Source organism: Zingiber officinale, chromosome 8A, assembly GCF_018446385.1.
Source record: "Zingiber officinale cultivar Zhangliang chromosome 8A, Zo_v1.1, whole genome shotgun sequence".
Lineage (NCBI taxonomy): Eukaryota > Viridiplantae > Streptophyta > Magnoliopsida > Zingiberales > Zingiberaceae > Zingiber > Zingiber officinale.
This window is the reverse complement of record NC_056000.1, coordinates 80,302,574-80,445,886: the sequence shown is the minus strand read 5'-3', so window position 1 is coordinate 80,445,886 and position 143,313 is coordinate 80,302,574. Positions and strand designations below refer to the sequence as shown.

The 143,313-nt window shown below is 39.6% G+C and overlaps 7 protein-coding genes, 1 long non-coding RNA gene and 1 pseudogene across 15 annotated transcripts; 6 read left to right on the top strand and 3 right to left on the bottom strand.

The window, feature by feature from the left end:
* The first annotated feature begins 18,612 nt into the window (after window positions 1-18,612).
* Window positions 18,613-20,371, top strand: LOC122011004 (annotated as a pseudogene).
* Window positions 20,372-26,191: 5,820 nt separating this feature from the next.
* Window positions 26,192-32,044, top strand: LOC122009699 (nuclear transport factor 2-like). Of its 2 annotated transcripts, none has more exons than XM_042565962.1 (10): window positions 26,192-26,458; window positions 26,548-26,685; window positions 26,797-27,037; window positions 27,138-27,370; window positions 28,571-28,745; window positions 28,832-28,953; window positions 29,051-29,116; window positions 31,125-31,191; window positions 31,534-31,804; window positions 31,937-32,044. In XM_042565962.1, the coding sequence occupies exons 1-9, from the start codon at window positions 26,414-26,416 to the stop codon at window positions 31,794-31,796; spliced, it is 1,350 nt and encodes a 449-aa protein (XP_042421896.1). In that variant the 5' UTR covers window positions 26,192-26,413; the 3' UTR covers window positions 31,797-31,804; window positions 31,937-32,044. The 2 variants fall into 2 exon arrangements, with proteins under 2 accessions (XP_042421896.1, XP_042421895.1); XM_042565961.1 differs by having other exon boundaries at window positions 31,934-32,044.
* A 7,322-nt stretch (window positions 32,045-39,366) lies between these two features.
* Window positions 39,367-41,941, top strand: LOC122009698 (transcription factor bHLH78-like). The gene is made up of 8 exons (XM_042565959.1): window positions 39,367-40,341; window positions 40,435-40,638; window positions 40,713-40,778; window positions 40,867-40,935; window positions 41,017-41,085; window positions 41,162-41,341; window positions 41,492-41,583; window positions 41,657-41,941. Exons 1-8 carry the CDS (start codon window positions 39,502-39,504, stop codon window positions 41,685-41,687), a joined length of 1,551 nt encoding a protein of 516 aa, XP_042421893.1. The 5' UTR covers window positions 39,367-39,501; the 3' UTR covers window positions 41,688-41,941.
* A 21,296-nt stretch (window positions 41,942-63,237) lies between these two features.
* LOC122009695 (respiratory burst oxidase homolog protein C-like) lies at window positions 63,238-67,071 on the top strand. Its single transcript, XM_042565958.1, has 8 exons — window positions 63,238-64,024; window positions 64,102-64,150; window positions 64,227-64,340; window positions 64,411-65,232; window positions 65,319-65,633; window positions 65,713-65,795; window positions 65,880-66,436; window positions 66,619-67,071. The coding sequence occupies exons 1-8, from the start codon at window positions 63,327-63,329 to the stop codon at window positions 66,726-66,728; spliced, it is 2,748 nt and encodes a 915-aa protein (XP_042421892.1). The 5' UTR covers window positions 63,238-63,326; the 3' UTR covers window positions 66,729-67,071.
* Window positions 66,407-88,661, bottom strand: LOC122009697. Of its 4 annotated transcripts, none has more exons than XR_006119639.1 (5): window positions 88,400-88,661; window positions 88,172-88,300; window positions 86,347-86,445; window positions 67,860-67,956; window positions 66,407-66,544 (listed from the first exon to the last, which is right to left on the bottom strand). It is a non-coding gene; the product is annotated as an uncharacterized LOC122009697 (long non-coding RNA). The 4 variants fall into 4 exon arrangements; XR_006119640.1 differs by lacking the exon at window positions 66,407-66,544 and adding an exon at window positions 67,163-67,704; XR_006119637.1 differs by lacking the exon at window positions 86,347-86,445.
* A 252-nt stretch (window positions 88,662-88,913) lies between these two features.
* LOC122009694 (translocon-associated protein subunit beta-like) lies at window positions 88,914-92,367 on the top strand. The gene is made up of 6 exons (XM_042565957.1): window positions 88,914-89,157; window positions 90,797-90,895; window positions 90,979-91,087; window positions 91,780-91,851; window positions 91,973-91,978; window positions 92,072-92,367. Exons 1-6 carry the CDS (start codon window positions 88,964-88,966, stop codon window positions 92,186-92,188), a joined length of 597 nt encoding a protein of 198 aa, XP_042421891.1. The 5' UTR covers window positions 88,914-88,963; the 3' UTR covers window positions 92,189-92,367.
* An 807-nt stretch (window positions 92,368-93,174) lies between these two features.
* Window positions 93,175-94,440, bottom strand: LOC122012162 (proline-, glutamic acid- and leucine-rich protein 1-like). Its single transcript, XM_042568613.1, has 2 exons — window positions 94,184-94,440; window positions 93,175-93,821 (listed from the first exon to the last, which is right to left on the bottom strand). Exons 1-2 carry the CDS (start codon window positions 94,367-94,369, stop codon window positions 93,426-93,428), a joined length of 582 nt encoding a protein of 193 aa, XP_042424547.1. The 5' UTR covers window positions 94,370-94,440; the 3' UTR covers window positions 93,175-93,425.
* A 201-nt stretch (window positions 94,441-94,641) lies between these two features.
* LOC122009693 (eukaryotic translation initiation factor 5A-2) lies at window positions 94,642-97,439 on the top strand. 3 transcript variants are annotated; one of them, XM_042565954.1, is made up of 6 exons: window positions 94,642-94,801; window positions 94,910-95,049; window positions 95,886-96,008; window positions 96,093-96,149; window positions 96,224-96,298; window positions 97,129-97,439. In XM_042565954.1, exons 2-6 carry the CDS (start codon window positions 94,927-94,929, stop codon window positions 97,228-97,230), a joined length of 480 nt encoding a protein of 159 aa, XP_042421888.1. In that variant the 5' UTR covers window positions 94,642-94,801; window positions 94,910-94,926; the 3' UTR covers window positions 97,231-97,439. The 3 variants fall into 3 exon arrangements, with proteins under 3 accessions (XP_042421888.1, XP_042421889.1, XP_042421890.1); XM_042565955.1 differs by having other exon boundaries at window positions 94,643-94,801; window positions 94,922-95,049; XM_042565956.1 differs by having other exon boundaries at window positions 94,663-94,801; window positions 94,892-95,049.
* A 235-nt stretch (window positions 97,440-97,674) lies between these two features.
* On the bottom strand, window positions 97,675-101,477 carry LOC122011782 (cyclin-A3-1-like). Of its 2 annotated transcripts, none has more exons than XM_042568162.1 (8): window positions 100,963-101,476; window positions 100,663-100,895; window positions 100,492-100,567; window positions 100,323-100,399; window positions 98,998-99,031; window positions 98,768-98,923; window positions 98,268-98,402; window positions 97,675-98,042 (listed from the first exon to the last, which is right to left on the bottom strand). In XM_042568162.1, exons 1-8 carry the CDS (start codon window positions 101,398-101,400, stop codon window positions 97,983-97,985), a joined length of 1,209 nt encoding a protein of 402 aa, XP_042424096.1. In that variant the 5' UTR covers window positions 101,401-101,476; the 3' UTR covers window positions 97,675-97,982. The 2 variants fall into 2 exon arrangements, with proteins under 2 accessions (XP_042424096.1, XP_042424097.1); XM_042568163.1 differs by lacking the exon at window positions 97,675-98,042 and adding an exon at window positions 98,631-98,676 and having other exon boundaries at window positions 98,280-98,402; window positions 100,963-101,477.
* Between the last annotated feature and the right edge of the window lie 41,836 nt (window positions 101,478-143,313).

The following is a 143,313-nucleotide window of genomic DNA, read 5'->3' as shown; positions in this document are numbered from 1 at the left end:
GAGAGAATGCTCACTTATAACTCGCACTGGGGCGAGAGTCTGGGATACCGACCTGGAAAGGTCGTTGGGCGTGAGAGCATGCACTTATAACTCGCACTGGGGCGAGAGTCTGGGACACCAACCTGGAAAGGTCGTTGGGTGGTAGAGCATGCTCACTTATAACTCGCACTGGGGCGAGAGTCTAGGACACCGACCTGGAAGGCCATTAGGCGTGAGAGCATGCTCACTTATAACTCTCACTGAGGCGAGAGTCTAGGACACCGACCTGGAAGGTCGTTGGGCGTGAGAGCATGCTCACTTATAACTCACACTGGGGCGAGAGTCTGGGACACCGACCTGGGAAGGTCGTTGGGCGTGAGAGCATGCTCACTTATAACTCGCACTGGGCCGAGAGTCTGGGACACCGACCTGGAAGGTCGTTGGACATAAGAGTATGCTCACTTATAACTCGCACTGGGCGAGAGTCTGGGACACCGACCTGGAAAGGTCGTTAGGCGTGAAAGCATTCTCACTTATAACTCGCACTGGGACGAGAGTCTGGAACACTGACCTGGAAGGTCATTGAGCGTGAGAGCATGCTCACTTATAACTCGCACCGAGGCGAGAGTCTGGGACACTGACCTGGAAGGTCGTTGGGCGTGAGAGCATGCTCACTTATAACTTGCACTGGGGCGAGAGCCTAGGACACCGACCTGGAAAGGTCGTTGGGCGTGAGAGCATGCTCACTTATAACTCGCATTAGGGCGAGAGTCTGGGACACTGACCTGGGAAGACAAATGCAAGTCCAACAGGAATGTTGGCAAAAAGAAAAATCCAAGTGGACCAATGTTGACCAGACACTTGGTGGTGAAAGTTCCGGTGCGCGAAGTCGAGCAGGGTGAAAATTCTAGTGAGTGAAACTAGGTGAAAGTCTTGGTGAGTGAAGTCAGGCAAGCGAAAATTTCGATGAGTGAAGCTAGGTGAAAATCCTAGTAGTGAAGCTAGGTGAAAGTCCTGGTGAGTGAAGCCAAACAGGTGAAAGTCCCGATGAGTGAAATCGGGCAGTGGAAAAATCCTGGTGAGTGAAGCCAGGTGAAAATTATAGTGAGTGAAGCTAGGTGAAAGTCTTGGTGAGTGAAGTCAAGCAGATGGAAAGTCCTAATGAGTGAGCTAGGCAGATGGAAAGATCTGGTGAGTGAAGCCAGACACGTGGAAATTCAGATGAGTCAGATCTGGGGGTGAATATCAATTTAAAATTTATCGAAAAGAGTTAAGCACAGCGGAAAAAGAAACGAGTCAAAGATGACACAGAGATTTACGTAGTTCGGAGCATTTGGCGACTCCTACTTTAAGGCCCGCACACAAGGGTGTTTTCGGTGGATAATTACTAATAATTTGAATAGTAATTACAGAATTAAGGTATAGGAATTAATTAGTAAAATAAAAACTGACTATTAGAAAAGGAAAAAACAAATTATAACTTTGTCGGAGAGCTTTCGCAGCATCGCGGGAGCACCAGAGATCGAATTGAGAGTTGATGTTCTGACTCTAGCCTTATCCTCCTTATACATGAGGTTCAGGGCGCCTGGAACCTTCAGGGCGCCCTGGTTGTGACGTAGCCAAGCCAACCAGCAAACTCCACGTGGCACAGCGACGTTGGGGATAGAATTTGCCTCCGGGCGCCCGGGTACCTCCCGGGCGCCCAGACCCTCTTTTCCAATGGTTCCCTACCTGCAAGAAAACGTTAGTCTGAGACAAATATATATCCTGCAAAATAGAGTGTTAACACAGTTTATCATTAAATAAAATATTAATTAGATTCCGTCTCTCCGAGACCGGAATCTAGTTAAGATCTCGACTTAGAGTTCCGAAATGGTTCTAAGTCGGATCGGCGCCTAAGTTTCCTTCCCGGGAATGCGTCCTCACAGTCACTCCCTTCCAGTGACTTACCTTTACTTACCTGCCAGTTATCTGGTCAGCCCGTCGACCCGTTTGGACTTCGTGCCAACTATCCGGTCGGCCCGTCGACCTAGCTGGGCTTCGTGGCAGACATCAGGTCAGCTCGTCGACCTATCTGGGCTTCTCCTGCACACTCGGTCAGAGTGTTAGATCAACAACAAGACTAACTTAACCTATTTTCTCATTTATCAAAACCTGGGTTAGACTGTTAGTGCTAACCGCACCAATAATCTCCCCCTTTTTTATGGAATGATAACTTAGTTTAGTGTAAAATGCAAGTAAAACAAGCATTAACAGGTTTTTAAGTTAGTTTTTATTTTTAATTTGTTTTAGCTAACTTAACCACCTAACCCTTCCCCTTTGACATTCATCAAATATAAACATGGATCAAATAATCATAAATACAAAATGTTACAAGAAGAGTGCAAACACAAATCAGATCGACTCAGGAGAGTTAAATAATTAGAAATTTTGCTTTAAAAAGTATCTCTTATCCTTTTCAAAAATAGCTAAGAAAGATAATTTAGAAAGAGCAATTTTTAATAACTTTTCTAAAATAGCTAAGTTTTGAAAAATGACTAAGTTAGAAAGAGAGCTAATTTAGCAATATATCTTAGTAGTAAGTTTGTCGATTAATTTTCAAAAGATAATTATTGCAATCATAAATTTATACAAGCTAATTTTTCAAGTATAAGTTTAAAGTTTAACCAAAACAAATCCAAAACTTCCAAACATAAGTTTATATGTTCCAAAATAAACTTGAACTTGAAACATTTTTCAAACATAAAAGATAATTTTACAAAAGTAAATTTTCAAAAACCAGGTAAAATTCAAAGTTTAACATCTAATTTTTCAAAGTTAAGTTTGTGAAATCTATTTTACAAAACTAAGTTTGTAACATTCGATTCTCAAAACTGGTTTTCATACAATTTTCAAAACCAAAGAGAATTTACATAAAACTTAGTTTTACAAAGGTTAGGTTTCATAAACACATTTCTAAAACATTTTTAGAAAAATATTTTCCAAAACCTTATTTCAAAAATATTTTTAATAAAAAATAGATGTGAAAGTGATTGTTGCTCCCCCTGAACCTGACATTACAAAATCTGTCTAACCAATTAGCTACTTACTGACTATTCAGATGATAGCAGCTTTCACTTAGTTAATCAAGTTAAGTCTAAGTATCAGTTAGTGTTTGACTAAACCGAATGACTTAACTTGATTACTATTTATTTGGTATTTAACGCCAAGGCCTATATTGATGTACTGACATAAGCATCTTAAGTCAAGGTAATTTGTTTATGCATCTCACCCCTTTTTATGTTTGGCAATCACAAATAAGGGAATCCTAGGATGTTGGTGAGATGCTCAAATACTAGCCATAGGAGAACATGATTTCTAAGGAATTATTCGTTGGTACTAAGAAAATCGTACCGGTTCCACTGTACAAAATTTTTTTGTACAAGTGTCGAACCTTTCCTTAAATAACCTATTGTGTTCTTTAGAAGTTAAATTAGGAATCGCAGACGGAACTTAACATCATTGATTCCAAATTTAACTTATCTGTTCTTAATGGTTTAGATTTGAATCGCAAGCGGAACTTAACACTATTGATTCAAATTTACCTAAGTTATTAATTCCATAAATATTAATTTCCAAAATTGGCTTCCAGGACTGCATGGCGAGGCACATGGCCTTCTTGGATATGGGAGCAACCACCACCGCCTAGGCAAAGCCTTTTAAGGAAAGCTAATATTTATTCCCTTAAATAACTCTAGGTTAACCAAAAATAACAATCGAATCACAAATTCGAAAAAGAAGAAAACACAAACTCGAAAAAACTATTTCGAAAACTCTAGAATCATATGTCTCTTGTGTTTGGTATTTCCATAAATAACTATACAAAAAAAAACTAGTATGATGCGGAAAACAATTACTAGTTATACCTTTCTTTGTAAGTAAAATAACCTCTTGATCTTCTACCGTATTCCTCTTCTAACCTCGGACGTTGTGTGGGCAACGATCTTCCGAGACGAGAACCACCAAGCACCTTCTTCTTCCTTCTAGGTTTCGGCCACCACAATTCTCCAAGAGAAGTAGAGGTCCGACCACCACCACCAAGCTCCAAGGGATGCAAGAAACAAAACCTCCTTTCTCTCCTTCTTCTCCTAGCTAGAACCGACCACCATCAAGAGCACCAAGAGGGGTTGCCACCGGCCACAAGAAGAAGAGAAGAGGGAGAAGCTAGGGTCGGCCACCAAGGAGGAAAAGAGAGGAGACGAATAATAGAGTCGTTAACCCATGAAGACACCTCTACCCCCTCTTTTATAATCCTTGGTCTTGGCAAATAAGGAAATTTAAATAAAAATTTCCTTAATTCTTTTGCCATAAAAAGAAAAAATTATTTAATTAAAAAAAATTCTCTTTTCAATTTACAATGGTCGACCACTTTAAAAACAAAACAAGGAGAGTTTTAATTAATTAAAACTTCCTAATTTGTCTATGAAAATTTATAAAAATTTCTTCAATAATTTTTCCCTTTATGGTGGTTTGTAAAAAGAAAATTTTATAAATTAAAATCTTTCTTTTAAACATGTGGATAAAAAGAAAGTTATCTCTAAAAATTAAAATATCTTTTAATCTATAAATAAGGAAAGATATCAAATCTTTTCTTAATCTTTTGTAGAAACTTATAAAAGAGAATATTTAATTTTAAACTCTCTTTTAAATCATGAACATGGTTAAAAAGGAAATGTTTTCTCAAAATTAAAATCTACCTTTCAATCTACAAATAAGGAAAGATTTCAAATCTTTTCTTAATCTTTTGTAGAAAGCTATAAGAGGAAAGATTTAAATTTTAAACTCTCTCTTTTAAAACCATGATATCCACATAAGAAATAATTTTAACAAAAATCCCCTTTTAATATGATGTGGCCGGCCACCTAAGCTTGGGCTCCAAGCTATTGGTCGGCCACCTTAAGGCTCAACCTTTAGGCTTGGCCGACCCTAAGCTTGAGCTTTAAGCTTGGCTTTAGTGGCCCCTATTGGTTGGGTAAGAAGGTGGGTATGTGGTGGGTATAAATCTCTATATACAAGAGGCTACGATAGGGACTGAGAGGAGGAATTGGTTTTGGTCTCCCGATGAAATTAAGCATCCCGTGTTCGCCCCGAATACATAACTTAATTTCATCAATAATAATTCATTCCACTAAAAAACTATTATTGAACTACCGCACCAATCCCAAATTACATTTTGGGCTCCTTCTTATTATGAGTGTGTTAGTCTCCATGTGTTTAAGATAATGAATGCCCACTAATTAAATGAGTTACTGACAACTCACTTAATTAATATCTTAGTCCAAGAGTAGTACCACTCAACCTTATCGTCATGTCGGACTAAGTCCACTTGCAGAGTTTAACATGATAATCCTTATGAGCTCCTCTTGGGGTCATTCTCAACCTAGATTACTAGGACACAGATTCCTTCTATAAGCAACAACACACACTATAAGTGATATCATTTCCCAACTTATCGAGCTTATTGATTTATCGAACTAAATCTCACCCATTGATAAATTAAAGAAATAAATATCAAATATATGTGCTTGTTATTATATTAGGATTAAGAGCACACACTTCCATAATAACTAAGGTCTAGTTCTTTTATCAAGTCAGTATAAAAAGAACTTACCTAAAATGGTCCTACTCAATACACTTAGAGTGTACTAGTGTAATTTATTAGTCAAGATAAACTAATACCTAATTACACTACGACTATTCCAATGGTTTGTTCCTTTCCATCTTAGTCGTGAGCAACTATTTATAATTTATAAAGAACTGATAACATGATCTTCTGTGTGACACACCATGTTATCTACAATATAAATTAATTGAACAACTATATTTATCATAAATGTAGATATTTGACCAATGTGATTCTTATTTCTATATAAATGTTTATACCAAAAGCTAGGCTTTTAGTATACACTCTAACATTATTCTAGTCTAAGGTTAAAACTGTTTTGAAATTATAAAAATAGGAAATTTTGAAAGCATTTTACTTAGAATTTGAAAATATGTTTTTTTGAACACGATTTTAAAATTCCTAATCTATTAGGCACATCCCTAATTTTCTACGTAGATTGCTAAATTCATTTTCAGGGAGGGGTTTAGTAAATATGTCAGCTAAATTAGACTTTGACTCAATGTACTTGAGTTCAATGTCTCCTTTAGTGACATGATCCCTGATAAAGTGATGTATAATTTCAATGTGTTTGGTTCTGGAATGATGCACTAGATTTTCTGTTAAATTAATTGAACTAATATTGTCAATTAATACTTTTATATTTGTAAGGTTTAAGTTGAAATCTTTTAAAGTGTGCATCATCCATAATAGTTGTGCAACGCATTATCCTATGGCTATATATTCTGATTCAGTTGTAGATAGAGCAACACAGTGTTGCTTTCTACTGAACCAGCACACAAGTGATGGACCTAGTAGTTGACAATCACCACTTGTGCTTTTGCGGTCTAATTTACATCCAGCATAGTCTGAGTCAAAATTCCCTATTAATTCGAAATTATTAGTTCTATGATACCAAATACCTACATTTGTTGTTCCTTTAAGGTATATAAAGATTCTTTTGACTTGAGTCAAATGTGATTCTTTAGCACAGTTTTGGTATCTAGCACACATACTAACTGCAAATAAGATATCGGGTCGATTTGTAATTAAGTACAGTAGGCTACCTATGACACTTCTATAGTGTTTTAAGTCAACTGATTTTCCATTTGCATCTTCATCTAGGATTGTGTTTACTGTCATAGGTGTTTTTATTTCTTTAGTGTTTTCCATTCCAAATTTTTTAAGTAATTCTTTAGTGTATTTTTTTTGATAAATATAATTACCTTCATTTGTTTGTTTGATTTGTAATCCTAAAAAGTAAGTTAATTTGCCAACTAGACTCATTTCAAATTCTTGTTCCATTAAGTTTGTGAATTCTTCTAAAAATTCTAAATTAGTTGATCTAAAGATTATATCATCTACATAAATTTGGGCTATAAATATGTCCTCTTTTATTAATTTAACGAATAGGGTCGGGTCAATTTGACCCTGGTTAAATCCTTTGGATATGAGGTAAGAGGTTAACCTTTCATACCATGCTCTAAGTGCTTATTTAAGTCCATATAAGGTTTTCTTTAATTTAAATACATACTCAGGGTGTTCTATACTTTCAAACCCAGGTGGTTGTCCTACATAGACTTCTTATTTTATTAATTCATTTAGAAATGTTGACTTGACGTCCATTTGGTATAGTTTAAACCCTTTATGGGTTGCATAGCTGAGTAACATTTTGATGGACTCTAGTCTAACTACTAGGGCATAGGCTTCATCATAGTCAAGTCCTTTAACTTGACTAAACCCCTTGGCGACAAGCCTAGCCTCATTTCTAGTGATTTCCCCAGTTTCACTTAGTTTATTTCTAAATACTCATTTTGTCTCTATTACCTTCTTGTTTTTTGGTGGTGGTACTAAGTCTTAGACTTCATTCCGCTCAAATTGAGCTAGTTCCTCCTGCATAGCTATGATCCAGTCTGGATCAAGTAAGGATTCAGCTATGTTTTAGGTTCGATTTTTAAAATTAAAGATATTTGACTTAGGTTCCTAAAGGATGACCTAGTTTAACCCTTAGATTTAGATCACCAATTATCTAGTCAGTTGGGTGATTTGGGTTGACTCTAATAGTTCTAGGAGGTTGACTTTCTTGAGGTTCTTCTTCCTCTTCGTGATTTAGGAATTGATTGGTTCTTTCAGAATTATTATTTTCTTGAACAAATTCAATTGGTTGGAGTTGGGTTTGTTCTTGGTTTAGTTTAGATTCTTCAAATTTTACGTTAGTGGTTTCTTCAATTCTTAAGGTAACCTTATTATAAACTCTGTAACCTCTACTATTTAAGGAGTATCCTACAAAAATTCCATTCTCTACTTTAGATGTGAATTTTCCTAAGTGTTCTCTTGTGTTTAAGATGAAGACTGGGCACCCAAATACTTTGAAGTATTTTATATTGGGTTGTTTATTATAATAAAGTTCGAAACAGGTTTTATTATGTGTTTTATTTAATATTGTTCTATTTTGCACATAGCAGGCTGTGCTCACAGCTTTTGCCCAGAAATATTTGGGAAGATTATATTCATTTAACATAGTTCTAGAAGTTTCAAGTAAAGTTCTATTTTTTTCTTTCTACAATCCCATTTTGTTGAGGGGTTTTAGGGTATGAAAATTCGTGATAATAACCATTTTTAAGACATAATTTATTGAAGTTATGATTTTTAAATTCTCCCCCATTATCACTTCTAATTCTTTTAATTTTAAGATCTTTTTCGTTTTCAACTTGTTTACAAAAGTTTGTAAAAATTTTAAAGGTTTCATCCTTATTTTTTAATAACTTCACCCAAGTGAACCTAGAGTAGTCATCTATTATTACTAGACAATATAAACTACCGTTTATAGACTTGACTTCGTGGGAGTCAAACAGGTCTAGATGTAAAAGTTCAAGTATTGAATTAGTCTGAAATTGGTTAATTGGTTTATGGGTATATTTTGTTTATTTGCCTTGTTGACAATCATTGCATATGGTTGAATGAATATAATTGGATTATAAGTCTAAGTTAGGTAATTTTGATAAGCCTCTAACTAATCCATTTAAGTAATTTTGAATATAAGTAAATCCATTTAAGCCTCTAACATATGATTTGATAAGCCTCTAACTAATCCATTTAATTTACTTATATTTCTGAAATTGGTGTGTGACATTCTTCTATGCCATAACCATGTTTCATCTTTTTGTGTTAAATAACACTTAAGTGAAGAAGTGGTTAGGTTAATTGCATAGATGTTGTCTTTTCTAAACTCTTTTAGACTTATTTTAAGGTTATCTAGGTGCTTGATTAGACATTCTGAAGATAGAAACCTAATCTTATACCTAGTGTCACACAATTGACTGATACTTAGAAGATTATACTTGAAATTTTTGACAAGTAAGACATTTGTAATAATGAAGTCAGATTTTAGCTTAATGTTGCCTATACCAATTACCTTGAGTTTACCATTGTTTCCAAAGACAACTGTCCCTAAGCTTTTGTAAGTAAGTTGGATGAATTTGGTGTGATCTCCAGTCATATGTTTGGAACAACCACTATCCAAGATCCACTTGGTTTCCTACAATAGGTAGGAACTAGAATTAAGTTCAAGTTGAGAAAATCTTGAGGTTAGTTTTAACATAATACTTAAGTTAAAAAAAAAAGTCAATTATTTTTTTTTAAAAATAGTTTTTAAAATAATTTTTAAAAGAGTTTTTAAAATATTTTTTTTTAAAAAAATTTTAAAAGAGTTTTTAAAATAATTTTTAAAAGAGTTTTTTTAATAATCTAAAAGAATTAATTTAATTCTAATTTTAATTGAGTCCTTAGTCATCTCACCCGATCTATGTTTTCAATCAGAGAATCTTATAATTTTGTGAGATGAATTAGGTACAATTTTAGGGTTTGGTTTAACTTTGTGTTAGATTCAGGTTTAGCTTTGGGCTCAACAAATAGGCATTCTTTGGATAAACTTCTGGGTTATAGCGAGTCACTTGGACATCATTAAAGTAACTATGCCTTCGAGGTTTTCCAAATAGCCCTATTCACTGAACTTAATACAAAACCTTGGTCTAACTGGTTAGGATCCATAGAGGGTAGCTTCGGTCAGTTCCATTTAGTCAAATGCACCAAGTCAAAGCCATATCTTCCTAGACATGCATAGACTGAGTTCCCCTAACGTACTATCATCCAAAATTTCGCCAGTACCATGGGTCGAGTTTAAGTTGGTCCCTTTCTAGTTAGTCCTTATTACCCTGCGGGGTGGGTTGGTTGGGTTACCCTGTCGGGTAGGTTAGTTTTGGAGGTGCCAGCTATTTTGGAGCCTCCCTTGAATCATTGGCCTTTAATTTCTGGTTCTTAGTTTATGTCTGTTCTTTTTGTAGTTGTAATTTACTTGATGATATTCTAAGTCTTGGTATGACTTAAAATATTTAGATTTTGAATTTGTTGGTATAGGTTTGAATTTTAATTTTTGATTTGGTTTTATGTAATGTATTTTTTCTTTGGCTATGTAGTATTGGTTAAGTCCTACTTGCGTGGTTAAACACGCTTTTGGAACCCAAGCTTTACTTATTGGTTTATGTTGGGTTATTAATGATTTAAATGTTTTACTTGAACTTGACTTATAGCCAAGTCCGGTTTTGTTGTAAATTGTTTTTTCATTATTTAAGATTAAATCTAAATTTTTAAATCTTGTTGTAAATTTTTCTAACATTTCTTTTAATTTATTAATTTCTATTTTTAGTGATAAATTCTCCTCCTCAAGTGTTAAATCTCAAGTTGGATTATTTTTTGTAATTTGTTCCTTGAGGTTTTGGTTTTCCTCAAGGAGTAATTTGTTTTCATCTTCTAATTTAACTAATTTCCTATTTAAACAAGAAATAATTTTAAAGAACTTTCTATTTAAATTTGGGTATACCTCTTCGGGACCTTCGGAAATAAGTACAAACTCGTGGCTCGATTCGGGTTCGGACCCGTCTTCCGATTCGTCTTCCGACTCTGCTTCGCGGGCTGTCAGCGCGAGGTGACTCTGGTGCTTCTGATCTTCGACCTTCGATTCATCCGAGGAAGAGTCGCCCCACGTCGCTTTGAGGGCCTTCCTTTTGGTCGTCTTCGGTTTGTCGATCTTCAATCTCGGACACTCGTTCTTGTAGTGGCCCTTCTTGTTGCACCCGAAGCACGTCACATTTCTTGGTTTGGTTGGAGAGTTGATCTTCTGCAGGTCCTTCTTGCTGAAGCTCTTCTTTCTCCTAGTGAATATTTTCCTTACCAGGTTCACTAGGTACTCTTCGTCTTCAGAATCCTGGTCAGAATTTTCTTCAGGTTCAGGCTTGTTCTTCTTTTCTTTGGAGGAACCTGCAAACAAAGCAATATCTTTCTCGGTCCTGACGTTAGTCTGCTCGTGTAATTCTAATTCGCAAAACAGTTCGTCTAATTTTAATTTAGATAGATTTTTTGAAATTTTGTAGGCATCCACGATAGATGCCCACAAATTATTACGTGGAAATGCGTTTAACGCGTACCTTATCAGATCTCTGTTTTCCATCTGGTGGCCTATCGCGTGGAGCCCGTTAAGGATGTCCTTGATCCTCGCGTGAAGCTGACTCGTCGTTTCTCCTTCCTGCATTTTTATATTAAATATTCTATTTAATAACAAATCGCGTTTCGTTACCTTAGCGTCGCTGGTTCCTTCGTGCAACTCGATCAACTTGTCCCAAAGTTTTTTCGTGTTCTGGTGCGGTCCTACCCGGTTCAGCTCTTCCCTTGTCAGTTCGCATTGTAGCGTGTTGATTGCCTTGTTCTCCGTCGATGCTTTCTTCTTTATGTCCGAAGTCCACTGTTCCAGATCAAGTAGATTTCCGGAGTTGTCAATTGGTGCTCTGTAGGCTTTTGTGACACTGAGACATTGGTCGAAGTCCGTCTTCAGGTAGACTTCCATCCTTTTCTTCCAGTACGAAAAATCATCCCCGTTGAATAGGGGAGGACGTACCGTGCTGAAGCCTTCAATCTGAGACATGTTGACCCTGCACACAATAAAGCAACGACAAACAAAGTCCCAAGACTTGGTCTTGGATTAGTAGTGTGGGAAGAATTAAGAATAATAAAAAGAGCTAAATTGGTGTTGCACCAAATTAGATTTAATTGCAACGGAAATTATTTCTAAAAAGGTAATAATACCAGTTTGGAATTATGCGAAAAATTGAAAGTCGAAAACAAATAAAAGGAAAGTTTCACCCCCTTGTCTGATTGGCGGTTGCACCAAATCAGAGCGGTACCTGCTCTGATACCACTTATTGGATCGTGATCGTTTAATAAAGGGGGGGGGTGAATATTGATTTAAAATTTATCGAAAAGAGTTAAGCACAGCGGAAAAAGAAATGAGGCAAAGACGACACAGAGATTTACTTGGGTCGGAGCCTTTGGCGACTCCTACTCCAAAGCCCGCACACAAGGGTGCTTTCGGTGGATAATTACTAATAATTTGAATAGTAATTACAGAATTGAGGTACAAGAATTAATTAGTAAAATAAAAACCGACAATTAGAAAAGGAAAAAACAAACTAGAACTTTGTCGGAGAGCTTTCGCAGCATCGCAGGAGCACCAGAGATCGAACTGAGAGTTGATGTTCTGACTCCAGCCTTGACCCTCCTTATATATGAGGTTTGGGGCGCCTGGAACCTTCAGGGCGCCCTGGTTGTGACGTAGCCGAGCCAACCAGCGAACTCCACGTGGCACAACGATGTTGGGGATAGAATTTGCCTCCGGACGCCCGGACCTCCAGGCGCCCTGGTACCTCCCGGGCGCCCGGACCCTGTTTTCCAGCGGTTCCCTATCTGTAAGAAAACGTTAGTCCGAGACAAATATATAGCTTGTAAAATAGAGTGTTAGCACAGTTTATCATTAAATAAAATTGATCCTGTCTGAAAGCTGAATCAACGGACGCTGAGCACGTGGCGCTATCCGAGTCGTTGATGTAGATCTCAGTCGGGTTGCACGAACTTCCGGCGAACCTACACAGAAGTCGGGCCGGGAAGAGGTTCCCGGCGGCGACCCTCCGACGCTCAAGTCAGGCAAGCAAGCAACAAAGCAGTGGCTCCAGAAATCGTAGAATGCGTACCTCCGGCGAAGGATGAGGGCCTTTATATAGGGCTGGGGGGAAGCGGGTGCACACATACCGAGGTGTACACGTATCCTCAGCCCATACCCCAGTAAGGGTCTGTCAATGAGCTTACCTGACCCCATATTGCTACAGTCCAAGCACGTCTTCGATGGGACAGCTAAACCCCCTGTCGTAAGATTTGGAGTATGGCCTAAACGTAGAACATGCCCGCTGTCAGAGAAAGACGTCCCTTGTCTTTTTCCCTTTGTTCCCGGCGGATCGATTGGAGTGTGTTGCGAAGGAAGGAATGCCCCAATCGATTGGTCGATCGATTGGGACCTTAATTCATGAGCATAGAGGCCTTCCCAATCGATCGAGCGATTGATTGGGAGTTACCGATCGATCAGCCGATCGATTGGGTAGGGGAGTTCTCGCGCGATCGCGAGAACACAGAAAGCTTCTAAATCGATCCACCGATCGATTCAGATGCTCCCAATCGATTGGTGGATCAATTGGGATTTGACCGTGGGGCAGGATGCAGGTGATGGACGATTGCGATGGAGTGGTGCTGACGTGGCAATCGATTGGGGATGGATTGGATCGATTGGAGCACTGTTTAAAGCCTTGGCAGAGCGTTTTCTCCGCAGAACTTTGCTTTCTTCTCCTGCGGTTTTCAGCAATTTTCACCAGCGATCTCCTCCGAGATTCTTGCCAATTCTTGAGGTTTTTGGAGTGCATCTCCAAAATTCAAGAGGTAACAACAAGAAGCAATAAGTAAGCAAGAAGAAGAGTATATTTCAGTTGTATTCTTGTATTCTCTTCTTGTGTGAGTGTTGTAGTGTTGTGTGTGTTTGTACGAGCCTTCTTCGCCTCCGGTTGCGATCGAGAAGGAGTATTTCATAGTGGAGGAGTGAGTCGGTGTGTGGATCCTTGGATTAGTCACCTCTTCTTGAGGTGGATACCAAGTAAACCCTAGGTGTTAGCGTTTTGGTTTGTTGTGTCTTTCTTTCCGCTGCATATCATCAAGACGACGCAACCAACGAGCGTGCGACGAGATTCTATTCACTCCCCTCTAGCGGGCCCATCAGTCCCTATAGGAAGTCCAAGTGAGCTATAGAGGATTGGATACTTGGCACGAGACGGTAAGTCCAAGTGGGTTATGTTGGAGTGTATACTGAAAGCCTAAGCTTTGTAAACATTCATTATGAATAAAGAATCACATTTGGTCAAATTTTCTACATTTAGTTGTAGTTGTTCAATTAATTTATATTGTAGATAATATAGTATATGGTGTCACATACAGAAGATGATATTATCAGTACCTTATAAATTATAAACAGTAGTTCACGACCAAAATGGAAAGGAACAAACCATTAGAAGGTCGTAGTGTAATTAGGTATCAGTTTATCTTGACTGTATAATTACACTAGTACACTCAGAGTGTATTGAGTAGGACCATTTGAGGTCGTTTCTTTTATACTGACTTTATAAAGAAACAAAGACCTCGGTTATTATGGAAGTGTGTGCTCTTAATCCTAATATAATAACAAGCACATATATTTGATATTTATTTCTTTAATTTATCAATGGGTGAGATTTAGTTCGATAAATCAATAAGCCCGATAAATTGGGAAATAATATCACTTATAGTGTGTGTTGTTGATTATAGAAGGAAACTGTGTCCTAGAGATACTAGGTTGATAATGTCCTCAAGAGGAGCTCATAAGGATTGTCATGTTAAACCCTGCATGGGGACTTAGATGACGATAAGGTTGAGTGGTACTACTCTTGGACTAAGATATTAATTAAATGAGTTGTCAGTAACTCACTTAATTAGTGGACATTCGATATCTTAAACACAGGGAGACTAACACACTCATAATAAGAAGGAGCCCAAAAATGTAATTTGGGATTGGTGCGGTAGTTCAATAATAGTTCTCTAGTGGAATGAATTATTATTGATAAAATTAAGTTGTGTGTTCGGGGCGAACACGGGATGCTTAATTTTATCGGGAGACCAAAACCAATTCCTCCTCTCGGTCCCTATCGTAGCCTCTTATTTATAGAGTTCTATACCCACCTATACCCACCTTCTATACCCACCAATTGGGGGCCGGCCAAGCTAGCTTGGGAACCAAGCTAGGGCCGGCCTAGGTATAAAATTGGGTGGCCGGCCCTAGCTTGAACCCAAGCTAGTAGGGTCGGCCAAATTAAATTAAAAAGAAATTTAATTTTAATTTTTATTATTATGTGGAAGATATAATTTAAAGAGAATTAAAATTAAAATATCTCTCTTGTAAAAGATCTAAGATTAAAGAAAGAGATTAGATCTCTTTCCTTATTTGTAGATTGGAGAGATGTTTTATTTTCTCTTTAAAAATTATTCACATGTTGATAAAATTAAAATTATAGAAATTTCCTTTTATCAACCATGAAGAGATTTTAAAGAGAAATTTTATTTTTTAAAATTTCCGGAAACAAATTAGGAAGTTTTAATTGTTGATTAAAACTTGTCTAATTTTTTCCTTCATTGATGTGGCCGGCCATTGATTTTAATTTGGGAAATTTTATTTTATTTTTCTCAATAAAATCATGTCAAGGAAATTGAGGAAATTTTATTGTAATTAAATTTCCTAATTTGCCTAGGCCAAGGAATATAAAAGAAGGGGTGAGGGTGCCTTCATGAGGGACAACATCTATTATTCCTCTCCCTCTTTTGTTCCTTGGTGTGGCCGGCCATCCTCTCCCTCTCTTCCTCTTGTGGTGGCCGAACCCTTTTCTTCCATTGGAGCACTTGTGGTGGCCGGATACTACTCGGAGAAGAAGAAGAAGAAGGAGAGAAAGCTAGCATCTCTTGGAGCTTGGTTAGTATTTTGGTTTTCCTCCTTGGGGAAGTTTTTCCTTTGTGGCCGAACCTTGCTTGGAGGAGAAGAAGGTGGTTGGTGGTTTCTCATCTCGGAAGATCGTTGCCCACACAACGTTCGAGGTTAGAAGAGGAATACGGTAGAAGATCAAGAGGTTTTTTCTACAAGGTATAACTAGTAATTTTTCTTTCCGCATCATGCTAGTTATTTATGGAAATAATACCAAATACAAGAGGCTTACGTTCTAGAATTTCGAATATGTTTTTTTCGATATTGTGTTCTTTTGTTTTTTCTTTTCCTTGTTATTTGATTGTTCTCTTTAGTTAACCTAAAGTTATTTTAGGAAATTAAATATTAGCTTTCTATAAAAGGTTTTGTCTAGTCGGTGGTGGTTGCTCCCATATCCAAGAAGGCCATGTGCCTCTCCACGTCAGTACTGGGAACCGATTATGGAAATTAATATTTAATGGAATTAATAACTTAAGGTGACTTGGGTCGAACGTGTTAAGTTCCGCAGGAGATCCAAGTCAAAATCTAAAAGAACAAATAGATTAAGTTTTAAATCAAACGTGTTAAGTTCCGCAGGCGATCCAAAATTTAATTTAAAAGAACACATGGTAGCTAGGAAAAAGGTTCAGACCTTTGTACAAAATTTTTGTACAATGGAACCTATAGGTTTTCCGAGTAGCAACCAACAGGTTAAGGTTGACCGATCACTTGGCATAAGGAGAAAAGTTCATGTCGGTCAAAAGATTGACCGAACACTTGGTGGAGAAGTCTCAACATGTCAAGGTTGACTGGATGCTAGGCATGAGAAATTTCAACATGTCACGGTTGATCGGATGTTGGATTTGAGAATCATTGAGCTTGAGTTAAGCAAGTCAAGGGTGATCAATCGATCAACCAATTGACTAGGAGAGTGTTGAGATAAACAACAGCCCAATCGATCGGTCGATCGATTGGGAGCCTTTATCGCGAGCACAAAATGCAGCCCAATCAATCGATTGATGGCTGGAATTCTCGTGCGACGCGAGAAAGGCTAAATCGATCGAGTGATCGATTCAGGCCGTTTCCAACAGAGCACAAAGGCACTCTGAATCAATCAACCGATCGATTTAAGCCTCCTCAATCCAATGACCAATCGATTGGGATATGCCCATTGCGAATGAAACACACAGTAAAAAAGGCGCGGCGAGCTTTCTTCCTTAGCGATTCTCCACTTCCTCTTCTTACGATTCTCTCAAGTGATCTCGCCAGTTCTTGAAATTTCTTGGAGCAAAGTGTTGCTACACTTCTAAGGTCAAGAGGCGTTCCATACAGGAAGAAGAAGCCAGCTAGGGGTTTCATTTGTGTACATCTTATAAGATTTTCTTTGTATTCGTTTTTTTCTTTTCTTCGTGTTGTATTGAGAGGTTGTACAAGGTTTCTCCGCTTTTGATAGTTACCGTGAAAGAGTATTTTTCATAGTGGAGAGCGTGTTGTGTGTGGATCCTTGGATTAGTCATCTTTTCTTGAGATGGATACCAAGTAAATCCTTGTGTTAGCATTGTGAGTCTTGTTTCAAGTTTTTTCCGCTATAAATCAATAATACCGAAGTAAGCAAACTAAGTACGATGAACTATTCATCCTCCTCTAACTACAAATCAACTCTAACAAAATGTACTAAACTCAAATTAAACTTCAAATAATGATTTTTAATATTTAACTCATTTTAAGTTCTGATTCAACTCAGACTTAATTACTATACTAAATATGTTAGAATATTTTAGCCAGTCTATTCTCACGCACAACGTTGACCGATGCTTTACACGTAACGTTATGGGTTGCTGCCACGTAGGATTACGTGTACGACATGCTCGTATATTTGCGCGAGCGGATCGCACGAGCATCTCACGTGACCAATAATCTGGCATATATATTCAATGAGAAATGATATGCAGCTCGAAACTGCATCTCGAATTTGCGCCGCGAACGATGTGGCATCCTGCGTGGACAGTGGCGGGTCAAAGTCAACATTTGGTTTTTTTTTCTCTCCCCGCTCGTTCTTTGGTTTTTTTTTTCACGCCCCGCTCGTTTCTTTTCTCGCCCGGCTCGCGCTTTCTCTCCCCCTCCTGCCCTAATTGGTTTTCTCCTCTCCCCGCTCCCTGCCGTCGCTCTTTCCCTCCGCTCGCTGCTCTCGGCCCTCCTGCCCTAGCATTTTCTCTCCGCCTCCTTGCCGTCGCTCTTTCCCTCCGCTCTCTGCTCTCGGCGCAAAGCCTCTTGCCGTCGCATTTCCTCTCCGGCTCCGTGCCCTAAATCTCTCGGCGCTCGGCGGAAAACTCTCCCCTGCCCTAAATCTGCCCTGAATCAGGTATGAGGTGTTTTCCTTAGCTGATTTTTGTCCAAATCGACTCGATTTTCTACTATTCGGACCTTCCTGCTGTTTAGCTGCTCGGCTCTCCTTGTGTGTGTGTGTTTTTTTTTTGTTGTTGTATGTCATTGCAGAGCTATGCTGACATTAGGGATTGTTCTATACATTCAAAATTCATTGTGATGAAGATTCTTGCTTTGTACGTTAATTTGTTTGCCTGTGTATCATGGAGATAACCAGCCATTAGTTTTTCCTTGTGTGACAATAACATTAGTGCTTCCTAAGCTCATAAGCTATCTGCCGTGATATGACTATTACAATGGATCCGGTTGATATTTGCTATTTGGATTTTGGTTTTTGTTTTAGAGTTTTGTGTGTTTGGTTTATTAATTTTTTAAAATAAAACATGATATCATCACAGCTCTGTGCTGACAAACATCTCTTATAACTTTTGTGTTTGGATGTATATTCTTCTTTCTTTTATGGAATTCCTTACTTTTCATTTGGATACTTAACTTTTTGGATCTGTTTTCTATTTTTTAAACAAATAAATGTAGTTGAATACTTACCTGCCTTCCATTTTTGAATAAATGTAGGCGAAAAATAATCATGGATCAAGGAAAAAGTGATTCAAATGAGGTAAACAATAACAACGACCATGTGAGCACAGATCTATCTCCATCTAGTTTAAATGAAGTCATGATTCCTAAGATTGGCATGACTTTTATATCTGAAGATGAAGTTCGTAATTTTTATAAATTATATGCTCAGAATGTTGGTTTTAGTATTTCCAAATTAGGTGGTAAAAAGGGAGATGATGGAAAGAAAAAATATTTTTGTTTTGGATGTGCCAAAAGTGGTAAAACAGTATCTCAAGCCAAAAAAGCTTTGTACCCTAGACCTTCTATTAAGACAAATTGCAAAGCTAAGATTAATGTTGTTATTCGGAATGATGATAACTTTGTGATAAATAGTGTATCTCTTGAACATAATCACGTCTTGAGCCCGGGAAAGTCACGGCATTTTAGATGTAATAAATTATTGGATTCAACTACAAAGAGGAAACTTGAATTAAATGATCAAGCAGGAATTACTTTAAGTAAAAGTTTTCATTCATTGGTAGTTGAGGCTGGAAGCTATGAGAATTTGACATTTGATGAGAGAAAGTGTAGGAATTATATTTCAGAAGCTAGAAGGTTGAGGTTAGGGGATGGAGATGCTGAAGCCTTGAGTAATTATTTTTGTCGCATGCAAAGTCGGAACTCTAACTTCTTTTATGTGCTTGATTTAGATGAAGAGTCTCGAATAAGAAATGTTTTTTGGGCAGATGCAAGATGTAGGGCTGCATATCATTATTTTTCTGATGTTGTGACTTTTGATACAACTTATTTGACTAATAGTTATGATATGCCATTTGCTCCTTTTGTTGGGGTGAATCATCATGGTCAATCCATTTTGCTTGGATGTGGATAATTATCAAGTGAAGATTCAGAAACATTCATATGGTTGTTCAAATCTTGGCTGACATGTATGCTTGGGCGTGCTCCAAAGGCCATAATCACAGATCAGTGTCGTGCCATGACAATTGCTATTGAAAAGATATTTTCGGATTCTCATCATCGTTTGTGTCTTTGGCATATAATGAAAAAATTACCAGCAAAATTAGGTGGGCATGCTCAATATAAGCTGATAAAGAAACAATTGAAAAATATTGTTTACAACTCACTTAGTATTGATGAATGTGATGAGAATTGGATGAAAATGATTGAGATTTTTAATTTCGAGAACAATGACTGGTTGAAATCTTTGTATGAACAGCGGAATAGATGGATACCTGTGTATGTCAAAGATAAGTTTTGGGCAGGTATGTCCACATCCCAAAGGAGTGAAAGTATGAATGCTTTTTTTGATGAATATGTTCATTCAAAAACTTCTTTGAAGCAATTTGTTGAACAGTTTGATAATGCTCTGAAGAAGAAGATTGAAAAAGAAAAAAATTTGGATTTTGGTTCTTTTAATTCTATGATACCAGTAATTTCTGGTTATCCTATTGAAAGACAATTTCAAAGTTTCTACACTAACAACTTATTTAAGTTGTTCCATGATGAGATAAGAGGGTTGATGTTTTGCAATACCTCACTAGTGAGGCAAGAAGGGGTTGCTTTTATATTTGAAGTGGTAGAAACATTGTTGGGAAAAAATGGAGACCCTATAAGAGATGCTTCCTTCAAGGTAGATTATACTGAGTTAGATTGTCAAGTTAAGTGTCTATGCCATCTTTTTGAGTTTCGGGGAATTTTATGTAGGCATGTGATCTCTGTGTTGATACGAATGAAGGTGATTGAGGTTCCTATGAATTATATTATTGATCGATGGCGCAAAGATATTAAGCGTGGTTATCAAAGTGTCACTAACATTTATGATGAATATGTTTGTGATGGAGAAAGACATCGGTATAATATTCTCACTCCATTGATACAAGAGGTTCAACATCTTAGGGCAAATAATGACGACGGTTGTTATGTTTTGGTGGAAATCTTGAAAGATGCGAAGGAAAAATTGATTGCTATTCAAATAGATCATTCAAGAGCGGACCATTTCAAAGAAGCATCTACATCGAGTTCAAAAACAATACACTCTCCATTAAAAGTAAGATCTCGAGGTCGTCCACCCACAAAGAGGAAACAATCTAAGATTGAACAAATTATGAAGAAATCAGTTGCAAAGGCCAGAAGAAAGGTATGATTTATTATGTTTTAAGCGATAGAGGATTATTGTTTGATACCTATGAGATAACTTTTGCTTTATATAGATATTTATAGCCAAATATCTCTATTTATTATTTATAGGGCTCTTTGTTGAATACAATGTTAGGTCATTCATTCTGTGACAACCAGCCAATCAACAACATAATGATGACGACAACAACCAGCCATTCAATTCTTTCTGTTCTCAAAAACCAGGAGCTAGTGACCAGAGAGGTACATCTGGGCAAACATCAGTGTCAAAACACATTATTTAATGTCAGTTTCAATAACTAATCAGCATTCTAATTGTCATCATGCAGATTGATATTCTGTGATGCAACACATAACACAAGATTCTTGCGTGTTCAGGCTTTTGGCGTGGTTTGTCAGGGGCCAAGAAGGCAGTCTTTATGATGCTTGTTTCTTGTGTTTCTAAGCTTGTTGAATTCTGTGTGATGGTTAATTGTAGCTATGCATGCCATTTTGTAGTTGAACTGATGACAAATCTGTATCTGTGTTTTCAAAGAAGTGTCATGAAACTCGTATAGGAAATGCACCTTATGAACAAGCTAGTCCTTGTGGAAAATTACTAATTCACATGTACTTTGCTATTATTTATCTTATAAACAAACTTTGTTATTCTCAACAAAGAGGGGGACATCCTACTCAAGGGGGACTAAACTAAGCATCTGTTCTCTTTTTTTTTACTTCCTGTGCAAATCTCATCAACTTATCTAAATATTTCCAGACTGATTCTATACTTAAGTGCCTGATTGTGGTAGTTTAGACAAGTTTTCATGTCCATAGTATTTAATATGCTCAATTTATTTTCAGGATCCCATAGCATAGGATGCTTGGAAAAGGAAGTTTTCATCAAACGCATTTATATGGAAGGTATGTGTGTTATATAAAATTTTTTTTATGGCGAATTCTCAAGTTTAGCTGGTTTAGCTCTCTAATCTAAATATTTTTTGTATCAAACATGGGTTTGGCTTGATTTGAATTCTCAAGTTTAGCTAGTTTTTTATCGCACCCATATTTTATGTTTGAATCCTTTTCCAAGCATGCAAAAATTAAGATAGCAGTTTGATATGACAGCATTTGGTAGAGTACCTGCAAAAATCTGCAGTTATTGCTATTGTATTCTGATGGCTTAGCATCTTTAGGGTTTTTACTATACCAATTTGTATTTCTACTTGATAGTATATCTTACATTAGCCTCTGTAAAATTATCATCTTTTGGACCTGTTTTGTAGATTGCCATAATTTGAGAGGTGTAAAACAAATAGGACAGGGTTATTTTCATCTTATCATTCTTCCTTCGCCTTAGAAATTACTTCCAAATAAGTTGGGGGTCTACTACGTTCACTCTCCCTCCTATTCGTTGACCTTTAGATTTTATTTAGTATTTTTTTGCTTTATCATTGATTATGTTTTTGTTGGTTTTGTAAGAATTGATCTACCAACAGATTTCTGTGCTTATAAGTCATTCATGTTCTGCAGCTTCTTACGTCCTCAATTCGGGCAAAACCTTTGCAGATTAACTATGATAAACGAGACCCCAATTCAGTCTTCAGCTGGTTAGATAGATGGACCACTATCAGTTTCTCAGTGCCTACAGCCAAATCGAAACGGAGAATTAATTTGAAAGGCCAAACCAACCGAGCTGTGGAAATTGAATTAGGAAAATCAAGGCGCGTGCAAAATAATTCTGCTTCAAATACTGCAACTGGTCAATCAACAAATACCAACAATGAACCTGAAAAGGCAAAGAGGAATCTGAAAAAGGCAAACAGTTCTCCAGTGCGCAATAAAACTAAAGACGATATGAATGTGAAATATTAAATCAATTCTGAATTCTGATGGTATTGTAGCTTTCAAGTATGTTTCTCGTATGTTTCTCAAAAATAAATGTCATCAGTCATCACTAGAGACAATTCTGAAAACTATTGAAATATATCATTCAGTGGTTGTGTAGCTTTCAAGTATGTTTCTTGTACAGAAGTGGGTGCTGGTACCATCATCACTTTTCCTTTACAACATTTGCAAGCATCTAACTGTTAGTCCAACCCATTTGGTTACATCCAAATTGTACGTATATGTAACGATCCGCCTCCTACTGACTAGGCTGCGAGGCCGGACCGTTACGTAATGCTGTGCTGGACTATTAATGCGTTATTAATGCGGAATGAAAACTGGATTTATTAAAATTTTACTGAACTAAACGCTGTAAAGTTTAACTTAGTGTTCTGGGGAGGTGTAAACTAGGGGAGGTGTTTACACCTGATAATAAATTTCGGATCGATCCACAGACCGATCTACTGATACTGGCACGGTAGGAACCTCCGGATCGTTCAACCGACCGATCCATAAACTACACCTGCAATCCTGTACGCTGCTGGATCGGTCTGCCGACCGATCCAGCTGGTCCCTGATCGGTCAGTGAGACCGATCAGTGGCTTACTGATCGGTCTGCTGACCGATCAGTGAGCGTGTGTGCTCTCTGTTCGCACCATTGTTTCTGTATGGGGCTGGATCGGTCTACCGACCGATCCAGGAGTACACTGATGGGTCGGCAGACCGATCCAGTGGCTCACTGATCGGTCGGCAGACCGATCAGTAAGCTTCGTATTCCTCTGTTCGCATCTGGATCGGTCGGCTGACCAATCCATAACAGACGCGAACTCTCTGTTCGCGCATGGATCGGTCAGCTGACCGATCCAGGCGTACAACCCACACCCTGATCGGTCTGTAGACCGATCTAGGTTCTGATTTCACCCTGAAACTCTGATTTCAGCACTATGGCGTGCTAAAACTTCACACAACAATTCTAAAATCAATTGGAATATATTCTAGCAACTATTAACCAACATTCTAACATAATTACTAACAAACTAAGTAAATCTCCCATGGTTTAAACATTCTAAGGTCTAAAAATGCATGAAAGAAGAAGTACTAAGAATTCAACTATTCAAGCTTGCTAAAGTATATAAATTTTATCATTGCAAATTAGAGGTTGTTCCGGTTCATCGCTGGAAAGTAACTTTATAGAATTATGCAAAAACCCAGTAATACGGGATGCTTGTCTACTAATCCGTGAAATTTGTTGAAGTTAATTAGAATTTGAAGTTAATTTAAATTTAATCAGAAAGCAACCAATTTAAAAAGGTTAAAACGGATTCTCTCTTTTTGGCCCTGTAGTAAGTTTTCTTCCTTGGCAACAAACAAGAAGCCCAATTTAAACTTTCCATTCAAATATCTGCATAGTGGTATGTCTCACTTTTGCTTGAATACCAGATTGAATTCTACATAGAGATCATTAAAGATGTTTTTTCCCTTTGTTTTATAATGGGAAAATGCTGGGAGAACAGAGTTTGAGCACTCTAGCGAAAAGATTGATCGCTTTGGTTAGTATAAACTCGACTAAATCTGAACATATTTTGTTGTGAAAAGAAAAAGTGCCTTAGCTTTCATGAAGTAACAACCAAGTTGATTTGTTGTATCTTATATCCAACTAAATAAGTCCGGAAAGAAGAACAAAGCAGAATACATCATTACAAATTATCAAACCATTATATAACATGTTCTGCATTATCCATCTTAACTAAAAACAAATTATCCTATCACATTACATCACCAACATTACTCCACTAATTAACAAGACCGAACTAACAAAGTAATAAGGTATACAGCCAAAAGAGTTAAATTCACTATAACTAATATCCAGACCGCTGATGGTACATTCCAATTTCCTAAATTATGCCCACGAGAAGCAATGTATTCACTTCCTAACCTTGACTCTATTCTTCCTAACCTTCCATGACATATGTCACTTCTGTCTTCATTAGACAAAGTATCGCCTACCACCCACTTTTGCCAGCCATGTTGCGCACATCCATAATACCTCCTTCCGGGATTTTTGCTCGATCTAGAAACACATACCAATGTTCTTCGTCCGCAATCTCTACATGGTACATGTTCAAATTTTGCGTCGTCAATGGAGCTGTAACTTGATGATGCCATCTTTTAACAACCTATTAAGCAAACAAGAATTATTTAGATTCATTTATTTTGTAATGCTCATAGATTGTATGCTAAATCAATGGAAAAATAGGAAATAATCTATTTTATGTTATTGTATAAATCAACAATAAGTACTACATAAATTATCTCATTTTGATAATAACCACTAAGTAAAACAAAACCTTATTGCCTCCATCAGTTTTTCCTTGTGATGGAGAATCTTGCTCTGTACATTCATTAGCATGCAGTCTCAGAACCTAATTTACAAGATACGAAAATATTGACTGAATTAACTATGAAGGAAAATACTTATTTGACTAAATGTTGTAGGGCCATATGATTTCAACTCTCATTTGCTATAGCTCTCAAGGCCTATGCATAAGCCTCTGACATTACATATTGGATGGCATGCCAATTCACAGGTTAGAATTGTGCAGTGTGTCAGCTTCGTATGGGTAGTTAGTCAGGCTGGTATCATGTGTCGGAATGATGACTCATTCTGAATTTTATGAAAGACTACCAATCTGCATAAAATTCAAATCTGTATGAACACATACCATATGATAAGTAATAAGGAGTTAAAAGTTATAATCGTTGAGCATCAAACTTGCAATAATTATTCCGCTGAAATGTCGACGTGACTAATGACATTTTGGGAAGGGTAAGACTTGCAAGAAACAAAAAAAAATGAGAGAACCAAGATTACAGGTCAATAGGCCATAAGAAACCAGAAAGCAACCTTTGCACCCAGACACGATCAATGAATAGTTGGAAGAAAAAAACAGGAAAGCAACTCTAATCATCAATAATTTCAAGAAAAAAAAAAGAACAGATCAGTGTCAGTCAATATTGGTGAAAAGAGACCAAAGTAACTCACACTCCTCCCGCTACTCCACCGGCCACAAGGGACTTGCAGATGCTCAGGATCGTGTGACTGGGAACCTTGACTCCCTCTTGCGCGAGCTTCGCCTCCTCCGCGAGATTCACTATCGTCGTCACCGCCGAGCAAGAATCTTCATCAGCTAAGGTCCGAATAGCAGAAAATCGAGTCGATTTGGACAAAAATCAGCTAAGGAAAACACCTCATACCTGATTCAGGACAGATTTAGGGCAGGGGAGAGTTTTCCGCCGAGCGCCGAGAGATTTAGGGCACGGAGCCGGAGAGGAAATGCGACGGCAAGAGGCTTTGCGCCGAGAGCAGAGAGCGGAGGGAAAGAGCGACGGCAAGGAGGCGGAGAGAAAATGCTAGGGCAGGAGGGCCGAGAGCAGCGAGCGGAGGGAAAGAGCGACGGCAGGGAGCGGGGAGAGGAGAAAACCAATTAGGGCAGGAGGGGGAGAGAAAGCGCGAGCCGGGCGAGAAAAGAAACGAGCGGGGCGTGAAAAAAAAAACCAAAGAACGAGTGGGGAGAGAAAAAAAAAACCAAATGTTGACTTTGACCCGCCACTGTCCACGCAGGATGCCACATCGTTCGCGGCACAAATTCGAGATGCAGTTTCGAGCTGCATATCATTTCTCATATTCAATAATAATAAACGACGAGATATTTAGAGGTCGCGGAGGGGTTCGCACGGCGGTCTTTTCCTCGCCCGCCCCTCTTCCTTTCTAGATCCTCAGCTCCAAACCCAAACCCTAGAAGGGAAAGGAGGCAATCACCAATCCTACCGCAATACTACAGCGTCCTGCGTCATCGCCTCGTCCGCCCTTCGGATCTACTTTCAGGGTTCGGAGGATCTCCTGCTCTAGCCGAATGGCCGCCTCAAGCGTCGACAGATCCCCGCTTCCCGCTCAAGTGGTAGCGGATACGTCTCCCTATGTCCCTTTCATTTGATGCTTTCCGGCTTTTTGTGTCTTCGGTTTGTGATCTGATGGCTGGTGGTTCAGGTGGGCAAAGCCTTCGTTCAGCAGTACTATCTCATCCTTCAGCAGTCGCCGGAGCTGGTGCACCGGTTCTACCAGGAGAACAGCTTGCTCAGCCGACCGGATGCCAACGGAGAGATGAGTTTGGTCACCACTACTCAGGTGGGTGCTCTTAAACCCTAAATGTTTGGTCTTTCGTACCTACGTTTTAGAATGGATTGGTTCTTTCTACTGAAGGTATCTTATTTCAACTTGTCGATGAATGGGATTTAGGCGATCAATCAGAAGGTATTGTCGATGGGTGCTGTTAGAGCTGAGACGAAGACGGTGGATGCTCAAGAATCTCTTGGTGGCGGGGTGACTGTGCTTGTGACTGGGTACCTTTCGGAGGTGGACAGTATCAAAAGAGGCTTCACTCAGTCTTTCTTTCTCGCACCCCAGGATAAGGGTTTCTTTGTGTTGAATGATATATTCAGGTTTGTTGAAGAGGGCGAACACCAGCAAGGGAACCAGGGTAATAGTGTTGCTGCTGCTGCACCTTGAAAAGTCTCAAGGCTTGCTCTACTTTTTATTGGTTCATTTCAAAATATAAATGCATTGTTTTCTTCTTCCAGGTTGCCCACCACAACAAGAGCCACACGACCCAGACCAAACTGCCTCGGAAGATGACGATAAGTTGAACAGTGGAGAAGTCTATAATCCTCCAGAAGATGGTCAGTTTGTGGAACACGAAGAGCCAAAAGAAGAGGTGATTATTGAAGTTCCAAACAGTTCCCAGGCTGTGGCGGTTGAACCAACTCCTGTGACTGCTCAAGAAGACATGCCAAAAAAGTCATATGCTTCAATTGTGAGCTGCTAATTTAGAAACATGACCATGATTTTTGGTTGTCTTTTTTCTTCATAATCATTTGCTTGTTTTTCTCTCTCTCTAAAATCATTCATATACTATTTCTTTCTTAACCATCAGTTTTCTAGATCAGAAACTTAAATCTATAGCCTTTTCATCATAGGTGCAATACTGTTGATTAATGAAAGTAAATACATGATCTATGTAGGTCTTTATTTTTAATGTAACACTCAGCAATCATTTCATTAATAATTCTTATTAAAGCTAAATGGCAATCCTGTGGCAGTCTCCATTTAGCATTCAACCTGTTGGTCATTTGATCTGAAGTCTAATTGGCGTCCATATTTTGTTTCAGCTCTTAGCATCATAGATTCATAAGAAGAGCATTAACTTGATGACACACTATAAGTTAAATTGTCATAATAGGAAACTTAACCATGTAAATCTTGGTATGACTGTTGTATTCCCTTTCTATTTTCTATGAAAAGGACAAACACCACCAATAGTGTGTTTTCTTCCTTTCAATTGTGAGCTTATAACCATAGACAACGAATCAGGATGTCAGTAATGTTTCTGAAACAACATACATAAACTTATTTTAATAAATATGTCCTGAATTTGCTCAAATTTTGTATGGTGCGAGCATGGTTTTTGATAATTGGGAAATAAGACTAATGTCTGCTAATCTGGTTTATGGTGGCCATGTTTGTTGAGTATTCTTTCATTTGGCATGATAGTTATTGCTTTGACTTTGCATTCTCTTTTTTAAAGTAATACCTAATACATATTGCTAAAAAAATAACTTATTAAATATTCATTTTTTTTGAAAGGCTTGTATGTGTCTTTCTACCAATTGTATGTTTCAGACAAACTGCCATTGCCATCTTTTTGAACATGTTAGCCTCAACAAATTGGAGATGGCTACATGGATTGAAGTTGAACTCTATCGGAGATTACATTTCTAGTAATATTCAAATCTTTTAGGTCAATTCAAGTTACATTAACTAAAATGTTTTTCTCTTTCCCTCTCTACATTAACACCTTCCATTACAATCAATTCAACTAACTACAGAATTTATTGGCTATCTTTAAACATGTGCATGTCATTTTAGTTTTGTGTTTATGTTTACTTTATATTCCCGCGGGCTTTGCTATATCATGACAAAAGTCTACTTGCCATAACATGGAATGTGGATGCAGGTCAAGGTTATGAAACATAGTGCGCTGGCATCAATTCCAGCACACATGCTATCTAAGTCAGCATCAGTTAGACCAGAATCCGAGGCAACCACTGCTCCTTCAGCAGTTCCTGCAAATGATGTACCTACCACCAATTCTGTTAATGAAGAATCTAGCAATGCTGTTGAGGCAGAAGGTAATAATGATCTATGTTCTAGCTTAATTGACAGTTTATCGGTGTATTCAGAAGATTTGCTTATCCTTTATATGCATCTATTTTAGCTGATGGCCATTCCATTTTTGTGAAAAGTTTACCATTGGATGCAACGCCTGATCAACTTGAACAGGAGTTCAAGAAATTTGGTACAATTGTGCCAGATGGCATACAAGTTAGGAGTCACAAGGTTCTTTTCTATTTAAAAGCCTTCAATATATAATTTCTGGCTCCTATAATTTTTTTATCTGTCATTATTTTTTAATTTACATTTTGATTGCCCACAGCTACAAGGTTTCTGTTATGGATTTGTAACATTTGAAACGGCAAGTGCTGTCCAAAAGTCTTTGGAGGTAATTCTGAGCATGATAAGTTGAGACACAACTTTTTTATTAATTGCATGTTGCTCAAACTCTGATTTTCTGTTGTTACCTTCTCTTTTCTCTTTTATTCCCTTGCCTCCATTTATCTTGCCCTTATGATTTTTCAAACAACCATAATATCCATGTCAATTTTTGACCACAATGGTTCAGTGTTTTGTATTATTAAAGTCGTGTGAGTCATTTTTAGGCTACACCTTGAGGTAATAAAAAAAACAAACAGCAATTGTCTTTAATTGTCATTATTACATGTTAGATGGTCGATATCTATTGATATTAATTTATTGCTATTGAGTTGCTTGCTCTGTGTATTTTATTCATTGGCATTAAGACCAACTAGAATATATCACACTTTAAACTTTGAAGTGCCAATAAGAAACTGTGTTCTCTGGACCCATGCTAGAAGGATTAGAATGGATTTGGGCTCTTGATCAGGCTATTGAAGGCCATTTGACACCTGATTCATTGAGTTAGTATAAAGAACCTAATAGTGTTGATATTTAACAACGTCAATGATTTTGTTGTTTAAATCAAATCTAAGAGTAGGATTTACCTGAACATTTAATTGTCATTGAAACTAATAACATATCTAAGTGGTGCATATGCTTCAAGCTGTTTCTTGTTTTGTGGTTTCTAGCAACTTTGATTTCGTCTTAACTTTCTTCTACTATAAGTGATGACTATTGTCTTTAGATGACTGTCTAACTGGCATTTAGAACAATCTTGTAATTGTTTCTTGACATTTTCTACACATCTGGCTACATATCATAGTCTTATCCTAGTTTAACAGTTGTCTGCATCTCAATTATAGCTGGTGTGATCCAGCAACCAGCATCATGATATTGGATCACAGATTTTATGTAAATAATGTGCTTTGTAATCGATCAAACCTTTGTTACAACCAAGGTTTAAAATCTCGACCTGTGCCGAGGTTTCGGTCCTGGATTGGAACAATACAATTTCGGTATCGTATCGTGCCATGTCGATATAGTTTCGGTATTTTTTAAATATAAATATAAATGCATATTAATATTTGATTATTAAAGATATTTTATATTTCGAGATGTATATTTAATATTTTCGCATAAGATAATGCTTATTAAAATTTTATAAAAAATATTTTAAAAAAATAGTAATTCTTAAAATTCAAAAACTAAATTTAAAATTATTTAAAAATAATTATAAAATTATATAAAAATTTTAAATTATTTTTTAATGTATTTGTAAATTTTTAATTTTAATAATAATAATAAAAAATTATCAGAATATAAATGTGATTTTTTAGAATTTTTAAATAAAATTTAAAATAGTAAACATAATTTTCAGAATATTAATTAATAAAATTTATTTATTTTTTTGAATTTTAAATATATTTTTTATATTTTATTAGAATGATTTAATTAGGATTTATAAAATCTTCTTCGAAATATCACACCTAGTTGGGAAATGTTTGAGCAACGCCTTTGGTGGCGCCTGCGACGCCACAACTCCGTGGCTTTGGTGATTGAAGGCGTGTCTTCGGGATGCTTGGTCCCAACGCTTCAGCGGCTTCGGAGGAGTCCTGTGACATCTTCAAAGCCTCCAGTACGCCTCCGTCGCCTCCTATAAGCCGCCTGCTAGTTTAAGTCAAATTGAAATCCTATCGCCTTGCCGTTGCCTCCCCTTTTGTCGCGATTCCTTCCATTTGCGACGTGTGATCCTTCTATCGCGCAACGCTACGCGATCTACGACGCGATTCTTCTGCCTCTCAAGTTTTGTGATCTGTCCATGATGCACGAAATTACCCTGTCTCCTATGCCGGTTTCGCTCCTGAGGCGGAACGGTAAAATCCTTCAGTTGCGGGTGGCATGGAACGGTATTTTAATCATTGGCTACAACTGGACCATTTCAAGTGAAACTGCTGGAAACTGGTCAGAGTAAATAAAACTGCTGGAAACTTTTCAATAAATCTACATATTGAATCCATTATTTTCTGATGTAGGCCTCGCCCATAATGATCGGTGGTCGACCAGCTTATGTGAAAGAAAAGAGGACGACAGATTCACGAGGTAAGTGTTGTCTACATTTTTTTTCATGCCTTTGCCAGTAATTGTTATTGTTACCTTCACATGGAACATTTTTTCCATGAAAATAGTTATCATGCAAAGGCGACACAGGTTTGCAAGAAAAGATTTTGATTTTTTTTCTCTTTTTCACTTGGAATATTTTCATGAGCAGTTTTAAAATTCCCCTTTTGTTTTTTTGTTGTCCTCATCAGAAAGTGAGCAAGTTATTCTTTATTTTCTTGTTCTTCTGTGTGTTGTACTTAGCTATTATCTTTATGATTTCAACTCGATGGACATCTCTGGATGGATTTGTTCTCTATTTATGCCAAAATTTGATTGCTGCAGTTGGTAACCAAGGAAGATATGCATCTGGTCGAGGGGGCGGGCTACGCTATGATACCAGAGGGCGCAGTAGCTTCAGTGGCAGAAGGGCTTATGGAAGAGGCGACTATGATACCCCACCTGATTTTGGAGGACGAGGTGGTGGTAGGGGAAGGTATCAAAACCGTGCAAGTGATGGTAGTTATAAGAGGGTTGATCGTATCAACTCCTCAAGTAGCCATGGAACCAATGCTAGCTTTGCAATTGGAGTACCTACCAAAAACTAAACAATCAGGTTTGCGTTTCCATTTTCATCTTAAGCTTAGTTTTTAGGTGCATATATGCCTAAATGAGTATATTTGTTCCTATTGATCCCATAGCTTACTGAGTCTGAGAGTTTTGTTTTCCATTTTTTTTTTACCAGCAGTAGGCACGTGAAAATTTTCGGTATCACTAGCTTTATCACTCTCATTCACTATATGATAATTTTGTAATTTTTCATTCTATTTGCAAGCTAATTTATGGATTATGATAATTAGTTCTTGCTATTGGCTATGCTCATATTGTCGCTGAATCTGATTGAAATCACTTCGAAAATTCTTTATGCACTTTAAGGAGCAATTTTTTATGCCAACATCTTTCTTCCTTGAAAACATTTGTCCTTTCATGGTCGTGTGCGCGGTCACTCTTTTGGTGCTGCAACCTAACATCTTTCCATTTTTTTGGTATATGGATTCCCCTCTTTCATGGAAGAAGAATTCTAGGCAATTTATCGAATGGCCCTTTTTTTGTTGGTTTTGCCAAAATGTGTTTTTATTTTCTTTTTTTCTTCTTTTATGCCGAAATAGCTTCTTTGTTTTTTTGGTGTGTGTCATGATAATTGTTTCACTTCAAAATTCCCTTCAATGCGCCTTAATAAAATGCACAGTAGCTAGCATCATTTTAGGTTGTGAATTATCAATAAATATTTTATATATATATATATATATATATACATATTTTCTTGAAACTCAATAAGTTTTGTTATCAATTCTCAATTTTTATCAAAAAATGAAATAGTGAAATATTATGAACAATAGGATATATACACACACTCATGTTACGTTGCAGACTACTTCGTGCGGACTTGTTTGTGCCTAATGTGATTTTTTTTAAGCTTTCATTTGGTTTAGGAGTTTAGTTATAGTATTAAGCACAAAACAAATTTAGGTTTGCATGGGATATGACATAAGGCCCTTAGCATAACAAAATTATATATATAGTATTGATATGTTGCTCATCTTGGGGGGCGTTTGGTTCTTTCCTAAGAATAAGAATTGAAATCGGAATCATTATATTGTGGAATGGGAATGAGTATGAGCATGAATATCACTCTTAAAAGCAATGTTTGGTTAGTTGCATATTTTCTATCGGAATAAATCAAAATTTTCTTTATTACCCTTAAAAGAAAATAAGAGAAAAAATTAGATATGAGAGAAAGATGAATGTGAGAGAAAATTATGATGAAAGAGAATGATGAGAGAGAAAGTGTGATGAGAAATAATGAAGAGAGAGAAAATATGATGAGAGAAAATTAGAAAAGAGTGTGTGATAGGAAAGAGCATGATGAAAGAGAAAATATGATGTGAGAGAAAGTATGATGGGAGAGAATGAAGAGAGATAAAATGTAATGAGAAAAAATAAAGAGAGAGAGTGTGATGAGAGAGAAAGTGTGATGAGAAAAAAAGACAACAGTGAGTGTGATGGGAGAAATTGAGGAGAGAGAAAGTATGAGGAGAGAGAAAGTATGATGAGGGAGAAAGTATGATGAGAGAGAAAGTATGATGAGGGAGAAAGTATGATGAGAGAGAAAGCGTGTTGAGGAAAAAAAGGAGGGAGTGTGACAAGAAAGATTAAGGAGAGAGAAAGTATGATGAGAAAAAAGAAAGAAGAGAGTGCGATGGAAGAGATTGAGGAGAGAGAAAGTATGATGAGAGAGAAAGTATGATGAGAGAAAGTGTGTTGAGGAAAAAACAAGAGGGAGTGTGAAAAGAAAGATTGAGGAGAGAGAAAGTGTGATGAGAAAAAAAAAGAAAAGAGAGTGTGATGGGAGAGATTGAGGAGAGAGAGAGAGTGCGATGGAAGAGATTGAGGAGAGAGAAAGTATGATGAGAGAGAAAGTGTGATGAGAAAAAAAAAGAAAAGAGAGTGTGATGGGAGAGATTGAGGAGAGAGAAAATATGATGAGAAAAAAGAAGGAAGAGAGTGCGATGGAAGAGATTGAGGAGAGAGAAAGTATGATGAGAAAAAAGTGTAATGAGAAAAAAAGAGGAAAGAGAGTGTGATAGGAGAGATTAAGGAGAGAGAAATGGTATGATAAAATGATGAGAGAGAAAATACGATGAGAGAACAAGGAGAGAGAAGTGATATGAAAGAAAAAATAAATAAATATATTTTGATATTTGATATTAAGAGCGAAAATTTTAGTTTTAGGTCAAGGGTATTTTTGGAATAAAGGAATATTTTGATTGATGAAAATAGGATAATGATTCATTGAAGAGGAGGTACATGGGAATGAGTCATTATCCAATTTTAAGGATTCATTCCCTTATTTGTATTCCTATTCCTATAATTCAAACATTAACAATGACAATCAATGATTCCTATTTTCATTCTCCATTCTCCATTCTCCATTCTCCATTCTCCATTCTTATTCCCCTAAACCAAACGCCCCCTTGTTTTCATACCTCGTGCGATTGGGTGAGTTGGGTGGCTAAGTTACGTTCAGGCACCATGATTTTGTCGAGTACAGGAGGCCTCACTCAGAATTTTATATATTTTGATTGAGATAAAATCATGCTTGTATGGTTATTCATTGCATAATACAGCGTTCAATAAAATTTGAATACTGTAAAAGATAATAAGCGGTCAACAACAATGATTTCCAGATCTGTCGTTAAAACTTTCATCTCTTTCATCGACCCAGTCTGATTCTAATTTGGAAACAAATCTTATTTGCTATCGTTGTATTGATGACCCCACCAGCCATTGGAGATATGACACGTGTCCCTGTTATTCTCTCCTGTCTCGTTTAAACTTTACAACAATGATTGAAGTGCATGTTATGCTGTTAGGTGAGGGTGTGGAGTTTTCTGGGACATGCATGGAAGGCAGGTGTGTGAGATTAATAAATTGCTTTGGGTCATTGGTGAACAGTTGGGCAATGAGGAGAGTTGGGAGACATGGCCAAAACTGTTCATGCCATCATCAATTTCATTCATGGGCTGTGGTTGGTAGATCTTGACCAGATTCTCTTCCTAATTATTTAGCTATTATTTTCAGAAAATAATTAAAATAAATACTATTGCTGGAAACGCCAGATTAGAAGTGTGCTATAATAATGATAATAAACTGTGTTAGCTAAGTTGGTTGGTTGGTTGGATGGATGGATGGATCATCAATGGACACATTGGGCAAGGAGAACTAGAAGGAATATTGCTATACTAGTTCCTTTCGAAGATCAAATTCATTCTTATTTATTTATTGGATTTGTGTACAGGCAAAAAAACAATGTTTGAAAAGAGTCTCTCTATATTAGTTGTCCTTGGGGTTATGATGTTGTGGTAGGACATTCAGGTTGTCACTTAAGTCCCTACGGTTTGATCCTTAGTTATGGTATATTTGTAGAAATTTTTTTTTTCTAAATGAGACGTATAACCAAAGGATGTTGAGCTTTTAAGATGTCTGTCGCGTGCGTTTTTTGATTTATCCTGATGACTGATAGAAAGATTTTGTAGGACTAGGTTGGTCATCCTAGAGTTAGTTAATAAGACTAATTAGGTTTACTATTTTTTTTTCTTTCTGTATATTAGTTGAGTATGCCCAATTAAAGCGCTGAGAGAACGTCACAAGTAAACTAGGATTAAGGGAGGTGGGTTTTGAGTATAGTTTTGACGTAGGAGTTTTCGTAGGGTGTTTTTCCTGTTCTTCTAACATAAGGAATGGATAGAAACTCTTTAAAAACTGATGAGAATGTTTAGGGTGTTCTCTTTATAAGGAACTATGATTCTAAGTTTTATAACCCCACGAAACATGAGATGTCGATCCTTTTTTTGCTTGGAAGGATCTTGATATCATGCCTTAGGACCTAGTCGACCAAACTTGATCGACTATGTTGACCAATAGTGATGATGGGTTGATGTGTAACAATAGAGATTTGAGAAATCTATTTTTATCTCTTACTGATGTTATTTAGTTGATATTTTAGGGTGGTTATTTTTTCATCAATAAGATGTTTATTTTCTTGGTATTCTATTGAATCGTTAGGCCTTTAGAATATTGTTTAAGACGTTTTTGTTTAAGTCAAAGGATTCAATAGTTTTTGCTACATCAGTTGTCTCACTTTGTCCCACAGTTATTGATGCCACCATTTGAACTCAAAGAAAGGTCTACTTTATATTAGTATAGCCTACAAGGTTGGACTCCCTCGACGTCAATCAACGACGACCATACTTTAAGCTTTTGTACCCTCCCTCGATTTCAATCAACCATACTTTGAGCTTTTGTATCCCAAATCTTTCGATGAAGGTGAGTCTCAAACTCAAAGATCTCTCAAAGTTCTTGCGCGAATAAGAGGTCTATCCGAAAAATCATACACAGTGTGTTGCTCGAACCTCTATGATGTTGATTTTCACAGAATGTTTAAATTTATAAGACATTAATTGCAAGAAAAAAAAGGGAGATGTCTCCTAGTTTGATTATAAATCTAATCAAGAGGAGACCTACACGACATGAGAATGCCATGCTGCCTAATTGACAGACTGGATCGAAAATTCAATAAGAACTAACAAGATGTCGAGAAAGCAACTCCTTGATGTGTGCCACTGGAAGAAATAATGCCACAATCACAGATAAGATCGAAGTGAAGTATTGTAGCAAACCCTAATTCAACATCACTCCCGTTAATATCAGATTGCGTTGCAAGTTTAGATTCATTCGAATTTTTACCTTTCGGTTTTGGTGATTCTAAGTTGGATTTGTTTGAATGGAAATCAGTTGTTTAAGAATTATTAGATCTAAATATCTTCGAAAGGCTTAATTATGCGATTTTTAAAGTCGACTTGCGAGTGTTCTAAATGGCGTGTAGCATTTTTGTAAATTTGAAAAATTAGAAGTGCTTTCTGATAAATTACCCTAATTAAAAAAAGGGGTAAAATTACAAACAAAAAAGTTAAGATGTATCCAAATTATTATTATTATTTTCAAAAACACTAAAAAGCAGAAAAAGACAAAAAAAAATAAATTAAATGAGTTTGTTTTAATCATTTATTCATTTCCTACTTACCCTCGTATATATACTATTTGATATTATTATAACCTATTAAATCTTAAAAATGATTGATAAGTTGTGTGAATATGATAAATCTTTGTAGTAATTATAAAATTATAATTGTTAAAATATTATAGTCATTATGGTTTCGTAATTATTATCATAGTTATAACATTTATAATTTTATACTTATTACAATATGGATTTGTGTTGTCAGCTATGAAATTATAATTGATACAATAGTAATTATAATATAACTTATCCTATTTATATAATTGGTTGACTAAGATTTAATGAATGCTAATAAGTACTCATGTAATTTAATTAGACATCTACGATTTAAATTTTAATTTAATCAAGATTTTTCTCTTATAAAGTGATAAAATTAAAAGTATTGATAGTGAATAATTTTTAATTTATTTTGATGATTGATAGTTAATTTTTATGAGATCGGATGGGATATCTTTATGATTAATCGAAGGGTTGGATATGGAAAAAACGAAAAAGAAAAAAAAATTGTATAGTTGGCGTGTGTAGTCCACAGGAGACGTGTGATGAAGCATGAAAAGCATGCCACTTGACAAGAAATTTTGCAAATCTATGTGGTGGCCGTGATTGGCATGTTGAAAGCCATTGATGACTCATTCTATAGCTGGAATTATTATTATTATTATTATTATTATTTAAAAATAAATAAATATTTTTTAAAAACTTTTTTCAAAGATTTAAAACCAGATGAATATTTTTGTACTAATTTCTAGCATGTACTTGTGTTCATATTTTATTTTATTTTAAAAAAATCAATTTAAGCGGTTTATTTTCTTCATATATTATTAATAAAATTCATATAAAAATGCAGAAATTTTTTTAATTAGAGTCTTTTTAAAATGGTTAGAAAATGAAATGAGTGGCATAATGAGATGGATTTCATTATGGAAAAGTATTTAATTTGTGTGATTAAAATAGAATACTAATTTAATTACTAGGATTAAAGCCCTAGTTACTGTTACTGTTAATGAATTAGTTTTTAATCTTACGTAAGTGGCCTATTATTATTATCATTATTTTGATAATTCATGTGTCTAAATTTTATCCGACTAAATTTAAAGGTAGATCATCTGTCCACTGGTTATATTATTTAATCTTCTTTAATTAAGTAATGACTAATTTCTAAGTAATAGAGTATATCCGTCATGTTATTAAAGGGGATATAATTTGGAATTTAATTACATTAGAAGTGTAAGATTTTACATGAGTGATTCCGAGCTTAATAAACAAAAAGTAAGATTTTCTAATTTTTTCTCTCAAAATGAGTACTTTTACTTGATAATTAGATAATTAAAATTGTGTATGATAATTTAAACAAAATACACCAAAATATTTTACCCAAGTGCCATCTCATTTTGTGAATAAGCACCTTGTTTTTTTTTTTTTAAAGAAATACAATTAGTGGGATGGTCTTTTAAGTTTTAAGAGAAAAAACCATCATTATTATTATTATTATTAATTCTAGATCATTTCTTTCATTAGGAGCATCTCTAAAAGGGAGGTAAAGGGGTTGAGTCTTGAGACAATCAATATTGCATTTTACATTTATTAAGAATCCATTTCAAATTTATTGACTGTAATACTTGTATACAAACGGTGAAAAATTTTTATGAGGTCGGGGGTTGATCATTCTATAGATAGTCAATAAAATTAATTAGAATTATTATTTTTTTATTAGGCTGATCATTTCTTTTGTAATTATATGAACGGATGGTTTTAAAAATAATTTTCCCCCTTTTTTATAAAATTATTTTTAGCCAAGTCAACAAATAAAATACAAAGTATTGTCAAATTTTCTTTTCTTTTTTTTTAAAAAAATGGTTTCATGATTTATGAATAAATATATATACATTTAATTGAGCGGGTCGTTTTAGTGGTCAAATCTATCCTTTTAATGCTGTGTACAATTAAATCTCCGCAAAATACTCCTTGATCCAAGCAAAACTACAATAATTGCACTCCTTGACTTCCCATCCAATGATTGCGATGTCAATATAAACGCATTTAATTATTATTATTACTTATTTGAATAAATTTGAAGGACATTTTATTCACATTTAAAAATCGATTTCCAAAATATTTATTTCTGATAAAATTCATCTTTTTATATATTCTTTTGAATACTTTACAACATAATAAAGGCAAACACATTTAATTATTTGATTTATGTACTTATAATATTATTTTTTTATTTTTTACCAAAATTATTAAATAGTAAGTAGTGTTGATTAAAACTATAATAATATATAATATTTTTGATATTTTTTACGGTAGTTTTATTTCAAATGATTAAAATATGGACATTTAAAGATTTAACTATCCAGTGTAAAAAAAGTCTATTATCTAATATAGCTCTTTAGAAATTAATTTAAATCAAAATTAGATTCTAATTTTTTTTATATTTTATGATGTTTTTAATAAATTATATATATATATATATATATATATATATATATATATATATATTCTCGTTAATTTAAATTGAATTTGTTTGAAATTGAGTTTTAGTTTGGATTTGTGGCTCACCTCCTCCTCCTCCTCCTCTTCTTCTTCTTCTTCTTCTTCCGTTCACCTGTCTCACTCTCTCTCTCTCTCTCTCTCCATCGACTGTTTCCTTCCGCTTCGAACTCATCGACATGGAGAACGACGCATTTTGGGGCTCCAACTGGCATTCCACCGTCGCCAAGCGAGCGACGTCGATGAGCTCCGCCGCCGCCGGTCAGTCGCTGCCGTGCTTGCTCAACCTCGATTGGAAGCAGCCGCCGATGTCCAACGACGCCGATTTGGAGACGGCGCTCAGTTCACTCGTCTCTTCTCAGTCCTCCCACTTGGCGGCCTCCGACGGCGCCGAGATGCGTGCGCTAGGCGGGCGTCTGGGAACCATCTGCAACTCCGGTGAGATCTCCTTGGTCGCTCAACTTCACAGCGCCCACAGCTCGTGTTACAGCACCCCCTTGAACTCCCCTCCGAAGCCCAACCATTCCGCCCGGGATCACCCGGTGCAGGGCAGAGGAGGATTCCCAGGGCCGGCGAATCCATCGCCCGGAGGCCAATTCATGCCATTATCGGCCGACCCGTGGTTCGCGGAGGGCGCCGCGAGGCTTCCACGCGGCGGAGGGATGAGTTCTTCCAGCTTCGCAGGGCAGTTAGGGCTCCTCCCGGAGACTCCCGGAAAGCTCTCGAGAGCCTCGAGCGGTAAGTCTCTCACCGGATCTCGGATGGGAGCGACGGAAAACGGGAACGAATCCCAAGTATTAGGCGCCGCCCTGATGGAGATGGAGATGAGGTCTCGATTTCGGGCATCTTTGACGTCGGAGGCATCCGAGCCCGGAAATGGCCGGGAGGAATCATCGATCGAGGAGGCATCGTCCTTGAGAGGCGCCAGCGATAGCAATGCCAGGAAAAGGAAAGCCGTCGCCGGAAAAGGAAAGGGAAAGGAAGCGCCTTCACTCTATTCCGCCACAAATCCCGCAAATGTACGACTAAATTCTCTCTCGTTTCTCCTTTTGCTAAATTCGTTGCAATTTCATATCTGTAAAACTGGAGAACTTCAAATTTTCCAAGTGCAGATGACAGAGGAGAACTCTGATGCAAAGAGATACAAACCAGGTGAAATTAACGCAGTGGTTAAGATGGAAACTGAGCAGAATGGGGATGTGGGTGGAGAACCTCGCAAAGAAGATGACGATAAGGTGCCTGAGCCACCGAAGGACTACATCCATGTGAGGGCAAGAAGGGGGCAAGCTACTGATGCTCACAGCCTAGCTGAAAGGGTCAGCAGCTAAGAGTCTGCAACGTTGATTGTTTGTTTCAGGTTTCAATTCTAATCGCTGATCTATTTCATCAGGTGAGAAGAGAGAAGATCAGCAAGAGGATGAAGTTCCTGCAAGATCTTGTTCCTGGTTGCAACAAGGTACTATTGAACTCTGCAAGTTTCAGGTGTATTGGATGTTAGCCAACTTTTTCTGTAAAATTTTTTATGAATGGATCATGGTTTGCAGGTCACTGGTAAGGCCGTAATGCTCGACGAAATCATAAACTATGTGCAGTCGTTGCAACGGCAGGTCGAGGTATCAGCATTTTAGATTGCATGAAATCTGTTCAACTTGTGAGCTGAAATTTCATTAGAATCCTTTTGATTTTGTTCTTAGTTCCTTTCCATGAAATTGGCTACACTGAATCCCCAACTCAACAACATGGACAATCTCATTCTAAAACAAGTAAGCTTCCACAATCTCTTAATGCTGAGCTCAAGTGATGCCTGCCCTAATTGTTGGTGTGTGTCTGTCTATTAAGATGTATCAAGAACATGGAACTATGCTGCAGCCAGTTTATCCTTCAGAAATGGCAAGTGCACAATATCCATATCCTCTTCAGGGCATTGAAACTTCAGGCCTCGAATCACAGTTAGTAAATCCCCCTTCTCGAACCGTGCAACTACCTCCCCTCTATGGATTGTCAGATGCTACCTCTCAGGTAATGAATATTGCAGCCATTATACAAGTTATTTGATACTTGTCTTGCTATTCATCTTCATAGAGTTCAGTGTGCCAATCTTAATTCTTGATTCAGGCTTCTTCTATGAATTATAAATCACTAACCAAAAGAGTTCTACTCCTTTCTCAGCTTGGTGATTTTTGCGAAGACGATTTGCAAAGTGTCGCTCAGATTGTCTTCCGACACAACCAAGAGACTGCCTTCTCTGCAAGTTTTTCGCGGTAACTGTATCAGATAACTAAGGATTAAGTCATACTCTTAACGCAGAGGTTTATGTCAAACTTTGCAATGCAGACCAAATGCAAGCAAATCAGATGAAAATTGAACCCTAACTTCTCTGTGATTCCAGAATAAAAGAGAGAGGCCTATGTATATAACCCCAAACATTTGTTCCACAAGTGCACCATCAACTTTTAACTCATGAGTAACGGCCATTAGGCCGGAGCACATAATTCGTTCGTAAATTTTTGTCTTCTTATAGTGCAAGATTGTAACAATTGAAAGCCGAGGCAGTGGAGGAACTATGTATGATGATGATGATGTAGTTTTATATAAAACCTAAAATTTAGTGTTTTTCAACACACTTGATAAGCAAATGTTGTGAATGTTATTTGCTTCATGTTTTTTGTTAATAGTCGATTGATCCATCATGAAACACAACCAAGTTGGTTGGTTACAGACTTCTTCAAATGTCCTGCTTCGACAAAGAAATAGTTATTCGGGCACAGCCCATGCAACCAGTTCAGTTGGGAATCATAGGGAAGATGGATCGGATCAGAATGAGCTTTCACTCCCAGCAGCAGTGGTCCAAAAAAGGAAAGTGTTCTTCCATGTTAAGCTGGTCCATTCTCCGGTAGATGATGAGTAACCATCAAGCTCAACCTTTCCACTGTTTGTTGTAGGGTACCATCAAGGCTCGAGCAACCACTTCACCATTAATAACCGAAACCTTTTTCACTTATTTTTCCCGCAAGTAATATCCTAAACCCTAAAATATTAGTCAGCCAATTTAGGAGGTTCAAATTTAAGAAAAATTTAGACTAGTCAAACCAAGGGCAGAGCCAACGCGGGCCGAGTGTGGGCAGGGCCCGAACAAAAAAAACAAAAATCCACAGTTAGAATTTTCTAATTTTTTTTCTTTGTTCTGCAAAAAAGATGGCGACTGATGTAACGATAAAGGAGTCCATCAAGTATGGGTCAAGAGCGGAGATAACAGTCGACGTAGAGGTCAAAGTCAGGATGATCAATACTAAAGAACCAATGAGTTCACCAAACGTGGGCCGAGTGGAAGTCGACACCAACTGCCTATCGAGCCTGAAGGGTCCGATCAACTAGGAGGCTTATCGGAGTAAATCGCTTGTCCGACCGGGGTCACTACAAAAAGAACATCAGATGCTCATTACTGACCAAAGAAACACTAAGGCGACTGGAATGCCTGTCTGGTCAAGCAAGAAACAGTTTACTGAACCAAAATATTATGAAGAAGAACAACTGAGATCGACCAGGCAGGGAGTCCTGACCGAACAACTATCCCACTAGGCCAAATAGTGGAGTCCTTCCCATATCTCTTAATATCCCTCTGGGAGATAATACCGTTGAAAAATATGACATGGTAAATAAGCAAATCGTACGATGGAAGCTTCTATTGTCATATTAAGGATTTACATGCCCTATTAAAGCATGGTGTCAGAGACACTTTTCTGACATATCTTTTTATAGGACAGTTGGGAAAATGTGCTCGTGCCTTGAGGAACGTGCACGTCGCCTACTGGAGCACTATATAAAGAGGGGGGGGGGCCGGGGTGGAGGTATGTGTGCTTTTGTTCTCACTGCTACTACATTGTGTTGGTGTAATCGACCTCTAGGGTTTCGATGTTTGACAATATAACCAAGGGTTAATCCAAACAAGACCTGATGCTTGGGAGAGAGAAATCTAGTCAGGACTAGATGACTAGCAAAGGTAAGTCCTAACTAAAGGTTAGGCAAAGTGGAAGTCCCGGTGAGTGAAGCCGGGCCCTAGTGAGTGAAGCTAGGTGGTGGAAGACCCGGTGAGTGAAGTCGGGCCCTAGTGAGTGAAGCTAGGTGGCGGAAATCCCGATGAGTGAAGTCGAGCCCTAGTGAGTGAAGCTAGGTGGTGGAAGTCCCGGTGAGTGAAGTCGGACCCTAGTAAGTGAAGCTAGGTGGAGGAAGTCCCGGTGAGTGAAGTCAGACCCTAGTGAGTGAAGCTAGGTGGAGGAAGTCTTGGTGAGTGAAGCCAAACCCTAGTGAGTGAAGCTAGGTGGAGGAAGTCCTGGTGAATGAAGCCAGACAATGGAAATCCTAGTGAGTGAAGTTAGGTAACCCTAGGTTATACTTGAATTCTATTAATACCGTGCTAACTCAGTGTTGCAGGGAAGCTCAGCTAGGTCGACGGGCTGGCCAGGTAGCTGACACGAAGTCTAGACGGGTCGAAGGGCTGACCGGACGTCTGGCAGGTAAGTTAAGGTAAGTCATTGGAGGGGAGTGACTGTGAGGACACATTTGTTGGGGCAATTTCCCTAGGTCAAGGTTGACCAGTTTGACTAAGCTTGATTTGAGTCAAGCTTGAGTCAGGATTTGAGTTTTGATGTTTGACAATATAAGGAGATTGCTGGAGCAATCGTCCGGTTATGGAGATGGTCAAAGGGTTGATCAGGTTGATGAGAATACAAGTCAAGTAGGTCAAGGTTGACAGGAGACTTGACTGGGAAAGTCCTAACTGGATGTTAGACATTTGAGAAAGTCCTGGTGAGGAGCCAGACAACGGGATTGTCCTAGTGAGGAGCTGGGCAGAAGAAAGTCCTGGTGAGGAGCCAGGCAGTTGAAAAGTCCAAGTGTGATATTGGCAAAGGAGAAAGTCCTGGTGAGGAGTCAGGCAACGGGAAAGTCCTATTGAGGAGCTAGGCAGGAGAAAGTCCTGGTGAGAAGCCAAGCAGTTGGAAGTCCAAGTGTGATCTTGGCAAAAGAGAAAGTCCTGGTGAGGAGCCAAGCAGTTGGAAGTCCAAGTGTGATCTTGGCAAAGGAGAAAGTCCTGGTGAGGAGCCAGACAATTGGAAAGTCCAAGCATGTGGTCTTGGCACGGTAAGTCCTGGTATGACTTGGTAAGGAAGACCCGACAACTAGGATGAGGCTGTAGGAAACTCCTGAAGGCAAGGCGTGAATGATGGGGAGATATCCGAGGGACGCAAGGCTGATGGAGGAGGCTAGAAGGCTAGTTCGAGGTTGGTCGGGTGTGACCAAATGCTAGGCATGGAGACCCAACAGGTCACGGTTGACTGGAAGTTGGGTTTGGGACTTTGGACTTGAGTTTGAGTCAAGTTCAGAGTGTTTAATCGATCGGGCGATCGATTGAACAGGGTCCAAATCGATTGGTCGATCGATTTGGACTGTGCTGCGATTGTGGGAAGGCCCAATCGATCGACTGATCGATTGGGATATGAAATCACGAGCACAGAGACTTTCCCAATCGATCGGGCGATCGATTGGGAGCTGCTAATCGATTGGTTAATCAATTGGGCAGCAGAAGCTCTCGCGCGGATGCGAGAGCACAGAAATGTTCTGAATCGGTTGGGCGATCAATTCAGGAAGTCCCAATTGATCAGTCGATCGATTGGGAAGTGACCGTTGCATAGGATGCAGGTGATGGACGACTGCAATGGAGCGGTGCTGACGTGGTAATTGATTGGGGATGAATTCAATCGATTGGGAGCACTGTTTAAAGCCCGAGCGGAACATTTTCTTTGCCAGATTTTAAGGATCTTCTTCCTGCGATTTTTCGGCGATCTTCAACGAGCTTCTCCGACTTTCACCACCAGTTCTTGAATGCTCTTGAGAGTGTTCTCTCAAGATTCAAGAAGCAACAACAAGCAACAAGTAAGCAAGAAGAAGGGTGTATTTCATCTATATCTTGTATTTTCATCTTGTGTGAGTTGTGTTGTTGTATGTGGATTTGTACGAGGCTTCTCCGCCTCCGGCTGCGACAGAGAAGGAGTTGTTCATAATGGAGGATAGCATCGTGTGTGGATCCTTGGATTAGTCACCTCTTTTTGAGGTGGATACCAAGTAAATTCTAGGTATTAGCATTGTGAGTGTTTGTATTTTATTTTCCGTTGCATATCAAGACGAAGCAAACACAAGTACGCGACGAAACACTAATCACCCCCCTCTAGCGGTCACATCGATCCCAACAATTGGTATCAGAGCGAGGTCGCTCTTTTACGGACTAACCGCCAAGAGAGCAAGAAGCTAGAGGAAGAAGATGGAGTCCGAAGGACCCTCGGATGGGACATCCGAATTCCACCACCGTATGACAAAGAGGACTTCAATTTTTGGAGAACTCAGTTGGAGACATGGTTCCAAATGGATTGGAACCAATGGGTTATTTTGGAGGACCCATTTGAAGCTCCAACGGACAAGAAGGGTAAGCGCCTCCGACCTCGACATTGGACCGAGGAAAAAAGGGAACAAGCAGAGGCGGATAAGGATCTTTGGAAAAAGATCATTGCCTATCATAATTTTGAGTGTAGGTGAATGCACAAGTGCAAGTGATTTTTGGAAAAAGATCATTGCCTATCATGAGAACCCCACTCAATTTCAAGGAGTGGATGAGCCTAAGGAGAAGGACTCATTGGTCCAAGAAGAGAAGGACCAATCCAATGTTGACACAAGGGCAACATTCGATGAGGAAAAGAAAGAGGAGGAGAAGGAAGATGAGGAGAGATCATCCATATCTTCAAGAGAGGAAGAGGTGGAAGTATCCACATGCTCAAGGGTTGAAGAGGTGGAAGCACCCACATCCTCAAGAGGAGAAGAAGAAAAAGATGATGCAACTTCCACAATGCAAGATAAATCAAATGGAGAATCAAGTATCATCCATACAAGCAAAGGTATAGAAACTTCAATTGTAAATAAAAAAAACCATATCATTTGCTTTGAGTGTAGGGAGCATGGGCACTACAAGAGCAAGTGCCCCAAGTTAGCCAAGAAGAAGAGCCAATTAGTACCCAAGGGCAAGGAGAAGCTCAAGGAGACAATTCCCACAATAAAGAAGAGCAAGAAACACATTGTGTGTTTCTTGTGCAACCAAAATGGACATTATCGAAGCCAATGTCCAAAGGAGAAGAAAACAATCAAAGTCAAAGGAGGAAGCACAAGTCTAGGGGGAGCTTCCAAGGTAAAAACTAAGGTATCATTTAATGAATCCATTCCTTTGACACATGATAAAAAACATGCTAAAAATAATTCTTATCATTTTAATGTGAATTATCATGAGAGTAGGAAGCATGATGGCACTAAGGATAAATATATTCTTCCTCATGCTAGATTTACCACACCTAAGATTAGGAAGGTAAATAACAACTTAGGCAATAACACCAAGGACTTTAGATATATGCCTAAGAATAGAAATGCTCAAGAATTCAATGAAAAACCAAAATCTAAGGATTTATGGAGTGAAAACCAAGTCTTGAGGACAAGACTTGATAATTTAGAAAGGACCTTAGCAAGAATGGAAAACATGCTCAGGGTTCAAAATGAGCATAACCTAGGAAAAGTTAGACAAGAGCCATCCAATGGCTATAGAGGTTTGGGATACAAACCTAAAGTCAAGAAGGATGTGACTTCTTTTCATAGGGTTCCATATAGCTATGTGACCAACCCTAGGTGTAAAGGTCAAGTCAAGGATACTAGGGAAGGAATCCATAAAGGTTCTTTTGACAAGACCAATGTAACTGAGGCTTCTAAGAAGTCTAACAAAGTCACAAAGAAGGTCACAAGGGAGGTCATCCCTAAAGTTGATCTAGTAAGGGTGACTAATGCTCCAAAAAGGCCAAATAAAGTCACAAAGAAGGTTACAAGGGAAGTTATCCCTAGGAGTGACCTAGTAGAAGTGACCAAAGTTTCTAAGAAGCCTAGAAAGGTCCTTAGGAAGGTATCTAGGGAAGTCATCCCTAGTGAGTACCTAGAGCATCCAAGGAGTACCAATAGGTTTTGGGTTCCTAGAAGCATATTATCTACACCCTAGATGGGCTTAGAGAGTGTCAACTCTAATTGGAAGGGTAGTCAACCCAACCTTGATGAAGTTGGCGCTTGGAGAGCATTTTCAAGGTTTTACTAACCTTTGAAAATGAGAAGGATTATTAGTGTTACTCTTTGAAAGATGCAAAAGTAACATGTCACACTTGAGAGATGCAAAAGTAATGCCAAATTTAGAATTCGACATTTTCTTATGGAATTAAGGGAAATGTAAACCTTAATCCAAATTGTCACTCTTGGAAAGAGTAACATGTGCCAAATCTTAAGAAATTATGTTTGAATTAAATTGACATAATTTGGAGAATCATATGAACTACCAAGTTGAGATTTTGGTATGTTCTTAGAGAGTAAAGGGTAAATCTGAGCTTAAAATATAAGGTGATTACTCCTTTGGAAGGATAAACATGCCAAAATTTGAGGAATGTGCTTAATTTTAATTGACATAAATAAATCAAGAGAGTAAAAAAATGCCAATTTGGGGGTTGACACCTTCTTGATGAAATTGGGCAATCTAGGATTTATTTTAAGATTAGCTAAGGTTTAAGGACACTTACATAGGTAATCTAGGTATTTTATGTATGCTAATTTGCCATGCTTTGTTTGCCCATCATATGTCATGACATCATATTTATTTTTTGCATTCATGATTATTATGAAAAACATAAAAAAATAACATGTCATGTCATACATACATCATGTAGTTATAGGAAATTTTCTTTTGAAAATTATTTTTTTGATGTATGTCATAACATATCATGCATCATGTTTAATTCATTGTAATTAAGGACAAAATACATTTATTATAAATGGTAAATATCTCAATAAGTGGGATGACACCAAGTAACATCCTAGGTGGATGATCACAAGTTCCATAATGCCTAGATAGTTATGCATGATCCCTTAGTTTAGGGCAAAATCAAATATACATCTCAGAAAGAACCATAAGGTGACTTGTATGTGTTTTAGTACACATTAGATATAAGTGAGATGTTAGGATGGTGAACAAAACTCAAGATGTTGATTTAGTGCATCTTGTTGAGTTTTAGGTTCATCAAAACATATAGTTATTGTTGGTGCAACCTTAGGTCAAGGTTGACCTGGTTGACCCGACTCGAGGTGACTTGACTCGAGTTGTATTTTGATGTTTGACTTGGGAAGATTGTCGGTGCAACCTTAGGTTAAGGTTGACCTAGTTGAGTTGCATGTCGATGTTTGACGAGAAGAGAGTTGTATTCTTGATGTTTGACAAGAATAGGTGTTTGGGAGATTGTAGGTGCAACCTTAGGTCAAGGTTGACCTGGTTGACCTGATTCGCGAAAAGTCCAAGTATGGAGACTTGGCACTGGAAAAGTCCAAGTACGGAGACTTGGCACGGGGAAAAGTCCAAGCAGGTAGCTTGGCACGCGGAAAATCCAAGTATGGAGACTTGGCAGTGGGAAAGTCCTAACTGGGATGTTAGGCAATTGGAAAGTCCTGGTGAGTGAAGCCAGGCAGTGAGAAAGTCCTAACTGGGATGTTAGGCAGTGTGGAAAGTCCTGGTGAGTGAAGCCAGGCAGTGGGAAAGTCCTAACTGGGATGTTAGGCAGTTGGAAAGTTCTGGTGAGTGAAGCCAGGCAGTGAGAAAGTCCTAACTAGGATGTTAGGTGGTGTGAAAACCCTAGTGAGTGAAGCTAGGTGAAAGTCCGGGTGAGTGAAGCCAGGCAAGGGAAAATCCAGATGGATCAAGGATGATCGGACATCTGGTGTTGAGAAGGTCAAGTAGGTCAAGGGAGTGACCGGATACTTGACACGAAGAGAAAAGTCCAAGTGGGTCAAAGGGATTGACCGGACACTTGGTGAGGAGTCTTAGCAGGTCAAGGGAGTGACCGGATGCTAAGCATGATGTACCAACAGGTCAAGGTTGACCGGATGTTGGTTTGGGAGACTTGGGACTTGGTTTGGGCAAAAACCAAGCTCTGGATCGGTCTGCAGACCGATCCAGCGATACGTTTGTGTATCTGATCGGTCTGGTGACCAATCAGATAACAAACAGAAGGCTGTGGGCTTACTGATCGGTCTGGGGACCGATCAGCATGGAGCCTGATCGGTCCCCGGGACCGATCAGGGACAGGTGGGATCGGTCCGGAGACCGATCAGATTCCACACAGAGAGTTGGGCAACTCTCTGTGAAGCCTTCTGATCGGTCTGGGGACCGATCAGGCAAGGCCCAGACCGATCAGGCTTCAGCCTGATCGGTCCACGTCCTAGCCGTTGCGTAGCAACGGCTAGTTTCTTCGCTGTCTTCTTCGCAGGTATAAAGGGGTCGAGAGCTGCTGCTGCACTGACTTCTTCTTCTTCCTTCCTGTTGCGAAGTGCTGTTGTGCTTGAGCTTTGTTGAGCTCCTCCTTGTCGAAGCTTCGCGTGAGCTTCATTCCACGACTGGATCAGCTGCTGCTGAGTTGCTTGTTGCATCTGTCCGTGAAGTTGCTACTTCATCCGGGACCCCAGTCGACGAGAAGGCAAGCTACTGTGTTTACATTCCTGTTGTATTTTGTTCTTGCTATTCTCTTGTACTCTTAGCTTGCTGTTGCAAGTGATTGTGGCGAGGTTTCTCCACCCACAAGGAGTTTGATTTAGCCGATTTTCCGGGGACTCATCCACCGACGGATTGATAGGCTTCGTCCACCTTACGGACACGCCGAGGAGTAGGAGTTTCATCTCCGAACCTCGTTACATCCTTGCGTAGAGGTTTGATTTCTTCTCCTGTTTTCTTTCTGCATTTAGTTTCCGTTGCGCTAACCCTAGTTTGTAGAAACACGACGATTTGGGGTCGGCTATTCACACCCCCCTCTCTAGCCGTACGAAGAGATCCTAACAAGTGGTATCAGAGCAAAGGTTTGCTCTTCATCGGATTAACACCCGGGGAGCACGAGCTAGATGATGGATCTACTCGGAGAAGATGTCACCATTCCACCATTCTACGAATGCGGTGACTTCGCGTATTGGAAGGTAAGGATGAAGTACTTTCTTATGACTAACATAATGAATTGGTTTTGTGTACAAGAAGGTTTTACTCCTCCGGTGGATAAGGAAGGAAAACCTATTGAGAAGAAGGAGTGGACCAGAGAACAAATTCACAAATCCGAAATCAACGAAGAGGTAACGAGAATAATTGAATTTTCATTGCCTACTAACATCTTGTGTAAGATAGGTTACAACAATGCCAAGGAATTATGGGATAACTTGGCCAAGTACCATGAGGAGAGCTCCACTTCAAATCATGAAGAGGAGACAAGTGAGTCATCAAGTAGCTCACATCATGGAGGAGAGGAATTAGAAGTTGAGGGTTACTCAACATCTAAGGACGAAGAGGAGGAGAGTTCTTCTTCAAGTTCGGAGCAAGAAGAAGAAGCTTCTACCTCCGAAAGGGATGAAGAAGAGAGCTCGCATCCACCCTCAACCCTAGGTAACTCAAGCAATTTAAGTTCAATTAAATTACACATTATGTGCTTTGAGTGTAGGGAACATGGACATTACAAGAGTAAGTGTCCAAAGAGGGTAAGAAAGACTCCACCGGCGCCAAAGGTCAAGGAAGCCGGAGTCCCGAAACGCAAGGGCAAGGAGCACATCGTGTGCTTCCAATGCAAGCAAAGGGGACACTATAGGAGCCATTGTCCGAGGGGGAGGCAACCTCACAAGGGCAAGAGACCGGGCACATCGATAGGGGGAGCTAAGGCAAACCCTAAGGTAACCTCTAAGGTTCATTTTTGCAATTCTAATAAAATACATGCTAGTAATTTTATTGCATTAGTTAATAATGATAAGCATGTTAACACTAGAAATCAATACATGTGCTTAGGTGCTAAACATGTCAACCTAGATAGGGATACTACTAGGAATGCTAACCCTAGGATTAACACTTCTAAGGTTAAGGAAAACCTAGGTAGAAACCCCAAATCAACTAGACACATGCCTAGGAATGCTTCAAAGAACAATGACAAATTAAAACTTGAGGTATTAGAGAAGGAGAATCAAGTCTTGAGGTCAAGACTTGATACTTTGGAAAAGGCTCTTAAGAACTTGGAGAAGTCATCTCTAGGGTTTAAGGGTCAAAAACCAATGTCCAAGGACAAGAAAGGTTTGAGTCACAAACCTAAGTCCCAAGTGGTCAAGCCCACTTATCATAATGTTCCATTCGATTATGGAACAAAATCTAGGGCTAGGAAGACCATCACCAAGGTCACAAGGGGAGTCACCCCTAGAGTTGATCTTGATGAGTCCCAAATGACCAAGGCTTTAAAGCCTAAGAGGGTCATTAGAAGGGTTGCTAGGGAAGTTATCCCTAGTGAATATTTAGTGAACCCAATGAGCTCTAATAGGTATTGGGTTCCTAGGAGCATCTTCTCTACCCCATAGATGGGTTAGAGAGTGTCAACTCCGATTAGAAGGGTAGTTAACCCAACTTTGAGGAAATTGACACTCAAGGAGCATTTTCAAGGTTTTGAGAACTTTTGAAAATGAAATGGAATTATCATTTACTCCTTTGAAGAGTTAAATGTGCCTAAAGATTGGAAATTTCATTTTTAATCTTAATTGACACAATTTGGGAAAATCTAGAGTTCAAGAAGTGTCAAAATTAGGATTTTGGCATTTTGGGGCAATCTAGGATTAAATTTGAAGTTAGTCAAGTGGTTAAGGATACTTAGATAAGTAATCTAGGTATATTTATTTATGCTAAATCTTGCCATGATTGTTTGCCCTCACATGTCATGACATCATGTTTAGTTTTATTATCATTTGAAATGTCATGATAATGCTTAGGCTAGTTTTTATGTCATGTTTATTTAAGTTTCAAACTTTATGCCATGACATCATGACTTTGGCATATGTTTTCATTTATGATACCATTTTATGTCATGTCATCATCTCTTGCATTAATAATCAATTGAATTGATTTAAGGATGAAAAACACATTTTGATATTGAGATCAAATTTGTGTTTAGAAAATGCATGAGACCTTAGTCTAAGATACCTAAACCCATATCTCACATTAAAATTGCCATGGATGTGTTTGATACACTTTAGATGTGTGTGAGATATTAGGATCATGAATTAGGATCAAGGTGCATAGTTCTTATACCTAGATGAGCCTAATTCAAGAAATGGAGGATCATAGGGAAAGCTTGTGTACAAGTCATGTACATTTAGCCCTAAGATCATGATCCTAAATTAAAAGTTTTAAAATCATTTTGAAATTGATTTGGAAAACCTTGATGAAGACATCTTAGTGATTGCATTCATCATTGAACATTGTGATACAAAGTTGAGTTAAACTTGAACTATTTCAAAGTTTTTGAACTTTGTATCAAGATTTGAAAATGGAAGTTATTTTCATCGAAAATTATTTTTCCATAATAGTGTATGTTATGAGGAATGTATCCTTAAAATTTTACAATTTTTGAAATTTTCTGTGATTTTCTAGAGGTTTCTGAATTTCGAGAGAAGAAATCAGAAATCTGATATCAGACTTGTGGACCGATCAGGAGGTTGCCTGATCGGTCCAGGGGATGCTGGATCGGTCACTGTGACCGATCCAGGGAATCCCTGATCGGTCTGGTGACCGATCAGGGCGTGCCAAATGCTGATTTTTCGACTGTTTTGTCTGAAATTTCAGCTGGGAGTTGGTGTTTTGGATTTCTAAAGGTTTGAAACTCTTCAAGACATTGTTGGTGCAATGGTCAAGGGGGAGTTGACCTTTAGGAGGAGTTTTTACCTAATTGTCAAGGGGAGTGACTCTTAGGGGGAGTTTTACTCCTTACGACTTTTGAGGATTAGTGATATGGGATTATCACTAAGTTGATTGTTGAGTTTAGTATCAAGGGGGAAATTAAGAGTTTCAATGAAAGGTATGGGACTTTCATTAGGAAGAAACTCTTGACCTTGATACCCTCCTTTTTCTTTTTGATGTGTGTCAAAAAGGGGAGAGTGTTCATTGGAGAATTATTGGAGAACCCAAGTTAGGTTATCGGGTTAACCTAAGCTAGGGGAAGAATGTCAAGGAATGTTCGAGGAAGAACATTGGAATTCTTTTGATGTGTGTCAAAAAGGGGGAGAATTATTGGAGAACCCAAGTTAGGTTATCGGGTTAACCTAAGGGGAGAATGTCCAGAGAATGTTCAAGGAAAGAACATTGGACATTGGAAGATGGTTGGAAAACCTAAGTTAGGTTATCGGGTTAACCTAACTTGATTATGGGTTTTGTCAAACATCAAAAAGGGGGAGATTGTTGGTGCAACCTTAGGTCAAGGTTGACCTGGTTGACCCGACTCGAGGTGACTTGACTCGAGTTGTATTTTGATGTTTGACTTGGGAAGATTGTCGGTGCAACCTTAGGTCAAGGTTGACCTAGTTGAGTTGTATTTTGATGTTTGACACTCGTGGAAGAGTTGTATTCTTGATGTTTGACAAGAATAGGTGTTTGGGAGATTGTAGGTGCAACCTTAGGTCAAGGTTGACCTGGTTGACCTGATTCGCGAAAAGTCCAAGTATGGAGACTTGGCACTGGAAAAGTCCAAGTACGGAGACTTGGCACGGGAAAAGTCCAAGCAGGTAGCTTGGCACGCGGAAAGTCCAAGTATGGAGACTTGGCACGGGGAAAGTCCAAACAGGGAGTTTGGCAATTGGAAAGTCTGGTGAGTGAAGCCAGCAGTGAGAAAGTCCTAACTGGGATGTTAGGCGGTTGGAAAGTCCTGGTGAGTGAAGCCAGGCAGTGGGAAAGTCCTAGCGGGATGTTAGGCGGTTGGAAAATCTGGTGAGTGAAGCCGGGCGGTGAGAAAGTCCTAAGAGGATGTTAGGCAGGTGTGAAAACCCTAGTGAGTGAAGCTAGGTGAAGTCCCGGTGGTGAAGGCGGGCAAGGGAAAATCCGGATGGATCGAGGATGATCGGACATCGGTGTTGAGAAGGTCAAGTAGGTCGAGGGAGTGACCGATACTTGACACGAAGAAAAAGTCCAAGTGGGTCAAAGGATTGACCGGACACTTGGTGAGGAGTCTTAGCGGTCAAGGGAGTGACCGGATGCTAGCATGATGTACCAACAGTCAAGGTTGACCGGATGTTGGTTTGGGAGAATTGGGACTTGGTTTGGGCAAAACCAAGCTCGGATCGATCTGCAGACCGATCAGTGATCGTTGTGTCCGATCGGTGCGGTGACCAATCGATAACAAGCAAAATGGGCTTCTTGATCGGTGCGGGACCGATCGGCATGAAACTGATCGGTCCGGGACCGATCGAGGAGTGGGATCGGTCCGGAGACCGATCGAGTCCATCTGAGAGTTGGGCAACTCTGCGAAGCCTTCGATCGGTGCGGGACCGATCGGCCGAGAACTGATCGGTCCCCACGGCCGATCAGGCAAAACCGATCGGGCTTGACTGATTGGTCCACGTCTAGCCGTTGCGTAGCAGTCTTCTTCTTGTCTTCTGCCGGTATATTCTCGATGATTCGCTGCTGACTTCTTCTTCTTCCTTCCTGTTGCGAAGTGCTGTTGTGCTTGAGCTTTGTTGAGCTCCTCCTTGTCGAAGCTTCGCGTGAGTTTCATTCCACGACTGGATCAGCTGCTGTTGAGTTGCTTGTTGCATCTGTCCGTGAAGTTGCTACTTCATCCGGGACCCCAGTCGACGAGAAGGCAAGCTACTGTGTTTACATTCCTGTTGTATTTTGTTCTTGCTATTCTCTTGTACTCTTAGCTTGCTGTTGCAAGTGATTGTGGCGAGGTTTCTCCACCCACAAGGAGTTTGATTTAGCCGATTTTCCGGGGACTCATCCACCGACGGATTGATAGGCTTCGTCCACCTTACGGACACGCCGAGGAGTAGGAGTTTCATCTCCGAACCTCGTTACATCCTTGCGTAGAGGTTTGATTTCTTCTCCTGTTTTCTTTCTGCATTTAGTTTCCGCTGCGCTAACCCTAGTTTGTAGAAAGAAACGCGAGCAATTGGGGTCGGCTATTCACACCCCCCTCTCTAGCCGTACGAAGAGATCCTAACAGTTATGTGTTTTCCAATCATTGGGAAAGCTAATGTACAAGTCATGTGCATTGAGCCCAAGGAATATGGTTGAATATTGATTTTGAAAATGATTTTAAAACGCTTTTGGAAAACCTTGGTGAAGACTTTTTTATAGTAATCATCATTGAAAAGTTAGACACAAACTAGGAGAAAATATTGAAGTTTTCAAGAGTTTTCAAATTTATGCCATTCTTTGAAAATAGTAAGTATTTTCATAGAAAACTATTTTTCCTTGATAGAGTATACCCTAAAGAGTATCTACATGAACTTTCATGATTTTTGTAATTTTGTAGAATTTTTGGGGAGTTTCTGAATTTTGCTGAAACTAAATTTCAGAAAATCAGAAACCCAATTGATCAACCGATCGATTGGGATGATTTTAATCGATCAGTTGATCGATTGGGAAGCTAATTCCCGTGAACAGAGAGTCAGTGGATCGATTAGCCGATCGATTGACCAAGGCTGGATCGATCAGTCAATCGATTCAGAGGGAATATCTGCAAGCAGAAGCTTGAGAAATCGATCAATGGATCGATTGAAGTAGCTTCAATCGATTGAGTCCCAACTTCAATCGATTGGGAAGTCTGATTATGGCCAGAAAAGCCTGATTTCAGCATATTAAGCTACTTCAAGTTCCAATAACCATTCCAAATCCTTTGAAATACATTTGTATACATTTAAGGGGAATTTTTTTTGATGAAAATATGTATGAATTGGTTAAGATAAATCAAAGTGAAGTTTATGATGGGGTTTAGATTCAATTTCAAATTTCGGAACCTCAAAACTTCAAGTTTTGATTTTCAAGGGTTATTAACCATTCCTAATCCTTTGGAATACACTTGTATACATTTAGAGAGAGTTTTCATGATGAATGCAAGTATGGATTGGTTAAGGTAGACTTAGGTGAAGTTTAGGTTGGGGGTTTAGTTTCATTATTGAATTTTGAACCTCAAAACTTCAAGTTTTGATTTTCCTAATTGTTGAGGAACTCCAAGCCATTGTTGGTGCAATATAATGACAGAAGTGTGACCATGTTTTTAGGGGGAGTTACTCCTTGAATGCATGAAAAGTTATTTTTAAGGACCTTGGAAGGAGGTTAAACCTTCGTGATGGTTAATACTCAGGGTCGAGTATTGGGGAACAATGGAAGATTGTTTATTTTCATTGCTAGGATGATAAATGCTCTTGGATGAACATTGTGGAGTAAATTAATACTCAAGGGGGAGCATTGGATTAATGAAGGGGATTAGACCTTCATTGGTAAAGTGAAAAATGCTTTTGGATAAGCATTGAGAAAAAGATTACTGCTCAAGAGGGAGCATTGAATACAATGAATGAGAGTTTTATTGGGAAGTTGATGCATGCTCTAGGATGAGCATTTTGAAGTGAAGTAGAGCTCAAGGGGGAGCTTAGGCGGCAATGAAGACTATGAGATCTTCATTGTGGGGTTGTTAACAACATATGAGGTTGTAAACAATGTAGAGTTAACTCTTATGGAGAAGAGTTTGTTTTTTGGTTTTGATGTATGACAAAGGGGGAGAATTTGAGGTTAAGTTAGGCCTTCATCCCAAGAAGAGAAAGTTTGCCTTCTGGGAAAGGGAGAAAATGAAAAAAACCTTCATTCATGCCTTGTCATGAAAAGGATTAAGACTATGAGATTTAGCCTTGTGATTAAGAAGAAGTTAAGGCTATGAGATTTAGCCTTGTATAAAGAAGAGGTTAAGACTATGAGATTTAACCTTGTGATAAAGAAGAGGTTAAGGCTATGGGATTTAGCCTAACTTAGAGGTATTATCAAACATCAAAAAGGGGGAGATTGTTGAGGTAATTTCCCTAGGTCAAGGTTGACCAGTTTGACTAAGCTTGAGTTGAGTCAAGCTTGTGTAAGGATTTGAGTTTTGATGTTTGACAATATAAGGAGATTTCTAGAGCAATCGTCCGATTATGGAGATGGTCAAAGGGTTGATCAGGTTGATGAGAATACAAGTCAAGTAGGTCAAAATTGACAGGAGACTTGACCGGGAAAGTTCTAACTGGATGTTAGGCATTTGAGAAAGTCCTGGTGAGAAGCCAGGCAACGGGAAAGTTCTAGTGAGGAGCTAGGCAGGAGAAAGTCCTAGTACGGAGCCAGGCAGTTGGAAAGTCCAAGTGTGATTTTGGCAAAGGAGAAAGTCTTGGTGAGGAGCCAGACAACGGGAAAGTCCTAGTGAGGAGCTAGGCAGGAGAAAGTCCTGGTGAGGAGCTAGGCAGGAGAAAGTCCTGGTGAGGAGCCAGGTAGTTGGAAGTCCAAGTGTGATCTTGGCAAAGGAGAAAGTCCTGGTGAGGAGCCAGACAATTGGAAAGTCCAAGCATGTGGTCTTGGCAAGGTAAGTCCTGGTATGACTTGGTAAGGAAGACCCGACAATTAGGATGAGGTCGAAGGAAGCTCCTGAAGGCAAGACGTGAAGGATGAGGAGATATCTGAGGGACGCAAGGCTAATAGACGAGGCTAGAAGGTTAGTTCGAGGTTGGTCGGGTGTGGCCAAATGCTAGGCATGGAGACCCAACATGTCACGGTTGACCGGAAGTTGGGTTAGGACTTTAGACTTGAGTTTAAGTCAAGTTCAGAGTGTTCAATCGATCGGGCGATCAATTGAACAGGGTCCAAATCAATTGGTCGATCAATTTAGACTGTGCTGGGATTGTGGGAAGGCCCAATCGATCGGACGATCGATTGGGATATGAAATCGCGAGCACAGAGACTTTCCCAATCGATCGGGCGATCGATTGGGAGCTGCTAATCGATCGGTCAATCGATTGGGCAGCAGAAGCTCTCGCACGGATGCGAGAGCACAGAAAGGTTCTGAATCGATCGGGTGATCGATTCAAGAAGTCCCAATCGATCGGTCGATCGATTGGGAAGTGATCATTGCGCAAGATGCAAGTGATGGACGGCTGCGATGGAGCAGTGCTGACGTGACAATCGATTGGGGATGAATTCAATCGATTGAGAGCACTGTTTAAAACATGGGCGGAGCGTTTTCTTAGCCAGATTTTAGCGATCTTCTTCCTGTGATTTTTCGGCGATCTTCAACGAGCTTCTCCGACTTTCACCGCCAGTTCTTGAAGGCTCTTGAGAGTGTTCTCTCAAGATTCAAGAGGTAACAACAAGCAACAAGTAAGTAAGAAGAAGGGTGTATTTCATCTATATCTTATATTTTATTCTTGTGTGAGTTGTGTTGTTGTGTGTGGATTTGTACGAGGCTTCTCTGCCTCCGGTTGCGACCGAGAAGGAGTTGTTCATAGTGGAGGATAGCGTCGCGTGTGGATCCTTGGATTAGTCACCTCTTCTTGAGGTGAATACCAAGTAAATCCTAGGTGTTAGCATTGTGAGTGTTTGTATTTTATTTTCTGATGCATATCAAGACGAAGCAAGCACAAATGCACGACGAAACGCTATTCACCCCCCTCTAGCGGGCACATCGGTCCCAATAATTGGTATCAAAGCGAGGTCGCTCTTATACAGACTAACCGCCAAGAGAGCAAGAAGCTAGAGGAAGAAGATGGAGTTCGAAGGACCGCTCGGATGGGACATCCGGATTCCACCACCGTATGACAAAGAGGACTTCAATTTTTGGAGAACTCGGTTGGAGACATGGTTCCAAATGGATTGGAACCAATGGGTTGTTTTAGAAGACCCATTTGAAGCTCCAACGGACAAGAAGGGTAAGCGCCTCCGACCTCGACATTGGACCAAGGAACAAAGAGAGCAAGCGAAGGCGGATAAGGATCTTTGGAAAAAGATCATTGCCTATCATAATTTTGAGTGTAGGTGAATGCACAAGTGTAAGTGATCTTTGGAAAAAGATCATTGCCTATCATGAGAACCCCACTCAATTTCAAGGAGTGGATGAGCCTAAGGAGAAGGGCTCATTGGTCCAAGAAGAGAAGGATCAATCCAATGTTGACACAAGGGCAACATTCGATGAGGAAAAGAAAGAGGAGGAGAAGGAAGATGAGGAGAGATCATCCATATCTTCAAGAGAGGAAGAGGTGGAAGCATCCACATCCTCAAGAGTTGAAGAGGTGGAAGCACCCACATCCTCAAGAGGAGAAGAAGAAAAAGATGATGCAACCTCCACAATGTAAGATAAATCAAATAGAGAATCAAGCATCATCCATACAAGCAAAGGTATAGAAACATCAATTGTAAATAACAAAAATCATATCATTTGCATTGAGTGTAGGGAGCATGGGCACTACAAGAGCAAGTGCCCTAAGTTGGCCAAGAAGAAGAGCCAAGTAGTATCCAAGGGCAAGGAGAAGCCCAAGGAGACAATTCCCACAACAAAGAAGAGCAAGAAACACATTGTGTGTTTCTTGTACAACCAAAATGAACATTATCGAAGCCAATGTCCAAAGGAGAAGAAAACAACCAAAGTCAAAGGAGGAAGCACAAGTCTAGGGGGAGCTTCCAAGGTAAAAACTAAGGTATCGTTTAATGAATCCATTCCTTTGACACATGATAAAAAACATGCTAGAAATAATTCTTATCATTTTAATGCGGATTATCATGAGAGTAGGAAGCATGATGACACTAAGGATAAATATATTCTTCCTCATGCTAGATTTACCACACCTAAGATTAGGAAAGTAAATAACAACTTAGGCAATAACACCAAGGACTTTAGATATATGCCTAAGAATAGAAATGCTCAAGAATTCAATAAAAAATCAAAATCTAAGGATTTATGGAGTGAAAACCAAGTTTTGAGGACAAGACTTGATAATTTAGAAAGGACCTTAGCAATAATGGAAAACATGCTTAGGGTTCAAAATGAGCATAACCTAGGAAAAGTTAGACAAGAGCTATCCAATGGCTATAGAGGTTTGAGATACAAACCTAAAGTCAAGAAGGATGTGACTTCTTTTCATAGGGTTCCATATAGCCATGTGACCAACCCTAGGTGTAAAGGTCAAGTCAAGGATACTAGGAAAGGAATCCCTAAAGGTTCTTTTGGCAAGACCAATATGACTAAGACTTCTAAGAAGTCTAACAAAGTCACAAAGAAGGTCATAAGGGAAGTCATCCCTAAAGTTGATCTAGTAAGGGTGACTAATGCTCCAAAAAAGCTAAATAAAGTCACAAAGAAGGTTACAAGGGAAGTTATCCCTAGGAGTGACCTAGTAGAAGTGACCAAGATTTCTAAGAAGCCTAGAAAGGTCCTTAGGAAGGTATCTAGGGAAGTCATTCTTATTGAGTACCTAGAGCATCCAAGGAGTACCAATAGATTTTGGGTTCCTAGGAGCATATTCTCTACACCCTAGATGAGTTTAGAGAGTGTCAACTCTAATTGGAAGGGTAATCAACCCAACCTTGATGAAGTTGACGCTTGGAGAGCATTTTCAAGGTTTTACTAACCTTTGAAAATGAGAAGAATTATTAGTGTTACTCTTTGAAAGAGTAAAATGTGTCAAAATTTAAGAAAGTAAATCTAATTTAAATTGACACATTTGAGAGATGCAAGAATAATGCCAAATTTAGAATTCGACATTTTCTTATGGAATTAAGGGAAATGTAAACCTTAATCCAAATTTGTCTATGCTAAACTAATATTCTAACTCCGTCCCTATGTCAGACATAAGCTAATTAGGGTCAAATCACATGAGATTAGGCAGAGGTTAAGTATAAACCCTAAAATATGAAGCCCTTTGATTTTTGCCCTTATACAAGTATAAAACCCAAGTCGTTGACCAAAGAAAGATAAAAGTGCAAGACTAAAGACATCGTTTTTGTTCCCTCCTACACAAAACCGTGGGCTCGCAAGTGCCACAGCCACCAAATCTTTGAATCTTCCTTTGTTTCTCTTCGGTTGATTTTAATATCTCTAAATGTTATTGTTATATATATTCACTTAAAATAAATTTTTCGACAACAACTTTTTAAAAAATGGAATATATCTAAATTCTAGCAAATTTAGAAAAAAAAAGACAATTAAATTAGTTTTTACCATGCTTTAGAATAAAGAGACCATGTGAAAATACATAATTCATTGACCGATGACTTAAACCCTCAATCCATAGATTTTTTTAGGTTCAACTAGGTTTGAGTTGCAATTTGCACGAAATAAGCCAATTCGAGCGGATCAAACTAACTCTTGGACTTACGATTTGATGAACCGATCGAATCGGTCCAATTACAATAAGAAGGTAATGGATTCTTAGAACTCGTGTGAGTATAATTGTCCTTTGATGAATTCATAGCACTTTAGCAAGACTTAAATAACGTTGAGTGTTCTTAATCAATTCATTACCACCATCATTGAGTCTATAAAATTTGGAAAAATAAAATAAAATGCAATTCAATCAAAACACGCAAATTGGATCTGATGAAACCAGGAAAAGGAAAGAAGAAAGACTAAATTAGGTTGGTAGGCCTCCACCGAGCGAAAAACCACCATGGGAAACAAGACCGGTGAAGGCGCGTTAGCATAAAGTCAAATTAGCTAACTGGGGCACAACTCTAACGGTACGGACCTTGGCCCGGTTCTCTTCACACGCATAATTGAAAAGCTCATAAATAAAAAAAGTTAAAAAAACAGAGGATAAAATGAGTCAATTAGCAACTATTTTTGATAAGGAAATAAACTGAATATTGCTCTTCAGGCGATGATGTTGCTGCTTAAGATTCCTGGCCGAAAGTTGAACTTCTACGTTGTTCCACTCAAATCTCGACCATTTATTTTGTTAGTGTACGTATGGTGTTAAAAAAGAATATAATTTTCAAGCCAATAAAATTATACTCTACTTCAATTCCATATGACTTTTATTTATAAAGGGATTCATGTAAAATCAATTTTTGTTTATAATTAAGATGTTTTGTGAATATCCATCCCTAGTAAGATTCAAATTCTTATAGTTTTATTTATTCCTCTAAGTGACATGCTCTAAGCAAGAGCAAGCGACATAGCAGATAACTTGAATGTCGAAAATAATTTTTTTTAAATCTATTGATTCAGCAAAATAATAAAAAAAATAGATATCCAAAACATGCATTTTTAAGGAATAAGTGGCAAAAAAGATTATTGATCAACTCTCCTCAAATTAACTCTTCAAATGGTTTAAGTAGTTCTAAAGATGAACATAATTTTAATTATAAACTCTAAAAGATAATAAAAGACTACAAATTTTTAGAGCCTATGAAAAAAATTTAAATGATCATTTTTAGGTTTAAGATTGAGTTATACGGGAAAACCTAAATCATAGGTCCTGTGATTCAAAACGAATTAAAAATTATAATCTTTCAAATAGTGATCCAAACTATCTCAAAACTTTAGACTTTACAGTTCGACCTAAGTAAAAGTGAGGAAAATGCATTAAGGTAAAACAAAGAGATGAAGTCAATAAAATAGTTTATTTTTAATTTTTACTCTATTGCTAACAAGAGCCTAAAACTAATGCTACAAACGGTTGAACACATTTATTAATAATAATAATAATAATAACGGAAAAAGTATGATGAAAAGTATTAAACATTAATTAAGTGATCATATATCATGGTCGATCAAATCATAATAGTCGTTGTATTTGAAATTTCTAATATCCGAAAAAAAGAAATGAGAAAAGTAAAGCCACAAATGTCAATGGCGTCAAATTCGCCTTCCTTCCGTTTACTCGTCTTGGTCAAACCAAAATCACAACCTTCTTCCTCGCTTATTGTTCCTTGTCCTCACCTACCTCCTCTCTCTCTCCCCCACGTCATCCGCGGCCTCTTTCTTCACCATGTGCATATATATCACGTCGATTGAATCGGCTCCATAGGCAAAAGAACAATCTTTACTTTGATTGGATTCGTTTTTCTTCTCTTTCCTCGGTATCGATTGAAGCTGTGATGGGAACCGACGATGATTACCGGGAAACTGACGCCGGCAAGACGGACGGCGTCGGATTCAGTGGCCCTCTCGGCAAGCGTGGCGGCATCGGCAGCAGCAACAGCAGCAGCCGCAAGAGCGCCCGCTTCAGCCTCTCTTCTTCCGCCGCCGGCGTCGATGAGGGAGACTACGTGGAGATCACCCTGGACGTGCGCGACGACGCGGTGGCGGTGCATAGCGTCAAGCCGGCCGGCGGAGCGGAGGAGGACTCGGAGATGTCGCTGCTGGCGCGGACGCTGGAGAGGCGGTCGGCCTCATTCTCCGCGTCGTCGAGGTTCCGGCAGGTGTCCCAGAAGCTCCTCCGGCTCGCGTCGCTGACAAAGCGGCCGGCCGCAGCACCCATCGACCGGTCCAAGTCCGCTGCGGCCCACGCGCTGAAGCGGCTCAAGTTCATCACCAAGGCTACCGGCGCCGCGGGGTGGCCGGCCGTCGAGAAGCGCTTCGAGGAGCTCGCCGTCGACGGGCGACTCCACCGCTCCCGGTTCGGACAGTGCATCGGCATGAAGGAGTCGAACGAGTTCGCCGGGGAACTGTTCGACGCGCTGGCGAGGAGGCGAAGGATCGCCGGCAATGAGATCACCAAGGATGAGCTGCGAGAGTTCTGGGATCAAATCGCCGACCAGAGCTTCGATTCTCGGCTCCAAACCTTCTTCGACATGTACGATTTCTTACCGTAATTAATAAATAAACAAAAAAACTGAATCTTGCGACTAATCAACGTGATCTGCCGAGCAGGTTGGACAAGGACCTCGACGGAAGGATCACAGAGGAAGAGGTCAAGGAGGTGATTAACTCAATTTCTAATCTCTCTTTTTTTTAAAGATCAGCTAAACTCACGACTAATTTGAATAATTCAACAGCTGATCTCGCTGAGCGCATCGGCCAACAAGCTGTCGACGATCCAAGAACAGGCGGCGGAGTACGCCGCCCTGATCATGGAGGAGTTGGACCCCGACAACCTCGGCTACATCGAGGTAAGCGATTCCATCGCAGACCAGATGAATTTAATCTGTCCGGTTTCGCTGATGGAGTGTGGAATTTCAGATATACAATCTGGAGATGCTGCTGCTGCAAATGCCGAGCCAGTCGATGCAGATCGGGACGACGAACAGCCGGAACCTGAGCCAGCTACTGAGCCAGAAGCTTCGACCAGCGAAGGAGGAGAGCCTGCTTCGGCGGTGGTACCAGCGGTTCCGGTACTTCATGGAGGATAACTGGCAGCGGGTGTGGGTGATGGCGCTGTGGCTCTGCATCTGCGCCGGCCTCTTCGCCTGGAAGTACGTGCAGTACCGGCGGCGGGCGGTGTACGACATCATGGGCGCCTGCGTGTGCGTGGCCAAGGGCGGCGCGGAGACCCTCAAGTTCAACATGGCGCTCATCCTCCTCCCAGTCTGCCGCAACACCATCACCTGGCTCCGCACCCGGACCCGCCTCGGCCGCGTCCTCCCCTTCGACGACAACCTCAACTTCCACAAGGTGATCGCCGTCGGCATCACCGTCGGCGTCGGGCTGCACGTGATCTCTCACCTGACGTGCGACTTCCCGAGGCTGCTCCACGCAAGCGACGAAAAGTATTACAGCTCGATGACGGACTTCTTCGGCGACCAGCGGCCGGACAATTACTGGTGGTTCGTGAAGGGGACGGAGGGGTGGACGGGCATCGTCATGGTGGTGCTCATGGCCGTGGCTTTCACCCTGGCCACGCCCTACTTCCGGCGAGGCCGCGTCCGGTTGCCCAAGCCCTTCCACCGCCTCACCGGCTACAACGCCTTCTGGTACTCGCACCACCTCTTCGTCGTCGTCTACGTGCTCCTCATCGTCCATGGCTACTTCCTCTACCTTACCAAGAAATGGTACAAGCGAACGGTGCGCACCCTGAAACAAAGCGAGCAATCTCTTCTTTCCCCTGTTCTCGCATCTACTGACTCCATTCCGAACACCGTGCTCTGCAGACATGGATGTACCTGGCGGTTCCGTTGATCCTCTACGCGAGCGAACGCTTGATCAGGGCGTTCAGATCGAGCATCAGGGCGGTGAAGATACTGAAGGTGGCGGTGTACCCCGGCAATGTGCTGACCCTCCAGGTTTCCAAGCCACAGGGCTTCAAGTATAGAAGCGGACAGTACATCTTCGTCAACTGCGCCGCCGTCTCCCCTTTCCAGTGGCATCCATTCTCCATCACTTCCGCTCCACAGGACGACTATATCAGCGTGCACATTCGAACACTCGGCGACTGGACTCGCCAACTCAAAGCTGTCTTCTCGCAGGTCTGTGCACTCTAATCAATGATTTAGATTTCCAGGACTATAAATTAGTAGCTTTGTTGAGCTCCGTTTTGCGATTTAGGTCTGTCAGCCGCCGATGGGAGGGAAGAGTGGGCTACTGAGAGCAGACTTCGATGACAACAGCAGCAATGGGCTCGCTCCGAGGTGAGTCGAGTGAGTTGGAGATCTGGAAAGAAGAAAAAAGGGGGGACAAAAATTGATGTTTTTGTGGTGTGTGCATTCGCGCAGCTTCCCGAGAGTGCTGATCGACGGGCCGTACGGCGCGCCGGCGCAGGACTACAAGAAGTACGAGGTGGTGCTGCTGGTGGGGCTGGGCATCGGCGCCACCCCCTTCATCAGCATCGTCAAGGACATCGTCAACAACATGAAGGAGCTGGACTCGCTCATGCTCGGCCAAGAAGGCGGCGGCAGCGGCGGCGACGCCGAGAGAGACATCAGTCGGGCATCGACGTCGATGTCCACCTCGTCGTCGTCGTTCAAGACGCGGCGCGCGTACTTCTACTGGGTGACGCGGGAGCAGGGGTCGTTCGAGTGGTTCCGAGGGGTGATGAACGACGTGGCGGAGACGGACAAGAAGGGCGTGATCGAGCTGCACAACTACTGCACCAGCGTGTACGAGGAGGGCGACGCCCGCTCCGCCCTCATCACCATGCTGCAGTCGCTGCACCACGCCAAGAGCGGCGTCGACGTCGTCTCCGGCACCCGCGTCAAGTCCCACTTCGCCCGCCCCAACTGGCGCAGCGTCTACAAGCGCATCGCGCTCAACCACCGCGACAAACGCATCGGTAAGCCAGTCACACACAGACTTTCACAAGATTAATATTATAAAATTCTAAATACGTGCATTACCTGTGCCAAGCGAAACAGCCGTCCATCGGGCAAAATCGAAACACCTGGATTACATAAAAAAAAATATAAATACATATATTCGAATTCCAATATAACTCGAAGGGCTTTGATGTTGCAGGTGTGTTCTACTGTGGAGCTCCGACGCTGACCAAGGAGCTACAGCATCTAGCGCAGGATTTCTCACACAAAACCACCACAAAGTTCGAGTTCCACAAAGAAAACTTTTGATGCATCATTTTTGTCAGAGCAGTGGAGTTGCTAGCTGATTAGATTCTTATGGTTTATAGTTCACATAAGCAATACAGAATGTACAGCAAGATGTGTTTTTTAGTTGCTTTATTGCTATGGGAAGTTTTGTTCACTGTTTAGTAAGAGATAAGAAGAAAAGGAGTCACAAGGCAATGGTGGTACAAGCTGAACCAGCCATCAATTCAGAAATTAGTTAAATGATTAAAGGATGAGGTCAGTGATTGCTGCCTCTCAATTGTGGGACACTATTGGGGTGTAACCTAATCGGCATATATTGATGCTGACATTAACGGAGAAAAAATTGGGACGAGCATAAAAGACATGACAAAACTGAGAAGATTGTTTGTGTGATCAATTATACAACAAAGGAGTGGTGGTAAAAGCTCTGCAAATTGTTGTGAATTTAAATGGATATTGGAGCATCTTCTTTTTCTAAAACAGAAAAAAAAAATCAATGAAATATTCAACACTGTTATTGACCGTGAGAACTAAAAGGTATGCGATGATGCCAAGTCATCGTGAAAGCCATTGCAGAAGAATAACTTCGTAGAATGTGTTTCGCTATACAAATTTATTGGCCATTCTATTGTTGTTTTAAAATCATGCCATAACTTGCATTTGGAAGTTTTTTTAGAGAACTTGAAAATCAAAGATAATACAAAAATATTTTATACAAGAAAAATAATCTGATAAAAGATCAATATTGAGACGTGATTCGATCAAAATCAAATTCAAGAACCGTGTTCTAGTAGAACGCGGAAAGAATTAGTCAAAAAGAAAGGAATCTGCAGTTTGAGGATGACCATACAAATGCTAATGCATTGTAGTGTCTGAATAAGGTTGAAAATGGACATTAATGCAATTTGGCATAATCCACTAATAAGTGGCATAGCGCCCCCGCCATCCATTGGTCAACATTATTGTCATAGGCAATCAGTGCTTTTGTTCTCGTGTCCTGTTATATTTCTTAGATATGCTATCATTTCTACTAAATATATATTTACTTGGAACAAACAATAGCAGGGTAGGATACAATTGGCCTAACAAAGTTGAAAATAAGATAAACGATTACCTCATTAGTGAAGAAAGAAGCACTGATTTCAGACTTACCAGTTGGTTCGGGATGATGCCCTCTTGAGATCAGCATCGCCTCAGCTCTCCAATTTAATCATCACGTCTAGATGACAAGCTGCGTGCCTATACCAAACTGCAAAAATGAAATACAGATTTAGTACAGCATACACAGCAGAAATAAATTTAGAAGAAAAAGAATAACCTGAAAACTTTGGAAAGAAGAAAATCACATATACAGATCAGTTCGAGAATCGACCAAATGGTGACATCAACTTAGTTCTTACAGAATTTTCATTCGCACATAAGCAAATAAGTTGTGGTAATTGGTCCCTATTTGTATATGTGCCCAATTAATTTGGTACGATATTTTTTTAAAGCATAAGCATTAGGTAAACATGACCATTGATGTACTGTAAAAGTCCTGAAACTGAAATATATATTTCTCATTGCAACGGCAGAAAAAAGCAGAATCAAATCCAGCTCTTGGCACAGAAAACAGAGTTTTCTCATGAAGAAAAAGCCTTGTTTTTCCCAACTAGAGTGCTATTTGAGAAAACAGAGTTTTCTCATGAAGAAAAAGCCAAAGTTTTTCACTGTCAAGTTGTTTATCATACACTAATTCGTTGAACAAGTTCTGGTAAGGTGTCAAGTTCTGCTGAAACCTGCGTTATCTCAGGAAAAAATAATATTGTTAAAGACAACCTTTAAGCATACTTTAGTGATTAGGTAGTAGTAAGTTGTCAAGTTCCTCTTCAACCTGATTTGTTTAATAAATTACAGCTAGAAAATATTTATATTACAAGATACATAATTTTATTCTATAAAACACAGATTCGTAAAGAATAATACAACTGTTTTTAGCACGTTTTGATTTAGTATCCTGCTCAGTTGTGAACACCGATGCAGTGAATTCTTATAGGAGATTAGAAACTAAACATGATCTTATGCAGATGAATTTAGAGATGGATACTCATTGGGAGGAAATGGCATGATTTAACATTGCAAAAATAGATTCGTTGGGAAGATCTAACCCAACATATGAACCAAGTTATTAAGTTCAAGTTAATAGTAAGGTCTAGCATATTCTTGAATAGTTTCAAGCAAGTTGTGTTTGAATCAGCATCCTGGAAAAGAGAAGGTGGATTGATAGTTTGTACTGAGTTTCATGTTCTCAATTTGAACATATTGAACAAAAATACCTTTCATATTTGAATCAGCAGTAGTTGTATCAAATTTCTTGGTTTCTTTCCTAGTCACCAATCTTGTTTGTTTTTAGAATAACCGTCGAAGCCTGAAGTCATTTAACACATCATTATGCATGAGAGCGTTTCTTTATTTAGAATAAAGAGACATCTTTTATAATTTTTTACTCTGCAAATCTCAGAAAACCTGTCCAAACGTGAGCTATAAGATTCTCCAAGTTCTCCATAATAAAGTAATTTGTTGTTTGGTCGATTCCTATTCCTCAATGAAAAATAATGTACTTCCAGGACAGAAAGGACCAAGTTAAGAAAAACATTGAAGGTAAAGGAAGAATAACAGCCCTCTATTTCATAAGAAAGAAATTGGTTCAAGACTTCGCTCAGTCACATGAGAATCCTATTATTTGTAATGATCTATATTTGTGGATAAGTAATCCATGCTGCAATGTCAATAATTGGAAGATTTTTTTTTTGTAAGACACCCACACTAATTGCAACTAGCTGAAGTTCAGCTAGTGCTTAAAAATGAATGAAGAAGTCAATATTTAAGCATTGAACTTAGTAAAAGAAATGATCAACTAAGCTTCCTTTTACCCCTTACAGCTATTGGCTAATATTTTGTTTTAGTCTCTTCTACCCTTGGGTATTGTATAATGTTTTATTTTGGTGCCTCTCCAAACTTTATGGAAAATATAACAAGAGTTGTCCAAAGAATAAGGAATAACAAACATTAGGCCAAAATACAAAATTGGAAATTTAAAGCCAAAGTAAAATAGTTATAATCAAGGTAACGGAAATTGATTTTATCATCATAAGATAACCTTAAACTAAGAATATATGCCTATACAAAAAAAAGGAATTGTCAGTTTAATGTCTTGTATGAATTAATGAAAATGCAAGAACCTATTTCATAATAAATATATGATATTAAATGATGCGGCGATATAGGGAGGCCCACCTGGCACGCGGTCAACTGCCAAGGTGGAGGTCAAAGTTAAGGTGGTAAACGCCAAGGTGTCAAAGGACCGAATGGAAGACGATTACAACGGTCGGTCGAGACCGTCAATATCCGACCAGCGCGAGACGTGTCCGAGTGGACCACCTGTCCAGCTCGGGATAATATGACAAAATAATCAGGCGTTTAATATGGAGCAACAGGATGCCAAGGAGATCAGAGAACTTGTCCGAACGTGAAGTGTTAGAGTGTATACTAAAAGCCTAGCTTTTGTAAACATTTATTTGTTGAAATAAAAGAATCACATTAGTCAATATCTGCATTTATTTGTTAAATGCAATTGTTCAATTAATTTATATAGTAGACAACATGGAGTGTGGTGTCACACTCAGAAGATCATATTGTCGGTTCTCTATAAATTATAAACAAGTTGCTCACGACTAAAATGGAAAGGAACAAACCATCAGAATAGTCGTATTGTAATTAAGTATTAGTTTATCTTGATTAATAAATTACACTGATATACTTTAAGTGTATTGAGTAGGATCATTTAGGTAAGTTCTTTTTGTACTGACTTAATAAAAGAACTAGACCTTAGTTATTATGGAAGTGTGTGCTCTTAATCCTAATATAATAACAAGCACATATATTTAATATTTATTTCTTTGACTTATCAAAGGGTGAGGTTTAGCACGATAAATCAATATGCCCGATAAATTGGGAAATGATATTACTTATAGTGTGTGTTGTTGATTATAGAAGGAATCTGTGTCCTAATTATCTAGGTTGAGAATGTCCCCAAGAGGAGCTCATAAGGATTGCCATGTTAAACCCTGCAGGTGGATCTAGTCCAACATGACAATAAAGTTGAGTGGTACTACTCTTGGAGCTAGATATTAATTAAGTAAGTTGTCAGTAACTTACTTAATTAGTGGACATTCGTAATCTTAAACATAGGGAGACTAACACACTCATGATAAGAAGGAGCCCATAATATAATTTGGGATTGGTGCGGTAGTGCGGTAATAACTCTTTAGTGGAATGAGTTGTTTTCGATGAACTTGAGTTGTGTGTTCGGGGCGAACACGGGATACTCAAGCTCATCGGAAGGCCAAACCAATTTCTCCTCTAGGTCCCTGTCGTAGCCTCATTATAGCCTCAAGTCCATCCAAATGTAAGACTCTTCTTGGTGTCCAAGAAGGGGGCCGGACCATTGCTTGGTGACCAGCAATGGCCGACCACTATCTCCTTAAGTGACCAAGCTTGTAGGGGCCGGCCAAGATTAATTCAAATAGGAGGGGTGTTTTGAATTTTTAAAATCTTCTCTTTGTAGAAAACTATAAGTTTTAAAAGAGAGATTTTAATTTTTAAAACTTTCTTTATTTTGAATTAGGCCACATGTTTTAATAGAGAGTTTTAAAAGTTTTAAAACTTTCCTTTTTAACCATCCTCATGGTTTAAGAAAAAAAGGGAGATAAGTTTTAAAATTAAAATTTTCTATCATCATGTTAAAAAGGAAATTTTCTAAGAGAGTTTTTAAATTTTAAAACATGGTTTTAATTTTTAGAAACTTTCCTTTTTTAACTTTAGGAAAGAGAGCTTGTAAAATTTTATAAGAGTTTTCTTCTTGTAAAATTTTATAAAAAATTATTATTTTTCTTTCCTAAATATGGTGGCCGGCCACCTTGCTTGGTGTCCAAGCAAGGGGCCGGCCAATCCCAATCCTAAACCAAATAGGATTGATCTCAACCATTGATTGGTGATTGATTCAATCAAGAGGAAAGAAAAAGGAAAAATAAAAGGGAAAAGGAAAAACTCTTGGATGATTTTATTTTTTGTAAAAGGTTTTTCCTTATTTGCTTTGGGCAAGTAATATAAAAGAAGGGGTGAGGGGGCTTCATGAGACACAACTCTTATTCTTTTGCTTGGGTGATCTCTTGTTGTCGCCGGCCCTCTCCCTTCTTCCTCTCCCTTTGCTCTCTTCTCCTTGGTGGTGGTGGTGGCTGGATTTTAGAAGAAGAAGGAGGAAGCTTTTGGGTGGTGTTCATCTTGGAGGATCGTCGCCCACATGACGTCCAAGGCGAGGCGAGGAATACGGCAGAAGATCTCGAGGTCGTTAGCATACAAAGAGAAGGTATAACTAGCAATTGTTTTCCGCATCATGCTAGTTTTTCTCTTTGTAAGAATTCTAAATACAAGAGGCAATTAGATCTAGTTTTTCGAAATAGTTTTTTGAGTTTGTGTTTTCTTCTTTTTCGAACTTGTGATTCGATTGTTCCTTTTGGTTAACCTAGAGTTATTTAAGGAAATAAATATTAGCTTTCCTTAAAAGGCTTTGCCTAGGCGGTGGTGGTTGCTCCCATATCCAAGAAGGCCATGTGCCTCGCCATATAGTCCTGGAAGCCAATTTTGGAAATTAATATTTATGGAATTAATAATCTAGGTAGATTTGAATCAATAGTGTTAAGTTTCGCTTGTGATTCAAATCTAAACCATTAAGAACAGATAAATTAAATTTGGAATCAATGATGTTAAGTTCTGTCTGCGATTCCTTATTTAACTTCTAAAGAACACAATAGGTTATTTAAGAAAAGGTTCGACACTTGTTCAAAAATTTTTATACAGTGGAACCGGTACGTTTTCCTAGGACTAACCAACATGAAGGTCACGCTACTACACAGTCATCGCAGGGAAGAGCAACTAAGACAGAGCGGAGGGGTCCCGGCCGAATGGCTACTGCTTGGCCAAGCAGCGGGACCTGGCCATCAACGGAGCGGAGTCCTGGCCGAGCAGCTACCCCGCTCGGCCAAGCAGCAGGACTGTGGTCGTATCACTTGATATGCTTATGGAAAATAGTACCGCTGACATGAGGCATTGTCGACAGGCAGATCGTACGACGAAAGCTTCTATTGTCTTGTCAAGGATATGCATGCCCTGTTAAGATATAGTGTCAGAGGTACTTTCCTGACAGGTCCCTTCATAGGACATATTGGAGAACGTGCCCATGCCTTGAGGAGCGTGCATGTCGTCCACTAGAGCTCTATATAAAAGGGGATCCATCACCAGCGAAAATACGTGTTATTCACTGTTTGTGCTAAAGTTACTGTTGCTCTGCTTTCTTCCACTATGAGCGTCAGAGGGCCAACGCCGGGACCCCTTCCCTAGCTCGGGACTAACGTTACTTGTTATACAGAGCCGAACGAGGTCTATAGCCGGTCAGCGAAGCCGCCACATCCCTAGCTTTCCACCTTCCCGTTTTCAAACAGGATCACTAAACAAGATGTATAATCGAAATTTTGTCGATGACATCAAAATTTGAGATAACTCTTTTTTGTTTAATTTCCAAAAGATAAGTGAAACATAGTGCATAGAAACATGCAACATATACACCTTATCAGAGAGAACAGGGAGATTTTCATGAGGATGATCTTTAAAATACCTTGGTAAACGCTTGTTGTCCAGTTGCAACCCAGGAAATCTAACAAGGTAATATGAAAAACAAGTATAAGCTGATGGATCATCTTTTGAACATTTGATTCATCCACTTTGACAGGAAGGTTTAAGGGATACTGCCCAGATTGTGCAACCACAATCTCCTCATCAGTAACTAGTTGGAAATTGTTCTTTTCCATTAGCTGCATCGATCAGAGAAGAGGCAAATATGAGGTGTTAGTCTGCTTCAACTGGAAAACAAATGAGAGAGAGTTTGGGAGTCAACAATTTTGAATCCTATTCTTCATGCAATAGTTTAAATTGTCATACTTTTTCTCAACCAAGATGTTTGGCTTTCCTTTTATTATTAGGAACAACTACATCACACAATATAGTTAATCAGAAATTAGCAAACTTGGAAAAATATGTGGAATTTTAGTTCCAGATCATCTATCTTTTGCGCAGGAAAGTTCTACAGTTTCACTCTCTAACTATCATTTGCACCATCAAACAACAAATATAGTTGCTGCAGACACAATAGATCAATAAATATCTGGAAATTTTCATTTGCATACACAGAAAAAATAAATGAAATTGATCCATGAAAGTTATTATATCAGTATATAGAGACACTTGACTTCAATGCATATGAATATGATTAGGCAGAGCTTTTAACAAGTAATGGGCGAAACCGCATGTGCACGGCTGTCGTCAAGTAATAAAAAGATCGATCCCACAGGTATGTAAAACTAACTACTGGTCGAAATCGCGAATCAAGTTATCTAGACAATCACAAATCGCAAGAGTCGAGAAAGAAAGAAAACGAATCGAGAAAACATGAGAAGGCGTAGGAGAAATCCGAATTTGGGGAAACAATTCTAGGATTTTGGTTTTACCATATGATAATTGTTGAAATCCTAAATACTATTCACTTTTCTGCTTTAATGTTTATGTGCATGCAAGTGATCTATCCTGAGGTAACCGGTATAGACTTTTGGAATTATATCAATGTGCCTAGGGTTGTAAACAAGCCAAGCCGAGCCAAGCTTTGGACTGTTTAAGTTTGATAAGGAAACCAAGCCAAGTCAAGCCGTACCTAAAATGAACTAAGCTTTTGAAATGATTGTTCAATCTTGGCTTGGTTTATTTTTTATGAGTTTGAGCTTGGTTCAAACTTGAATTGAGCTTGTTCATTTAGATGTTTTCGAGCTCTTAATTCAAGCTTGACTTGATCTTAGTTTGTTTAGATGTTATTGAACCCTCAATTCAAACTTGTTTGATTGTTTAAAACTTTTGTTTGTTTGATTGGTTATTGAGCTTGATAATTTAAACTTGTTTGTTTATTTTAAAGTTTTTTTTTGCTTTTTTGGCATGTTGATAAGAGTTTTAATAATGAACATGGTTCACGAACATTATTCACAAACGTTGTTCATGAATATTAACGAGTTGAACACATATGTGTTCAAGCTTTTTTGTTTAATTTAACGAGTTGTTCAAGTTTGTTTAATTAATTGATCTTGTGTGTATTGAACAAACATAAACAAACTTTTATCAAGACGAACATCAAGCTTATTCACGAAGATTCAGTTTATTTACAACCCTAGGCGTGTCTGCCCAAACACGACGCCTACTTTCAGGGTAACTTTACTAAAATGACCGCTTTCTCATACATGGTTCTCTAGGTGTTATCCCTTACTTTGTGATGCGAAATCGGGATAAAACCATTAGACTCTATGATAGTCTCTGGTGCCCTCATGAGGTTTTGGACTACTTTCGTGAACAACCCCTCACATCTTGGTCTTTACGGGTTGGAGATTTAGATTCACCTTTCGATCCTTCCCCGTGTCCCATGAGATATGAAGATGCATGCGGTTAGTGTCATAATCATGTATGCGCAATAAAGCCGGATCATAGATAAACATATCACGCGTTAAAAAAAGATAAATAAATATATAAAACGAATGTCAACAATAGATCGGGTGTTAGTATTAGCTCTAGTACCAATTATGAGATGATTGTAAAGGGCTCATTTTGTATCATATTTCATTATTAATAAAAGCAAAGTTGGTTATTATATTTACTTCAATTCAATGCCGAATAAATAAGTATAATAATGTCTTAGAGTAGCAGGTTCTAATCTACAACATATCAATTGGTTGAATTGATAGTGAGATATTGTAAATCTATATAGAACACTACTCTTAGATATTCCTAGTCAAGCATAAATATGCAAGGACAATATTAATGCGTTGAGACTAGCATGTAGGTCAACGGATGACTTAGTCTCACAAGTCATGGATATGAGATATGAAGTTGACATATGGGTATATATTAGAGAATATATACTGAATGACCCGCAATGAGAATGTTTTATGGATCGTTATATGAGTATCATAAACATTCTCATGTGATTATTGGTATGAATAATCCTTAGACCTGAAGTCACTACAGTCCCTACATAAGGCGCTGTATACTTTGGTATTGGCAAACGTAACCTGTAACAGGATGGGCTATAAATTCAATCACTGGGTATGCAATGAGTTATGCGGAGGGATGTGAGTGATGTAGATGAGATCTATCATTTCTATATGACGGAAGCGATATCTGTAGGCCCCTTGATTAGTAGGACACAAGAATGCATGACCATGCTCAAATGAGTCAATATGTGATATTGAGCTTATTTGTTTTAGTGTGTCTACTTAGAGATCAAGAAACACAAAGATTGACAAGAGGATGACACGGTCTATGCCTCATTGATCAATTTAGATATCAAGGATAGAAGGACCAAGTCATACAAGATAATAGTCACGGAAAGGTTAAGTTAGATCTTCACATTCTCGTCTTGGGTAGCGATGATGCGTTGCTAGATGTCACTCATTGTTTATGTATCTAAATGTTGATTTGGATACATTGCCAACATTACAAGAACCTATTGGGTCACACACAAAGAACAAGTTGATTTGGAGATGAGTTCATGGAGATAAGTTTATATGATGGATCATTGGATTAAATCTAATCTGAATTAGACTCATTGAGTTAGACGAATCCAATTATTGGATTAAGTCTAATTCGAATTAGATTCATGGAGCCAATTTGGATTGATGTTCATGGAGCCAATTTGAATTGATATGGTTCAATGAGTTAGACTCATTGGGTGATGGTTCAATAAGTTAGACTCATTGGGTGATGGTTCAATGAGTTAGACTCATTGGGTGAACTTGAATTTAACTAGGAAGATGAATGGTCAATTTTGAACCATTGGATTGAATGGTCAATTTGTTGATAATTCTAAATGCACGAATTAAAACGGTAAACACTTACAGCGATCTCTCGCAAATCTGCAATTGACGATGGCAAGACTCGTTGTCGAAAGAACGATCACAGGATCGGAAAGCTCTCCGCAATTCCACGAACCAAATCCCACCGCCTAAGATGTTCTTCCCTCTCTCTTTCTTTTTCCACCGTCGTGTGAAAAACTTATCCTCTTTTTCTCACCTCACGAATGAACCTTGGACGCACCCCTATAAAGGGAAATAACCCAAGGGTATAATGGACTTTTCCATTAAGAGTAGTGGAGAACGTGGGCATGTTCTCACGTTCCCATTTTCTACATCTCCCACTCGTTCAAGGTAAGTCATTAAAATTAGTTAGGTAAGCCACAAAGACTAGTTAGTCACAAAGACTTAATAAGTCACATAGACTATTTGAGAGTTGGTTACAAAGACCTAATAAATCACATAGACTATTTGAGAGTTTGGTCACAATGACCATATTAGAACATCCAATCCATACTTAGAGAAAATGGTTTGTGCGACAGCAAGCACATTAAGCAATAGTTGCTAAGAAGATTCTTGCACCTTACATAGCCGCTCTCTGAGCAATCAATGCTAACAAAGTTGTTACACTTTACTTAGCCGCTCAAATAAATTAGAGACACCCTCTGCATGACACATAGCCTCTTTTCTGGTGGCACATAACCTTTATCCAGGATCCATCCAATCTCGCACATAGCCATTATCTTGGAGATATCCATGTCTTGTTATTTACCCAGATTAAATAATTTTCATTTACATCAATATGAACATCTCTAATCCCTTATAATGACCATTATATCAAGAGCATGTTCCATATCTAATATTCACATTCATTTCTATACATAACAGAAATGGGTCGACCAGTGAATAACATCAAATGATATAAATATATTTAATCTTCCTTTTTAGCTAGAATCTATTCATACTAATCAGTCACTTTCCTAGTCATGTTCCATAGACCGAATCATACATAGCCATAGGATACATGTTAAAGTAACAGACACTGATTAGAACTTCAAGTAAACAGCTAAATAGTCACTAAGGTAAAAACAGAGATTAACTTATAATCTTAAAGGTCTCACATAGTAGAGAAACATGGATCCATTCTTCTACTACCTTTATTGTCGCAATAGCACATGTGGTATGAATAACATGTTACGATGTTATTCTCTTTACTAAAAAGAGCACATGCTGTCTTCAAATTTAACATCGTACAGATTTTGATCTAGACATACCTAATGTTTAACCCTGAATTCAACATATGAATTCTAATCTGACTTTCAACAAATTCAGTAAATGATGGGTTCATTTACTTCAATCATTATTAACACATAAATGATCTCATCTTGACACAATTATCAAGGCGACCTCAACTTATGGATCTGTCTCTAATTTCAGCTACATAAGCTATTCCATAAGTAACGGTCTTACTTTTATTTGTACTTAACAAATAGAGATGATTGTCCATGTGAGCGGACTAATCTCAACCTGCCAACATGCTCATCGAGATCTTATATGAATGTAACAAATATAACATATACATTGAATAAATTATGACAAATGACACAATCAAATCACAAAGTCTGATTGTTATTTCAATATTGTTACATTCTTCGAATGTCTCAAAGACTTTACATGAATAAATTATGACAAATGACACAATCAAATCACAAAGTCTGATTGTTATTTCAATATTGTTACATTCTTCGAATGTCTCAAAGACTTTACATGTTCTTTAAATGACTCTTTAGTCATTGACTTAGTAAAAGGATCTGCAAGCATAACATGTGTAGGGACATAATCAAGAATTACTTTTCTTTTAGCCACAATATCCCTCACAAAATTATATTTAATTTCTATATGCTTGCCTTTACTGTGATATTTGGGATTCTTGGAAAAAACTATTGCAGCTTGATTGTCATAGTAGAACTTCCACTATCCTCAATTTTTTTTATATGCTTTAGGAACCTTCTCAACCAGACTGCTTCTTGCACAACCGCTGAACATGCCACATATTTAGCTTCCATAGTCGACAAAGCTACACAAACTTGTTCCTTGCTGTTCCAAGAGATGGCGCCACCATTCAGCAAGAATGCATAGCTTGATGTGGATTTTCTATCATCCAGGTCCCCAACCCAATCTGCATCTGAATAACCTTTCAGACTCATATCTGATCCTTGAAAACAGAGACAATAATCTGTTGTCGCCTTCAGATATTTGAATATCCTTTTTACTGTCTTCCAGTATCTCAGTCCTGGGTTTGACGGGAAGCGACTGACTAAGCCACAACATAGCTGATATCGGGACGTGTACACAACATAGTGTACATCAAACTACCAATAGCACTAGCATATGGTTTTTTATTCATCTCAACTATTTCCTCTGGAGTTTTATGACACATACTCTTGCTCAAAATAGTACCTTTCACAATAAGTGTATGTTCTACATTGCAATTTAACATGCTAAAATGATGTAACATCTTAAGTATATAAGACTCTTATGACAGACCCAAAAGCCTTTTAGGACGATCTCTTATAATCTTCACTCCTAAGATGTATTCAGCTTCTCTCATATCCATTGTATCAAATTATGATGACAATCACTTCTTGACTTCATTCACATATCCTATGCCATTTTCAGCTATTAGCATATCATCAACATATAATGATAAAATGACATACTTTCCTTTTTCCCTTTTCAGGAAAACACAATGATCCTTATTGATCATCTTGAAATCATAAGATAAAACGACTTTGTTAAATCTTATGTTCCATTATCTTGACGCTTGCTTTAGCCCATATATAGACTTTCTAAGTCTACATACTTTCTGCTTTTGGCTTTCAGCAATGAAACCTTCTGGCTGAACCATATAAATTTCTTAGTCAAGATCACCGTTAAGGAAAGCAGTTTTTACATCCATTTGATGTAATTCCAAGTCATAATGTGCCACAAAGGCCAAAATAACTCGTATTGACACAAAATTTACTACGAGAGAAAATGTCTCTTCAAAGTTAATACCCTCCATTTGGGTATATCCTTTTGTAACTAAACGAACTTTGTATCTGTTAATCGATCCATCAACTTTCCTCTTTATTTTAAGAATCCGCTTATTCCCAATAGCCCTTTGGCCTGGAGGAAGATCGACTAAGTCCCAAACATGATTCTGAATCATGGACTCCATCTCTTCAACCATTGCAGCTTTCCATTTTTCTCTAACTCTACATCCCAATGCTTCCTCAATGGATTGAGGTTCGTTGTCGTCAATTGGAAGTGTATTCAATGCCTCATTCTCAATATCAAACCTCTTCTTAGGCTTGATCTTATAAACACTTCTCCGTAAGTTGGGTTGTTGAGAAGTCAACTCATGACTCGGCATATCACCCCCACTCGGTTGACTAGATTCAGGTGTTCCTTTTGACACCTCTCTTGTTGATAATATCTCATCCTCCTCAAATAGAGGAACATCTTTATCAACATCACCTCTGATTAGAAATTCTGTTTCGAGAATCGCATCTCTCAAGTCTATTTCGGAGATGGTTCCATCTAGTTGCTCACCTATGAAAATATAACCTTTGGAGGTCTCATGATATCTTACAAAGATACATTTCTTACCCCTAGGTCCCAGTTTTCCATGCGTATGAGAACTATCATGAACATAAGCAGCTAACCCCCAAGGTCTCAGATTACTTAAATATGATTTTCTACCTGTCCAACGTTCATATGGGGTAGATGAAATTGTCTTTGAAGACACTTTGTTAAGTATATAACCTGCAGTTAATAATGCATCTCCCTAATAGGAGATTGGCAAATTAGCCTGTGCCATCATAGACCTAACCATTTCAAGAAGAGTCCTATTTCTTCTTTCAACTACCCCATATTGCTGTGGAGCTCCAGGGATTATTAGTTGTCTTATAATTCCTCTATCATTACATATTGTCTTGAACATATCAGACAAATATTTCCCTCCACGGTCAGTGCGTAAAGTCTTAACTTTACGTTCCATTTGATTCTCAACTTCATTTATATAACGAATGAAGCAATCCAATGCTTCAGATTTGTGAGAAATCAAATACACATGATCGAACCGAGAGAAATCATCAATAAATCTAATAAATAGGAAGCTCCATGTCTAGCCTTCACATTCATCGGACCACAAATATCCGAATGAATTAACTGCAATGTTGATTCATATCTAATAGTCTTACCAAATGGTTTCCTAATTATTTTTCCAGCAAGACAATGCTCATATATAGACAATTGAATCTTAGCCCGAGTGCCCAATAGACCCTCTCTAGCCAATCGATTTATATGTTCTTGTCCTATATGTCATAATCTAGCATGTCAAACCTCATCAGTTATATCTGCATCACAGAGCAATGTTTGAAAAACAACCATCAATAGTATAATTGACATCTAATTCTACATCAAGAACCACAAAATCATTTGTTAAAAAATCATGTTCGATTGACACTGAGTCAATCTTAAGTTCAACACACCGACTGTAAAAATTAATACAATACCCTAAATCAAGAAAACATATAACGGAAACAAGATTCCGTCGAATTTCAGAAGCATATAAGACATCATGTAGAAACAAAACTCTACCACCACGGAGGTTGAGTTTACAAATGCCGACTCCTTTGACTTCAACTCTTGCATTGTTTCCCACATAGATCCACTTGTTGCCAGTTGGTACCCAACGGTACTCTACAAATGTAACTCGCTCTCGAGCTACATGGTTGGTTGCTCCCGAATCTATAATCCACAAATGATAAGAATCAGCTAACAACACTGAGCTAGCAACAAAATGCTCAGGAAAAGAAGACACACTTGCATTTACCTTTTTCTGCTCAGTGCACACTCCCGAGCGAAGTGACCCTTCTTGCCTCAGTTAAAACAAGTCAACTTGTTTTTAGGTTTCTTTCCGGTCTTCTTTACTATCTTATTGATTGGGCCCTGTCCCTCTTCTTTCCCTTCCCTTTCTTGAACCATTTCTTTTTCATGGATCCAGATGATCCAGCAGAACCTACAGCCACATAGGCTTGTCCAGAAATCCTTACGGATTCAACTCTCTCCGCCTCCAATTCTACATAGCATGAGACATCAGTGAAAGTCTTGATAATCTCACTGTGAGTTAGGGTCTGCTTCAATATCTCCCAAGAATCTGGAAGTGAACGAATAACTGCTTGAACCTGTTGTTCATCGGTCAACTCATGACCAGTAGTTTTAAGATCCCGAATCATGTTTGACATCTCCCTAAGGTGTTGAACCATTGATACATTTGGACGCTTCTTGTAGCTGTCAAACTTGATTGTCAGCTGTCGAAGCTTGCTCAGACTTACTCCACTGTATTTTTCTTTAAGGGCTACCAAAACTGCATGAGCCGAAAGATACGACTCATATTCAAAAGCTAGGTCGTCTACTATTGAACTAATCAATATGCCCTTTGCAGTAGAATCCTTTTTCTTCCATGCCTTATAGGCATCAAGATCTCGTCTGTGTTGTGTAGTGGAACCATCTATAGGTTCCGCCATAACCTAATTTACAGCCTCCAGAACTTCTTGTTCCTCAAGTACATATTGTATCATGAGGTGCCAGATGTTATAGTTATCCCCATTAAGTTTTTCACCCTTGTTAAGTTCAGCTATAATGTTTTTGGTTGCCATAATCTATCATAAATAAACACATTATTTAGTATTCAGTGTAATTCATATGCATGCAATTTATGATTGACTCAATATTAATTTGAGTTGGTTTACAAAATCAAGTGAGAACAATGTTTTCACTTATCATTTGTATGACCAATCAAATCAATATTGATCAATTCTATTACATACATCCTAACCAATGAATTAATCATTTATAAAATCATAATTTCTTTAATTAAATGAACTGATCATTTAATAAATCATGATTACTTTAATTAAATGAGCTGATCATTTAATAAAAATGAACTAATCATGCATCATGTCAAGTAAACAGCATAAATAAATGAACATATAATTAATATAAAATTATGCTGTATATTGTTAACATATAACCGACTGACATGAACGAAATGGACTAAAGTTGTTCACACATAATAAAAATAACAATAACAAAATTCTAGTAAACTAGATAGGCTACTACCACTCCCACTAGAACAGACACTAGTGCAGTGGCCAACATTATCCCTTTCAGCCTGGACTTATTTAGGGTAATCTCAGGCAGGACACAACTCCAGGATTCTCTATCGGATCCACAATTGGATCCTCTTCTGGATTCTCCACACACTCTCCCAGATCTTCTTCTGTTTCTTCAGGATCTTCTGAATCCTCCTCCGATTCATCTGGATCCTCCTCTGGATCTTCTGAATCCTCCTCAGATTTATCTGGATCCTGCTCTGGATCTTCAGAACCCTAATAGAAATGAAGTAGTTGTCTGCACATCTCTGAATATGAGATGTGCCCATCATAATCATACCAAAGTTGGAATGCTATCTGTCTAAGATTTTCCTGCAGTGAATAGACCAGAGCCCATCTTCTGTGTGTGTCTTAGACTGAAAACTCTTTTCGCTCAAGTTTCCAGAACAACCGATCGAATTGACCAATAAGCCATCCGACTTCCTGAACCGGGTCGAAATCAAGCTCTTTAATCTCCTCCCAAAGCTCATGTTGTCGTAAATCGCGACTAGCCATCTGAAAAATTAAAATTAAATAAGTCAGTACAAAACCGACTAACCAGTACAAAACTGGCTTAATTCAATTTATATAGGCATAGTACCAACATAATAAATCAAGAAAACAAATCTCCTTGATTTTCAGGAGTCTAAGTCGACTGACTCATTGGATCGGTTGATTAGGAATCCAGATCCTAAGTTTGGTCCATTATCTATAATTAGAACTGATCTAATTGGATAGGGATCTTTGTACCTATGTTCTATTACTGTTTGATCTATGTCCATTTCAACAATTTCAGACTTATTGATCAAACCAATGCCCATTGGTTTAAGTCAAGTCTGACAAATTAGAATAAATTTAATCAATTGATCAAATCTGACCCAATAGAACAAATCTGGTCATTTGATCATATTTGGTCCAAACCCAATTAATCAACCCAAATTGATTCGGATTTGGATCAAATTGGTTCGATTAAACCAACTAATGGTTTAATTTAAAGTAGGTCTAATTGGACCAAAATTGGTCTCACCCATTGATTTTAAATGGTGAATTAATTGAACCCAATTTTCAATTAATTATCGCATGCCAAAAATAATGAAACATTAACATTAAATGCATGCAGACAAATGCAAAAGAATTTCTTGTTAACGCTCACGGTTTTTTTTATTTGATTTTCTAAAATCAAACTTTTTCTCACGGACACTGCTTCGTGTTTCTTCTGTTTTCTTCGCCTCGCGATTTCTCCGCCACATGCTGCCCACGTCTGCACGCCGAGCACACCACCACGCAACTATAATAGACACGGTCGCTGACCACATAGGCCGATCTCTGGCCTACTCGGGCGGTCGTCGGTCCTCTTCGGTATTGGATGTCGATCGACTTTAGGCCCGATGACGTCGCCAGTGCTTGCTCTGCCTGTTCCAACCACCAGCGCATCGTCGGCCAGCCGAGACACCATCGCAGGCCACGGAATGTCGTCGCCGGCATATCCATGTGGCCCGAGCCCTGCTCTGATGGAAATCGCTACACTGTCGCGATTTTTCAAACTTGGCACAGTGCACTGTCGAGCAGCGACGCTAACGTCGACGGTGACTCTTACCAGCAACCCTGTCGCTGGTGAGCGACGGCTACCAACAACTCTGTCATCAGTCTTTGTATGCTATGACACATTAGTCGTGCGAAACAGTGACGAGAAATGGCAAAGCGATACAGAAAATATCTGAACAACAATTTCATAATTCGTCTTAAGCATTTAGAAATAACACCGCTCTGATACCATTATTGATAATTCTAAATGCATGAATTAAAACGAATTAAAATGGTAAACACTTACAACGATCTCCTGCAGATCTGCAATCGGCGATGACAGGACTCGCTGTCGGAAGAATGATCATAGGATCGGAAAGCTCTCCGCAATTCCACGAACCAAATCCCACTGCCTCAGATGTTCTTCCCTCTCTCTTTCTTTTTCCACCGTCATGTGAAAAACTCATCCTCTTTTTCTCACCTCACGAATGAACCTTGGACGCACCCCTTATAAAAGGAAATAACCCAGGGGTATAATGGACTTTTCCATTAAGAGTAGTGGGGAATGTGGGCATGTTCCCATTCCTACACAATTTTGAACCATTGGATTGAAAGACCAAAGGGCAAAACACTTTGGTATTCATGAGATGGATATAAATATGATTTATGGATAAAATTTTCATTAGATATAAAACTTTTAGTCTTCTTTTTTCACCTTATTCCTTCTCTTGGCCGAAACCTCCTATCTTGGTTGCTAGCACAACCTTAGGTGGTTGCCTTCTCCACTTTATGAGTTTGTGAGACAAACGAAGGCTTGTTTGTGTGGATACCGTCAGAGGTATAGACGCATGATCGTGTTGAGATCCTAGCTGTCGGGAGATCGTGTGCACGCACCAAAGGTATAACTCCCTACTTTATGTAGAAATTTAGTATATGGTTTCCTTTCGCACGGATCTTCTGGAGAGGAACTAGATGTTTTCCGTAGCGCTTTCACGTGTTTAGCGCCCTAGTTCCCTACATCAGGCTACTCTCTCATCCTAGAATCTAGAGTATTACTCCATGGAGATGGGTTACATTCGAAAGATAAAGAAGAAGACATTCTACAACGAATCAAAGAGACAAGAGAACAGGAAGCTTAGTCGTGATGTTGACAGTGTCTTCCAAGCTCTAGGGTGGATAGAAACTTCGACGACACCTTAGAACTGCTCGCCTAGGATTCCTTGTCACGCGGAAATCCCCCTCCTTTAAACAAGAGCCTCCTAGGCCTTTTTATAGCCCTTGGAACCGACTAAAACGGAGGTAGATGCAAAAAATATCGAGGCGTCGTCGTCGTGCCACGATCGTGTTGGGAGGCAAGGGCGGGTCGTGCCACTCTACGTGGTTGATGTTGAGGGTTGGCCATGGCATGCCAGTGGGCACGGCTAAACCATGTTCGACACTATGAAGAATAACACAGTCGTGCCTTGGGGCACGACCTGGGTGTGTCAGACTCTAACCATCTCTTTGTTGTGGCAATATGGGGAACAGTTGTGCCTAGGGAATGGCTAGCCCGTGTAAGGTGTTGTAGTCCTTTTTGCTCCATTCTTCGTTTACTTCAATCGGAGAAACATGCCCGTGTCATGGGACACGGCTAGAGCGTGTTCCTTGCTTTGAATTCACATTCTAAGGCTTTGAGACTCTGATTTAGCTCCAATTTCACATCTTGTCAGTTAAAAAACACAAAAAGCAGATCTCCGAACAAAAGGAATAAAAACAATAAAAAGAAGAAGATGCAAGTATGCAAGATATGGTCATGAGATGAAACAAAATGCATACAAAATAATACTAAAAATCAGGCATGAAATACACACATCAACAAGTCATTGGTCACAAAGTCTTTCATAAATATTGCAAGATCATGAGAAAGTCATCAAATCTTCAAATTGCAGAAGGTACCATGCGCCAATAGTGTATTCAACTCTCTTGCAAAGCTTGACAAACTCAAGTTGGTTAGTTGAATGCTTTGAACTTGAATAAAGGCAAAAGTTCCGGTATCTGAAACATACATAAAGTAGTAATATTGGTAAAAGAACAAAAGCTAAGACACTTGTTAGCGCAGATTCTGACATCAACAAAGAACATTATGATTGATGAAGTTAAGAAATGAGATGCATTCAATCCAACACTCTATTGTTTAAACATACAAATCTACATTTAGAAAAACTTTTGTTTCATTCCGTGAATTGATACATAGCTGTTAATCACGAAAGACTGAATATAAACTTTATTGGACTTAAATAGGCCACTTAAGCATCATGTTTTGGCAATGCCACTCTAATCTTGATGCATCAAGTTGGATAGGTAAAATTAATTATGATCTGTGTCATAGATTGTTAACGGGTGAAGGCTAATGCAAGGGATGTTATGGAAGAAAAATCTGTTACGATTTTATATATAACAGAATTTTATTATGATTTTATATAACAAAATTCTATTACGGTTTTTTATAACAAAAATGTGTTACGATTTTATCGGGTTTGGGGTTCATGCACTTTTATAGGGATCATTGTAAACCTATTGTACAACAACAATCACAAGAATCATGTAATGTGATTCTCTTGTGTAGAGAGAATTCTAAAAAAGCTTCGGCCGTTTTGTGGAGTAGGCACACTGCCGAACCACGGTAATTCTTCTTCTTTCTTTTCTTCTTCTCCTTCCTCATGTTTGCTCTCCTTTTGTGTGTCTTTGTCTTGTTACTCCGCGCGATCTCTTCCTCTTCTTCCGCTTTAGAGGTTGAGAGGTGTTACCCCCTTCTTTGTGCAACATAGATGTTTCATATATCCAACTACTAGCCTAACTTCATATGTTATATGATTTCTTTAGCTTGACATTTTTTAGCATAGTAACAATCATATCTGAGAACTCTTTCACAGTTCCATGATAAATTATATTTTTCAATGGTATTTTCTGGATACTATACAATTAAAATTGACTGAGATAGGTACATTAGGCAATCTGATTACCAAAATGATTATAAATGAACCAAGCGTTCGTGAACAAGCTTGGTGTTCGACTTGGTAAGAGCTTGTTTATGTTCGTTCAATATACATAAGATTAATTAAACAAACAAGCTTGAATAGCTCGTTAAGCTAAATAAACAAGCTTGAACACATATGTGTTCAACTTGTTAACGTTCGTGAACAACATTCATGAACAATGTTCACGAACCATATTCATTAATAAAACTCTTTTCAATATGCTAAATAAGCAATAAAATAAAATAAATAAATTTAAATTATGAAGCTCAATAACTAATCAAATAACTAAAAGTTTCAAACAATCAAACAAGCTTGAATTAAGAGCTTGATAACATCTAAACGAACCAAGCTCGAACCAAGCTCAAGCCAAACTTGAATTGAGAGCTTGATAACATCTAAATGAATCAAGCTCAAGCTAAGCTTCAAACAAGCTCAAGCTCATAAAAAATAAATCAAGCCAAGCTTGAACACTCATTTCAAAAGCTTGGTTCATTTTAAGCTCAGCTCAGCTTGGTTACCTTATCAAACAAGCTTGGACACCCCAAAGCTCGGCTCGGCTTGTTTACAGCCCTACTCATTCGCCAATTTTTAGTGCGATTTGTATTTATTTTAGGCTAGAGCAAACAAGTTTCAAACTGGTCTAAGTGGCATAGAATTGTTATCCCTGATTTCAACTTTGCCAACCTCAAGGTAAGGATGAGAAAAAAAATTGAACATATCCTTCTAAAACTGATGAGTAAAACCTTTGATGAAGAATCTTCCCCAATTCGCATCCATAGAATCCAGGTTTCTGTTTTCCATTTAAACTAGTGAATAGCGAGTAGAAACAAGGAAGCTTTCTCGGAAACACAGCCAAATCGCAGAAACCAAACCTTCAAGCCACAAGCAAAGGGGAAGAAGAAGACGAGCATATCAAACGCAAGAGACGAAACAAGCGAAAAATCTATCAAAAAGTGCAGTGGATCACATACCTATGAGGCCGGGAGCGTCATGCTGAGCTTAGGCTTGAGCAGCGGAATGGCGGATTCCCGCTCCAACCTTACCACAGGCTTCCCTGCGCCGTTCTCCGACAACAACATCTCGATCGGAGACGACAGCAAGATGAAGAGGACGCAGAAAATGCCGCTCTCTCTGCGGATCGGAGGCGAGGATTTCGCACGAAGAGACTGGAATCGAACGGGATTTTGAAGAGGCGAATGGCGGAGACTTGAGCACGCGAGGTCTTCCTCTCGCTTTTCCCACCCTTATTAAAATAATCTTATTTCATGAAAAAAAATATTAAACGGTTTAAATTTTACTATATTGTCTTAGAAATAAAAAAAAAAACAAAATAATCAGCCAAAAAAAACGAGAAGATGAATTGGATTTTTTTTAATCAAATTGGAAACAATCGAAATTTAATGAATTATTTTTTAAAAAGAAAAACTTTTGGGGTGTTGAGTGCATAAATCCAACGGAAATCGCGGCGAATTAATACTCCCCCAGTCGCCTTGTTTTCCATTTGACAGCGTTCCAAGGAACTCGAAACCCTAGGCATGGCGGAAGCTACTAGATCGGGATTTTCCCTGTTCTTCCTCGTTGCAGCGATCCTCTTCGCCGCCTCTTCGGCGGCGCTGGCTGACTCCGATATCCCATTCGTTGTTGCTTACAAGAAGGCGAGCCTCACGAGGCTCAAATCTGGCGTCGAGCGTGTATCCGTCTCGATCGATCTCTACAATGAAGGATCCTCGTGAGATAAACCTCGATGATCTATTTGTTCTTTTTAATTTGTAGAATTTTGATGTTAATAATATTAATCTTCTGATTTAATGGGATCCCGTCCTTCACGTTTCCGATCATCCTTACAATTTTCCATCTGATACTGTTTATCTGTGCCATCTATTATTTTCCTTCAAAATTTGTTCATCAATCACTGATCGAGTTCTACTGGAATTCCCTTCTTTGGAATCCTACCTTAGCTTATAATCAAATATGTCATTTCCCTGTGCCTATTGTCACCGGATCTGCTGATAATAATAATCATAGCGGTTAGAGATTCTGCCAAACTAGGCTATGGCCCAATTATAGATATAAAATTTTAACGTCTTGAGCGTTCATCTTCACATGTCAAGAGTTTAGTATGTGTTTGATCGTGGAAAAGTTGGGCAATTTATGTCTGTGATGATTCACTCTGTAACTCCACAAATTGATTTGCATTAGAAATCTAAAAATGATGGAAAATTGTTCATTCATTAACTATTTCAGTAAATGAACTTCTTCTGAGAAATTTTGAGAAACAAAAAAACTACAAGTGGCTCTAAGTTAGCGAGTTGCCTATTTCATATTTTTCATGTTCCTGTATATATATATATATATATATATATATATTCTTTTATTCAAAGTACATTCGTGCAAATATTATCAAAGTTCTTTGGCATGCTTGTCGAATTTGATAAGTTATTCTTAGTTACTAAATCAAAACTTTGAGGGGCAAGCTGCTCCAAGTAATGAATTTGTAGGTGTTAGAGTTGTGAGATTTGGTTATATAGTGTCACATATTAGATCTCATCATCCTTGACTCCATTTGCATAAATTGGAATTTTCATTTAGTAATCTAGTAGCTTTATTTTTATGAAAAATTAAAAAGGACTGAACTTTCAGGTGGAATTGCCGTCACATAAAATTGTGTCTATATTAGTTAGGATTGCTTACTAAATTGTAAAGTTATGAATTAATTGAAGAAACCATAGATAAGGAGAAATGATCACAATTATATATATGATGTAATCTTGTCTTTCTTGTTAAATTGATTCTGAAGATCTTTCCATTGATAGCCTTTAATTATTATCTACCAATGCAAGGATGACAAATACATACTGATGAATATCTTTGGATATTATTACTACATTTTAAACAAGTGCGACACTATGGTATAAGTTGTGGCCTTGTAGTACACATAAAAATGCTGTTGATATTATGTCTTCATTTTTGCATATCCTACTGCATGATGATTGTTTGTATAATAATTGGCAGAAACAATGTTGTCATGGTCCTTGGCTGAGGAGCCTTTTGCACTGGCTTATGTCGAAAAATAAATAAGTTGGAAATAGATGAGTGATGCCCAAAAGGCTGATTAGCTAGCTATTATTATGGGATGCCCACTTTGCACAAGTTGATGGTCCACTTATCAGATACAATTTATATATATATTCAGGGTACTTAGTACAGTTAGACGGCTGACATTTTGAAAATCTCAAAGATTTATTTATCTATTTATTTGTGCATTAAATCCTTGTGATTTTTGTAGTGTATCTTTGCTATGTTATTGTAATATGCATTCGATATACAATATTCTTTCATATAATCTTTGTCAATCATTAATGTCACAGAACTGCTTATGACGTGAGCTTGAATGATGATAGTTGGTCCCAAGATAAGTTTGAACTCTTCTCTGGAAACACATCAAATACATGGGAAAAAATTGATGCGTGAGTTAATTTTCTGATACTTTTTTAAAATCATAAATCCATTGGCCTATCTTATACTATGTTTTTTTTTTTCTTATTTTTAGTGGCTCCTCTGTTTCTCACTCTTTTGTTCTGGAGTCTAAAACAAAGGGCGTATTCCATGGTTCTCCTGCTGTTATCAAATTCCGCATTCCCACAAAGGCTGCCCTACAGGTATTTTTGCTTTTATGCTGTTTGTAATCAAGTAAGCTTTTGGAGTGATACATTACATGGCCATGCTGTAATTTTTCTTTTAGGTTCAAAGGTGCATAGAATATTTATAACAATTGATTCACATGATGGCATGTGTTCAGTAATTTATGCTAAACTGTTTGCATGAAAAAGTTATTCTGTCGGAGTTGATGGTTGTAAATGGCTATGAGGCTAACGTTTGTTAAGATGGTAAAAGGTTTTTCTTTCCCATTTAAGAACCTTGGTCATTTTTACTGAATAACCAGCGGATGAAGAATTCGTACCTGTATCATTTCTGAAACATGCTACAATTTGTTCTTCACATTAGCAAGAACAGTCTCTCCTTGCATGATGTGGATTCCAAAAATTTATGAATTAAATGTGAATTGCATTTTTTTGGTCTTTATAGAATTTCTCTATAGATCGTGAAATAGATTCCACTGGAAAGTTTCTTTTCTATTCTTGTTTCTGGTTCGCTGACTTATATTTTCCAAATAGTGGGTTCTCTTCTAATAGCTAGCACGTGCATTAGGATTGTAATGAAGGCCTTTTATTTAACAATTATGGAAGCAGAAGTAGTAGTTTTAGCCATCCCTGAAATCTTGTTATATCCTTAAAAATAAATTTCATTGACTTCCACTGGTTGAATGTTTTATCTTGTTCGCCTAATGTAGGAAGCGTATTCTACCCCAATTCTGCCTATTGATGTTCTTGCAGACAGGCCTCCCGAAAAGAAGTTTGAATGGGTGAGTTAATTCACAAATCACTTTTGTAATTATTTCTTAGTTCTATCTCCCTTACATATAATAATGTGCAATTCAACTTCCATGTACTGACACAACTGATCCGATCCAACTATGACTTCAGGCAAAGGTGAGCTCACGGTTTCTGATTCTTCTTTGTAGTTGAAAAATATTTCTATTCGTTAACCTATTCGCCTGACAAAGATCCAACCTTAATACGCAGAGGCTAGTAGCTAAATACGGAGCCTTGGTGTCTGTTCTGTCATTCGTGGGATTGTTCATCTATCTCATTGCAACTCCATCGAGGGCAGCTGCAAAGGCAAGTAAGAAGAAGCGTTGATACTTGATCTCCGCAGGCTGAGCTTGCTACTTTCATCGCGATCGAATGTATTGTCAGTTTCTACTGCAAGAACTAGAGTTCCCTTCCTAATTAACTGTTTTATTTTGTAGTACTACCCTAATTTTGGATGAAACATTTTTGTTCTCTTAGGAAAATCCAGTATCCCTTTTTATTACTAACTGTGCTTGCTGCTCGCGTTGCCAGGGGCCATGTTATATTTTATCATAGAACATTCGGGTTTTATAAATTTTACCCACTTTAATTTTGCACAGGTTAAAATCTTTGTAAGCTGATTTGAAATCGATTTGCATTAATCGCAGCTTGCAAGGTCATCATTTTAAGTTTATGCCAATTAAGAAATGAAAATTGTTATAATTATTATTAATCCAAAGGGATTTATATATCTAATTTTTCTTTTTCAATTGTTGTTGTAAGTTGATTTACAAATTACAACTCATCTCTAGGTCTGTTTGTCCCATTTTTACTGTGTAATTAATCTGCAAAGTGAAAAAAATAATAATTTTATATAAAACTAAAATGTAAAGAAATTTAAATATCTATGTTTTTTTATTTCTTAGAGAGAATGCATGATTTGGCACCCCAGACTGTGATGAACTGTCTTCTGTTGTGTTGTGGATGAGCACCCAGTGGCTTTTGCTACAGTATTCTGACCAGATTCCTTTATCTCAAGTAATTTGCCACAATATATTTATTTACTTGCTTTTTACAATTTCTCCATGCCATTCTATTCTATTCCTCCTATAAGCATCTCTATTAAGCACTTGATTCTTCTTCTTGTTTTTTTCTTTCTAATTTCTTTCACTGTAATTTTCCCCTCTAAAAATTGTTTCCAAAATAATTTACAGTAAATATGTAATAATAGGTTTAGATTTGAAAACAGTTTTGAAAAGTTATCATAATGCAATTCATCATCAATTCAATTTAAATTTAAAAAAAATGAAAAGAAAACTAACTCATAATTCCACTATCACTCTGCGTACGTCCTACACTCAGGCGGCAAGCAGATTGGCAGCAGGTGTAGGATCAAAAGCCGACACCCAAAATAGGGAATCAAAATCTCATCCGCAGAGATCACAAGCTCATCTATGGACGCCGACGAAACCACTGCCACAGCCAGCTCTCCACCGGAAGAATGGAACAGAAGCAATTCCCGTGGGAGAAATGGAATTACGGAGAAAATGGAAGCTTGTTCCTTAAAATCTGATTCTTTTTAATCTCAGAGGTAGTCGCCGAGGTGAATGAGGGCGCCGCCGCACTTGAGGCAGGCGGGGGCGCCCTTAGGGACCATCAAGTATATGAAGCAGGCGTTGCAGCCGGCGGCGATGAGGGTTTCTCCGTCATCGCCGCTAGAGTCCTCCTCCTCCTCCTCGTCGTCGCACCCGTTCCTGCTGCTGCCGGTACCAAAGGCTTCGTCTTCGTCGGAATCGACTGTCTCATCGTAGCCGTCTTCTTCTTCCTCCTCGTCGCACCCGCCTCTGCCGCTTCTTGTGCCGGAGACTTCGTCTTCGTCGGAGTAGTAGTAGCTCGATGAATACGTCGAGGTGCCGGCGGAGCGAGGGTCGAGGATGGTCCTCACGCCGGTCTCCCAGTTGATGTAGTAGATTTCCCCTGTCTTCAAGGTGAAAACAGGGGAGGTGAGATTAGTAACCAATTAACATAATCAAAATCGAAAATTTGCACATTTTGATCGGAAAATTTCAAGAAAAAAAAAAACTACGGGAAGGATGTTTTCGTCAAGGATGAACAACTCATCGTCACTCAGAAGTGTCAAGTGTGTGCTCTTCACTAATTAACAATAACATCAACTCAAAAAAAAAACAGATTACTAATACAGGAAGTAGAAAAAGGAAAGATCTCAACGCCGGAGTCGGTTCCAAGATCGGATTTTGTGGCTGACTCCAGAGCATTCAGATTGGATCAAACAAACGCCGACAGGAAGAGTCCGGCAGGAGGATGGAGAGAGATGGGAGGCACCTGCATGTCGAGTCGCTGCTCCCAGTGGTAGGGAAGGGGGATCTCCGAGTTCAAGTCCACGGTTATCTTCCCGGGCGGAGGCGGAGGCGGAGGCGGCGGCGGCGGCGGCGACGGAGTCCGGTCGGCTCTGCCCAGAGAGCAGCTCCGTAATGACGCGGCGATCTCGTCGATGTTAGGGACGTCCATCGCCACAGGCGACGGCGAAACCTAGAAAAGTAGGAAACGGAGCGCGAGGGAGTTTGGCGAAGAAGATGAAGTGGAAGGAGATGAGTGCGAATAGCAGCTGCTTCTTCCGTTCTTTAATAAAATGTATCAAAATGAAAATTATCAAATATTGAGGTGGTATTTTGATGATTATAATACTTCAGGAGACTTTACTAAACAACGCTAAAACTTTTTCTTTTCTCAAATTCACACCGAAGATGAAACGAAATAGATGTCTCTCTGAAATCTGAATCAATCCGTTCTCTAGACATCCGACGGCTCTGTTCTTCCCATGGCCATATCTGTCGTCCTATTTATGGTGAGGTAACCCTAGCTCGAGGCTGCAGGCGGTTTCCGATCCCTCGCTGTTCCATCTCGCTTCCTAGCTCCTACGCCTCCGGCCTTCGCTACCAGGTACTGAGCATTTGGTCGGGCCTCCTGATTCTTCCTTCCCTCTTTATCGGTCTCGGTGAAGTTTTGATGTCGCTGCTCTTCGATCTGTAGTCTGATACATTTTCTCAGCGTTTGCATCAGCGATCATGTCGGACGAGGAGCATCACTTCGAGTCAAAGGCCGACGCTGGGGCGTCCAAGACATACCCGCAGCAGGCTGGGACGATTCGGAAGAACGGATACATCGTCATCAAGGGCAGGCCCTGCAAGGTTCCTAGTTTAACCGCTTCATACATTTCTGTTTCATCGATTGATGTAGTTCTACTAATTTTACAGCGCCTTGTGGTATACCGTGGTATCTTCTCTCTTTCTTCCTGTTATTGTTTTGGTCCGGTAATTGTTTGGCTTATGTTAATTTACCATATTTTTTTTAGGCGTCGAGGGAATGAGGGTGATCTTAAATATGGATCTCTAATTTCATAAACTGTGCACTATTATTTTTTTATTTCCTTTTGTACTCTTCACTGCAGTAATGATCTTTTTGTGTTAGCGATGATTTTATCTAGTGGTTCTTTATGCGAGTTAATCAAGGATTTTCCTGTTTCACAGAGGAGAAATCTGTAATTATACAATGAACCAGAAGATGGTAGTTGTATAAGACTATAAGAGATGTTCTAGGAGCACTAGTCTGCTCAACACTAGGAGTTATTGACTTTAATGGGTTCTTTCTTAGTTGATGGAGAATGTGGGCGGCACTATGCATTGCTAATGTTGCTTAACTCATTATTTGTAAATTATTTGGAGGTTGTTTTCCTTTTTATTGTTGTACAAGATTTTGTTTACTAACCATATAAGCAGGTAGAATGCTAAATATCAAAGCATTCTACCTTTGTTATCATTGTAAAGTTCACTGTTTACTTATGTTCTGGTGGTTTTGCTTCATTCTTAAATATCCATTTTGGCTTCTTTTTTTTCCAAATTTTTTGAAGCAATTTGGAATCTGCATTTTTATAATATGCATTATATGTGATCATAACTTCATATATATATACATCTTTTATTGTTGCAATGTTTATAAACACTTTGTCTTTGACTTTGTATTTCAGGTTGTTGAGGTTTCAACGAGCAAGACTGGAAAGCATGGTCATGCAAAGTGTCACTTTGTTGCCATAGATATCTTTAATGGCAAGAAGCTTGAGGATATTGTGCCGTCCTCACATAATTGTGATGTGTGTTTACAACTCATGTAGAAAAGTTGTTTATTTGATCGTACAGATGTCTTTGATATTTAAACTCGTTTAATCTGTATACAGGTACCTCATGTTAATCGCACAGACTACCAGCTGATTGATATCTCTGAAGATGGCTTTGTATAGTTCTTGTTGTTTTATATTTGATTTTCCCTTTGATGATTTATTTTTTCATTAACACATGCATTTGTCAGGTGAGCCTTTTGACTGAAAATGGTAACACCAAAGATGATCTGAAGCTCCCAACAGACGATAATTTGCTTACTCAGGTTTTCAAAGTGGTTATGCATGTTTAAGTTTATTTAAAATATATAATTTTTTGTTTTTTTTTAAAACTATAACACCCCTAATCTTAGTTGTTCCACATTGACTAGGTTAGATTCTGAGTTTGTTCCGAGAACAAGTTTTACTTCAAATTTAAATCAGTCCACCTAGATTGACTTAGTTCATAAGTTAACTCTTTCTTCCTATTTGTATGAATAAATTTCATGCAAAATATGTTTGATCTAGCTGATGTTTTTCCAATTTTAATTAGTTGAAAAAAATGTGATGATTGCATGAGGATTCTTTTATGGTTCAGAGAAAAAGGTATACTTGGGTAAAATTTGTTAGCAAAGCCTCAAATGATTTCTAACCTAGTTATTTTGTGAAGGATTTTGTCAAACTTTAGTTCTTCCCAAGATAATAGTCGGTCTTTGGATTTGATCTTTGTCTTTGCCTAAAGCATAGCAAGAGTTGGGGAACAACAATATCTTGGAGCCAACCTATTTAAAAAGTAGTTTTTTCCTCCACACATCACTTGCTTTTTTTTCATCCTGAACCAAAAAGGTGCCTGAACACACATTGTATCATGTTGCGTCTAAATTATATTTTCAGCAGAATGCCTTATTTCTTGGCCTCCTGCCATCGACAAATCATAACCATGAATTCTACTTTTTGTTTATGCTTGGCATTATACTTGAATTCTTTTGTTGGTTTATTTGGGATTTGCCCCATTCTTCTTGTTTCACTTCCAATTCTTTGGGTTTTCTTTTTTTTGTTAGTCCACCTTGCTCGGTAGGATTATTCCTGTGCCAATTTAACACCATTAGCGATGCAGATTAAAGATGGTTTCGCAGAGGGAAAGGACTTGGTTGTCTCTGTGATGTCTGCGATGGGTGAAGAGCAAATTTGTGGCCTCAAGGACATCGGCCCCAAGTAGCTTCCCCCGTACATCATCAATCGTCGTGCAAAAAATATTTATAGTGAGTGCTTACCTTTCACATGCGAACTACTGGTTTTCTTTCTTCCTCGTGTTCATTAATCACTAGCTTGAGTGTGAGTGTGATTTGTGTCCAAAACTTATATGTAATTTTGTTCTGTATCGCCCTCTTTATCATGAATGGTTTGCATGATGTTTATTATTCTTCAGGCATGAAATCATTACTCGTTTTATTCCAACAGAATTGCCAAAGTTGAAACAAAACTTATTTTTAAAGAAAAAAAATGAGTAAATTATTATTTTAAATGAAATTCTTCATTCTCGAACTACAAAATCAAATGGAGAAAAGATAGTCAATGGCTCCAAAATGTATTTAGAATTTTACAAGCAAATAGGGGAAAACAGTTTAGTTTGAAAAAAAAAATCCACAGATATGCTTATAAATTATAGACAAGGAGGAATTTACTTTTATATTAACTCGTGGGTTACATTACTCGAGCTATGCTCCTATCGATACCTGGAATGACCAAAATGACAATAGTTTCAGAGTGATTCAGGTATTTATATGTCCTACCAACTATAATATCTTATATTTTGATGCATACTAAACTCATCAAATTGTGTTTCCTCAAAATGGATGATCAAAACTAAACTACGATCAGACATTCTGCAGCTCCCTTGCTCGGGCAATGGATCACGTTGATAGCCTTGTGTGCTTGCCACATTGCTCTTCAGATCATCTATTTCGCATCCTATGAAAGATAATTTGCAGGAATCTGAGCGGGTGAAAGTAATGTCGATACGCACTCGAACTGTCCAAAATAATAATAATTATAATAAATAAATAAAATGATCGTTAGGAATGTGGATTCGATAATTTAAGTCAATTATAAGGACGATAATACCCGTATTTAAATTCAATAAAAGCTAAATCTATATTTGAGCACAATAAGCATTTCAATAAATAAATTTGAATAAAAAAATAGAACCTAAACATCATAACGTTGTAATATATTATTTGATGGGTAGAAAGCTACCTCTTGGTGTTGATATTTTTCACCAATGGCCGCTAGGGACTCGGCTTTCCTTTTCAACTGCAGGTTATGAATTGCATGGACACAATCCGTTAGATCCGCAGCACAATAACGAGTACTTTGCTCCAGTTCTCGGCACTGCAGAGGGAAAAATAACGTTAGTATTTGCGGGTTTTTGTTAAATCAAAAGCCAATAATTATATTTCTTTTTGTCCAAATCATCTGTTTAAAATGTTTTTACTTATCTTTCGAATTCACGAAATGCACATAAAATTTACTCATGCCGATTTCCCATAAGTTAAATTACAGCATGATTTCAACTGAAAAATAAACATGTTTGAGTTGCTTTGTGACTAAAATTCTCACCTTGGAGTTTATTATATCCCATCCCTCCAATATTTGCTCACGGAAACTAATTATTGCAGCATGCTTTGATTAAAATCAGTTAAAAGGGTCTATTAGATTGCCTATCAAAATCCAACATGAAGAAAAAGGAATCATACCCAAGGGTGACTATTTGGATCCAATGTGAATCTTGCGAGAAATATAGCTGAAGCAGCAACCAGAGATGGTAAAAACTGGACACAATCGTAGTCCATTAAACTTAACTCAGCAAGGTAGCTTGCCATGAACTCTATTTGCAGATTTGAATGATGTACCTGAGTAAGAGCAACCACTCTAACATTAAGGAATGGAAAAGGAACATAATGTAAATAGGGGGAATGTTTCTCACTTTGCCATCTTGTTGAAAGGCCTGCATAAATTGCCTGCAAGCATGAAATGCTAATTCTGTTAAGCAACTTATACATGGATATTGGACTACTGAAGTGCATCAAGATTCCTTTTTGGTTTTAGGTACAACCTCTAAACCTTTTCAAATTCAACTTGATTAATGCATGTTTGGCTCAAAGAATAAGAATTAAAACTTCATATATTAAAAGTTTGAAACTACAATTGATCACCTAATGGGTAGTTTCAGTAATAGAAAACAAATGGAAGGAATATTAAAAAAAATGTATGACTTTACCATTTAATAAGAGCTTTCAATATCTTGATTATGTTATTTAATGAGTAAAGAATGGAGATTATGAGAAACGTCATTGTAAATAAAGAGTGTATGATCGTGTTAGAAAGTAGTGTTTCATGCAATAATTGTTGCCATTTGGATAAAAGGAAATCCTATAAGAGTATGAAACAATTTATCACATTTTATAGATAGGATTTTGACGATCAAAGAATATATTTAAAAAAACTAAAGGAACAAGTGTAGAGTGACAATATTATTACCGAAGAATAATTATATTTACTTTTCTATTAGTGACGAAAATATAAAAAATATGAACATCTTTATAGACAACCAAAATATTATTATTGACATAATCTAGCATAGAGCTTAAATAATATTATCTTGGACCCACGATAGTTAAGACGAAATAAGGTTTACTGCAAACAATCAATAAACTATATAACATGTATGGATAATTTTAGAATACATTGGGTAGGTATAGTTGGTAATGTCTAGGACAAATTCAATATTAGTGACGAGTTCAAACAACACAAATTATTAAAACTTTTGGAAGAATTTCACGAAAATCAATCCAATAGATTTGGAAACAACATGTGGATTAGTTGACAACTTGAACTAGTGGAGCTTAAACATGATTACATTGACTTGCCCTTTTAGAATAATCGTTGCAAATAACTTTGTGATCAACTATTGAAATATCCCTTCAACTATGATAGAAAGACCTCTTCACCTATCTAATATCGTCAATCAACAAGTCGCCTCTTGAGACGAATATGCAAGCATGCTCACACACTATGTCAGCATGGGTATGACTTTATGTAGAGAAGACTAGAAAGACTGCAAACATACATCGATTCTAAACCTACAAGTAGATTAAGGCATTTGTAAGTCTACAACACTGGCTCCAAGCACCATTGGACACAAACGACAAGGATTTTAATTAAATTTTAACAAATTAAAAACAATTATACCTCACAAAGATATTGATAGCCGACAATAGACATATTTGATATGGTTTAAGATGTATATACCTTAGGAAAGTAATGGCAGTGGGATTGCCTAACTCAAACCTTAAAGACTTCAAAATCTCTCTCTCCATCTCGACCACCTACACAAGCAGGGCAACAAAAAGAATATGTTATTCAACATTGCTCAATTCAGCCAAGAGAAGAGTGTTTCAGGAAATAAACATGAACTAGCCTCTTTTATCGTGTAAGCATTATCCGTGAAGTCGCAAAAATTATTCACCGGCAGAGGAGTTATCTCTTCATACTTGCTGCATTTTCAAAGTGTTCAGGACATGATCAATCAATGATTCGATGCAAATAAAAGAGGGCAGTTTTTTAGGGCAACAAATACAACAGAACATACGAGGCGATGAGCAAACAAGACGCTCCGAGAAGCTGCAATCGTTGCCTAGTGATCGCATTCAGGGAGAGGAACCTATCGATGTATGAGACAGTGAGGTAGAGCGTTTCGGAGACCAACTTGCTATCCAACGCCACTTCGACCAGCCAATTCACCATAACCTCTCGCATACCCGCCGTGATGTCACGCTGAACACTCTCCATGTAGTTCGGAAGCGGTCTTCGATTCGGCTCCGCCTAAAAATCAACCAGATGAAGCCCTAACGAGGCCTATCCAACAAGAAAGTAACATTGAACCACAAACCTCCATAGATCTGAGGTACTGGCATATATCCGATGCGTAGGACGTACACATCTGGGGATCTTCCCGCAGAGTGATATCATCGGAGGAAGACGCCGGGCGGAGCTTTGCCTTCTTCCTGGTCCTTGCCTTGCCCTTAGAACGAGGGACGGAGCGATCGGAGTAGGACTTACACATCTGGGGATCTACGCGCGGAGTGATCTCACCGGAGGAAGCCGCCGGGCGGAACTTTGCCTTCTTCCTGGTCTTTGCCTTGCCCTTAGAACGAGGGGCGGAGCAATCAGAGGTGGCATTGGACTGGAAACGGAGTTCGGCGAGTGCGATGCGGTTTCTCTTGGTAGGGGACCGGCTTGGGACAGGGGCGGCGGCGGCGGAGGGCGAAGCAGCTCTCTTGGCCGCCGCCCGGGTACGGTGCGAGGCAATGTTCTCCTTCTCCGCCATGGACCGATTCCTCTTTGGCTCTTTCTCCCGAATCCCGATCTCTCTATTTGGGAGAGATTTAGGCGGTGGAGAAAGGCGCCATATTTAATAGAATTCGAAAGCAGTTTGGGAGGGGGGAAAACAAAGGTTTTCCGCTTTTCTAAAAGAATAATCAAAAAAATAAAAAAAATTAAAAAACGATTTCCTTTATTAAATTTTCATATCGTAATGTTTTGATATGTATTTTACAAATATTTAAAATTTCGTAGGTATATTTTTTAATTTGTATAATTTAGTTGAAATTGCACGCCAAATCATTTTAGCGTGTGTTTTTATCAAAGGATGTTAAATGAAGAGGATCACCAATGCTAGCTAGACTTGCTCATGTTAGATACTCATCTACTTATCTTACTTAATGCTTTTTAATGTTTACTCATTAGGATAGTACAAAAATTGTGGAAGACCGAAAATTGAATTAATTTGCACTCAAAGATTTCATTTCAATTGTGCTTTAATTAAACAAACCATAATAAGAAAACTCTAAACAATTTTAATCTAAATGGAACTCAATTACTCAATCTAACTTCCTTTGTAGATTTTTTATGAACCAATAAGTTGAATTCTTGGGGACTCGCTTGTTGTTCTTGAAATCTACAAGTGTTTGAGTAGTCGGATGATGTGACAATTGATTAGGGAAAGAAGTGCTAATTCTCGAAAAATCCTAGAAAAGGATTTTCGTGGATATTTTGAAATCGCCGGTTCTTGCGATGTTGGGAAAGAAGTGTTACTGTATTTCCAACTGATCAAGAGGTATTTACAAATAATAAGAGATCAAGCTAGCAATGTGTTCATTGTATTGTGTATTTACTTCTTTATTTTTATTGTATTCTTGTTGTGAGCTTATACGAGAGATCTACGCCTCCGAATTATTTCCAAAAATGAGTGTGTTCATAGTAGAGATGTGTGCATCATGTGAATCATTGAATTAGTCAATCAAGGAGGCGGATACCAAGTAAACAAAGGTGTTAACATTGCTTCGAGTTTTTCGCTGTAACAAATTAACAAGATGAAGCGAAAGAAGCTATTCACCCCCTTTCTAGCTCTCGGAGTATCCTAACATCTACTACGCCTACCCACTTCACGATGCCAGAACTCTCTCTAATCCATTTGAATATTGTACTATAATAGGTAGCCTTCAGTACTTATCTCTTACTCGTTTTGACATTGCTTATGTGGTTATCAAGCTTTCTCAGTTTTTACATCATCCTACTAATGAGTATTGGAATGCTGTCAAACGTGTTTCAAGATATCTATGTGGCACCATTGATCAAGGCATTCTACTTCATCGTTAATTGTCTCTTGCTTTACATGCCTTCTAAGATAGATACTCGGCTAGAAATAAAGATGACTTTGCTTCCACTAGCGCATATATTGTCTATCTTGAATGAAATCCTATTGATCCCTTACTCGTTCTGATATTGCTTATGTGGTTAACAAGCTTTCTCAGTTTTTACATCGTTCTGTTGGTTGCTACTCGGAATATCGTACCGGTTTCTCTGTACAAAAATTTTGTACAAGTTCTAAACCTTTCCTAACAACCTATTGTGTTATTTAGAAATTAAATTTGGAATCGCAAACAGTACTTAACATTATTGATTCCAAATTCAACTTATCTGTTCTTAGACGTTTAGACTTGGATCACAAACAATGCTTAACATTATTAATCCAAATCCATCTATGTTACAAATTTGATTAAATATTTATTTCAGAGATCGGCTTCCAAGTTAAACATGGCGAGGCACTAGGCCTTCTTGGGTATGGGATCATCCACCATTTCCTAGACAAAGTCTTTCAACGGAATTCAATATTTAATCTCCTTATAGTAACCCTAGGTCTACCCACTAAGAACAATCGAATCACAAGATCGAAAAACAAAAGAAACACAAAATCGAATCATAAATCCGAAACCTAGAATCGTTAGCCTCTTGTGTTTGATATTTCAAGATCTAAACAAAAGAATAAACTAGTTATGATGCGGAAATTAATAACTAGTTATACCTTTTGTAGCTTATAGACCTCACGATCTTTTGTCGTATTCCTCTTCTTATCTCAGACGTCGTGTGAGCGATGATCTACCGAGACGAGAATCCACCAAGATGAAACAAACCCTCCAAGTGTCGTCGGCCTCAACAAAAGGAGAAGAGAGAAAGAAGAGAGGAGAGGGTCAGCCACCAAGGAATTAGAAGAGAGGAATAATAGATGTATTGTTGTGAGGTGAGGCATCTCTACCCTTTCTTTTATATTCCTTGGTCTTGGCAAATAAGGAAAGTTCTAAACATAATTAAAACTTCCTTATTTTCCTTGCCAATAAAAGAAAAATTTAATTAAAAATTTCCTTTTATTCTTTTAATGGCCGACCCCTACAAGTCCTCCAAACAAGGAAAGTTTTAAACACAAAATTAAAACTTCCTAATTTGTTTCCGGAAATTTTTAAAATAAAAATTTCTCTTTTAAAAATTTCCTTCATGGTTGGTTATAAAAGGAAACTTTTATAAATTAAAATCTCTCTATTAAAACATGTGGATGATTACAATAAGGAAAATTTTCCCCAAAATTAAAATCTTCCTTTCAATCTACAAATAAGGAAAGATACCAAACCTTTCTCTTAATCTTTTGTAGAAACTATAAAAGGTAAAATTTAATTTTAAAACTCTCTTTTAAATCATGACTTCCACATAAGGAAAGATTTTAAAATTAAAATCCCTTTTATTTTATTGTGCCCGACCACCTAAGCTTGGGCTCTAAGCTAGGGCCGACCACCACTTGAACCCATATCTCCTTGGTTTGGCCGACCCTAGCTTGGGCTCCAAGCTAGGCTTGGCCGACCACCTTAAGGTGGGTAAGAAGTTGAGTTTAGGTGGGTATAAAATTTTATAAATAAGAAGCTACTACAGGGACCGAGAGGAGGAATTGGTTTTGGTCTCCCGATGAACTTGAGCTTCCTGTGTTCGCCCCGAACACCCAACTCGAGTTAATCAATAATATCTCATTCCACTAAAGAGTTATTATTGCACTACCACACCAATCCCATATTACTATATGGGCTCCTTCTTATCATGAGTGTGTTAGTCTCCCTGTGTTTAAGATATTGAATGCCCACTAATTAAATGAGTTACTGACAACCCACTTAATTAATATCTAGCTCCAAGAGTAGTACCACTCAACCTTATCGTCATGTCCAAGTAAGTCCACCTGCATGGTTTACATGACAATCCTTATGAGCTCCTCAAGGGGACATCATCAACCTAAATTACTAGGACACAATTTCATTCTATAATCAACAACACACCATATAAATAATATCATTTCTCAACTTATCGGACCTATTGATTTAACGAGCTAAATCACACCCTTTGATAAATTAAAGAAATAAGTATTAAGTATATGTGCTTGTTATTATATCATGATTAAGAGTACACACTTCCATAATAACAGAGGTATTGTTCTTTTATATAGTCAGTATAAAAAGAAACTATCTCAAATGGTCTTGCTCAATACACTCAGAGTGTACTAGTGTAATTTTATAGTCAAGATAAACTAATACCAAATTACACTACGATTATTCCAATGGTTTGTTCCTTTCCATCTTAGTCGTGAGCTACTTTTTATAACTTATAAGGAACTGATAACATGATCTTCTGTGTGTGACACCACACACCATGTTATCTACAATATAAATTAATTGAACAACTACACTTAACATATAAATATAGACATTTGACCAATGTGATTCTTTATTTCAAAATAAATGTTTACAAAAAGCTAGACTTTTAGTATACACTCTAACACGTTCTACTAATGAGCATTGGAATGCTGTCAAACATGTTTAAAGATATCTATGTGGCACCATTGATCAAGGCATTCTACTTCATCATTGAACGTCTCTTGCTCTACATGCCTTCTGAGATACAGACTCGGTTAGAAATAAAGATGACTTTACTTCCACTAGCGCATATATTGTCTATCTTGGATGAAATCCTATTTCTTGGATCTCAAAGAAACAATATACTATTGCTCGATCATCTGTTGAAGCAAAATATCGCTCTGTCGCGGCCATGACTGTCGATCTGTGTTGGTTGTCTTCCCTTCTTGGTGAGCTTAGCTTCTCTTCCTCCCAAAAACTAGTCATCTACTACGACAATGTGGGTGCCACCAATCCCTATTCTAATCTAGTGTTCCACTCTTGCTTGAAGTATGATGCTCTCACCAAACCATTACCAACATATGCTTCCAATAGTTAATGACTAAGATTGGTTTCTCCTCCCGGAGCTCCATCCTGGGAGATATATGGGAGGATTATATACATAAATTAGATTATGAGTTGAATTAATGGAGAATCATTATGAAGATATTTAGATTTTAAATTTGTAAATATTATAATAATGATAATTTATATTTTGTTGTAAATTTCTTAGATTTAGTTTAGTTTCTAGATTTTAACAGTTGTATTTTTTTTATATAGTTCTTCAATTCAATGAAAATCAAATGAGAAAATTTTCCATCAATTTTTTTTTGTCTTTCACTCCCTATCCCACCCTAAGGTGGAACTAATCGATTGCTGCAAAAAAATAATCAGAAAATGATGTCTTATCTATTGGAAATATGAATGGAAAAAGAGGTGGAGATGAAGAGACTTTATTGTGCATGAGTTTAGTCCCACATTAGAAGTCTCTTGGCTTTATTGTTGGTTTAAATTATGACACATGCATCGATGTTGTAAATATATGCATGGGGAGGGACTCTCTCACGCGTGAGTGCGCAGGGGTGGGTGTAAATCCTGTGCCCAGATTGTACTGAACCAATGTTAACTCGTGTGCGAGCACGATCTGCGCATGTCGAATGTCGGACCGGTTGAGGTAAAATTTGCCCAAAAGAATAAACCAACATATTGTCACTTGAATCTCTTTTTGCTATATGCTCAAGAGTGTAACGGAAGCATTAATGTGAAATTAATGGCGATTCCGTAACGTCTCGACATTAATGACAGTATTAAACTCCATTACCAACATATGCTTCCAATAGTTAATGACTAAGACTGGTTTCTCCTCCTCCATCCTGGGAGATATATGGGAGGATTATATACATAAATCAGATTATGAGTTGAATTAATGGAGAATCATTATGAAGATATTTAGATTTTAAATTTGTAAATATTATAATAATGATAATTTATATTTTGTTTTTTTTATATATTTCTTCAATTCAATGAAAATCAAATGAGAAATTTTCCATCAATTTTTTTTTTGTCTTTCACTCCCTATCCCACCCTAAGGTGGAATTGATCGATTGCTGCAAAAAAATAATCAGAAAATGATGTCTTATCTATTGGAAATATGAATGGAATAAAGAGGTGGAGATGAAGAGACTTTATTGTGCATGAGTTTAGTCCCACATTAGAAGTCTCTTGGCTTTATTGTTGGTTTAAATTATGACACATGCATCGATGTTGTAAATATATGCATTGGGAGGGACTCTCTCACGCGTGAGTGCGCAGGGGTGGGTGTAAATCCTGTGCCCAGATTGTACTGAACCAATGTTAACTCGTGTGCGAGCACGATCTGCGCATATCGAATGCCGGACCGGTCGAGGTAAAATTTGCCCAAAAGAATAAACCAACATATTGTCACTTGAATCTCTTTTTGCTACATGCTCAAGAGTGTAATGGAAGTATTAATGTGAAATTAATGGCGATTCCGTAACGTCTCGACATTAATGACGGTATTAAACTCATTAATGGTGATTTTGTAATGTCTTAGTATTAATGGCGACATTAAACCCATTAATAATGATTTCGTAACGTCTCGACATTAATGAAAATATTAAACCCATTAATTATGACATTAAACCTAGCATTAAATGATCATAATTTGATCATTTATTGCAGACAAGGTAAGAGCTCCTATATAAGAATGCTGGATCTTGAGCAAAGAGAGATGCGTAAGAGAAGCGAAAGCAAGAGAATTCCTCCACCTTCGTTCCTCGATTCTTCTCTAATCGTGCATTCGCTTGGCTAAACTACTCGTGTAGCACTCAAGTGCATTCTCAGTTCGCCACGAACAACCAGTGTTTGGTTGCGTTCGTGGTTTTATCGTTGTATCCTAGGAAACAAACAACAACAACAACAAGAACAACAACCAAGCCTTTTCCCACTAGGTGGGGTCGGCTGTATGAATTCTTTTACGACATTGAGCTCTATCTCCTATTATATCATCATCTATATTTAAATAAATTTTATTTTATTTTATTGTTGCTAACCAAGTCTTTTTTGGTCTTCCTCTTCCTCATTTGATATGCATGTTTATTATAATTTCACATCGTCTAACTGGAGCATTTATTGGTCGTCTAAGTACATGTCCGTACCATCTTAAACGTGTCTCTCGGAGTTTTTCCTCAATAGATGCAACTCCGACTTTCTCTCTAATGCTCTCATTTCTTATTTTATACATCTTTGTATGTCCACACATCCACCTTAACATCCTCATCTCTACAACTCTCATCTTCTGCTCATGTGCTTGAGTCATAGCCCAACATTCAGCTCCATATAACAAAGCAGGTCTAACTGCGGTTTTATAGAACTTACCTTTAAGTTTAAGAGGTACTTTACGATCACATAAAACACTCGACGCTCCCCTCCATTTCACCCATCTTGCTTGTATTCTATGTAAGACATCTCTCTCAATCCCTCCATCATTTTGTAAAAATAATCCTAAATATTTAAATCTCTCGGTTCTGGGCAACTCGTCCTCTCTTATCTTAACAATTGTTTCATTACTTCTAATATTGCTAAACTTAAATTCCATATATTCTATCTTTAATCTACTAAGCTTAAAACCTTTCCCTTCTAGTGTTTCCCTCTAAGATTCTAGCTTAGCATTTACTCCTTCACGTGTCTCATCTATCAAAATAATATCATCTGCAAACAACATACACCACGGTACTGTGCCTTGAATGTGCGCAGTGAGTTCGTCCATAATTAGTGTAAAAAGATAGGGACTTAGAGCTGATCCTTGATGTAACCCTATCTTTATTGGAAATGCTTCAGTTACTCCGCCTGAAGTCTTTACTCTGGTCATTACATCCTCATATATATCCTTAATTAGTTCAATATATGTTACGCTAATACCTCTCTTTTTTAAAATTCTCCATATAATTTCTCTTGGGACTCTATCATAAGTTTTTTTTAAGTCAATGAATACCATGTGTAGATCTTGTTTTTGCTCCCGATAGTTTTCAATTAATTGTCTAAGAAGATGTATAGCTTCTATTGTCGACCTTCCAGACATGAACCCAAATTGATTTTCTGTCACTGTGGTCTCCTTCCTTAATCTTTTTTCTATTACTTTTTCCCAAAGTTTCATAGTATGACTCATTAGTTTAATACTCTTATAGTTTACACAATTTTGTATGTCTCCCTTGTTCTTATATAAGGGAACTAGAGTACTTATCCTCCATTGATCAGACATTTTTTTCATTTTCAATATCATGTTAAATAATTTTGTAAGTCATTCAATACTTTGTTTCCCTAAGCACTTCCATACCTCTATCAGAATATCATCTGGTCCAACGGCTTTTCCATTGTGCATCTCTTTTAAAGTTTGTTTTACTTCTAAAGTTTGAATTTTATGATAAAAATTAAAATTTCTATGCTCATTTGACCTAATTAAATTACCTAAGTTAAGTTGGTCACCTAAACCTTCATTAAAAAGTTGACAAAAATACATCTTCCACCGCTCTTTTATTTCTCCATCGTTTACTAATACCCTATTACATTCATCTTTAATACATTTTATTTGGCTAAGATCTCTTGTTTTTCTTTTTCTCACTTTAGCTATTCTATAAATGTCTCTTTCCCCTTCTTTTGTATCCAATTTTTGATATAACCGTTCAAAAGTTTCATTTTTTGCTTCACTCACTACTTTCTTAGCTTCTTTCTTGGCTATTGTATATATTTTTTATAAAGTTTTCCTCGTTCTTACAAATATATAATTCCTTATAAGCTATTCGTTTTTCCTTCACTTTCTCTTGTACTTTCTCATTCCACCACCAAGATTCTTTACTTAGTGGTGCATGTCCCTTTGACTCACCGAGTACACTCTTAACTACTATTTTCAACTTTGATATCATCTTATCCCATGTTGTATTAGAATCATCGTATATTTCACCTAATGCTTGTACTTCTACCTTCTCCTTAAATATATATTGCTTCCCATCCTTTAACTTCCACCACTTAATTCTAGGAATTATATATATTTTCTTTCTATTGATACTATGTTTGAGATGTATATCCAACACTACTACCCTATGTTGGGTAGTTAAGCTTTCTCCAGGGATGACTTTGCAATCTTTACAAATCTTTCTATCCTTCTTCCTAACCATAAGAAAGTCAATTTGTGATTTATTATTCCCACTTTTGAATGTGACTAAGTATTCTTCTCTTTTCTTAAAAAATGTATTAGCTAATATAAGGTCATATGTTATCGCAAAATCTAATATAGTTTCCCTTCCTCATTCCTCGTTCCAAACCCATAACTCCCATGTACTCTCTCATATTCCTCATTTTTCACTCCGATATGCCCATTTAGATCACCTCCTATTAAAATCATTTCATTTGGTGGAATATTTTGTAATATTTCATCTAAGTCCTCCCAAAATCTTGATTTGGTAGCTTCATCTAATCCTACTTGTGGTGCATATACGCTAATTATGTTCATAGTTTCTTTCACCACTATTATCTTAAGGGTTATAATTCTATCCCCTTTTCTAACTACTCCTACAACTTCATCCTTTAACAAACTATCTACAATAATACCCACTCTATTTCTTGCTTTACTCTTTCCAGTGTACCATAATTTAAAACCTGAGTTCTCTATCATCTTTGCCTTCTCACCTGCCCATTTTGTCTCTTGTACACACAAAATATTAATTTTTCTCCTAATCATCATATCTACTACCTCCATTGATTTACTAGTGAGAGTTCCTATGTTCCATGTTTCAAATCTTAGATTATTAATTTTCCTATCATATTTGTTCTTATCTAACCTATGGTGTGAGAACTCTTGCCTATTTAACACTACACCCCAGTTCTCGTGGAGATGTAGTGGTCCTTGCTGAGATATTACAGTCGGACCCTGTAACGCGAACTCTTGCATATTTATCACTACACCCGAGTTCTAGAGATGTAGCGGTCATTGCTGAGACGTTACAGTCGGACCCTACAACACGTTCTTTCCGGGGAACAACCTAGCATTAGCACAATAGTTTAATGAATTCATTCATTGAATATTTGCCATAGTTTGACGCTGACTGGCAACCTAACGCAACCCTCCTCCTTTATCCGGGCATGGGACCGACCATGACCGGCCGTCATGGGCAGAGTTTATCCTAGGAAACAGACGCCTCGAGGAAATTTCGAAGCACAACTGGAGGTGGGGAAAATCTGTTTCAAGGAAACTATGACCATTGCAAGGCTCGGTCTCTTCGCCTGTTCGACCACTTCACCCGTCGGCGGCTTCGCTGGCTCATACTTTGTTGCTCGAACTCGGTGCTCTGTCTGCACTTAGCAATTAGCAGAAACCAACCCCCGCTAGCAATTTGAGATTATCAGCTCATGTCATCTTGACAGATAAGTTAGAATTGGTTTTGTGTAATTTCAATTCAGTTAATTCCCCAATATCTCCGATAACAGATTATCCAACAATCTTGAAACAGATTCAATTCTGTTGAGATGACCACAGAACAGAATATTGAAGTGCAATAGACTCAACACGGTCATGCCCCCTCCGCCCCGATTGGAACTGTGTTAATTAGTCATGGGGAAAAACCAAAGAAGTTCAGTGGGCTGAACTTCAAGAGGTGGCAGTAGAAGATACTCTTCTACCTGACCACACTCAATCTGCCTCAGCTCTTGATCGAGGACCTTGCCAAGTGTGCTGAGGATGCTGATGCACAAACCATCAGTGCAGTGGAGGCATGAACTCATTCCGAGTTCCTTTGCTGAAACTACATCCTCAACTGCCTTGCCGACTCGCTGTACACTGTGTATAGCATGAAGAGAATGACTAAGAAGCTATGGGAGTCCCTGGACAAGAAGTACAAGACGGAGTATGCAGGGGCCAAGAAGTTCATCGTGGGCTGATTCTTGGATTACAAGATGGTTGACTCCAAGACGGTGATCAGCCAAGTCCAGGAGCTTCATGTGATCTTGCACGAGATCCACTCAGAAGGGATGGTTCCGAGTGACACCTTCTAGGTGGCTACTATCATTGAGAAGTTGCCTCCCGACAGGAAAAACTTCAAGAACTACCCGAAGCACAAGCGGAAGGAGATGAATGTGGAAGAACTCATTGTTAGACTTCGCATCAAAGAAGACAATAAGAGTTCAGAGAGGAAACTATTCTCTCAGGCTACTGTGAAAGCCAACATGGTCAAACACGGTTAAAGTTTGAAACAGAAGAACCTCAAGTCTTCCAAGATGGGACCCAGAGGAGGCATCAACAAGAAGAAGTTTTCTGGAAAGTGATTCAACTGTGACAAAGTAGGTCACAAATCTTCGAAGTGCAGGAAGCCAAAGAAGAAGCAGGAGGCCAACTCGAACGAGGGACCAGAAATGGACGACCTTTGCGTAGTGGTCTTAGAACTGAACTTGGTCGATTCAAACCCACAACAATGGTGGATCGATACTGGAGCTACTAGACATGTGTGTTGCAACAAGGAGCTGCTCCACAACTTTGAAGAAGTCACTGGGGATAAACTGTTCATGGAAAACTCAGCAACCTCGGACATCATGGGCCAAGGAAAGGTGGTGCTGAAGATGACCTCAGGCAAGGACATTACTCTGAACAATGTCCTGTATGCTCCAGAGATTCGGAAGAATCTAGTGTCCGAATACTGTTAAGCAAGCATGGTTTTTGCATTATTTTTGAGTCGGACAGAGTTGTATTGTCCAAGAATGGAATATTTGTAGGAAGGGGCTATGAATCTGATGAGCTATTCAAGCTTAATGTAATGCCCATTATGCCCAAGATAAATAAAAATGGAAGCTCTTTCACTTATATGCTTGAGTTTTCATGTTTGTGGCATGGTAGACTAGGACATATTAACTATGATGTGTTGCATAGATTAATAAATATGCAAAGCATACCTATATTCCACCTTGACCCAAAACACAAGTGTGAGATTTGTGTTGAAGCAAAAATGATAAGGTCATCCTTTCAACATATTGAAAGAAGTAACGAACCACTCGGGCTAATCCACACCGATGTGTGTGACCTCAAAGGTACACCAACACGTGGTGGGAATAAGTACTTCATTACTTTTATAGATGATAACACAAAATATTGTTATGCGTATCTTCTCAAAAATAAGAATGAAGCTATAGAGAAATTTTCTCTCTATAAAAATGAAGTTGAAAACTAGCTTAATAGAAAGATTAAGGTGGTTCAAAGTGACCGAGGAGGTGAATATATATAACCATTTGCTAAGTTGTGTACTGAACATGAGATCAGACATGAAACAATAACTCCTTATACTCCTCAGTAAAATGGAATTATTGAGTTGAAGAATCACACTCTAAAGGAGATGATGAATGCTCTTCTATTGAGCTCTAGATAGCCAGAGTTCATGTGGGGGGAAGCTGTGTTAACAGCTAATTACCTTTTAAATAAGGTGTCCCGGAAGAAAATAGATAAGAGCCTTTACGAGTTGTGGAATGGAAGACAACCGTCCTACAAATATTTACAAATATGGGGGTGTTTTGCCAAAATTTTGTTACCTGATCTGAAAAGGATTAAGATAGGACCAAAGACTGTTGATTATATATTTATTGGATATGCACAGAACAACAGTGCTTATCGGTTTGTTGTGTATGAATCACAAATACGAGAGATACACAAAAACTCGATAATAGAATTGAGAAATGCCTCATTCTTCGAGCATGTATTTCCTTATAAGACCCGAAAGGATGCTAGCTCCTCAAAGCATGCATATGAAACACAAGGTGAAGATGATGATGAGGAACCAGTGAAGGTTGAGCTTAGACGGAGCAAAAGAGCTCGGGTAGAAAAATCCTATGGATCGGATTTTATCACTTTTATGTTGGAAAGTGAGCCTCGAAGTTACTCAGAAGCTGTAGGCTCTTCTGATGGACCTCACTGGCGAGAGGCAATTGCATCTAAAATAGACTCTATCTTGCAAAATCACACTTGGAAATTTGTGGATCTTTCTCCGGGAAGTAAACCACTAGGTTGCAAGTGGATCTTCAAGAAGAAAATGAAATCAGATGACACAATTGATAAGTATAAGGCAAGATTGGTAATAAAATGATACCGATAATAAGAAGGCCTTGATTAGTTTGATACGTATTCTCCCGCATCGAGAATAACTTCCATTAGAATATTGTTGGCTATTGCCGCTCTATGAAATCTCGAAATATATCAGATGGATGTAAAGACTGCCTTTCTAAATAGAGATTTAGAAGAGGAAATCTACACAGAGTAACTTGAGGGGTTTTCTGTGCTAGTACAGAAAAACAATGTATGTAGATTAGTGAAGTCATTATATGACTTGAAACAAGCACCAAAGTAGTGACATGAAAAATTTGATAATGCCATGAAGGAATGTGGATTCAAGATTAATGAATGTGATAAATGTGTCTACATGAAAGACACAGAGAGTGACTATATCATTTTGTGCCGATATGTAGATGATATACTTATCTTTGGGAGTAATGATAAGATAATCAAATCCACTAAAAATATGTTGAATTTAAGATTTGACATGAAAGATATGAGCCTAGCTGATGTGATTCTAGGAATCAAAATTCTTAGAACAACAGAAGGACTTGTTCTTAGTCAATCCCATTATGTGGATAAAATTCTTGAGAAATTCACCAAGGGTGATACTGCATTGGCATGAATGCCGATAAATACGAGTCAACATCTATCGAAAAATCGAGGTAAAAGTATCTCTCAGCTAGAGTACTTGATGTTGGCCATTTTGCATGTCACGTGATACATCAAATTAATTAATTTTTGAAAACCCATATTAAACCAAGAAAAGAGATGTAGCATAGGTGTCCCAAGTCATATTTTTTTCCAAGCGAACTAGATAATGTGTGAATGATTTAGATGTGATATTCTTTTTTGGGGTTTTCTAATGGAAATAGAGTTCGGTTACTACTAAATTAGAGTTGAAACGACAAGTTAACCAAACCAAGTGCAATGAAATAGAACATATTCTACTACAGAAATTTAATCTACACAAACAAGTAGCAAAATGACATAAAACCAACTAAAGTAAACTCCAACTGAATTACAAGAAGAAAACTAAATTAGTCATAATAACTAGCTAGACCAACCAAATCCTAAGTAAAAGAAACTTTTCTGAATCTAGATCAAGATCTATATGCAGAATTCAAATTGGGTTGAAGTTGAATGAAAAGAGAAACAAGTAAGAACACAAGATTTAACAATAACATCTAGGATCTAGGTTAAGAGAACATTCCACAAACTTAGTTCATCGATCTATTCCTTCCCTCTGTCGGTACACAAAGTTGCTTCTGGGAACGCCCTTCGAGCAATCAACTGCGAAATTCTGAACTCCTAGCTGAGTCAGACGTTCATAGCTCGTGGAGAATGCCCCTTCAAGCTCGTGATTGCCTGAATCCACCAGTATTCAAAGAACAGAGGATTGAAATTGGAAGAACTTGTTCGGATCAATTCCGAAGTCACAGTTGGAAACGAAGATGAAATGCATTCGGAAGAACTGGAAAAACTCTGCAGACACTTCAGTTGGATGATGGCAGCATCAGATCGGGGAACACCCTCAAATCTGTATGTGGATGACACTTGCGATCTCAAAATCGTAAATCGGGGAATGCCCTTTATCGCGCCACGCTCCTTGATCGCCGGACGCCGGATGGTTCGAAACTCGCCGTCGATGATGGAATTCAACCTCAGATCTGGAAGTGGAATGGGAGCGTCGGGGATGAAGATTGATCCTGTCCGAACCAAGAGTCAGCGGACGCTGGGCACGTGGCGCTCTCTGCTGGATCCTCGAGTGCTCCGGCGAACCTGCAACAAAACCGAGCCGGGAGGGGTGTCCCGGCGACGGTCCTCCGACGCTCAAGTCAGGCGAGGAATGACAAAAAGGTGGCCTCAAGATGAAGACGTGCATACCTCCGGTGAAGAAATTGAGGCCTTATATAGACCCCTCGAAGAAGCCTGGGCGCGCCAATCAAAGCAATCACCTGCATTTGACCATGCCCAGGCATGGGTCTGTCAGAAGGGCCATGCCCAGATATGGATCCGTCAGAAAAGGCGTCCCTGAGGCCATACTGCTACTGTATCAACCTTTCCATGATGTGACGGCAAGATCCTCCATCGTGCAATCTTGTGTACGGCCTAATCATTAGACATGCTTCTACCGATATCCCATATCCCGAGCCGAGCGCATAGGCCGCTCGGCCACCTTTTTGCCCCCTCGCCCTTATTTTGTCCGGGCGGGTTGCCCGCTCGGCTCTTTGGCCCCTGCCGTTCGGGCTCCCGGTTGGCCCTTCGATCCTCCTGCCTTGGCGTTGGACACCCAACCCCATGGATGGGTTATCTCTAACTCCGCTCGGACCAACCCGGCTGATCGACTCGGCCATTAACCGCTTAGTCACCCCTTCATCGGTTCTCAAGCTAAGACCCTTCAGGAAGTGGGTCCCCCGTTCTTACTGCCGGATCACTTGCCTTCCCTTCAAGTCTAGTCGAAGGAGGCAGTGAGTCCGACTGACTGGACTATATGTGTCCGAGCGGGCGGTCGCCGCTTCCATAATCTTCCTTTTAGCCGTTCGGCCCTTATGCCGGATTCAGCCGCTCGGCTCTTCGTTTCGGATGCCTTGTTGTTCAACGTGGACGTTTGCTTGCTTAAATCTTCTCGAAAATCACGCAAATCCTTCCCATTAAGTCGCAGCATGCGCGGTATGACGCGCATTAATTGCGCCTAGTGGCAAGGCGCCACGTGGCTCTTCTCACGTGGCGGTGATGATTAGTACGATGGGACGCGATTGCTTTGAAATAGACGGTCGGATGAAGGCCTAGTCTTTCGTGACCTGCATCCGACGGCGGAGGCCAACCAACCTCGGCAATATAAAGCCTCCGTCTTCTCCCTTCGCCGCGTGCTTGCTCGTGCTTCCTCCGTCTGCCTCCCCTGCCGCTGTAGCCTCCGACGGTCCAGTCCCAGTTTCCGGCTGCTACCTTTTCCCCGGTGATCTTTTCCGCCCGTTTCCTTCTCAGTGAGTCTTCTTCCTTCACTTACTAGGTTTTCCCTGCTCATTTCGTCTTTTTCGCTCCCCTTCTTTCGATTTCTTGCTATCCTCTTGCCTCTCCGAGATGGCAAGTTCCTCTGAACCCGCCACCAACGTTCACGGTCCCTGGTATATGACCATGGAGAGTCAGTTTGATGAGGAGGGTGCTCGGCGCCTTGTTCGGACGTATGGGATTCCCAACAACTATGAAATAATTATAGCCGACCCGACTGACCGACCGCATGATCCGCCGATCGGCACAATCTGTTTCTTTTTAGACCAATTCCAAGGTGGCCTTAGATTTCCTACCCATCCCTTTATTGTAGAGGTTTGTAACTATTTTCGCATCCCGCTCGACCAACTTTAGGCTGCTGAGCGGGATGGTCGTCCTCTTCAAGCTGCACAGTATCCCTCTTGACCCCAAAATATTCCACTTCTTCTTCTACCCCAAACAATCCGAGCTAGGCACTTTCATTTTCCAAAGTAGAATAGGCTTTAAATTTTTGATAACATGCCGACCTCCAACAAGCACCTGGAAGGAGTTTCTTTTATATCCGACTTCGAGGCGATTCGAACTAGGTGGCGGACAGTCTTGACTCGGTAGGAGCTCGGCAAGTTCGAAACAATCCCTATCTTCATGCGTGAACTGGTTGTCCGTCACGATACAAGATCGACCGATTCTTTGCTCAAGGTGTTATATATTTTGGGTTATCTCCGTTCCAATCTTCCCTACCGTATGGGTAAGAGACTCTTTACTCCCTTCACCTTTTTTATCTAACTGATTTTAATTTCTTCTATTGCAGCTGAAGTCATGTGGTGCTCCAAAGCTACCGCTCATCTGAAACTGAAGGCCGTGGAGATCGAGGCTCCCTAGCCGCCCGGCAGGTGCAGGAGAGGGAGGGGCGCAGTCCGCTCCTGAAACAGAAGCTGCCCCATCCGCTTCAGCGGAGGTTGAGGCGGAAATTGATCCTGTTTCCTCGGCTCCCGCCGAGCTGGGAGTTCCCCCGGTTGGAGCTCCACCGCTAGAACTTCGGCGGAAACTCTGGTCCTCCGCCACCCCAAGAGGGGGAACCACATGAGCCGATCGGCGTAACTTCGCCCGATCGCACGCCGTCGCAGATCGGGACTCCTGTGACATCGCCTCCTGCGCAGCCCACCGACTCTCCTTCCCGGACTCGTCGCCGCTTACGTCGGTTGGGCGAAACTTCCACCATAGGGGAGTCCTCTGGCCAGGCGACTGCAGCTGAACACCCAACCATCAAGACCACCCTCCGATTCCCATCGGAGGAATATTTACTGTCCGCCGATCGGCCCTCAAGCCCCGTTCACGAAATAACCTTGACGGGCCCGCTTGCCAAGCTTTTTGAGGACGCGCAGATTCAAGCGGCCCTCATGACGCCCAAGCAGCTTGGCGACAACAACATGCAGCAGGCCACTCAGGTATTCATTTTTCTTCCTGTTCCATGCCACTATTTGATTCCTGATTTCATTATTTCCTTTACAGCGCTGGGCTGAGCAAATCGCCACTAGCCGTCGGCTAGCCGAGCTGGAGGGTCTCCTGGAAAAACTTCAATTGTCGGAGGGTCCGTCGAGCGGGAGAAACAAACCCTCGAGGCCGAACAGAAGAAGGCTGCCGATCTGGCTGCGGAGGTGGCCCGACTCGAAGACTTGGTGAAGAAGCGGGACGGGGACGTGAAGCGCGCCAGTGGCCGGAAGAGGCGAGCGATTGCTGATCTGGATAAAATGAAAGTCGAAGTCCGGGCCCTAGATCAGCAGTCTAAGAAGCTAGAGGCCGAGCTGAATGCCGAGCGAGAGATCCGTTCGGCGGAGCGCACAAAGGCCGAGGTGGACTTGAAGGCTGTTCAAGACACCTTAACCGCTTCCCGCGCGGCATTCAGAAAATATAAAGAGGGTGAGCCGAGCCGCCTAGCAGCCGCGCGCCAGGAATACCTCCACTCGGAGAGGTTCGGCCTAAAATTCGGTGGCAACGTCTCTTCCACTTTCGCCAAAGCGGTCAAGGTCACCGTGACATGAAGAAAGGCACCTTCCCGAGGAATGACATTCCCCCTCGACCTGGAGGCCATGATTGATGATATTCCTGACGCCTTCTTCAGCTTTGAAGACCCTGAGTGAGGCGGGTTATTTCGAGTACCTTCTGTATTTCATCCGCTCGGCGGATGTAAAATTTTTGTGCGTGCCGTTCGGCATAATTCTTCTTCTAAAGAAACGCTGCTCCTTTGTTTGTTTTCCTACTCATTGTCCATAATATTCTGCTGTTTGCTTAACGTTGATACTTAGAGTTAGTCCTGCTCTTAAGGGTTCTCCTTCACGCGTCCGATCGGCTTGGCACATTGCATAGGGTCCGAGCTAGGTAGCCTACTCACTTTGCACGTATCTTGCCTGCGTGAAGTCCACAAAGCCAAGTATCGAAGGACCAACTCCCAATCGGGCCTGAATTTTTTAATATTTGTAGTTTCCACGGTCTTACTTTGATATTCGTTTTTCCGCTCGGATGTTTATAGCCGATCGGCGCGGCTCTTGATCTTTAACGACGGTGCTCGTCGGCGCGGATGTTTATAGCCGATCGGCGAGGCTCTCGATCTTTAACGACGGTGCTCGTCGGTCTTCCGCTCGGAGGGTTTATAGACGCCGGCTCGTCTCTCGATTTTTAACGACGGTGCTCGTCGGCGCGGATGTTTATAGCCGATCGGCGCGGCTCTCGATTTTTAACGACGGTGCTCGTCGGTATTCCGCTCGGAGGTTTTATAGACGCCGGCTCGTCTCTCGATTTTTAACGACGGTGCTCGTCGGGCGGATTTTATAGATCGGCGCGGCTGTCGATCTTTAACGCCGGTGCTCGTCGGCGCGGATGTTTATTGCCGATCGGCGGCTCTTGATCTTTAACGACGGTGCTCGTCGGCGCGGATGTTTATAGCCGATCGGCGCGGCTCTCGATCTTTAACGACGGTGCTCGTCGGCGCGGATGTTTATAGCTGATCGGCGCGGCTCTCGATCTTTAACGACGGTGCTCGTCGGGCTCCCGCTCGGGGTTTATAGGCGCCGGCCGTCTCGATCTTTAACGACGGTGCTCGTCGGCGCGGATGTTTATAGCCGATCGGCGCGACTCTCGATTTTTAATGACGGTGCTCGTCGGTATTCCGCTCGGAGGTTTTATAGACGCCGGCTCGTCTCTCGATTTTTAACGACGGTGCTCGTCGGCGCGGATGTTTATAGCCGATCGGCGCGGCTCTCGATCTTTAACGACGGTGCTCGTCGGCGCGGATGTTTATAGCCGATCGGCGCGGCTCTTGATCTTTAACGACGGTGCTCGTCGGCGCGGATGTTTATAGCCGATCGGCGCGGCTCTCGATCTTTAACGACGGTTCTCGTCGGCGCGGATGTTTATAGCCGATCGGCGCGGCTCTCGATCTTTAACGACGGTGCTCGTCGGCATTCCGCTCGGAGGTTTTATAGACGCCGGCTCGTCTCTCGATTTTTAACGACGGTGCTCGTCGGCGCGGATGTTTATAGCCGATCGGCGCGGCTCTCGATCTTTAACGACGGTGCTCGTCGGCGCGGATGTTTATAGCCGATCGGCGCTGCTCTTGATCTTTAACGACGGTGCTCGTCGGCGCGGATGTTTATAGCCGATCGGCGCGGCTCTCGATCTTTAACGACGGTGCTCGTCGGCGCGGATGTTTATAGCCGATCGGCGCGGCTCTCGATCTTTAACGACGGTGCTCGTCGGTCTTCCGCTCGGAGGGTTTATAGACGCCGGCTCGTCTCTCGATTTTTAACGACGGCGCTCGTTGGTCTTCCGCTCGGAGGGTTTATAGACGCCGGCTCGTCTCTACGGTTTAACGTCTGGGCTAGACGGCCATCGAGGTTGACTCCTTACCAGGTCAAGCGACCTTGGCCTTCATATCCCGCGCTTTAACAATATTTATGCCCGGCCGAACAGCACGGGTCATTTGCTTGCGAAACTGATCGGCAGGGAGGCTTTCCCTATTCGGGTGCTTGGCTCGGATAATCCCTATGCCCCTTTTACCCAAGAACGTACTCCTGGCCGAACGGCTCAGGGTCTGCTCCGAGCATTTTGGCTCGGATAATTTATATCCGTCCGAATGGTACGGGGCTTCCGTTTTTAGAGCGTTTGGCGCCAATTTGATCCGTATACCTCCGGCCGAGCGGTTCGGGGCCTTCGTTGTCGAGCACTTGGCTCGGAAAACCATATACCTGGCCGACCGGCTCCGGCCTTCGCTCCAGGCAATAACCTCCCTCTATCATCCTGAGCAGCGCAGGGCTTTGGTTTCCTTCCTGCCACACTAGTATGCAGCCCGGCCGAACTGCTCGGGGTCTTCGATTTCGAATGCTTTTATTCTATACGCAGCCCGGCCGAACGGCCTGGGGTCTTCGGGTTCGAGCTCCCGGCTCGGATACAAACCTCCCGGCCGATCGGCTCGGGGGCCTTCGGTTTACGATGATAATGCCTTATATTCGCTCTTTTGACTTTTCATCTCTGCATTTCAAGTATTTAGTCGAAAAATGAAATACACAGGGTGATTTACAGTGATACACCTTTCACCCCGCCCGGTAAGGCTGGAGGTGGTTCGCGCTCCACGGCCTATCTAGCTGCCGTCCGTCCTCATCCTCCAGATAATACGCGCCCGAGCGGAGCTTTTCGATGATTTTGAAAGGGCCTGCCCATGGCGCTTCAAGCTTGCCGACGTCGCCGACCGGCTTGACTTTCTTCCAGACAAGATCGCCGACTTGGAACGATCTGGGAATTACGCGCCGGTTGTAGTTTTGCTTCATCCGCTGACGGTATGCCATCAGCCGAACGGACGCCTTTGCCCTCTCCTCTTCTACCAAGTCCAGCTCCATGTTTCTTCGTTCGGTGTTGTCATCATCATAGCTCTGGATCCTGGCTGACTCAACGCCGACTTCGACCGGTATGACAGCCTCACCGCCATATACCAAATGGAACGGTGTGACTCCCGTCCCTTCTTTTGGCGTCGTTCGGATAGCCCACAAGACGCTCGGCACTTCATCCGCCACTCCTCCCAAATGGTCGAGCCGTGTGCGTAGATGGCGACTTCAACTTGACCGTTGCTCGAGGATAGGCTACGGACATGAAATGTTGCTCAATGCCGTAGCTTTTGCACCAATCCTCTAACATCTTCCCTGTGAACTGCCGCCCGTTGTCGGACAGGATGCCGAACCGATAAATGATGTGTTGCGGATGAATTTTTAACCATTTGTTCAGTGATTTTTGCGACTCGGCCTCCACCCACTTGGAGAAATAGTCTACCGCCACTAGTAAAATTTCCTCTGCCCGGCATCGGAAATGGACCCACAATATCCATTCCCCATTGATCGAACGGACATGAGATGGTTGATGCCTTCATCTCCTCTGCCGGTCGGTGGGAGAAGTTGTGATACTTCTGGCATGAAAGGCATGTAGATACTGTCCGAGCGGCATCTGTTTGTAAAGTTGGCCAAAAGTATCCGGCCAAGAGGATCTTCTTGGCCAATGAGCGTCCGCCCGGATGACCCCCGCATGATCCTTGATGTACTTCCTGGAGGATGTAAGCACATTTCAGCAAAGGGCGCGAGAAAGCTTTCTTGTAAAGCTGATCTCCGATGAGTGTGAACCGACCGGCTCTTCTTCTGAGGAGCCGGGCTGCATATTCATCGGATGGTGTGGTGCCCGAACGGAGGAATTCTATAATAGGTGTCCTCCAGTCACTTGGAAATGTGAGGCCTTGCATCCGGTCGACATGCGCCACCAGTAGCGTTTTTTCAATTGGTTGCTGAACGGCGACCGGCGTTATTGAGCTCGCTAGTTTGGCTAACTCATCGGCTGCCTGGTTCTCCGTTCGGGGGATCTTCTGAATAAGCACCTCTTGGAAAGTAGCTTTGAGTTTTTCAAAGGCCTCAGCGTAGAGTTTGAGCCGAACACAGTTGATTTCAAAGGTGCCGGAAAGTTGCTGAGCGGCCAACTGTGAATCATAATAGAGTGTCACCCGAGCTGCTCCCGCATGCCGTGCTGCCTGCAATCCGGCTATGAGGGCCTCATACTCTGCTTCGTTGTTAGTAGCTTTGTAATCTAGCCGGACGGATAGGTGCATCTTTTCTTCATGAGGTGAGAGTAGTAATATTCCGATCCCACTTCCAAGCCGAGTGGAGGATCCATCCACATATAATCTCCACATAGCTTCTGGCTCTGGCCTTTGCACTTCGGTCACAAAATCAGCCAAGGATTGGGCTTTAATCGCCGAGCGGGGCTGATATTGGATGTCAAATTCACTCAATTCTGTCGTCCACTTGATAAGCCGTCCAGACGCTTCTGGATTCAACAGCACTCTTCCAAGTGGACTGTTCGTCCGGACAATAATGGTATGGGCCAAGAAATACGGTCGCAGGCACCGAGCGGCTAGAACTAAAGCAAAGGCCAACTTCTCGAGCCCAGTGTAACGAGATTCAGCATCTTTTAAAATGTGGCTTAGAAAATACACCGGCTGTTCTTCGCCGTTCGCCCTCACAAGTGCTGAGCCTACAGCATGCTCAGTCGACGACAGATACATATAAAGTGACTCACCCCCGACCGGCTTGGCTAACACTGGTAGGGAATTAAGATATGCCTTCAACTCTTCAAATGCTCGGTCACATTCTTCATCCCACCGGAATTTAGTAGCCTTGCGCAGGATCTTGAAGAATGGCAGGCTCCGGTCGGCGGTTCTGGAGATGAATCTCGATAGAGCGGTTATCTGACCGGTCAACCTTTGCACTTCTATTGTATTTCTTGGGGGCGGCATGTCTTGCAGTGCTTTAATCTTGCTGGGATTTGCTTCAATTCCCCGCTCGGTCACTATATACCCCAGAAAACGCCCTCCTTTGCCTCCGAACAGGCACTTTTGGGGGTTTAGTTTGACTCCATATTTGCGCAGCGTTCGGAAGGTTTCTTCCATATCCTTGAAAAGATCGGCCGCTCGGACGGATTTGATAAGAATGTCGTCCACATAAACTTCCAGATTCCGCCCGATCTGCTCCTTGAAAACCTTGTTCATCAAGCGTTGATAGGTGGCTCCGGCATTCTTCAATCCGAACGGCATCACATTGTAACAATATGTGCCGTCAGCCGTTACGAAGCTTACTTTTTCTTGGTCTTCCCGGGCGAGCGGTACTTGATGATATCCTTGGTAAGCATCAAGCATGCAAATTAGTTCGCAGCCGGCTGTGGAGTCCACCAACTGATCTATCCGGGGCAGAGGATAAAAATCCTTGGGGCATGCCTTGTTTAAATCTCGAAAGTCGATGCAGACCCTCCACTTGCCGCCCGGCTTGGAGACCAAGACTACGTTGGCCAGTCCTGCACCTCGCGTATGTGGCAGGCCTTGAGTTTTTCCACCTCCGAATAATGGCATTCGCTCGTGAAAGTCCCTTTTCTGCCTTCACGGTCGGCGTCCGATCGGACATGCAATTCATGCTGCGCTAGGCTCGACGAAATTCCGGGTAACTCATGTGTCGACCAAACGAAGACATCATGATTTCGTTGGAGGCATTGAATCGGCTTCTCCTTCCTCCGGATCGAGGCGATAAAAGTCGTGGCCTCCGATCGGGTCGGATGGATCTGGACTTCCTCCTTTTCATCATAAATTAAAGCGGAGGTTTCTCGGTTATGGCGTGTACCTCAATTCGGGGAGCCTTCCGAGCGGAACAAGCCTCTGCTCGGATCATCTCTATATAGCACCGCCGAGCTGATCTCCCCGCACTTCTCCTACTTTGTCCTCCACGGGAACTTTATCTTCGGTGGAAGGTTGAGACAATCGCTCGGAATTCGCCGAGCACCGGTCGTCCCAAAATGACGTTGTAGGATGAGGAGAGTCGACCACCACGAAGTTAACATCTGGTCCTCTGACGGCTCTTCTCCAGTGGTGGCCCGGTTTGTCCGGCCGGTGAACCGTTGCCGTAAACCCGTAGGCGGGGTTGTCATGGGCGGCTCGGCTCGATCAATTCTGGTGATCGAACGCCTTCTTGAATATGATGTTGACCGAGCTCCTGTGTCAACAAATATGCGATGAATGGTGTAATTTGCTATTACCGCTTTAATGAGCAGGGCGTCGTCGTGGGGTACTTCAACTCCTTCTAAGTCCCGGGTCCCGAAAGTGATTTCCGGCCACTTGCCCGCTTTTGGCTACAGCCGACTGCGGTGACGGACGCCTTCGGCTCGGTTGGAATCTCCTCGGTCGGCCCACCAGTTGATCTCGCCCGGGAAGTATTGCTCCTATTTTCCTCCTCCCGAGCGGACGGTCGTGACCGTTCTCTAGACGCCCGGCGATTCTCCTGCCTCGGGGATCGGTGCCGATCGGGTGTCTGCTGGTGTCGTCCCTCAGTGCGGGTCCGGTCAGCTTCATGAGTCCTACGTCTCCTGTCTATGGGAGGCGACCGTCGTTCGGCTTTCCTGGGAACAGGATTGGACACAAAGGGAAGGCTTCAGCAATCCCTCGTGTTGTGCGTATCCGTTTGGTGGAATTTGCAGAACATAGGGGTCCACCTCTTCTTTGGCTTGGGCCGAGCGGCAGCCACTTCTTGTACGTGCGATCTGACGTGAGGGGATCGAATTGCTTCGGCCCTCGGTCCTCTGGGTGGCTGCTGAGCGGTGTGCTGTTTCCGCTCGGCATGAACAGGTGCGCGCTCGGCTGGAGTTTCCTTTTTCCGAGCGGCTTGCGCTTCTTCCACATTTATATATTCGTTGGCCCGATGTAGCATGTGATCATAATCTCGGGGCGGCTTTCGGATGAGCGACCGGAAGAAGTCCCCATCCACAAGGCCTTGCGTGAAGGCATTCATCATCGTCTCCGATGTGGCCGTTGGGATATCCATCGCCACTTGGTTGAATCGCTGAATATAGCCTCGAAGCGATTCTCTCAGCTCTTGCTTGATGGCGAATAAGCTGACACTTGTCTTTTGATAGCACCGACTACTGGCGAAGTGGTGGAGGAAGGCCGTTCGGAATTCCTTGAAGCTCATGATGGATCCGTCCGGCAACCTTCGAAACCACCGTTGAGCCGATCCCGAGAGGGTGGTAAGGAAAACTCTACACTTTACTCCATCTGTGTACTGATGGAGCGTGGCTGTATTATCGAACTTACCCAGATGATCATCCGGGTCCGTTGTTCCATTGTATTCGTCGATCGTCGGAGGCACGTAGTGCTTGGGCAGAGGGTCTCGTAGGATAACCTCCGAAAATTGGCGATTGATCCGCTCGGGGGAGGAGTCCGCTCGGGGAGCTTTCCCCTTCCTGTCATCCCGCCTTGGCATTTCATCTGAGGAAGATCCTCTATCTCTTCGGGCTGGTATGGCTTCAGGGGTGCGAAACAAGGCCCGATGGAATGCGACGGTGGTTGGAGGCGCTTCCGCTCGGCCATGAGACGCAGATGTTGCTTGCTGCTCCGCCCGCTCGGCGGATGCTTTTTGTTTTTGCTCCATGAGTTTGGCGGCCCTTATCTTGACCAGGGCGTCGAGTTCTTCTGTTGAAAGCGTCACCGTGTGTTGTCGTCCAGCCTCGTCCATTGTCTCCGATCGGATGCAGGAGCGTTCCCACAGACGGCGCCAAAGATGATGAACAGTGGAAAAATCACAAACAGAGAAATGCCAAGCTCAGCGAACACTGTAGCTTTTCACGCGATTTAAATCATATCTCATATCTGATCCAACAGTCCAGAATACTTCGGGTCTTAATCAACGGTGAAAAGTCACTTTAAATCTGATCTGAATGTGCTGATCTTCATCAAAGGTCCTGATCTACTCCTCATTAGGTTGGATGGAACAGATCTTCAACGGATGGCTTAGATCTGCTCTGATCTTGGATGAACGACCAAGATTGTTCTAAAGCATGATCTCCTTATTTAAGCTCAAATTTGAACTCAATCTAAGTTGATCAAACTAGAGTCCTTGCCCTTTGATGCCTACAAAGACCATATTCAAATATTAGCATCAAATGCCGTAAATATAAGATAATTTGCAATTAAGTCTACAAATGAATACAACTCATGAAATGTGATATAAACATAGGTTTCATCTATGAAAACAACATCAAACTATGTATATATGAATCAAAATAGTATAGTAAAATCATGTTTATCAAATCCCCCACAGTTACTCTTAAACGTCTCGTGCAAGTCAAGAAAATCTAAGAATATACTTAAATGATAACCCCTAACAAAGTTCTACCCATATGTCGTCGGTCCATTTGGCGACCTCTCATGTCGTCGACCGATGACCCTTGGCCGTGCTGTTACTCACTAGGACTTTCCACCCCTGGCAGTGGATTTTTGCCTCCCCTAGGATTCGAACTCTAAACCTCTAGGCTTAAGTATTAGAGTTTATGAATCCTGGTAACCAAGTGAGATGATCTCACTTGGTTATCAGGATTCATAAACTCTAATATAAGCCTAGAGAGAATCTGGTGAGGTAAAATCCATGCCAGTGAAAGTCTAGTGAGTAACTGCAACAATCGTCGATCGGCGACATGAAATCAAACGCCGCCGATTGGGCCACGAGGGCGCCCAAGAGGCCAAAGGGCGGGTCGTTACAATAAAAGGCGCTTTTGTTGTAGCGACCTGACCACTGGCCTCTTAAGCATTTCCTGTCGTCGACCCATTTGACCTCTCGTATGCGTCGACCAAGCGACCCTTGGCGTCTTGGTTACTCACTAGGACTTTCCACCCCTGGCAGTGGATTTTTGCCTCCCCTAGGATTCGAACTCTAAACCTCTAGGCTTAAGTATTAGAGTTTATGAATCCTGGTAACCAAGTGAGATGATCTCATCTCACTTGGTTATCAGGATTCATAAACTCTAATACTTACGTCTAGAGGTTTAGAGTTCGAATCCTGGGTGAGGTAAAAATCCACTGCCAGGGGTGGAAAGTCCTAATGAGTAACAGCACGGCCAAGGGTCATCGACATAAGGGCCGCCACAAGGGCCGCCCAAGAGGCCAAAGGGCCGGGTCGTTACAGCAGTTCTGTTTAGAAAAAAAAGAAAAATTTATTTAAGGAGTTAACAGAAATACTAGGTTATAAAAGGGATAAGTTAGGAGAGGGTTTTATTCCCGTGACCTAAACCATTCTCTCCTTCTCTTCTGCGTGCGACGGTGGAGCTTGGGCAGAAAACAAAAGGGAGTTAGGGCATCGTCTCCGGCGACCGACCAAGGTCCTAGAAGCCCTTCTTGTTCGGTTGTGAGTCCAAGAAGCAAGGTAAGTGCTTCTCACCTGCAGTAGAAGTAGTTTCGGACCTTTGTTCTTCTTGAATTCGAAGCATGAAAAGCGCTTATAGTGCAGATTTTTAATTAAGTCTATAGTACAGATTTTAATTAAGCTTATAGTGCAGATTTTTATGTAGGCTTATAGTGCAGATTTTTAATTAAGCCTATAGTACAGATTTTAATTAAGCTTATAGTGCAGATTTTTATGTAGGTTTATAGTGCAGATTTTAATTAAGCTTGTAGTGCAGATTTTTAATTAAGCCTATAGTGCAGATTTTAATTAAGCTTATAGTGCAGATTTTTATGTAGACTTATAGTGCAGATTTTAATTAAGCTTATAATGCAGATTTTTATGTAAGCTTATAGTGCAGATTTTAATTAAGATTATAGTGCAGATTTTAATTAAGCTTATAGTGCAAATTTTAATTAAGTTTATAGTGCAGATTTTAATTAAGCCTATAGTGCAGATTTTAATTAAGCTTATAGTGCAGATTTTTAATTAAGCTTATAGTGCAGATTTTATTTAAGCTTATAGTGCAGATTTTAATTAAGCCTATAGTGCATATTTCAATTAAGCTTATAGTGTAGATTTTTATGTAAGCTTATAGTGCAGATTTTAATTAAGTTTGTAGTGCAGATTTCTTAGAGCTTAAAATGCAGATTTCTTTATAGCAGATTTCTTTAGAGCTTGTAGTGCAGATTTCTTAAGAGCTTATGGTGCAGATTTCTTTAAAGTTTATAGTGCAGATTTTTTGTGGAACTTGTAGTGCAGATTTTTGGTGGAACTTATAGTGCAGTTTTAAAAAAAAAGATTATAGTGTAGTTTGGTTAAGTATTATAGTGCAGAATTTATGTTTGCATAGTATGCAGAAATAGTGTAGCATAGAATGCAGAATTTAGATTAGCATAGTATGCAGATTTTTGTTTATTCATTTCAAAGTTAGAATTTGTTTAAACATTTTAGTTTTTAAAGAAACATTCTTTTATTAGAGGTATTAACAAGTATAAGAAAGATAAAGAAAAGAAAGAAAAATGCCAAAGCCTTAAGTAGATCCCAAAGTCAAGACTTTAGGGATTTTTGGCACACAAGGTGCTTGTTAAAATGCCGAGGCATTATATATTAGAAGTATTAAAAGATAACAAGTATTTTACTTTTATCAGTGGCACTGTGCTGGACTCTCAGTTATCCTTGGGTTGGGCTCCCATAGTCATCCCTATGTTTAGATAACCTAGTATGCTGGACTCTCAGTTGTCCTTGGGCTGGGCTCCCATAGTCGTCCCTAGGTTTAGATAACCTAGTAAACCCTACTAGATTCGGGACCAGCTATCTCGGGTCTAGTTAGGGATGCACGCATAGCAAGTACAGTTGTCGGGCCCAAGAAGAAAGTTGATTATTATTTTGAAGTATTAAAGTATAAGTTTTTAAATAAGTAAAACAAGCTTCACATAAGTTTAAAATCCTGCAAGTTAAGTTTTCTTTTATGCTAGCGTGTTTGTTTAGATTTGCTTTACACGTTTAGCATTTCAGTATGTTTCTTTTGCTTGTAGATGAGCATGAGTAGTATTTCTTTCTGAGCATTCAGTTTTAGATTTCTTCCAGTTACAAGCATATTCGAGTTTTGTGAGTTAGATAGCGCTTACTAAGCAATTTTGCTTATAGTTGCATTTCCTCTTACTGCAGATAAAGGAAAGGAAAAGTTATAGCAAAGGAAGGCGACAAGGATGTGCGGATGGATGTGTGATGCCTGGATTATAGAAGCCTTGGGACCTAGCATAAGAATTTATTAAGATTGCCATTTATTAAGAATGTATTAGATGAGTCATTTAGTCTTCCACTGCTAGTTAATTGTATGTTTTGAGTTCTCCGAGAGTTTTAGGAATTTCTATCAACATGTGAACAAGGATAGTTAAGTAAAGTTAGTAGTCTAGTAGCGCTCCGCCCTCACAGTCTAGTAGTGAGGAGGGTGGGGTGTTACAAGTTGGTATAAGAGCAGTTCCTATTCTTCAGCATCACACATCAACACCAACCTTGCCATCTTCAAGTAAGAAAGTATTTAATTTTTTTTTTTAGTATGCTTTCTTTATTCTTTACAGTAAAGAGAAATCCTTAGAAGTATTAGATTATATGTACAGAATAGGGAGATGTTTAGAAGTGCTTATAAAGTTAAGAATTTTGCTTAGTTGCTTTCTACATAATTAGATGTCAAGAAGAGGGCATCCTCGTATCGCTTGTACTGAGGACCGAGTACAGGAGAACAAAAAGGATAGAGAAGTTATGGGTGATAGTGGATAGGAAAGTTAAGAGACTAAGGAACAAAGAAGTACCACTAGTGAAGGTCATCTAGCAGAACCAGAAGCACGAGGAACTTACTTGGGAGCGTGAGGACAGTATGAGACAGAAATATCCGGAATTATTCTAAGTTCGAGGACAAACTTTTTATAAGATATGGGGAATTGTAACGACCCAAAATTCCTCATTACAAGTCCTAATAGTGGTTAAAAATATTTAGAAATACTTTAGAAATATTCTAGAGATTTTTAGAAATTTTTAGAGTATTTTTATGTAATTTTTGGAGGTCGTTTGGTATTTTTACTAAACGAAAGAAGTTTCGACAAAAAAATGTCCAAGCAGAGATTCGAACCCGAGACCTCCGGCCGAACCAAGTTTTAAGCGAGTCTGGCTGACCAAGTGTGCAAGTAGCCATTGTTGATTATATGAAGCATGAAATATATTTAAGTAGTAGAAGTTGATAACAGGAAATAATAGGAAGAAAAAGGTTGCAGCCGAGATTTGAACCCACGAGCCAAGCTTTAAGCAACGCGCGGCTGACCACCTGTTCCAGCAGACATTACAATTTAAAGAAGGAGAAAAATCTATTTAAGCAGTATTTAAAGAATAAGAGATAAATTGGAATAAAAAGGGTTCGGCTGAGGAATCGAACCCGTGACTCCTAATTTTAGGGAAGCGCGGCTGACCAAGTGTTCCAGCGAGCGTTGCTGATTAAAAGAAGAAACAAATTTATTTAAGTAGTAGTTAATAAATAGGAAATAAATAGGAGAAAAAGGGTTCGGCTGAGGGATCGAACCTGCGACCTCTGACCCGGTCAAAGATTTGGCTGACCAAGAATCCAAGCGGCAATTCTGTTTAGAAAAAAAAAATTATTTAAGGAGTTAACAGAAATACTAGGTTATAAAAGGGATAAGTTAGGAGAGGGTTTTATTCCCGTGACCTAAACCATTCTCTCCTTCTCTTTTGCGTGCGACGGCAGAGCTCGGGCAGAAAACAAAAGGGAGTTAGGGCATTGTCTCCGGCCGCCGGCCAAGGTCCTAGAAGCCCTTCTTGTTCGGTTGTGAGTCCAAGAAGCAAGGTAAGTGCTTCTCACCTGCAGTAGGAGTAGTTTCAGACCTTTGTTCTTCTTGAATTCGAAGCATGAGAAGCGCTTACAGTGCAGATTTTTAATTAAGCCTATAGTACAGATTTTAATTAAGCTTATAGTGCAGATTTTTATGTAGGCTTATAGTGCAGATTTTATAATTAAGCCTATAGTACAGATTTTAATTAAGCTTATAGTGCAGATTTTTATGTAGGCTTATAGTGCAGATTTTAATTAAGCTTGTAGTGTAGATTTTTAATTAAGCCTATAGTGTAGATTTTAATTAAGCTTATAGTGCAGATTTTTATGTAGGCTTATAGTGCAGATTTTAATTAAACTTATAATGCAGATTTTTATGTAAGCTTATAGTGCAGATTTTAATTACGCTTATAGTGCAGATTTTAATTAAGCTTATAGTGCAGATTTTAATTAAGCCTATAGTGTAGATTTTAATTAAGCTTATAGTGCAGATTTTTAATTAAGCTTATAGTGCAGATTTTATTTAAGCTTATAGTGCAGATTTTAATTAAGCCTATAGTGCAGATTTCAATTAAGCTTATAGTGCAGATTTTTATGTAAGCTTATAGTGCAGATTTTAATTAAGCTTGTAGTGCAGATTTCTTAGAGCTTAAAATGCAGATTTCTTTAGAGCTTGTAGTGCAGATTTCTTAAGAGCTTATGGTGCAGATTTCTTTAAAGTTTATAGTGCAGATTTTTGGTGGAACTTGTAGTGCAGATTTTTGGTGGAATTTATAGTGCAGATTTTTGGTGGAACTTGTAGTGCAGATTTTTGGTGGAACTTATAGTGCAGTTTTTAAAGAAAAAGATTATAGTGTAGTTTGGTTAAGTATTATAGTACAGAATTTATGTTTGCATAGTATGCAGAAATAGTGTAGCATAGAATGCAGAATCTTGATTAGTATAGTATGCAGAATTTTGATTAGCATAGTATGCAGATTTTTGTTTATTCATTTCAAAGTTAGAATTTGTTTAAACATTTTAGTTTTTAAAGAAACATTCTTTTATTAGAGGTATTAACAAGTATAAGAAAGATAAAGAAAAGAAAGAAAAAGGCCAAGGCCTTAAGTAGATCCCAAAGTCAAGACTTTAGGGATTTTTGGCACACAAGGTGCTTGTTAAAATGTCGAGGCATTATATATTAGAAGTATTAAAAGATAACAAGTATTTTACTTTTATCAGTGGCACTGTGCTGGACTCTCAGTTGTCCTTGGGTTGGGCTCCCATAGTCGTCCCTAGGTTTAGATAACCTAGTATGCTGGACTCTCAGTTGTCCTTGGGCTGGGCTCCCATAGTCGTCCCTAGGTTTAGATAACCTAGTAAACCCTACTAGATTCGGGACCAGCTATCTCGGGTCTAGTTAGGGATGCGCGCATAGCAAGTATAGTTGCTGGGCCCAAGAAGAAAGTTGATTATTATTTTGAAGTATTAAAGTATAAGTTTTTAAACAAGTAAAACAAGCTTCACATAAGTTTAAAATCCTGCAAGTTAAGTTTTCTTTTATGCTAGCGTGTTTGTTTAGATTTGCTTTACACGTTTAGCATTTCAGTATGTTTCTTTTGCTTGTAGATGAGCATGAGTAGTATTTCTTTCTAAGCATTCAGTTTTAGATTTCTTCCAGTTACATGCATATTCGAGTTTTGTGAGTTAGATAGCGCTTACTAAGCAATTTTGCTTATAGTTGCATTTCCTCTTACTGTAGATAAAGGAAAGGAAAAGTTATAGCAAAGGAAGGCGACAAGGAGGTGCGGATGGATGTGTGATGCCTGGACTATAGAAGCCTTGGGACCTAACATAAGAATTTATTAAGATTGTCATTTATTAAGAATGTATTAGATGAGTCATTTAGTCTTCCGCTGCTAGTTAATTGTATGTTTTGAGTTCTCCGAGAGTTTTAGGAATTTCTATCAACATGTGAACAAGGATAGTTAAGTAAAGTTAGTAGTCTAGTAGCGCTATGCCCTCACAGTCTAGTAGTGAGGAGGGTGGGGTGTTACATAAAACATGTGGATGATTTACAAAAAGAAAAGTTTTCTCTAAAATTAAAATCTTCTTTCAATCTACAAATAAGGAAAGATATCAAATCTTTTCTTAATCTTTTGTAGAAACTATAAAAGGAAAGATTTAATTTTAAAACTCTCTTTTAAAATCATGAGGATGGTTACAAAAAAGGAAAGTTTTCTCAAAAATTAAAATCTTTCTTTTAACTACAAATAATGAAAGATATCAAACCTTTCACTTAATCTCTTGTAGAAAACTATAAAAGGAAAGATTTAATTTTAAACTCTCTTTTAAAACCATGGCTTCCACATATGGAAAGATTTTAAATAAAATCCCTTTTATACTTTACATGGCCTGCCACACCAAGCTTGGACTCCAAGCTAGGGCCGACCACCTTAACTTGGCTCAACCTTTGGCTAGGCCGGCCCAAGCTTGGACTCCAAGCTTGCTTGGCTGACCACCTAAGGTTGGGTAGGATAATGGGTATAGGTGGGTATCACACTTTATAAATAAGAGGCTAAGATAGGGATCAAGAGGAGGAATTGGTTTTGGTCTCCCGATGAAATTAAGCTTCCCGTGTTCGCCCCGAACACCCAACTTAATTTCATCAATAATAATTCATTTCACTAAAGAATTATTATTGAATTACCGCACCAATCCCAAATTATATTTTTGGCTCCTTCTTATCATGAGTGTGTTAATCTCCCTGCGTTTAAGATGTCCGATGTCAACTAATTAATTGAGTTACTGACAACTCACTTTAATTAATATCTTAGTCCAAGAGTAGTATCACTCAATCTTATTGTCATGTCGGACTAAGTCCACCTACAGGGTTTAACATGACAATCCTTATGAGCTCCTCTTGGGGACATTATCAACCTAGATTACTAAGACATAGTTTCCTTCTATAATCAACAATACACACTATAAGTAATATCATTTCCCAACTTATCGGGCCTATTGATTTATCGAGCTAAATCTCACCCTTTGATAAGTCAAAGAAATAAATACTAAATATATGTGCTTGTTATTATATTAGAATTAAGAGCACATACTTCCATAATAACTAAGGTCTTGTTTTTTTGTTAAGTCAGTATAAAAAAAACTTACCTTAAATGGTCCTGCTCAATGCACTTAGAGTGTACTAGTTTAATTTATCAGTCAAGATAAACTAATACCTAATTAAACTACGACTATTCAAATGGTTTGTTTCTTTCCATCTCAGTCGTGAGCTACTGTTTATAATTTTTAAGGAATTGATAACATTATCTTCTGTGTGTGACACCACATACTATGTTATCTACAATATAAATTAATTGAATAACTACACTTAGCTTATAAATATAGATATTTGACCAATATGATTCTTATTTCTAAGTAAATATTTATAAAAAAAGCTAGGCTTTTAGTATACATTCCCACAATCTCCCACTTATACTAAAAGACTATGCTGTCATATACCCTGCCATACATTTGATTCCCAACCCATCAATATGCCTATCAAAAGCTCTTGCCTTAAGGGCCTTAGTGAAAGGATCTCCTAGGTTATCACCTGATGCAATCTAGGCGGCAACAACTTCTCCTCATTATACGATGTCTCATAAGGAACTGCCTTCATGATATCCTCTATCTATTTTGATGTTTTCAGAGACATCTCTTTAGATAAAGATGCACAAAAGGTAGAAAAACCTTTCATGGAGTCTTGCATGCTTAAATAAGCTAGGATACTATGAAGCTCGGGATAAGCACAACATTCTTTTCTTGTGATCCCTTTGATCTCGAGAATATATGCGCACTCTCACAAGCCCTTCATATCGAATTGTCTGGACAACCATACCCTTACTTCTGACAACACTTTGATATTGTTTCCAACTACCAAAAACGTCATCTACGTATAGTACAAGAAATACCATCACGTTTCCATCACACTTCTTGTATACACAAAACTCATCCAGACACTGAATAAATCCATAGGTCTAGATTACTTCATTAAATCAGATGTTCCAAGACCTTGAAGCTTTGCTTCAGTCCATAAATAGACCGATTGAGCTTACATACTAGATGCTCTTTGCCCTTTGCAATGAACCCCTATGATTGCTTTATATGGATGCTTTCTTTTCAAGACTTCCACTAAGGAAAGTTGTCTTGACATCCACTTGCCAAATCTCATAATCAATATGAGCAACAATAGATACAAGAATCCGGATAGACTTAAGCATGACTACTGGTAAAAGGTTTCCCTTTTTCAACAAGCCTTGCTTTAAAAGTTTCCACCTTCCCGTCTGTCCCTCTTTTTCTATTGTAGACTTATTTTCACCCGATGGCTTTTACACCATTTGGTGGTTCTATAAGCTCCCAGAATATATAGATTCTATTTCAGTATTCATTGCTCTTTGCCAAGATGCTGCATCTTTATCTTGGAGTGCTTCATCATATGTTCGGGAATCAGGTTCATGTTCACCAGGGATCAAGTCCAAAAACTCTCCCAAAACATGAATCTTTCAGGTTGCCTAACAACCCTCCCACTACGATGAGGCACTTTGTCCAATTGTGTATCATTTGTGATACGTGTTACAGTTTCTTATGATATTTCATCTTGTACAGTTGGTACTAGATTAGACGTGTCCTTTATTATTTTCTTAAGAATAAATTTACTTATGGACTTGTGGTTCATTACATAGTCCATTTCTAAAAATCGAGCATTGGTGCTAACAATGACCTTCTGATTTTTAGGATTATAAACCTCCTTTCGTTTCTTTAGGATAACCCATAAACAAGTGAACTCTTGTTCTTAATTCCAACTTATCAGTGTCTCTCTTCAGAACATGTATTGGACTACCCCAAATCCGAATATGCTTTAGACTAGGCTTACGCCCATTCTACAATTCTTTGGGAGTAGAGGGTTATGATTTAGAAGGTACTATGTGTTGATACAGTCTGACCTGGCTGTTGTTTTGATGTTGACACAGATTTAAGTTTGTATCAGATGTTAATTAAACTTGGTTTGATTAATGATCAAGGTTGATCAAGTGGAAGGGAAAAGTCCAAGTTGGAAACTTGGCACGCGAAGTCGGAGAGGGCTCGGTAGCTCGTTCTCCGGACTAGGTCAGAGAGGGCTAGGTAGCTCGTTCTCTGGACCTGACGAAGTCGGAGAGGGCTCGGTAGCTCGTTCTCCGGACTAGGTCAGAGAGGGCTAGGTAGCTCGTTCTCTGGACCTGACGAAGTCGGAGAGGGCTCGGTAGCTCGTTTTCCGGACTAGGTCAAAGAGGGCTAGGTAGCTCGTTGGGCGGCCCTGACGAAGTCGGAGAGGGCTCGGTAGCTCGTTCTCCGGACTAGGTCAGAGAGGGCTAGGTAGCTCGTTCTCTGGACCTGACGAAGTCGGAGAGGGCTCGGTAGCTCGTTCTCCGGATTAAGTCAGAGAGGGACCTAAGTGGACATTCCATGGTACATTGGATCGGTCGGCAGACCGATCCAGTGATACATAAGATAGTGGATCGGTCGGCAGACCGATCCAGTGAAACTAAGTTTCCATGGATCGGTCTGGTGACCGATCAGGAAACACTCAGTAGCACACTGAGTGTAATCTGATCGGTCTTGGAGACCGATCAGGAGAGGCTATTGCGAAAGAAGAAAGGCAGGGATCGATCGTGGAGACCGATCCAGCTGCGGCCTGATCGGTCTCCACGACCGATCAGACAAGCAGTGGACCGATCAGGATATGTCCTGATCGGTCCATGGATCGGTCTGGTGACCGATCCACACACGATCCATATTGTTCGTTGTTTCTACAATTCCTCCACTGCATTTGATCTGCCTGATTCATGTGATATAACCTCTGTGCTATTAGCTTTTGAGTTTGCAGGATCACAGGAATCATTCCAAGCTTAATTTCAAATCAAGTCCATAAGAGGAATACGACAAATGGCCTTTCTGCTGTGATTCGCGGCGCATGATGCATTTGAAGCATCAACGGCTACTGGTGTGATCTGGCTGCGATCTGCTTGACTCCTGGTGATTGGTTCGAGCTCAGAAGACACCAGTGAAGACTGTGATTTCATTGGTGTGAGTTCAGGGAACCAGGTAAGGAGGAAGAGGGATTGGCTGGAGCGATGATTCGGAGTAGCTTGACCACGATCCGTGACAGCGGAGAACAGGGGCTTAAGAAGCAGTAAAAAGCGAGAGGAAAGAACAAGAAGCAAAAAAAAAGAAAGCAAGAAAGTTCTGTTGATCGTTGAGGTGTGCTAAGTTCTTGAGTTCTCGGGTGTGATACTGCGATCGAGGAGTTCCCTGTTTTCACTGATTCTCGCGTGGTTGTAAGCTTTAGTTCATTCTTCTTTGCCACCGAGCTCTGTAAGTCTTGTGCTTTAACATATATATTTCTTGAGACTTTGTGGAGAGGTTACTCCACCGAGAAGGAGGATCTTGAGCCGGAATTTTTCCGGGGTGCGATCTACCGAAGATCGAGGGGTCGTCCACCTTACGGACACACCGAGGAGTAGGGGCAAGTTATCCCCGAACCTCGTAAATCCTTGTGTTAGTGTGCTTGTTTCCTCCTTGTTTTAGTTTCCTAATTCCGCTGTGCTAACAAGTTTCTTTGTAGAAATCTTTGTTTAAGTTTTTAAGAGGCTATTCACCCCCCTCTAGCCATCTAAGATCCTAACAAGTGGTATCAGAGCCTGGTGCTCTTCATCTGGACTAACATCCAAAGGAGCAAGAAGATGGCCATGAAGGAAGGATTCAGCACAAACAGACCACCCTTCTTCGATGGAGCAGATTTCCAGTACTGGAAGAGCCGCATGGAGTATTACCTCAAGACTGATATCTCCATGTGGTTCTCGGTCAAGGAAGGATTCACACCACCGAAGGACGAAGAAGGTAAGGAACTCGATTCATCAAGGTGGTCTACTGAACAAACTCGTAAAGGGCAAGCCGATGCCAAGGCAGTAGTCACCTTACAATGTGGGATTGTCAAGGACCAACTCGTCAAGGTAGGTCCATTCTCGAGTGCAAATGATTTATGGAACAAGCTTATCGAGCTCCAAGAAGGAACTCGTGATTCTCGGATAGCCAAGAGGGACCTATTCTTGAATCAACTACAAAATCTCACCATGAAGGAAAACGAAACGGTAAGTGAACTATATGGGAGGTTCAAGGAAATCATCAATGGTCTACATTCCGTGGATGAACGCGTGGAGAATCGCGATCTAGTAAGGTACGCTCTTAAATCCTTTCCAAGGAATGCCTTGTGGTCATCTATGGTAGATGCCTACAAGGTTTCCAAGGATCTTTCCATTGTAAAGTTAGATGAATTCTTTTGTGAAATGGAACTTCATGAACTTGCTAACAAAGGTCAATAGGAGAAAGGTATAGCTTTGGTTGCAGGAGAAAAGAGCAAGGATGGGAGAAGAAAGAAAGGAAAGAAGAAGGAGAAAGAGATTCTTTCATCTTCATCCTCCTCCGAGTCCGATGATGAAGGTGGATCATCATCAAGCGAGATGGCAAATTTTGTGAGGAGGATCATGAGAAGAAGCAGGAGATACAAAGGTAAGACTGTAGATCAAAATATTGATAAGTCTAACGTTACTTGCTATGAGTGTAGCAAGAAAGGCCACTACCGGAGTGAGTGTCCAAAACTCAAGAAGAGGGAACGGGCCAAAAAGAAGGAGGAAAGAGCCAAGAAGAAGAAAGCTCTCAAGGCCACTTGGGATGAATCTTCCTCAAGCTCATCGGAGGAGGAAGAGAAGAAGGAGAAGAGTACTTGGCAATTGGCACTCATGGCAAGGGAGGAGTCCGAGTCCGAGAGTGATGACTCAAGCACTTCAGCCGCGGCTTCATCATCTTCGGATGATGAAGAGGTAACCTCTTCTCACTTAGAAAAATGTTATAAGACTATTACACATTTGTCTACCTTGCTTAAAAAAATCAAAAACAGAAAATAAATCATTAAAAGAAGAAGTAGAGAACTTGAGAGCTCTTAGGGAAGATGAGGTTGATGACCTACATCTAGAGCTCCTTGAAGATGAGAATAAGGCCTTGAAGGGTGAGGTTGAGAAACTCAAGAAAATGCTTGAGAAATTCTCAACTAGCTCTAAGACCCTAGACATGATTCTAAATGCCCAAAGGGCGGTCTACAACAAGGCTGGATTAGGATACCAACCTAAGGAGTCTAGCTTTATTTCTTTAGTGTCAAGAACCCAATTTCATAGATCGCATGTTTCTAGGGTTCATGAGACTAGGAAGAAGGTAACAAAGGCATGGGTGCCTAAGTCCTTCATTGTAGATGCATTAGGTCCCAAGATTTGGGTACCTAAAACATCTATCTTTCGTGTCTTGTAGGCATTGGTAAAGGGGGAGCGTCTATCAACTTGGTTTGTTGATAGTGGATGCTCCAAGCACATGACCGGGGACAAGTCACTATTTTCTACCATTCAAAACAAAAATAGAGGTAATGTGTCTTTTGGTAACAATGGTAGTCTTAAGGTTATAGGAGTTGGAGACATTCATATATCCGAATGCCTCCAAATCAAGAATGTCCTTCTAGTCAAGGGGATGACTTTTAATCTCCTAAGTGTCAGTCAATTGTGTGATACGGGTTACACAATTGAGTTTCATTCAAGTCAATGTCTGGTCAAACACATTGACACACTTGACACGGTACTAGTAGGCACAAGGGTAGATAACATTTATCAAGTCTCTTTTAAAAGTGCTACTAATGCTCTTGCTAAGTGTTTCATGTCAAAAGAAGAAGAATCGTGGCTTTGGCATAGGAGGTTGGCTCATGTGAACATGAAGAATATCCGGAAGCTGGTCAACAAAGGGTTAGTGCGAGGCTTACCAAGCATCAAGTACCAAAAGACCAAATTGTGTGATGCATGTCAGAAGGGTAAGCAAACTAAAGCGCCTCATAAAGGTAAAAGTGCTGTAAGTACAACCACTGCCTTAGACCTATTACATATGGATTTGTTTGATTGCAGTAGTGTTATTTCATTAAATGGAAGTAGATACTGTTTTGTGATTATTGATGACTTTACTAGGTATACATGGACCTTCTTTTTGAAAACTAAGGATCAAACCATAGATATTTTTATTTCCTTTTGTAGAAGAACTGAAAATGAAAAATCAACAACAATTAAAACCATTAGAAGTGATCATGGTGGGGAATTTCAAAATCATAGGTTTTTAGAATTCTGTCAAGAAAAGGGATATAGACATGAGTTCTCTACTCCAAGGACCCCACAGCAAAATGGGGTTGTGGAGAGAAAGAACTGAGTCTTACAAGAGGCTACACGAAGTATGCTCAATGAGTACTCACTACCGAGTTACTTATGGGCTGAAGCTGTAAATACAGCTTGCTATGTGCAAAACCGAATCCTGATACATAGGTTTTTAGGAAAGACTCCCCATGAACTTTGGTTTGGAAAACCCCCTACAATTAAACATCTTAGGGTGTTTGGTTGTAAGGTGTTTATTTTGAACACCAAGGACCATCTTGGAAAATTTTCGGCCAAAGCTGATGAAGGGATACTGGTCGGGTACTCGCTCACCAGCAAAGCCTATCGAGTCTACAACAATAGGACTAAATTGATTGAAGAGTCCTCTGATGTAGCTTTTGAAGAAATCCCTAACTTAAATGATCAATCAAGGGATGTAGGAGAAATTCAACTTGAACTTAGAAGACTAAGTTTGAATGATCGAAACATAGAAAGAGTCAAAGTTGACTCTGATGATGATGAACAAAGGCAACAAAGAACTCAATCTGATCCTTTGCCTGATATTGAGTCCTTGCCTGTGCCTAGTGAGACCATTCATGAGGCACCACTAACACCAAGACAATCTAGGATAGCCACTAGTCATCCCCAAGACCAAATTGTGGGAGACATCCAACAAGGGGTTAGGACTAGGTCATTCTTTAGAAATGAGTCTAATGAAGTCGCATTGATTTCAGAGATTGAACCAAAATTAGTTGATGAGGCATTGCGCAATCCTGATTGGATCATAGCTATGCAAGATGAGTTAGGTCAATTTGAAAGGAGCCAAGTGTGGGACTTAGTTCCTAGACCTAAGAAGACCACCATTATTGGAACTAAATGGGTCTTCAAAAATAAGTTAAATCAAAAGGGAGAAGTTGTAAGAAACAAGGCAAGACTTGTAGCCAAGGGCTATAGTCAAGTCGAAGGTCTCGATTATGATGAGACTTATGCTCCCGTGGCCCGATTAGAGTCCATTCGTTTGATGCTAGCTTTTGCTGCACATAGAGGTTTCAAGTGTTGGTTGCTACTCGGAAAACCTATAGGTTCCATTGTACAAAAATTTTGTACAAAGGTCTGAACCTTTTCCTAGCTACCATGTGTTCTTTTAAATTAAATTTTGGATCGCCTGCGGAACTTAACACGTTTGATCCAAAACTTAATCTATTCGTTCTTTTAGGTTTTGACTTGGGTCTCCTGCGGAACTTAACACGTTCGACCCAAATCACCTTAAGTTATTAATTCCATTAAATATTAATTTCCATAATCGGTTCCCAGTACTGACGTGGTGAGGCACATGGCCTTCTTGGATATGGGAGCAACCACCACCGACTAGACAAAACCTTTTATAGAAAGCTAATATTTAATTTCCTAAAATAACTTTAGGTTAACCAAAAAGAACAATCAAATCACAAGGAAAAGAAAAAACAAAAAAACACAGCATCGAAAAACATATTCGAAATTCTAGAACGTAAGCCTCTTGTATTTGGTATTATTTCCATAAATAACTAGCATGATGCGGAAATAAAAATTACTAGTTATACCTTGTAGAAAAACCTCTTGATCTTCTACCGTATTCCTCTTCTAACCTCGGACGTTGTGTGGGCAATGATCTACCGAGATGAGAAACCACCAACCACCTTCTTCTCCTCCAAGCAAGGTTCGGCCACAAGGAAAACTTCACCAAGGAGAAAAACCAAAATACTAACCAAGCTCCAAGAGATGCTAGCTTTCTCTCCTTCTTCTTCTTCTTCTCCAAGTAGTATCCGGCCACCACAAGAGCTCCAAGAGAGAGAGAGAGGTTCGGCCACCACAAGAGGAAGAGAGAGAGAGGATGACCGGCCACACCAAGGAACAAAAGAGGGAGAGAAATAATAGATGTTATGTTGTATGAAGGCACCCTCTCCCCTTCTTTTATATTCCTTGGCCTAGGCAAATTAGGAAATTTAATTACAATAAAATTTCCTCAATTTCCTTGACATGATTTAATTGAGAAAAATAAAATAAAATTTTCCAATTAAATCTACATTGGCCGGCCACATCATTGGAGAACAAATTGGACAAGTTTCAATCAACAATTAAAACTTCCAAATTTGTTTCCGGAAATTTTAAAATTAAAATTTCTCTTTAAAAATCTCTACATGGTTAATAAAAGAAATTTCTATAATTTTAATTTTACAACATGTGAATAATTTTTAAAGAGAAAATAAAATATCTCACCAATCTACAAATAAGGAAAGAGATCTAATCTCTTTCTTTAATCTTTTGTAAATTTTACAAGAGAGATAATTTAATTTAAATTCTTTTTAATAAATTATTTCTTCCACATAATAAAAAATTAAAATTAAAATTCTTTTTAATTTATTTTGGCCGGCCCTACTAGCTTGGGTTCAAGCTAGGGCCGGCCACCCAATCTTATACCTAGGCTGGCCCTAGCTTGTTTCCCAAGCTGGCTTGGCCGGCCCCTATTGGGTGGGTATAGAAGGTGGGTATAGGTGGGTATAGAACTCTATAACTAAGAGGCTACGATAGGGACCGAGAGGAGGAATTGGTTTTGATCTCCCGATAAAATTAAGCATCCCGTGTTCGCCTCGAACACACAACTTAATTTTATCAATGATAATTCATTCCACTAGAGAACTATCATTGAACTACCGCACCAATCCCAAATTACATTTTTG

Coding starts and splice junctions, on each gene's coding strand:
- LOC122009699 (XM_042565962.1), top strand. CDS start 26,414: ATGGCCGCCTCAAGCGTCGACAGATCCCCGCTTCCCGCTCAAGTG. Junction 28,746..28,831: donor CAATGCTGTTGAGGCAGAAG/GTAATAATGATC, acceptor CATCTATTTTAG/CTGATGGCCATTCCATTTTT. Junction 31,192..31,533: donor GAGGACGACAGATTCACGAG/GTAAGTGTTGTC, acceptor TGATTGCTGCAG/TTGGTAACCAAGGAAGATAT.
- LOC122009698 (XM_042565959.1), top strand. CDS start 39,502: ATGGAGAACGACGCATTTTGGGGCTCCAACTGGCATTCCACCGTCGCC. Junction 40,342..40,434: donor CCGCCACAAATCCCGCAAAT/GTACGACTAAAT, acceptor TTCCAAGTGCAG/ATGACAGAGGAGAACTCTGA. Junction 41,584..41,656: donor TTCTCTGCAAGTTTTTCGCG/GTAACTGTATCA, acceptor TTTGCAATGCAG/ACCAAATGCAAGCAAATCAG.
- LOC122009695 (XM_042565958.1), top strand. CDS start 63,327: ATGGGAACCGACGATGATTACCGGGAAACTGACGCCGGCAAGACGGAC. Junction 64,341..64,410: donor ACAACCTCGGCTACATCGAG/GTAAGCGATTCC, acceptor GTGGAATTTCAG/ATATACAATCTGGAGATGCT. Junction 65,796..65,879: donor AGCAATGGGCTCGCTCCGAG/GTGAGTCGAGTG, acceptor GCATTCGCGCAG/CTTCCCGAGAGTGCTGATCG.
- LOC122009694 (XM_042565957.1), top strand. CDS start 88,964: ATGGCGGAAGCTACTAGATCGGGATTTTCCCTGTTCTTCCTCGTTGCA. Junction 90,896..90,978: donor ACATGGGAAAAAATTGATGC/GTGAGTTAATTT, acceptor TCTTATTTTTAG/TGGCTCCTCTGTTTCTCACT. Junction 91,088..91,779: donor CCACAAAGGCTGCCCTACAG/GTATTTTTGCTT, acceptor CGCCTAATGTAG/GAAGCGTATTCTACCCCAAT.
- LOC122012162 (XM_042568613.1), bottom strand. CDS start 94,369: ATGGACGTCCCTAACATCGACGAGATCGCCGCGTCATTACGGAGCTGC. Junction 93,822..94,183: donor AGCAGCGACTCGACATGCAG/GTGCCTCCCATC, acceptor TTCACCTTGAAG/ACAGGGGAAATCTACTACAT.
- LOC122009693 (XM_042565954.1), top strand. CDS start 94,927: ATGTCGGACGAGGAGCATCACTTCGAGTCAAAGGCCGACGCTGGGGCG. Junction 96,009..96,092: donor CGTCCTCACATAATTGTGAT/GTGTGTTTACAA, acceptor ATCTGTATACAG/GTACCTCATGTTAATCGCAC. Junction 96,150..96,223: donor ATATCTCTGAAGATGGCTTT/GTATAGTTCTTG, acceptor TGCATTTGTCAG/GTGAGCCTTTTGACTGAAAA.
- LOC122011782 (XM_042568162.1), bottom strand. CDS start 101,400: ATGGCGGAGAAGGAGAACATTGCCTCGCACCGTACCCGGGCGGCGGCC. Junction 100,896..100,962: donor AGTACCTCAGATCTATGGAG/GTTTGTGGTTCA, acceptor GTTGATTTTTAG/GCGGAGCCGAATCGAAGACC. Junction 98,924..98,997: donor CCTTTCAACAAGATGGCAAA/GTGAGAAACATT, acceptor GCTCTTACTCAG/GTACATCATTCAAATCTGCA.